Genomic DNA, 118,649 nt, shown 5'->3' with positions numbered 1-118,649 from the left:
CTTAAAAATAGATCTCAGAAACCACTGTGCATATCATCCACAGTCAGCAGGTTTGGTGGAGAGACACAATGGAATAATAAAATCAAGACTGAAGAAAATCATGGAAGAAACTGGGAAGAATTGGATTTACTGTCTACCACTAGTAGTCCTAAACATGAATATCACGCCGACTCACACAGGATTAACTCCATTTGAAATGATGTACTGCAGACCATTTGTACTCTCACAGTTCTCCAGACATGATGAAGAAAGAGAAGAAACTTTAGCAGATTACATGGTGAAAATGTTAACAAGTCGAGAGATCTCTTCTGTCAATTCTGTTCCAGGTGAACCTGTGGAGGACTCTCTAAAGACAGTAAAACCCGGAGACTGGATCCTCATCAAAGTGTTAAAGAAAAAGAACTGGTCCAGCCCAAAGTGGGAGGGGCCATATCAGGTATTACTTAAAACACCCACAGCAGCTAAAACAGCAGAAAGGACTTACTGGATTAATTTATCACACTGTAAACTAGTAACTCCACCATGACCTGATGAAGTAGAGATAGATGAGTTACCCACTATCGTTCTCTGAGGCATAAGTCTGACTAAAAAGGGGAATTCTCTCCACAGGAGGGGGTTCGTCTAAACCTCAGTGAAGAAAACAACGGCTAAAACGAGAACATAGGGTGTGGCTAAAATAGAACAGGGAAAATCGACAGACAGCGGCCATGGCATCCATCCAGATTACCGGGATTATGTGGGTTAAGAGGAACCAGCTGTGTGTTTTTAGTTATTGCTCTCATCATAGTTCTCCCAATTATATGGTATGAAACGCAAATTAATAAAACGAAAGATGATGCATCACATGGAAATATCACTCTTCTGCCTCCCAACCCCTTGACACAGGTGAACCACAGAGATAAGAGGTCCATGGGATTTAATAGACAACTTGTCAATCTATTTTTTGTTACAGGAATGGATGGCGTGGCTGAGATTGACTAATGCTCGGTTATTTTATGTAAAGACAACCAAAAATCCTATGTGTTTTCTGAAAAGTACATTTGTGAAACTTATGTAGGTACCAGATTTCCAGGGGATTGCCGATGTGGCAGTTGGAATTTTGTAATAACGAATAGTGGACCACATCTTTGGAATTATAAACCCCGGAAAGCATCAGCAGGCCCGGACCCCCTTACTGATCGTTTATCCATCATCAAGGGGCAGTTTGATCCAAATTGTAAGCTTGACGGATGCAATCCACTCTTAGTCACTTTTAAGAGACCTAAGTCTAATGACACAGGTCTTTATGTGTTAGGCTCACATGAAAAAGGTTTTGATCCAATAGATTCATGATTACAGTCACAGACATCGAGACGGCATCTGGAAAAAACAAATCCTACATCAGTGCAAACCTCTTCATTACTATACCACCCCCTGAGCCCTCTCCTTTTCCCCACGTCAAATATCTCACTGATCTAACTTATGAGGACAAATTAGCTTTGGAAACAGGTTATGCAGCTTGAAATGAATGGCTGGAATGGATGGTGTATACAGCACGACAAAATAATCAATCTAATTGTATCGCATGTGCTAAAGCCAGACTATACTATACCATTGAACTTAAGCAAACACTCTGACCCAACTAGTTTACAATGTGTATTACAATTGTATAATAAATCTTTTGTACCTAACACAAAGCAATGTAAAACACTCTCTTTGTTGTTCCCAGCAGTTAAGAAAAGAGATGTACCACCCTCAGCATTGGCTTATAAGGGTAATTATACATGTTTCATCCACAGGGGTACGGGTGAGAATGTGGGTACACTCCTGTCAGATTATTGTCAAGAATCCATCTATGTCACTCAGGACGCAGGTAACTACTCGGCATCTTGGTTTCGGAACCAGACTTCCATGAGAGCAGACCTCTGGTGGCTGTGTGGGGATATGAAACTGAGGCCCGTCCTTCCATCTAACTGGCAGGACAGCTGTGCAATGGCCCAACTACTGATGCTTTTTCATCTGTTCCCTGTGGGGGACTTTAAGGCCTTGGGTGAGAAACTGCAACGTCTTAAGCGTTCAACTGTGCCTGGAGATTCATTTAACAACAGAGTGTACCTCGATAGCATTGGGGCTCTGAGGAGTCCCAGACAAATTTAAAGCTAGAAATCAAGTAACTTCAGACTTTGAATCTTTTCTTTTCTGGTGGGCAACAATAAATAAAAAATGTTTATTGGATAAATTACATCTACAAGGCATTGCTGAACAATTAAAACGGTTGGAACTTTTTCCTGTTCCTCTATTCCTAACAATACTTCCCCAGATGGCAGCATCACCAAGAGGGACTCACATCACTCTCTGTAGAGCTGATAGAAAATTCAGGGATCAACGACTCCTTCACTGACATGATGGAGAAGTGGTTTGGTCTTTGTCTGTTGTAACAGCCATAGTAGTCACCTCTGCTTCTTGTTGTATCACATGCTTGAGAGAACTGTCCCAAAAACTGATTAAAACCATCCTTACCAGCACGAGCTACACGTGGATGATGGAGACGAGGATACAGATAACATTTAAAGTTCAAAGTACCTTGCATGACCCCGAGTGAATTCTCAATGAGTTATTTCATGATTATTTTTGAGTTCATATGAAAGAGCAATGAACATGGGAATTGGACCTATTAAAAGGCAATTCCTGAATGTAGAACATTGTAAAGATGATATGTTGCTTTTTCCTGCTAACATTTGTCCACAGGTTAAATTAACTGCATCAGCAGCAGAACCACTACAGGACTCAAAGTCAGGTAACTGACCAGGTGTCTGGAATTCTGGAAGGGGGGCCCATCAGGCCAAGATGATGGTGGAACAATCACAAATTTTTATCCACATGTGTACAAAAGGGTGGACGGCGAAGCTAAGCGCTCCACCCCAACAGAATGAAAAGCTGATCTGAAGAGTTCATTCCACCAAATAACATTTAACAGCCTCCAACCACTGTAAGAAATATGTCTGCATTATATCCTGAAGTGGCCTAAAAGAAGATTAGTTAGGGAATAAAGGGTGACAAAGACCTCTTGCATGGAAGTGAAGTGCTCGTAACCTCTCCTTCCAAGATAGCTTAGCAGTTCCAGACCCAGCCGGACTGATGTTCGCCCAGAAGCAGACGATTGCAGTGTTGGCGACGGGACTGGACTGAATGAACTGCATTACATTATAATTATTATTGTTTGACTATTCCTGATTCCTGTAAATAAAAACACGAGTTACAGCAAATGGGTTTTTTGCTCCTAAGCACTGCGAACAGAGGAAGATTTAGATGTTAGATATTTAAAATGACTCAATGTTATTTGTACGAGATGAAGAATTTTTTTGACAGTGTTTAGTTTTTTTTCATCATATCATAAACAGGAGGGAAATGTTAGAAAAATGATATAGTTATACTTTGAGAAAAGCTGCAAGAATAAAGATTCATGTGATGGGGGGAGGCTTCCTCCTATCTTTTGGTTCTCATAACACTGTGTAGAAAGCAAAATTGTTTTTTACTGTCTGAACTCGTTTTCCCATAACATTGAATGGCTAGTAATGTCCTTTTCTCATAATATTGTGTGGCCAGCAAACATAAACAATGTAAATAGCAATATTACCATTTTGTGAGTCAGACAACTCTGAGCAGCTTCCTGACAGGTTGTGCGGACTTGTCTCTTTCTTGCAAGAAATAAATGTTTTGTGTTCATCCAGCGACTCTGAGCCTAATTTTGAGAGAATTTTTCTGACACTTCCCAAAATTTTCTCGTTGTAAATTAGGATGGTTGGGAGGAGAAATAATTTAACTTAAAAAAAATATCAGATGAAACCACGTTTTTGTCACTTTAAAAACTGCAGGCTGGAAAAAAATGACATGATCTCATTGCATTGGTCACACACTTTCTCGAACAGTTTTCGCTTCCACTGACATTTCTATCAGTAAAGCTCTGAAAACATGAAGCTGAAGATTGGAACTGTCCCAAATAGATTTACTTGTTCCATAGAGAATAGTGCACAACATTAATTTGTGAATAATAAAATAAAATGCCAACAGTTCTGGGTTAACAACAGAAAACTTGCCCTTGTGTTGTCCCACCAGAGAGGGAACCCCATCTGTGACACCAGACACAATTTTGGTCATGTTAAACCATTCTTCTCAAAAATCTGCTTCAACTGGTTAAGATTTCTCTCGTCATCCACCCAAGTAGGGGCAAGGGGTAAGGAAGTAACCATTGTAGCGCTTAAAAAAAAGTCTTCGAGTAGAAAATCTGAGCTGTTCCATTTCAGTTTGATCACAGGATGTACACTGCTCAAAAAAATAAAGGGAACACCTGAACAACACAATGTAACTCCAAGTCAATCACACTTCTGTGAAATCAACCTGTCCAGTTAGGAAGCAGCACTGACTGTGAATCAATTTCACCTGCTGCTGTGCAAATGGAACAGACAACAGGTGGAAATGAGAGGCAGTTAGCAAGACAACCCTATAAAGGAGTGGTTCTGCAGGTGGTGACCACAGACCATTTCTCTGTTCTCATCCTTTCTGGCTGAAGTTTTGGTCAAGTTTGCATTTTGTCAGAGCTCTCACCCCTAGAAGTAACATGAGGCGCTGTCTACAACCCACCAAAGTTGCTCAGGTAGTACAGATCATCCAAGATGGCACATCATTGCATCTGTGGCAAGAAGGTTTGCTGTGTCTCCCAGCCAAGTGTCCAGAGCATGGAGGAGATACCAGCAGACAGGCCAGGACACCAGGAGAAGTGGAGGAGGCCATAGGAGGGCAACAACCCCGCAGCAGCTCCTTTGTGCAAGGAGGAAAAGGAGGAGCACTGCCACAGCCCTGCAAAATGGCCACCAGCAGGCCACTAATATGTATGTTTCTGCTCAAACTGTCAGAAACGGACTCCATGCGGGTGGTGTGAAGGCCCTACGTCTACAAATGCCCCCTTTGCTCCTCACGGATGAGAGCAGGATCACACTGAGTACATGTGACAGATGTGACAGAGTCTGGATTTGCTGTGGCGAACGTTCTGCTGCCTGCAACATCCTCCAGCAGGACTGGTTTGGCGTGGGTCAGTAATGGTGTGGGGAGACATTTCTTTGGAGGGCCGCACAACCCTCCATGTGCTAGCCAGAGGTACCGGGATGAGATCCTCAGACCCGTTGTGAGACCATATGCTGGTACAGTCGCCCCTGGGTTCCTCTGATGCATGACAATGCTAACCCTCATGTGGCTGAAGTGTGTCAGCAGTTCCTGCCTGATGAAGGCACTGATGCTATGGACTGGCCTGTCTGTTCGCCAGACCTGAATCCAATCGAGCACATCTGGGACATCATGTCTCGTTCCATCCACCAACACCACATTGCACCACAAACTGTTCAGGAGTTGACTGATGCTTTCATCCAGCTCTAGGAGGAAATCCCTCAACCAACATTAAAGAGCAATTTGCAGTGAGAGCCGGTTTTCTAAATGTAATCAGAGTTATGGACTGCACACACATTGCTATAAAAGTACCATCGCATGATGAATTTGTGTATCAAAAGGAAACATTTTCATTCCATCAATGTACAGATTGTATGTGATGCGCAAATGCAATTAATCAACATTGTGGCGAGCTGGCCTGGTTCAATGCACGATTCATACATTCTGAGTAACAGCATTGTTGGGAACAGGCTACAAGCTGGCACTGTGCGCGATGGGTGGCTTCTTGGTGAGTAATTTTATTTGTGTAATTGTCCTAATATTATTCCATATGACGTGCACTGAGCATGTGCGCCCCCAATTTCTATCCCGTCTTCACAGCATCATCACTAGTCGGTGGTTAAAGTTAGTTTATTGCTGTTTTTTGCTGATTAAACAACAGCTTAAGATCTTTCTAGCGCCTGATCGTCTCTGTGTACAAAATTTAATAACCCTGTGCGTACAGTGTGAAATGTTAAAATCAGCCTCACCTTTTCCATGGCGCACTTCTGCACTAGGTTACTGTATGAACACGTTTGTTGAATTACACAAATACATATAGTACAGCAGGTAAGCCCTAAAATCAAGGGAAATTGTGCACTTTTTGAAAGAAACATGAAACTTCTACCATAGTTAGTTTATACCATGAGGTTTATTTTCAGATGTGGAGGGAAGTCAGATTTGACCTCTGAGGTCCGGGAGAGGTCAAATCCAAGATGGCCACCAATAATATTAAAAAATGCCCAACTTCTGAACCAAACACTGTAGAAAAACACTGAAGGTGTCATTTCCCACTAACTTTAGGGTGTCCATTCTGTTGGTGAGACCAATAGAATTCAAGAAAATGCATTTAGATCAATGTGGACGTCAAATTATGCAGACATAGGGAGGGGAGGTGAACGGTGCAAAAATGTCGTTTATTTTTAAAATAATAACAGTAATGATAAGGTTAATAATGATGATGACAATAAAAATGCCAATAACAACAATCATCAGTTATTTTTAATTGATTTATTATTATTATTTAATTATTTATTCATTTATACGTTTTTAACTGATTTCCTTTCATAGGTCGCTTCATAAGGTCGCTTTTCAAAACAAAAAATCATCAAAGGACAGAGAAGTGGTTAGCAAACAACACCACAGTTCTTTCATGTCAGGATCACATATTGGCAGTGATCAGAAATCTTAATAGTCCCCAGAACAAAGACAGAGGTCTGTACACTTAAGTGCAGCTTTGACACATGAGCACCACCCAGTGCACCCTCTCTTGCAGTTATAGCAGATCAGCTCATGGCAAGACTTTGCTGCTTCAGGGAGAGTTGTCCAGAGTGGCTGCCACCCAGTGCTTTCCTTTGTCCAGCCCCAGTCAGATGGCTCTGGCATCTCTGGATCCAGGACCAGTGACTGTTTTCAAATGTTGGCCTGAAAGCAAGTACGCTTGGTGTGCTGTTTGAGGGCAGCCTGGGTTGGAGGGATGTTTTCTAAACTCCTGGACTTCTGGGAGAAAAGCTGTTTCCTGGCATCATTCACTTCCATGCTCTCACTGGTTCGGTCATACATGAGCACCACAAATCGTTCCAGCAGTAACATGGAATCTTCACTGACATCACCTGGCATGCACAGGAGTTCCTGGAAAGCATCACTGACCTCTGGTAAAGACTTCCATGTCTCCCAGGCAATCTTCTTTCCACGGCCAGCAAATGTAGACACTGTGTCACATCCAGTGAAAGCGTGAAAGACAGGAAAAGTGAGGCACTTGATAGGAGTCATTGTGGCAACCATTTCGTGAATAGCGATGAACCGGAAACTCTACCCAACACCAAAGGAAACCCACAGTTCCTCAGGAGCTATTTTGCTAAAAGAAGCCACTGCCAACACCACCACATCGGTATCAACGGTACGTATGGTCACCTTCTTACAACCTTTCTGCACAGCATCTGCCACATGCAGAAGTAGCCGAGTGTCAGCCTCTTCTTGCGAACATGGGGCAAGGCAGGTCACAGATGAGTCAGCAGGAGGGCAGAAGACTCCAGTTCCATCTGTTGCATACAGTTCCTTGCCCTGTGCTACAGTCAGATTAATGGCTTCTTGGGCCAGGAAGGAAAAAACTGTTTTCATCACATCGAAGGAAGTCTTTCCAGTTCTTGGGCATCACAGTAAGGGGAGCCACCCTTTTCCTCGTGCCATTTCCCCTCTTCTGTCTCGTTGAGGCTTTCAGGCTGGCAGATAGGTATACATCCCAGACAAGGTCAACACGGGTGCTTACCTCTAGTTGAGCAGAGATGTATGGTACAAACACTGTTTCTCCATACTCTTGAAATGTTCTTGATGTCTTTGGATTCAGCATTTGAACCACAGCTGCACCATCCAGAATTACTGTATTAGTTTCAGGAAGTTGTATCGTCTCTTTTGATTTGAACTTTACAGGTGGTCTGCTGAACAGTGGCAATTTGTTCTTTGGAAGAGGATGTTTGATATGTGTTGTACACTTTTCCAGCCTTTGGGTCACAAACTCGGTGTACTGCTCCTCACCAAGGGTGTCAATCCTTCTTACAGTGTCAGCAACTTGGGTATCAATGATATCTCTTGTGTCAATGACTAAAAAATCTTGGCTGTATTCTAGAAATGGATTCCCCATCTCTTCCAGCACTGTGATGAGTGCCTTAACCTCTTTCAGGAATGCTGCTTGCACTCCAGGTTGCTGGTCCTGGTGTCTACAGTCACTGGAACCATGCTGTTGGTTTGTTACCTGTTCTTCAAACTCTTTCGTGATCCTGGCGATTTCTGGTCCAGTATCCAGCGTCTGAGTGCTCCTGGATTGCCAGTCAGTCCGATAGCCCCACCAGAACCTTTGACCATGGCATTGTTCTGTTCATGGCACTGGTCAAGTGCCATCTGAAAACTAACTATGGTAGAAGTTTCATGTTTCTTTCAAAAAGTGCACAATTTTCATGGCTATCTGCTGTACTAATAGGTATTTACCTTGGGGGTAATCTGAGTCACCCACATGTGCTCCCACCACCCCTGAGAGAGCAGTGTCATCCATAGTTTGGGAAAAAAAAATGTCGGTCTGTACTCACAGTCAGTCAGTCGGGCTTGGATGAGTGAATGATGTTTGCACTCCAGCTGATTTTCGGGAACACGCACTTTGTGGGAGATGAAAGGTAATGACGGAGGGTTGATGGATGCCGCTCGTTGACAAAAAAACACGGACTAACTTCGTGTCTAAGTCGCTGCGCACTGAGATTTGCTCCGGTTCCTGATTCACTCTCTTTTTCTCTCTCTCTTCATCTGACTCCCGATGGCTCTTTCAAGGATAAGAGCGTCAATTTCCGTTTCTGGCGAGTGCCGGCTTCCGTTGAACGTCATTTTAATGCCTCAATTTTCAGGTTGTCACACTTGTTATGTGCCTTTTGCAAGAAGTGATGTACATCTAGCTTTTGTACAATTAAGGCTTGAATTATGAGAATACTGCTGAGATGGTCGTCACAATCTCTGTTAGAGTCAACAATGGGTTATTGATGCCCTGACATAGTACCAAAAGTCAAATTCAGCTATTTATCATATTAAGAGTCCATTATAGTTCCAGTCTTCTTCTGTTATTGCTATAGCCACCATGCTCCTGTGAGAAGCCTCACAGCTTTAGAAATAACTTTGTACTTTTGATCAGATCTTATCTTCTGGAAAGTTCATCATAAAAGTAAGCAGATAGTTACCTGGACATGTTTTTTTTTCTTTTTCATCCTGACTTGTAGTTTAAGTTATAGGGCTAGCTTGATATGAAGAGATATTGTTTCAAAGCTATATCTAATTAATTTAGTTATCTATAACTGAGTTGTAACCAACTTCCAAACACCTCTCAAATAACAATACAATAACAGTACGGCATGGAAACAAGTCTGAATACATCTGTGAATTAAAGATTTCGCCTACTGATTATTCAAATGTATTTGATATATATTTCTTTTACTTTTATTTTGTGATTGTGGCTTATTGGGAGTAGAAGAAATAGAAGGTCTATTTACTTCAAATTAAATCTACAACCCCATAAAGTGAAATTTTATAAATACTTTATGAAGACTAAATATTAAAATTTCATGAAAAAAAGAATTCTGTCAAAATGATTAATTACTTTAATGACTACATTCTACAATATGTGATTTTTATTTTTAATTATTATTACCATCCCACAAGGCAGCCTGCAGAGAAAATTCCTCATTTTTCATTCTGTTTTCAGAATGATAACAGATTTATTCACTCTGATATTATCCATTCTGTTTTCAGAATGATAACAGATTTATTCATTCTGATATTATCCATTCTGTTTTCAGAATGATAACAGAATGAAAAACAGAATGAAAACAGAAAACCAAGTCAAAAAAGCTATATGCTATGGTACCTCGAGAAAGGCAAGATGAAGCTCCCTGTTGCCGTGGTGTGACCTGATGCCGATCCGGTGGAGATTTCATCCAAAAAGAACCTGCTGGCTTTTGCATGTGCTGCTGCTCGATCAGAGTGGTCCAGCTGCAGGGGAGTGACGTCATTGCCTTCTTCATCAAACACCTGCATACAGCGGAACATTCAGCCACACTTGCTCCAATTCATCACTGTCTATTATTTCTTATTACATTTGAATACAAATTATGATGCTTTGTTACAGATAAACCAGGAAATACCAATACAGCTGCATAATGGATTAACGTGACAGTTGCTTATCTGATAAACATGCTCAAACAAGAACTTTTACAGTTAAAATTCAAATTTCCTTCTTTCAGCTGTGACAAATGGTCGTTAGACCTTTTTTTCTTTGAATACATTTCAATATCGTTTAACTCAAGTCCACATCATGGTCATGAGCGCAGATGGTACTGGGGACGGGGGGGGGCATGACCCCCCCCTGATTCACTGTGAACCCATCACGTCACTTTGACTAATTTACATTGCAACGTGCATTTTGTTTGCAACAACTAATGATACGTTCCAGTTGTACACGGATGTTGGAATTTCCTAGATCCAAGTCATATTTTTAATCTGAACCCCATGTGAAGTCAGATCCGGCTAGGAAAATCAGATTAATTTTACCAGCCCTACATAGAATTAATGCTATTTGCTAAACAGTAGTTACATGCTTTTTTGTATGTTTGTAAGGCTGGGATGCGCTGGGACTACTCAACTTTGGGGTCACATTGTTCGGAGCTCCCCAGGGTTGTAAAGAGGAAGGTGTTGCTGCACATGTGTCAATGACGATAATGAAAGGAGGAGAGATCTTTTTGAGTCCTTCTTTGAGTCTGCTTCCAAAAAATAAATTTGTTTGGCTGCACTATAGGGAAGTCCTAATAGTACCACTGATGTCATTTAAAATGTGAGTTTCATTGACAGTATGCATACATATTTTTATTTACAAAAATATGTTGTGGTTTCTACTTCTGAGTTCACACACAAATGTTTAAATAAAACATATTTTGCATAAAGCATGAGGTTTTGGAGGGTGATTGGTATTCCAGACAGTTTCGTAATGTATGGCTGGTGTTAATCAGATAGGCCTTTGTTTAACAATGTTCATTATTGTTTATCCATGATTTCAAATAATTCTACATTTTTTTACACTAATCCTTTTTAGTGTAAACTATTGGTCCATAGGATATTACAAAAGTAACTACTTGAGTGCCAGTTAATGCCCAAATTGCTCAAAATTAACTTGTGGAGTTCAAATAATTTGTTGACAGCTTAGTTGACAACTGAGACATTTACAACTTGAGAAAAGCCATAATACACCAAGATAACAAATATGCACAATAGTAACCATAGCTGTATGTCGGCCTACACACTGTACGTAAGGATCCAGTGTACACAAAATGCGTTGTTTTTTTAAACAATGTCAAGTTACGGTCTCAACACTAGAACACGTCTCCTCTTTTTGTCTTCGTTAGCCAAAGAGGTCGACATTATTGTAACGCGGTTACTGTGGCTTCTCTATGGTGTTACCATGCCAACGTGACGCCGGTAGTATCAACATGCTCCAGCAGTCGCTACAGACATACATCTCTTTTTATTTGCCTTTCTTTGAGGGTCCTCGAATGTGCTTACTTGCTTGATTAGCCAAAAACAGTCTTTCTCATGAAAACTGATTACAACTGTTGATAGTGCAGATTGATGAAATTTCTTTAGCTACCGAAAAAGACCGAGTGTCTTCAACAGCACTTCAATTTTATTCTGATTCAAGCTAAAGTTGATGCTGTTGAATCCGACATAGTCCACACACCTTTTCAGAGTTTGTTCAGCTTTCAGATACCACCTATTTAAAGTGTTTTTGATCACAATTAATCTTTTTCTCCCCCTTGTCCTGTTCAGCATTATGGCAGCAGAATTGTAGTCTGAATACCTTTGATGCCAAACAGATTTGCTTTGCCAAGGGAAGTTTTATAAATGTAAAGCTCCCCTTGATGCCCATAAACTGCTTATTTATTTATTTTTGTTTTAGCATGTAATAGTGCCAAACCGGACCAGGGGACAGAGAAAGAGGAAGAGCAAAGAAGAAGAAACAGAACAGAAATAGAAAGGAAAAAAACAGACAACCAGCTGCTACACCTGTAAAAACAGAAGACAATACACAGTCTCTGTTGGGAATCCAGCTTTAGCGCTACCAGGAGGACCTATAAGCAGACAAGCAGAGAAAAAACAAACAAACAAACAAACAAACAAAAACAAGCACAAGTAGCGGCAATCGCACAACCACAACTGTGGATATAATTTACCTCAAACCACAGGACAACACATCAACTGCGTAGCGAGCCTGCTACTGGGCTAATGAATGTGTGTGTGTATGTGCATGAACATGCAATACACATAGCACAGGTCCCACATGCTAACCATGCTTAGTTATGAGTGTATAAGTGTATAGGGCCACAATCTTTCAGGATTACTAGGCACATTTGAATTTGTATTATGATGTACCGCATACCATGCTTGTATCACAAGATGGAAACTAGTTCCAAAGAGTAATTTTTGTGTTACATTTCATAATCACAAGGACACCAACCCCTCCCATATACCATATAATCTCTTTGCGACTGAAAAAAGGATAGCCTCCTTAGCAGTGTAATCACTGTGGTCTCTGCTCTTCAGATAAAACACATGTAGATAAGATACATATTACTATTCAATGTTGTCTCAGAGACTATGTGTTAGACTTCTGAATCCTGAGGACAACGAAAGACCTAAAGAAGATGGAAAACGTAGGGGATAATCAGAAAGAAGAAAAGATTGGCAGATGCAGAGAGGACAGACAAAACAGGTTTGTGTCAAACATGAAAAAATAAAGCTTATAAATCAAGCAAATCTGAGACACTTTTTTTTATTGAAAGGTGACCTTGGGTGACTTGAAAGGCGCCTCCAAATAAAATGTATTATTATTATTATTATTACTTAGTGCTACATTAATGCTGCTAATGTGATACTGCACAGACAGAAGGATGATTGTTCCATCCGTATTTTTGCTGTGTCTGTCCAGGATGACTGGACAGGACTGTTTAGACCCAGTTCAAAAGAAACAACGAGACATTTATCTGGGATGTCTAACCAAGCAACACCTGATCATGATATCTCTGGCTGTTGGACTTGTACTGAAGATAATTGTCACCGTCACTGCTTTGGGACTCACAAAAAACAAAAAGGTACATACATTAGGCTTTCTACACATGTGGTACACTAATGTATCCATATTGATACTGAATTAAATTTCTATCAAATGTAGAAAATATTTCAGCACGTTTACAGATGAAGATAAGTACAATTATGGGATGCCTTGTACTCTACTTAAGTATATGCATTTAAAATTTCTTCCTCAAACTCCACATTTCCCAAGGAAATATTGTGTTTTTTAATTCACTACATCACACAAACATGTCGGCTTAATACATATATATATCGCATAATCTCAAGTAGTACTCACATGGTGCTCATTAAAACTTTGAAAGGTTTTAGAGCATTTGGTATTTACCAGTAATATCATATTTCAATAATCTGACGTACTGTAAAAAAAAAGATTTTTTTATTCTGCTTGAGAGCATTTGTGTATTTGAAGTCACTACCAACTTAAAAACTTGGAAAAAAACACAACTATGGCATTTTGTTTTGGGGTGCAAACATTAAAATGTGTTATTCATTAAGCCATTCAGCTTTGTAGGAGAAATTTGTCCCTCTCCGCCGTCTGGTGGATGGTGGTGTGAGGAGCAGTGATGACTGGCATTAGGGGAGTGATTCTGGGACGCCAGTGATCTCTTTCTAGCCTCCTGGAGGTGGAGGCCCGAACACGACCGCACTTCAGTGGAGGCGCTGGACATCATTTGACGCACATCGCACAGTAACCTGGATAAGTTTGAAGTCATTATCATTACATCTGTAGGAGGAGTTCGATCATATGCAAGGTGTGGAAACAGAGTGACGGTTGGAAACGTCACTATAGGTGAGTGTCAGTATGCGCAGGGCAGAGTCCCCGGCAAGCCTATGAAGTTTGGTGAAGATCGGACAATGTATGCAAATTTTATGAGTGACTTTGTTTTTGTGGCGAGCAGTAGCGAGTCGTCAAACTTTGAGGGTCTGCCACGGACACACCTTTCAGACTTTGGAAAAGTTGATCACAACTTTTAATCCCCCATGGCTGAAGAGTAACCACACCAAGTTTGAAGCCGAAAAATGCGGAAGAATAAAAGTCATCGCTGCTTGCAGCTCGGGCCCTAATAAATTGATTATTATTTGTTAAACTGAATGCAAGTGCCTTTGAAAAAAGGCTTTTATTGAAATGAAAGTACTTTCCCAATTTTATCAAATGTATCCAAGTTAAAATCCTCGTCAGGTCTCTGGCAGTTCCCTTTTTTCAAGGTTGAAATTTCTGTTTCTACACAGTTAGCCTTGTCATCAGGAGTTGTTGTTCAGGTAACAAATTATCCACACTGGGTTTCTCATTTACCAATAACTCATTCAGCAGCTCTTTGTATGCATTTGCACTCTGTATAACCTCGGCTTTTTTTTTCGATGAGAACATGAGTATTCTAGGGTAATGCAGGCAATCTAACACCTGACGTACAGCCGCCCCAAATGCTGTATTATCTTCCTGTCAAGCTGAACAAAAGACTGAACAACACGTTGTGCAACATTTGTGATGCCATTAGTTCTGTCCTTAGAACAAAAGTCAGTGAATGAAAATTGCATACTACATACGACATTCACACAAACCGTCTCAAAATAAAGACAACAAAAGAACAGAAAAAAATTAAGTTAAATATGCAGCATATATATGAGTGCACAGTATATACTGTGTATACACTGTGTACCAGTCAAATGTTTAGACTCACCTACATATTCTACTATTTCTAATAATAAAGAGGCCATCTAAACTATGAAATAAAACATTTTGAGTTCTGTTGTAAGCAAAACTATTTAGATATATATATATATATATAGTTAAGATTCCTTACAGCAGCCACCGTTTGCTTTGATATGCACTCTCGTGGCATTCACTCAACCAGCGTTAGGTATTCACCTGGAATGCTTTTCCAGGTGATCTCCAGTCACCTAGATATACAGGTATATCCTGAGAAGATCCCAGATATGATAAAGCTTGCTTTTCTGTCACTTTGTAGTGCAAATCATCTCTACCTAAACCATCAAAAAAGAGGTTTGGGGTGGTCAGAAAAATCTAAAGGTGCCTCAGCTAATATTTTAATGGCTGAAGTTATGGCAGACAGAATTATTGTTGAAAAAATTGTTGAAAATTACTGTTGAAAAATAAAGACGGAGGAGATTAAATTGTAAAAAAAAAAAAAAAAAAATTCAAAAAAGAGTTGCAGTTGTCATATGCCGGTGCCCTTAAAATTAAAAGCAATTTTTGCATAAGAGGATCTTACTGCCTTGACTTTTTGACAAGGTAAAATTGGCCTATTTTTTTTTAAACACAGCAATGTATAATGGGAAATGAGCAAGCATGACGGCAAATGGTAGCATCAGCTGTAAAGGAGCAAAGAGGGAGGAGTAAAGGTGGTGATGTTGGGGGACGAGAGAGAGCATCTGTCTGCATGGTGACGTCATCCCGCCCCAGCCGCTGGAAACCGTCTCCCGTGCTGCATCCACCATCGTCCGCACCATCCGGGAGGACGAATCCAAACATTTTTATTGCATTTCACAAATTGGTCTCGAATATTAAAACCAATTCGAAATTATATCCATCATCTTCGGAATTGGAAGAAGAGACTGAAAAAGCGGCGCCGCATCGTCTCATTTAAAAAACAAAAAATCCCCTCCGATTTTTTTCTATTTGTCTTAATTTATTTTATTATCATCATTATTACTTTTCTTGTAAAGAAAACAAAAAACAAACAAAAAAACATTTTACAGAAGAGGAGAAAAGGGAGGATGTAAAAGCTTCTGGATGGATCCTGAAGGGGATAATGCGGCAAGGAGACGGACAGCTCCGCGTTTTACTGCAGATATCGGCGCTCCCCACATTTAGGCAACAATTCATTCTTGTCATTCCCTGTTTAAGCGATAGCTTTTAATGTGAGGTTGGCTTTGTGCCTGAAATAGACCTGAAATAGATAGTAAGCATAAAATGGTTTATACTTACAAAAATGTAAATATGTGTAAAAGAAATATAGTGTATATAGCCTAGCCTATCTAATAGCTCCTCCTCCTAATGTGCATATTTTGTATTGTTATTGTTTGTCAGAATGCGGTGATGTAGGCCTTGCTGAAGCATATAGGCAGAGTAATGTGTTCTATTCGGTTTAGAGATGTAAAGAGTGATGAAAACATTACTGTTTCATAACATTCCAAAAGGGACATTTTGTGTATTTGCATTCCAGAATATATTGTTTATTTATTATCAATATATATCTTTCTTCACATTTGATTTTCAGGACTTTCTATCTTTAGTTTTAAGTGGTGTGTTTATACTCAATTCAAGATGCTTAGGCCTAATATTTCATCTACCACTTTGCTAGTATAGCTTATATGCTTAAATGATTGTTTATATATATTATTATAATTATGGCCTATCTGCATATAGCCATAAGAGTCCTTATTTGGCACCATGGACCGAATGAATCCAAAGAATGCACCAATGACCAAAAGAATGCTACATTTGTATATTTTAGTACGTAAAAGTTATTTTGCTGTCACCAGCTGAGTCACTTTGATGCTTCCATTTCCATCTGTTTACATCCTGATGAGGCTCCATCAGATGTTGTTGTGGTGTTTGGCAATCAGGGCTCTTCTCTGTAATGGCTGCCCACTTTATATGTCCTTGACATGTCATGACAAAGAAAGAGGGAATATCACGTCTGCTTGTTTGCACACTGTTTGTTACTGAAGGATGTACGTTAGGGCCGGTGTCAACAATGGATGGCTAAAAATGTGCAACCCTTGAATGATACATTTGTTTTGCATCTCATTTTGATCATGTACACATTTATAATTAGAGCAAACACACATAGATAAAACAGGTGACCTCACTACTTTCTACCTCAAGGTTATAGTCACTGTCTGTGACTCTGGACTTCCTCTCCCAGTGTTCACAGTGGACCTTGATTTAAAATCAGTCAATTAAGGCACGCGGTGAATGCCAAGAGGGAAGCCTCCCTGCTCTACACCTATCCTATTACAGTTACTGTAATGTTGGCCTATGTAACCTTGTCTTTATAATATAAAGTGAATTTGATATTTCTAACACAAGTACTGGAATATTATCATAATATCTTACTTCATTACTGAACAAACCCAGCAGAGGCCAGATTTTTGGTTAAATATTTCTTATCAATTTGGTATAAAACAAAAAACACATGAATACATTTTTAAAAAATCCAGTTTCATTTTTATGGGATTTATGAGTTTGGTATGTGTGCACACCACACCAGTTACAGATACAAAGCATATCGTAATTTGTTGTTTCAAACCTATGTTTTAAAGTTTCCAAAATTTTCAGAAAACTATGCTTGTTTTAAATAGCTGTAAAACTGGATTTTGACACTGCCCAAACAGATGGCAGCAAAACAAATTGCACTCTCCACTTGGCATTTATATGTAATATATTGCTCCAATTTTTGAATGACCTAAACTTCTGTTTTTGTTAAATGTTACACTGTAAACATGTCTATGTGGTCCATGTATTTTATGCAACTAATTTCCCTTTGTGGACCAATAAAATATATTTCGTGTTTGTGCAGTGTATTCTTGAGCTGTTCTGTAAATAAAGAGGGCCTCGACTCTCTAAAACTCAAAAGAGTTCAAACAAAACGTGAAAATTTTTTTTAAAAATTAGTTAACTCAATTTTCTTCTTTTCATGTAAAATTAATCAAACTGAGTTGAATTTATAAATATGGAGCTTTAAAGAACTTTGTTTTCACACTATTTTAAGTTAAAATAATTGTTCAAATGTAATCCTTGACAAATACGTATATGTCTTAGCAGAAATATCATATAGCAAAGGGGTTCTTGGTCGGAAAAATGTGATTTAAATTTAAATTTTATGAGGTGAATCTTTAAAATGCCTGAATAGCCGAAACATAATGACTATGCATATTTAATAAATTCAAGAGCTCTTGTTTCGAATCTAACCTGGGCATTTTCTCCACATGCATACCTTGGTTCTCTTCACATATTCTGTGTTCCTTCCAAAGTCCAAAATCATGCATGGTTGGTTAATTGGTGATTCTAAATTGAGCATATGATTCTGTGTGTGTGTATGCATAGATTGTTTGTCTCTGTAGGCTGTGCGATAGACTGGTGACCAGTCTATCTAACCTTGCCCCTCACCCAATGGCAGCTGGGATAGGCTCCAAAACCCCAAACTGGAATAGAAAATGGATGGATTAAACATATCTTCACTTTTGTTGTGTGCACTAAGAAGGTCCTGAGTTGCAAATACTGTCCTCCAAATGTTCTGGCCTTCAATACTGTTAAAGAAAATATGCAGCCCACAGTGGTCATTCGAGTAAATGTGAAGGATACCCTAATGGCCTCCCTAATGGTATGTTGGTGTTGCAACATACCATGTTTTTAACCCTAACCACGATTGTTTTCTAAACTGCACAATTAGTTTTGATTTTTAACCTAACCAAGTGATGTTATTAGCCAGAGCTGACCAAAATATGACAATATTTCATGATAGCATGTTGTTTTTACATTTAACAAATGCAGCAAATGAAATAGCATCAATTTTTATGTTGTAAAAAGATTGTATTTTTACATTGTAAAAATAATTTCATTTTCCTCTTGAAAAAAAGATCAGTAAGTTGCTGTGATGTCAAGAAAAAACACTGTGTGAGAGGGTTTTTGTTTGATTGACTCTAGAACTGTTTTTCTTGATTTATTTTCTGGCCAAACTCTAGCTTGTTTAAACAGCATTGTTGTGACAAAAAAGGCTAATCTGACCCTGGTTGGTCGTTAATCCTCAGTAATGCAGTAATGATCACTCTACATTTTCAGTGGCTTCTCTGGATGTTTCCAAAGGCAATGAGTTTCTCCTGGGTATTTTCTAAATACTCTACTCTAAAGACTCTTCTAAAATATAATCTTATGTTGTGTTTTTTCACGCACACACAAAGACACTCACAGGAACAAACATAGATTATGCAATCTGATCATGTCTCTGTGCTATTAATCTAATGCCATGCTCAGATGTATATCAAGTCAAGACATTTCATTTTGATCCCACAGAATGAGATATTACATAACAATCCATTAAGCAAAATCTGCTAGCATGCAAAATGTTTTAAATCTGAGATGTGATTGCAGCTCCTTGACTGCTTGCAAAGATTTTTTTTAAATACAAAATGTATAAATAACTTTTCTCTTACAGTGATCGTATTTAATTTACACCAAGTACACCACCTTTTGGGAATCACTCACTTCTGTAGCAGCCCTTGGCATCAATAAAGAAGGCAGAGATCCTCAGATCTGACAGGTGCAGCATTTTATTCTTTTTTCATCAATTTCATGATTATGCTTGGTTGTGGTGTTTGTTTGGTTTCTGGGTCTTAGATGGGGTTGAGCAGGTTTTCCAGGGAAGCCCGAGGCAGATTCTGGTTCAGCTCCTACGTTCTCACCTGTTTCTCATCTGCGCTCATCAAGACGCCTTCTTAAGGATCCACAGGAGCAACCAGTCTTCGCCAGAATGTTCTCACTACTACAGTGGTAATTCGGCCGACTTCTGAGCTTCTCTCAAAGTTAAACCATACGTCTGTTTACCTTCCCAGTGTCTGTTCCTCCACTGCTCGCCTCGCTCTGGATTTCCAAGCTAAAGGATTTATCATCCTCCCCTCCACTCTGGAGCTCTACCTGGACCCAGTAAGGAAAGTACGCACACCTTTACCTGGATTACTCTCTCCGAACCAAACTGACAATCCCCCTCTCCTCTCAGAACCACCCGTTCCTCTGGATCCACTCACCAGCTCATCACATCACCTTTCTTTAAATAAACCTTTGGGACACACACACACACACGTGTTTTTTTTGCCCGTATGCAACTCTTACCTTTCTTGTTTATTTGTCCTAAACAGCCAACAGCAAGTATCATTGCTTGTTATATTAGTAAATTAGTAAATCATAATTTTAAGGGTCTCAGGCATGTAATGTCGACTCACGTTCTTATCTTTTGCCTCCCTCCGACCCTCCCAGATACCCATTTCTTCACCATCTTCCTTTTCTCTCAGTGTACAGTATCTGTATAACTCTTCTCATCTGTATAACTCTTATTATCTGTATCTGGACAACTCCTGGATACAATAAAGGATAAATAATTTTACAACTTGACAATTAATTAATGTCCATTCATTTATATAGTCATGTTTTATAGGAAAAAGAAAAAAAGTCATTATGACAAAATGTACCTATCTTGTTCTTTTTTTTAAAATCATATTTCTGACCAGTAGACTTAACAAAATCATCAACAAAATGTACCTACATTGTCCTTTTTTAAAACCATCAATCTGACTGGTAGATTCAACAAAATAATGAAAATCATTCAATTCAATTCAAATAGTTTATTTCAAACCAATCAGACAAAAAAAAAAATACCAACCAATGACAAACAAAAACACCAAACAGAACAACCACCTTGGTTTGAAATGGGGATGGAAGAAGCAGAGCTGATCCATTTCAAGAATTTCCTCTTAGATGTGAATCTAGAATGTGAAGAATGTGATGTCTGAAAATACATTTATTCATTTTGAATAATTATGGGTATTTTTATTGGGAGGGCAATTCATGTTTTTCAGAAATTGGGGGGACATGTCCTATTTGAGAGTCAGTCTGGCTTTAGCCGTGATAATCAAGAGTATTTGGGAACATTCTGAGCACCATGCGCACCATATCATGAGCACCATGACAACCATAATGTAAAAAAATAATTTTGCTTGTAGAGTTTCACCAAACAAAGTTGTGAACAGAGTTGCAACATGGAGCTCAACTATTTGCATTTATACAGTAAAACATGTGATTACATATGATACGTTTACTGTATGCTGTAAAGATGGCATTTGTCTTACAGGCGCAACATGTCAGGCTGTGAGATAACCCAGAACTACCCAGCATTCGCCCGTCTCTGACATCATCATATACAAAATACCGTTACACCACACGTCTTCAAATAAAAAAAATGCATGAACACATTTGATGCTTTGAATTACACATTTTACATTACATACATTGCATTATATACCTTGCTGCACTTGCCAAGGGTGTAAACTGCACCAAAGGCAATGCACAGAAAGCTTAAGGAACATCAGCACAATTAATCTTACAGTGCTAATATGTGTGTAGCTTAATATTTTGACAATTCATTACGATAATTCATATAACAGAAAGAATTTGCTCTCGCCACATCTAGGAAGAAACTGTGATATGTCATTACAGGTTCTGCAGGGTGCGCAGCTACAATAACGTCATTGTCCAACAAAAAGGAATCAATGAACAAGCGGTCATTTACAATCCACCAAATCATGCTATGACAAACAGAAACTAAATGAGTCATGCATGATTTCTAGAACGTGACAAATGCACCGTTTAAAGTTGCACACAAAAGATTATATAACCTTTACAACTGTTTATTACACTACATGTCTTATATCAGTACGTCACAGGACCTGAAAATTATTAATTATAAGAAGGACCACCAGCTTTTGGATAGGATGCGCAAGTAAGTATTGAGAGCTTAGAGGCAAGGTCCTGTGTCTTTGTCAATTTCCAGTCCCACTTGAACCTTGACTTTACAAACTAAAGCATCTTTTCCTTTTGTGGTTTCGACCACGCATCCCAGTTGCCACTGGCACCTTGGCAGCACATCCTGTTCCGGACTAAAACCAAATGTGTGCTGGTTTTCTTGAATAATGCAAGGGAGGAATTAGATTAAAGAATCTGACCAGTGCCATCAGTTTAAGTTGATTTAAGAACTACAAATCAGAGGCACATAAGGTCAAGAAGATTGTTCATACTCTACATCTTTTATGAATCAAGCTTAAGAATTCTCTTAGCAGTGGTCTTGAGCCAATGTTCAAGTAAAATCTATGAGCATAAAGGAGGTTGGTTATTTAGTCTTATGTGGAGCATGAACGATCAGCAAAACAACACAAAACGGAGCTGAAGCAGTAACCATAATGGCATAAACAATTGAAAAAAGATTTGACTTTGATCATTTTTTTTTATAATTACTACTCGTGAGTCAGTGACTCACCTCTTAGGATTCTAACTGGAGGACTGCCACCTGTCAAAAAAGCCTCTTGACATCATAGCGCCGGGTCCACAGCCATTTTGAGTTGAAAATGCAAACTGGTGCCATTTTGCCTTTTTACACACCTCGAATCTGATCGAACTCCTTCAGATTTAATGCTACCGGCTTCAAACTTGGTGTGCTTACTCTTCAGCAATGGGGGATTAAAAGTTGTGATCAGATTTTTCAATTTCTAAAAGGTGTGTCTGTGGCAGACCCTCGAACTTTGACGACTCGCCACTGCTCGCCACAAAATACAAAGTCACTCATAACTTTTGCATACATTGTATGATCTTCACCAAACGTCATAGGCTTGCCAGGGACTCTGCCCTGAGTGGATACATATGCACACACTGATACTCACATATAGCGCCACCTGCTGGTGGTTGGAAATGTCACTGTGTTTCTACATCTCACATATGATCGCAAATAATCAAACTCCTTCTACAGATTTAATGTTGGCGGCTTCAAACTTGGTCAGATTACTTTTCTGCCATGGGGGATTAAAAGTCAGGAGAATTATTTCCAAGTCTGAAGAATGTGGCCGTGGCAGACCCTCAAACTTTGAGGACTCGCTACAGCCCGTCACAAAACACAAAGTCACTTATAACTTTTGCATACATTGTCTGATCTTCCCCAAACTTCATAGGCTGCACTTGGACTCCACCCAGAACACATAAATGTGACAAAATTTACACAAGCATAACTTGTTGATACATTGTCAGATCTTCACCAAACTTCATAGGCTGCACTTGGGCTCCACCTACAACGCATACATATGACCAAACTTACACAGGCCTATGGCGCCACCTACCGGTGGCCATAAACGTCACTTTTTACGTCCGGTAGTACTACACCTGATTGGGATTCTCATATCCTGCTCTACACTTGACGGATGGCTGTGTGGTGCGCATCGGACGGAGTCCAGCGCATACCCCTACGTGCGCACGTGCTCGGGCCTGATCAACGCTGCTTGCAGCTTTAATTCTTATTCTTATTCTATGTACATTGGATGCGATTTACGGTGTTTCCATGTGCACGAAAACTCTCGAAATTTGGTATGCATGTCAGGCCTCGTGTTCACTACGTCATAGTGAAGTTGCTTTAAAGGGACTCTGTAGCGCCCCCTACTGATTTACTAAATACACGTGTCATCAGGGTTATTTTTGCGTATCCGGACGAAATTCACTGCACGCCTTCGTCATGCTCAGGTGCACAAATCAGCCTGGAACTTCATGGCGCCGGATGCACAGGAAGTCGGCCATTTTGAATTGAACGTGTAAATCAGTGCCGTTTTGCCTTTTCTACATCTCGCATCTGATCCACACACATGTCCACGCTGACGACCCCATACGCATGTAAAGAATATTGTGTGTGGCTAGAAGAAAATCGCTCTATAGCGCCCCCAACAAATTTTCTAAATACCCCTGCCATTGGGCTTAGTTTTGCGTAGGCTGGAGAAATTCGGTACACGCCTTCATCATACCCAGGTGCACAAAAAAGCCTCTTGACATCATGATGCCGGGTCCACAGGAAGTCGGCCATGTTGAATTGAACGTGCAAACGTTTTGCCTTTTTCCACACCTCGCATCTTATTAAACTCCTCCTACAGATTTAATGTTACCGGCTTCCAGCTTGGTCAGCTTACTCTTGAGCCATAGGGACACTCACCTATAGTGCCACCTACTGGTGGTTGGAAACATGGCAACTTTTTTTTAACACCTCGCACATAATCGAACTCTTCCTACAGATATAATGTTAACGGCTTAAAACCAGGTCAGATTACTCTTCAGCCATGGGGGATTAAAACTTGTGATCAAATTTTCCCAAGTCTAAATGGTGTGTCCGTGACCAGGCACCTAAGATTGTGTGATGGCGTTTGTGGGTTGAAAGCCATATCATCATCAAAAGGTCATGAAACTTGGAACACATCTCCACGCTGACGATCTGAAACGATCTCTTACGTATGTAAAGAATAGAGTGTGTGGTCGGAGCTAAATGGCTCAGTGGCACCCCTTACGAATCTTCAAAAACCCTGCTGATGATGTTTTCATGTACATGGGATTCTCACAGCCTGCCACAGCTGTGACACCTGGTTCGTAACTCACCTGTGTTCCGTCTTCCCTTGATTGCCCCGTTAGTTTAAATACCTGGTCTTCTCCGCCTTTCTTTGCTCGTGTGTTAATGTATTTGTTATGCCTGTTTGGTTCACGACCTGGATCCTGACCCTTGGTGTTTTGTGGATTATTTTCAGTTCTTGGATTAGCTTGGTTTTTTGTTCCGGTCCTGCAGGCCGACTTCCCTGCTCACCAGGCCAGGTTTTTCCTCTGTGTGAGATTTTCTGTTAACCAATAAACTTTAGTTTGAACTAAGAGTTCTTGTTCTCCTGACTCTGTGACCGCACCGGGGCCCACACTTCATTACGGTGTGACAGAACATGCGTTTTGGAGCCATTTTTGCCTTTTTTGACACCTCGCATTTGATCGAACTCCTCCTACACATTTCCTGTTACAGGCTTAAAACTTGGCCAGGTTACTCTTAAGCCATGGGGGATAAAGAATCTTGGAAAACTTTCTCAAACCTTAAAGGGTGTGGCCGTGGCAAAATCTCAAAGTTCGATGACTGGCCATTGCTCGCCATGAAAAACAAAGAAGCTTATGACTCCCACATACATTGTCCAATCTACCCCAAACTTCATAGGTTGCACTTGGACTCCACCCAGAATGCATACATATGACCAAATTTACACATGCTTATAGCGCCACCTGCTGGTGGCCACATAAGTCACTTTTAACTTCTCCATACATTGTCCGATCTTCACCAAACTTCACAGGCTGGCCATAAACGTCCTTTTTTATGTCCGGCAGTACTACACAAGACTGGGATTCACACATCCTGCTCTATACTTGATGGACGGCTGTGCTGTGCGCATCGGACGGAGTCCAACGCCTACCCCGACGTGCGCAGGGGTGCGAGGGCCCGGTCAGTGCTGCTTGTAGCCCTAGTTATTCTTATTATTGTTTGCGAAACTTGCTCCAAACCTCACCAATCGTCAGGGACGGCAGTCGTGGGACAAAACGGCATTTGCAAACCTTTGTGTCATAAAATGGCACTGTAACGCCACCTAGAATATTGCAAACACCACTACACAATGGAGTCACTTTGGTGTAGGTCGGATGACAAAATTCGGTGCACACAAGTGTCATGCCCAGACACAAAAAAAAAAGAGCAAATGGACGTTATAGTGCCAAGTCCACAGGAAGGCGGCCATTTTCGGTGCAAGTTGCCATTTGCCCATGTTTTTTCATTTTCAAGGGAAGCATCATGGCTGCAATCAACTCCTTTATTTGGTCCTCATGTCGCACTGGACTTCCGTCTGCCCTTCTGAACCCTCTCTGCTTCCAAACTGCTCCAAACAAATAGCAAATGCAGAATCTGTGAACACATTTGCAACCTTACCTTTTGCCAGTATACATGCTTCCGTTAATGCCTACAGCTCAGCCAACTGTGCCGAACATGGCTGTTCGCACTTCTCTGAAACATGATCCATCCACAAAGTAGGTGAGATCGGCCTGCACAAGTGGAGTTGCTTCGAAGTCAGGTCTTAGTACACTAAAGTACCTCATAGTTTCTGCTACACACTCATGTGGTTCTCCTTCAAGATGCATAAACTGCAAACATCTTGCTTGAGTCACAACATACTTTCCCTGATTTATTAGTTCTGAGATCTTATGGTGAGTTAAGAGGATGACTGGCTACCCCATTGTTACTGTGGATTCTCATAAGCATACTGCACAGCTGCCAACCCTTGATAACATGGTGGCCAGCCTTGTACAACAGTATCCGATTTTGTACTGTAGTAAGCAATAGCTTGTTTTCTGCATCAGCACTGGAAAAGCATACATGTTATGCCTATTGGAGACATACAAGAAAAATGGTTTCTCATAGTCTGGTGTTGCCAGCGTTGGTGCTTTCTGCAAGTCTTATTTCAAACTTTCAAATGCTATCTTAGCCTTGCTTGTCAATTTCAGTGGTGCTTTCAACCTTTGGTCTTTGGATTGTTTCATAATTTCTCTCAGAGGAGCACACTTGTTTGCATAATCTTCTATCCAATCTGCACTGAATGCTGTCATCCCCAAAAAGATCATAATTTCCTCAACTATTTTTGGACATGGTGCTTACTTATTCCCTCCAAGTGGGACGGAGAAATAGCAATAGCTCTTTGTGAAACTAATCTCCCAGGGTATTCTACGTTAGACTGATAATACTGGAGTTTAGATATCGAAACTTTGTACCCTCCCGCTGCCAGCCTCTGGAGGGTTTTTACAGAATCTTGGTGACAATCCTCTCGAGTTGGTGAGCACAGTAAAAGATCATAGCATAGTAGTGTGCCGTTCAATGCTCTAGGTTTTGTCCAAGGACCTGGTTAAACACATGAGGGCTATGTTTAAAACCTTGGGGAAGTCTGGTGTAAGTGTACTTCTTATCTCTATATGTGAACACAAACAAATACTGATATTGCCTGTGGTTTTGCCAATGTTGATACACTGCACAGGATTTTGATCATTGTTGCATCTTGTGATTGGAAGATTAATGGATTCTCTGTTTGTTCCCACTTTACTCCTAAAGCAGTTTTCATCATGGGCTCCAAATCCTTTGCTTTAAAATTCTCTTTCACCAACAAAGTAACATGTGGAGCAGATTCTGGCATGTTGTACCATTTAGAAATGAGTGCATTTGGTTCCACATTCATGGCTGCCCCTTGTTTTCCAAGGATAATGTACTGAGTTGTCAAATGTATCTCAGTGTTGTCTGTTTGTCCCATGGCTCTTCGAACTCTCGAACAATGATAGTCGAGTCTGGGTTTTCTTGCTTTTGGACACTGGACTCGAATGTATTTTTCCCATTTGTTAAATGCAACTGTTACTGGCTCTGAAATGTCCCCCAACCAATAGATTATTGCTGTGTCAGGTTGTGTTAACTCAGGAAAGTCCTTCTTTATTAATCATTATGCCTTGTGGGGAACACCAAATCTTCATTTTTTTAGTTTTCACAAGGCCTCTCTCCCCAGCAAGTTAAGGGGAGTCTGACAAGATACCCCAATTGGTATTCTAATTTCACTTCCCACTGTGGACAGACGCACTGGGGCAGTCATTTGAGACTGGATAGTGTAGCAGTAAGATTGCTACCTTTCCTGTGGGTGACCTGGGTTCAAATGCCCTGTATGAAAGGTACTACCTCCAGTAGGGGTCCTCAGGCAAGACCTCCTTACCCGCCTATCAGTGTAAGTCGCTTTGGATAAAAGCGTCTGTCAAATACATAAATATACTAGCTGCTTAATATGGGGGTGTGTGTAGCATATTGTCAACTTACACAAGTGTGTGTGGCTCCAGTGTCTACTAGCCTTGGAGTTGTCTCATCCTCAATTAGAACCTACAGCATCGGTTCCATCTGCTCGGTGACTCAACATCCAATCATTCTTACTGTGTTTCAAAATGTCCTCCATGGAAGAGGCTCCAAAACACAGTGCCCACACTACTTTAATGTCTCCCACAGCTAACATTTTGCCCACAGTTTCTTCTTCAAAAGCTCTTATCCATTTACTTGCACCTTCGTGAATAGCAGGCAATCTAGCAACCAGCCCTGCAAGGTCAAGCGTCATGGCACATAATGTCACTGGGTCCCATTTATCAAAATTGGATACTGTCCTGGATCGGTATATCTATTTGGTGGGTGAATATTGGGTCTGTATCTCAGATCATAACTTTTATCTTTATTGGTTTTGACATCTTCATGTTGTGTCTCTGATTTTTGTTTCGAATCATGCTTCTCTGCTTGGTTTGTTTTTTGCTGCAAATCAACTGTAGAATGCTAAAGCTCTACCCAGTACAATTCTCCTAATAGTTTATTGTTAAATCCTGCACAGCAATTTAAAACTTTGGATGTCTTTCTGCCTGTACTACAATATCTGGGTGTCATGTCTTGTAGTATAGTTTTGCCTACAGAGGGAGCAGTGGTATGATCCATATGTGACTTTTTGTGATCTGAAGAATGTGCTGTTGCTGAATCTGTAGCGGGTCCCGGCTCAGTCCCGACTGACAGCTATATAAATAACCCTCTGATAGGAGTTTTCTGGAAATATCAGGCAGAAATCAGCTAAGCAGGACAACTGTTGCTCATTCTCCATTCATCTGGATTATATGTTTTATTCTCACATTCATTTTTACTTTTTCACTGCAATCATGAATTATTTCTGTTATTTTGTCTGCATTGCAGCTCTAGGATTAACCATTTTAAATAACATTCACATTAAATGTCTACTTTTACATATTTCTACGAAATAGACTTATCAAAATTAGTTTTACACCAAAGAAACATTTTCCCTTCTAATCATGTCATCAGTCTATCGTCAACAATGTATGTACTTCACCCTTACACACATCCTCTTTGTCCTCTCCTTAAAAGAGTGTTCTCTTTATATAACTGTACATAAAGTACGCTAAGTACATTAAGCGCTCACTTAATATAACAGAATTAATCTCTCTTGCAGTTAAACTATTTCACATTTACACTATATGAACACAAACTGAAATAATAAACATGGCTGGCTTATAGCTTGCCGCTTTAACCGTGAACTTGAACTCTATAGTTGTTTCCAATTTTAGCTGTGCGCTCTCCATCAAGGCTACAGCCGTAGCTGGTCTTTACCTGCACATTAGCATTAGTTTCAACATTCCGAGCAATGCACCACACACACACACAACTAATTTACACACATACAGTAATAGCCCACAAATGCCCAGGAGCTGAAAGAAACAAAAGAAAGTAAACATTTGGATATGGCGTCGGACACCATTTTCTCCAATGCGATCATCACGTACAGCGACACTTTACTTTATTTACACATTTAGCAATCTTTTAGCGTATGGACCACACGTCACCAGGAAATCAAATTAGCTTAGAAATATCTTTAGAAATATCACAGAAAAGATGAGTAACCAAACTGGAAATATCAGGCAGAAATCAACGAAGCAGGAAAACTGTTGCTCATTCTCCATTCATCTGGGTTATGAGCAAAGAGCCCCCAAGTAGCCCTGACTGCAGACCGCAGATCGGGGCGGGGCTCAATGTGGGCGGAGCTCAACGTTGAGCCACGCCCACGTCGAGTCCCGATTGAGTCCTTTTTGGACGCCATCTGGTGGTGAAGACCACGAAGCACATTACCAAACACCAATGTATGAAACAACATATATTAGATCTTGTTTTTTTCTTCCCGTCCATAATTTTATCCATTCGGCCTATATTTAAAACAAAGTTTTTATAGATTTTCCCCAGAACAGAAACAAAAACATACACCTCTGTATAGAAACCTACTATATATGATTGTACCAGAGATAGTCTGTACATCTCACGAACCATATATGTGTCAGGAATTGCAGAGAACTGGACCCAAATGCAGACGCTAGTAGTGACAGGTAGGTGAACAATAAACTTTATTTTTACTTGCAAACTGAACTCACAGACAACAGGAGGAACACAGGAACACCAGCCATGGGGAACAGGCTACAACACAGGACAAAACACAGGCACAGAACACACAGGAAGACAGGACACTGAACTTCAAAATAAAACAGGCGCACAATAGGGAACAAAAGAGAAAGACCATGACAGGACATTTGTAGGGGTTAGGATTCAAAAGCAGAAAACGCCTGAGATCAGTTGATTAACTGAGTCAAGTCTTGTGTACTGTTGCTTGTTTGAGACGAAAACCTGCAGTAACATGGCCCTTTGTGGAACAGTTTGGACATGCCTGCTTTCTCTGGACAAGACAAACTGGCACAAAACAAATGGGAATGCAGAATACATACACTGCCTTAATCTTGTGCTGACTTATGGCATTGAGAGTGAACAGTTAACAGTGTTCCCCCTCAAAACCCTGTCTTGTCTGACAATTTTTTGATAACTTTTAAATTTACATTACTTGACTATAAAGCTTCTGAAAAGAATTTTACATATACAAGGTGTCTATCAGAGAATGCTGTAACCAGATTTAAAAAGGTAATTCCATCATTAGTTTCATCTTTCTTCGGATGGCCACCCTTCCTGAGTCTGGTTCTGCCAGAGGTTTCTTTCTGTTAAAAGGGAGTCGTTCCTTTCCAAAGCAATCTGTTGGTTTCCTTAGCTAGAATATTAATGACTGAGCTCCATCATATCTTAAAGATCTCATTGTAAGATATTTTCCTAACAGAGCACTTCGCTCCCAAACGGCAGGTTTAGTTGTTGTTCCCAGAGTTTCTAAAAGTAGAATGGGAGGTAGAGCCTTCAGTTATCAGGCCCCTCTCTTGTGGAATAAGCTGCCAGTAAATGTCCGGGAAGCAGACACCCTTTCCACTTTTAAGATTAGGCTTAAAACTTTCCTTTTTGATAAAGCTTATAGTTAGGGATGGCTCAGGTAATCCTGAAACATCCCATAGTTAAGCTGCTATAGGCTTAGACTGCTGGGGGACCTTATCGGTCACACCTTTCCTCACTTTGCTCTCTTTTTCCCCCTGTTTAATTTCTCAAATGATTTTATGTACATGTGACATTATTGTGGTTATTAACTTGTGTTTCCCTGTTCCAACAGATATCCTTTGAATGGCGTTATGGTGTTTATCCCCCCTCTTTTCCCTCTTTTCAAACCCCAGCTGGTCGAGGCGGATGGCCACCCTTCCTGAGTCTGGTTCTGCCAGAGGTTTCTTCCTGTTAAAAGGGAGCCGTTCCTTTCCACAGTCGCCACAGGCACGCTCAGGACGGGAGATTGGACTGAAGAAAAGTTTCGGTGCAATCTGTTGGTTTCCTTAGCTAGGATATTATTTTTTTAATTGGCTCTATATGAATTAATTGGATTATAATTACGATGAATTGAATTCCAATTGGCTTGAATTGGACTATATTACTTAAGTGCCTTGAGATGACAATTGTTGTAATCTGGCGCTATATAAATAAAATTGAATTGTGCCACAGGTGATGTGCACACTGGGGTTCAAGCAACCAGGACATTCCAGAGGGAGCTGGCCAACCAATTGTGACTGTGCCATTCAACCTTGAGCTGAGCCATGCCAGCCGAGTGGGACTGAATTATTTGCATATCAGCCAGGTTTATCAAATTCCCACAATGTAGTTGAGGCCAACATTGAAGCGCAATTTGAAGTGAGAGCCGATTTTCCTAATGTAATCGGAGCTATCGACTGCACACACATTGCTATAAAAGCACCATCACATGATGAATTTGTATATAAAAAGGAAACATTTTCATTCCATCAATTTACAGATTGTATGTGATGTGCAAATGCTTTGTGGGGGTGGCCTGGTACAACACACGATTCATACTTTCGGTAACAGAATTATTGAGAACAGACTACAAGCTGGCACTGTGTGCGATGGGTGGTTTCTTGGTGAGTAACTTTATTTGTGTAATTGTCCTATAATTCTCCGTGATGGTGCATTGAGCATGTGCGCCCCCAATCTCTATCCCGTCTTCACAGCATCATAGTTGGTGGTTAAAGTTAGTAACTTGCTGTTTTTTGCAAGTTAAAAAGCAGCTTAAGATCTTTCTGACAAGCCCCTGATAGTCTCTGTGTGTAAATGTTAATAACCCTGTGTGTAAAGTGTAAAAATGTCTTAATCAGCCTCACTTTTTCCCCGGCGCTCTTCTGCAATGGTTACTGTATAAACACGTTTGTTGTGAGTTACACAAATATAGGTATTTACCTTTGGGGTAATAAGAGTCACCCAAACTCCCACACCACAGAGCAGTGTCACCCATAGTTGTGCCGACTCTCTGTTCAAACAGCCTCCCCGCCTGTTTTGGCCACACTTCGGCGGTGGGCAGCCAGTCTCCGCTTCACAACTACTTTAATATCGGACCACTTCCTCTGCTTGTGTGCACTTCTCAGACCCCACAGCGTTAAAGGCCTTGTTCACGCTCTCCCACCCACTCCTCTTACGTTTGTTGCTTATATCGTAGGACAGCGTGCCAAAGAGCATATTTTTGCGGGTCTCCAGAAAGTAGCACCTCCATCTCGCTTTCCATTAAGTTATTCTTTTTCCCGTCTTACTCATTCTTTTTTCTTTATTTTCTGATCGTGCAGAGAGAGGAATCGTAGGTGCAGGGCTCATTTAAATATTATTTGCAGATTTAAGTAGGGGCGTGGACAGGGAGGAGTCTGGTACTCCGACATGTGCGCTCAGGTCTATGTTGATTGGGATGTACAAACGAAATGTGCTTGGATTCATGCGTGTGCACACATTGATACATCCAGATATTTTTGTACGTTGGAGGGATTTTGGTTTGAGCATACACCATGTTTCAGAAGGAAATCCACGCAAGTCTTTGTACACGAGGTCCCTGGTAATTTCTAAAGGTGTTGATATTTATTCTGTTGTGGTTATTGATTTGGCCTTGTCTGACCATTTCTGCATTTTATTTGATTTATTGATTACTCAGAAAGTTCAAACAACCAGCTTTTCAGTTAAGAAGAGGTACATTAATGAGAAAACGAGTGCTCAGTTTAGGGAGGCCATAGCCATGTCACCTACAATGAGCGTACAGTCGGTTGACGGACTGCTGGATCATTTCAACTTAAGAATTTTGAATGTAATGGAAGTTGTTGCACTGATAAGAATCAAGAGCACCTTGAGCAAACAGAAAACACCATGGAGAAACACCATTACGGTCAAAAACCTGAAAAGAGACTGCTGGAAAGCTGAACGTAAGTGGAGGAAAACAAAGGTTAAGATTCACTATGAGCTGTACAAACAAAGTGTGCAAAGTTATAACAATGAGCTGTGCAAGGCCCGACGGCTGCATTTATCTGAAGTGATTAATAAGAATGCCAAAAATTCTCAAACTCTGTTTGCTATGGTTGAAAAACTCACAAATCCTCTTAAACAGGTAAACCCAGACCTCCTCTCCACTGAGAATTGCAACGAATTTGCCAACTTTTTTGCCAAAAAATCCAAATAACAAAACATTCACGCCACATGGACCAACAAGAAAACTAATATGTCTCTACAACTTAGAAATAACTCTGACGTTATGTCACAATTTAATATTGTTGATTTAAAAATCCTGGAGGAAACAGTTTGGCATCTGAAATCCACAACTTGCACTCTGGACATAATACCATCCGACTGTTTTTACCACAGTAGAAATTGATCTCCTACAAATAGTTAACAACTCACTGGCATCAGGCATTTTCCCCAAGTCACTAAAGACAGCTGCCATTAAGCCACTCCTAAAGAAGAGAACTCTAGACGCCTCTGTGATGAACAACTACAGACCTGTCTCTAACCTCTCTTTCATATCCAAGATTATTGAGAAAGTTGTTTATGTTTCAGTTTTGGTTCTCTTGGATCTCAGTGCTGTGTTTGATACTGTAGATCACAGAATCCTGTTGCACAGGCTGGAAAACTGGGTTGGACTTTCTGGAGCGGTCCGTAACTGCTTCAGGTCCTATTTAGAAGGTCGGAGTTATCTTGTTACAATTGGCAGTTATGAATCTGAGCGAGTGGCCATGACTTGGGGAGTCCTCCAGGGGTCAATTCTTGGACCTCTTTTGTTTAACTTGTATATGCTCCCTTTGGGTCAGATATTGCAGAACTTTAACATCAATTATCACAGTTATGCAGACAATACACAACTTTATGTGTCTCTGTCACCAGATGACTGCAGCCCAGCAGACGTACTGTGTCAGTGTCTGGAGGAAATACTCGATTACTGTAATGGTCTTTTAACTGGACTTCCCAAAAAAGTCCACTCGCTCATATTCATAAACATCTGCAGATGTTTAACGCTGCTGCTAGAGTAGCTACGACGTTGACGTGGACCCCTCTGCCGTAGCCTGACGTGCACCTCCAAAAAATTCTAACCAGTGTTGTAAATTCACCTGTTCCCAGCCTCGGCCGGTCTTACAGACCACCCCCACGAACGTCTTCTCTGTTGCCTGCGCTTCAAGATTTGCAATTTAAGCATTTGTTCTTCCCTCAATGCAGAACTTCGAAAGCTCAATGACGACGTCACGTTGATGTGAAAGAGTATGAATTAAATTTCAGCTTTAACCCTCTAAGCGCCATGGTCGACTTAAGTCGACAACATGGCGTCCTGAATAAAATGGCCCATTGTGGCAAAAATAACATCCTATTTTGTTCCTACTCTCCACCTCTGGTTGGCAGACATGTCACACTTCACCTCAGATGCAAAAAACATCATTCCTGTATATAACATTTTCGCGCTACAGCAAGTTGAGTCAGTGCGAGTTCTACACCGAGCGAGTACACCATTGAGCTACAGCAGCAGAGCGATATAGTCAGCATTAGCGAGTATTTCTTTTAAATAATCGCTCAATAGCCACTAAAAAGTTTACCTGCAAAGCGCTGGGTCTTCTATTCGCTAATCCTGATTCTGAATGGGAAAATCTACCTTCGGAAGATGATGGTCCGCTGTCCGCTAGTACCGGGGCTAGTGGTGACGCATTCCCGGCCCGCATCTCTGCCTCACCAACAGTCGGACAAAATGTTTCCCCTACACCAAACACCAACTTCAGATCCTTTGCCCAGCAATGTAGGTGGTGAGGAAAATGTTTCACGGGGTCGAAGTTTGCATCGAGGAGTTAGCAGGCGTGGTAGGGCTGGAGGGAACAAGGCTGGGAGTAATGTGGGTGTTCTGTCTTTTTATCAAGCTCGCCAAGTGAACGCTGTGTTTTCTGACATGGTGCCTTCACAAAGTGTCTGCGATCGCGCAGCCAGTAGCTTGACAAATCTTGATGGACATGTCAGACACGGTCGAAGTGTAAGTGGGAGAGCTGGGGGAAAACGTAGTGGCGCACTTTATGCGCATAGCCGCAGCCATGCTGCGTCTGTTCACTCAACCAAGCGCGTGTTAGCACACTTGGTGGAGACATGACAGGAGTGGCACAAGGGGTGCATTTAGAGGCAGAGCCAAGTCAGCCAACATGCGTCTCACTAAGCCAGGTTATGGAAATGCAGGCTTTGAGAATTTTACTGATGAGGTGGTGTACCAAAATTGGATAAAGCTATTGGTTAATTTTTCGGCCATTTATTAGAAATAATTCACAGTGTTGGTTTACTCTTTGCTATTTCCCTGAACATTTTGCTTTGTATAGCACATTGAATATATAATATTTAATATAGCACAGAGATTAATAGGGGCATATTTGGGAAAAAGGCTGCATTTCATCATTGAAACATGAACATTTCTTAAAATTCTATAATCCAAGATGGCCGCCACCCCATGACTCCTAATATGCAAATTAGGTGTGTAAATTTGCTTCCTACATAAACTTTGGGTCATCCTTAACATTTCTCTAATTTAAAGAAAGTCTCTATCTCTTATCAGTTTTAAGATATAGCCTTTTGAAATTTAATTGTCAAAATCAAGGATTTTAGAAAAAAACCTCTGTTCCTTAAAGGGTTAAGGGGATGGGGGACCCTTGTGCGCTGCTTGTGCAGAGGGCCCAGAATTTGGTTCTACGCCCCTGAGAACTAATATCTGTGTGTGGAGTGCATCTTCTTATACAGCTCCTGTGTAAGAGACGAACATACGATATAGCTGACGCCCATGCTATTAAAGCCACCGCACAGTCCCAATATTAGGTTTAATATCGAGCAGTTCATCATGCGCATTAGATGACGTCTCCTGAAAAATTACTTATCGGGTACACCCACAACTTAAGTGTTCATGCGCGCTGACGTTCGTCGAGTTTTCATACTCCCCATTGCACATGAAGGCCGCGAGAGATAGGAGATGGAGAGGTAGAGGATGGACGACGGAGATAGGAAGAGGGTGGTAGATAGAAAACCCTACTAACGTCAACGTTGTAAACCCGTTTACCAGAGACTTAATGCTAATGTAATCACGTTGACGCTGGAGTTCAAGTAAAATGAAAGCTGTTTTTGTAATTAAAATGTGAGTACACGAACAATTCGTCGAGTGAGTTGCCAGTTAGGTTGACGTAAACACAAAAAGGCTTATCTGTGTTTTTGACCGTGCATTCAGATCGTATTGTAATCTTCGGATGAGCGTTTCATGGTAAACGTTTGTGGACCAGCACAGGGAAAACTCCCGCACCTCAGCTGAACCGTTCGGGTTCTGGCTACAGTATAATAGCGGAGGGAAAATCACAAAACTGTCAAAATGAAATTTACGGAACATCTGTCAGCTCACATCACGCCAGAATGGAGAAAACAGTACATCCAGTATGAGGTAAGTTAGCTTCATGTTAAACCTACCCACTGCTAGTCATTAGCTAGCATACTCGCTAAATAAACAGACAGACCAAAGGTTTTCATATCAGTTGTTTATTTTCAGAACCATTAGTTGGAGAAGACTGCCTTATCGATCACTCTTTCGTCGTTAAATAACAAGAAGAGATGAAGTCCTTCAGTTGACTTGGTCGCTAATTAAGCGATAGCACCCCACCGTAGTTAGCTAGCAAACTAGACAGCTAGGCTTGTTTTGTTGCACTGCAGGTTCCTCCGCGGTGTCATCGAGCTGTTATGCCCGGTTACAGAGCCGTTTGTTTAATCTCAGGCTGATTGTAATCTGTTTAGGAGACAAAAAACTTGTGGCTGGGTTAGTATTTATTGAATTAATTCTTCTTTTTGCCCGTTGACCCCTCTATCTGTCTTAAAACAGCTGACCGAGCTCTGGATCATGCAAGTGTTTGGGATCTGGTGTTTCAGGTTAGATAAAGTGTTGCTGATAGCTCAATCTGCAACCTTTGATCCAGGAATGATGTTAAAATCTAGATCCATTTTCTTTATAGTGCCCTGGTTTGAACACATGACTGATGCTGTTTAAAGGAGATCAAATATCTGTTTTAAAAAAACTGCGTTTAAGCTGGTGTCTTTATATGTCCTGGACCGTTACCTTGGTATTGCAGTGCAGTCCCTTATATATTTGCACAACAAAAATCTAGTGCTGAATCAGAGAGAATAATGTTAATTAGAAATTTTTCCAAAATCTGTTTCTAACTTGCATTTTAATTCTTAACTCAGCTGGTGTACGTGCTAGACAAATCTATTAATAAAAATGTGTGCAAGATATTTTCTTTGTATGATAGAACTCCATTTTTTGTTCATTTTGTTGAGATGCTTAAAACTGGTCATATATTTAAACTGTTTCAACACAAGGGTCACTGGGACCAGTGTTTACTAAATATGAAAGAATACTTTCTGTTTGATTACTATTGCTTTGGTATTGTTTTACTAAGCTTATACAATAACTTATTTCTGTCCACAGTTGCATTATGTTTTCACCAAGAACTTGTCTTGATTAAAAGAGATTTTAACCACTACATAAAAACTACTCCAGCATAGCCCAGAGATTCTCAGTGGGGTTAAGGTCTGGACTCTGAAGAGGCCAAGGCGTGTGAGAATGATGCTCACTGGACCGCAATTTGAGCCCAATGAGTCTTGGCATTTTCACCTTGAAATGTTCCTGTGCCATTAGGGAAGAAGAATACCTTCAGATAGGTCAAATAGGTGCCACAGAAATGGCCAACCACATCATTACAACTGTTAGCACAAACATATAAAATAAAACAATCTAGGGCTTGCTGATCTCAAAACAGTGATACATGAGAGCTATGTACGTTTATTAATTGGTTGGCTGTGATCATCATTCAGTTATCATCTATTGTGTTGAAAACAAATTTCGTGTTAACCCCAGAACAATACCATATAGATCAGAAAATGCAAATGGCTAGTATGGCAGAGCGACTATCAATCTTGAAATTTAACGTTTCAAAGTTCTGGGAAGTTTTATTTTGGCGGTTAATTGAATTTGAATTTAGTTTATAAATAAGGTCTTCAAAAAAATGAAAACAAGGTCATCTGCGTTAAACAGATATTGTTATGGATTCCGTCTCACAATAATGCACCTGTTTTCTGTGATGGATAAGGCTAACCCTAACCTCTATCACTGTAGCACACTTTTACCATTGAAGCCTGGGTACAATAGTGTGGATGTTTAGCTCAGTTTGAGTCAACATGGCAGTAAGAGACTGGTAGCAAACTGTTCAGAGGAAATATGTCATAATTTATGAAAACCTTAACATGGGTGTACCTTTGGTCCCCAGATTCAAAGCAGGTCTCAAGAGGTGGACAGGTAGCCCAAGGCCTACCTTCTGCACCTGCAGACCTCCACAGGTTTGCAAGACTGGCTTTTATGATCACAGACACTCCAATAACTGTGGTTTTCCCAACACATCGACCAACGCACCTCAACATATTTAATTAGAAAAGACCAATAAATTGATGTGGTTTTCAAGGTCACTGAGTAATTGTGTTAAACAATCACGACCACATTTTTTACCAGAGTGAACATGATTTTAGCTCAATCGATTTAGCAGGTCTAATATGAAAGATTACTAGAAGTTTTGGTTATTTTCTTGTTATTACAGCTGACTACCTAAATACACTGAATGACCAGGTTTGTCCATCAATAGATTTTTTCCCTTTCCCTGATGCCACAGGCATATTCCAAGATCAATATGCAATAATTCATTAATCTTAAATTGTAAAAGAGTAGTTCAAGGAGCATAAGACATTATTTTCATACATGGAATGGCCACCACAGAGAATCTGTGAAATATGCTGGAGAAGTCTTAATACAGTGGCTGAACTCTCCCCTGATCAGTATAAGATCTTGAGAAAAAATGCATTAACCTATGGACAAAAAAAGAATGTTGTCATAGTGTATCAAATTATGCTCACGCACATATCTATGTAGATTATTTTCTTATACGTTTCACATGGAATCTATCTCTTAATGCTCTTGCAGTGTTCAGATACAGACCAGATGTGAACTGTTGTTTCACCCTTCTGTAAATTTGGCCTTTTGCCCAGTTAGTTTTAGTCCTGTGAAGATGAGGGAGCTTGGCTTGTGAGATTTTCAAAGCCACGCTGTCCGGGGCTGTTAAATGCCCTCAATGTTTTCTTGCGGCAGCTGTGTTTAGCTAAGACACATAGCAGGACAGTTTGATAAACAAAGTTGTACCCCAGAGCTGTCATATTGTGCTTGTGGAAGCGGACACAGTCAGCTTTTTTGGTTTTATGCTTGCCTATTTTATTTCAAGCAAGCAATGTTTAATTACAATTTTGTCTGTCAATAGCATTCTATCTACTACTGTGCTACTGTACTTTCCTGTTTTTGCATTTTATCTGCAGAAATGTTGACATAATCTGGTTCAATCTGCAAGAAAAGAGACATCAGTTTTGCTTTACTTAAGTTTATTAATATTTTGATACTTGACAAAAGTCATCTCAAGTCATTTTAAGGATACAGTCTAATTACATTTGTAGTATAATCCAATTAGAGACTTATACTCTGACACTTTGGCCACATATAAAACTGTGATGGAAACAGCGTTTTTTTTATCTGGGACATTCCTAGCATGACTATCAAATAGGAAGTATATAAGTCCCTCTGTGTGACTCAGCAGACTCATCGATTGGCTAAAAACACTGCTGTATGATTCATGGCTGTATTTCTCAGAGTTTGTGATAAATAGTTTTTACTGGAATAAATACTGCAAAAAAAGTTTAATATATTTTCTTCCTTTTTTTAAATTACTTATTCATCAAATGGTTGATTCAACGTGACTGTGCATTTACATATTGGTGCCCTGATTTAGTCTTATCCTTTTTTATATTCAAAATATGTTTTTATTGAACAAGAAACTTCATTATTGTAATTATGGTCATTACTGTATAAACTGAGTAATTGTGTCACCTCTTTTTGAACAAACTCCGTCTCTGTTCTGAAACGTATCTGATCTGTTTGTACTTGAGGTAGCATACAATTTCTTTCAAAACTAGAATAAGAATTTTACTTGGCTTGCTGAACCCAGAAAATTATAGCTCTCCACAGAAGCAGAAGCTTCAGTGGTTGTTGAAGCCAACTGCTTCATGTTTATCATTATTTATTCATGAACTCTTTCTGTTCTAGAGCTTTTTTTATTGCACTTGTCAGCCTTAAAGTACAAAAAATGTAATTTAACAATTGAGATTTTCTGTACTAATAATGAGGCTTTTTATATGTTCAAATTGAAAGTACTGAATTTTGGTTTATTTTAGCTTTGAATATATAACAGTTTTGTTTCTGTTGATTACCTCGCTTCATCTGTCTCAGTACGTCTTTTCCTAAAATTGCATGAGATCGTGAAAAATTTGTAAGGAATTATTTATTTATTTATTATTTTTTATTACGGTCTTTAGTAAATACAACTGCAGAATTAAGAACAGTTTACTTGACTTTTATTGAGCTGCAACACTGGTTGGCTGCAGTAAAACTGTACCTGTTCCAAAGATGTATGACAAAAATGTATTAGATACTTTGCCCTGTGCATTCTTGCGTTGTTTCTTACAGGCTATACAAACATGGTAATGTGGTGAAAATAGGCAGTTATTTCTCTACCAAACTTGTTGATATATGAAAAATAATTTAGTAATTACCATTTAGCATGGTTATTGTCCATCAATGTTGTGGCTGTAAGAAATTTTGGGGTGCCATTCCTTTCCTTGTAAATGATGGGCTATTGTATCCTATGATAAAGGAGAATAAAGAAGGAGGCATTGAAGCTCCCTCTTTCAGAATTTAGAGAATTCCTCCAGAACTTATCATGACTGCTACTTTAGGGTAGGTTCTCTCAGTTAGGAACCTTCCGAAGAGGGGAGAAAAAGTAACTGAACCACACCCAGGGTATTAACCTTGTTAGGGAACAAAAATAAGGGTAAGTGGAAAACTTGGTAAAACTGTCCCTAATTCTTTACATTTTTACTTTCCTGTTTGCTATACATGTATGCATAGAGGCTTGCACTTGAGTAGAAATAAAATAGTAGGTTGTATTAATAATATAGCTGTTTATCTAATTTACAATAGATGTACGATACTTTAAGTAAAGCAGCTCAAGGATTATGACTACTATACTGTGAGCTGCAGCATCTCTTTGTGCTGTGATTTTTGTGTGGTATTGGTCTTTTGTTTCTTCCATAAATATGACCTTTTTATTTTTTTCTTAATAGAAACAAAGTCATTGAAAATCCAAGCTGCAGCTACCAGAAATCACGAGAAGTTGGTTTGCTGATGATAGCTAGTTTCTGGTTCTGTGAGGAATAGAAAAGCTGATGGCAAGACGAGAATGAATCAACAATCATGTTTGTACTTGCAAGAACAGTATGAGTCAGCAGATATTTATTGAAGGACATCTTCATTACTAATGAACTTAAACTTAGGCACTCATTTTTATTATCTTTGCCCTTTTGTCTTGATTTTGATTGTAGAAACAAATATAAAGATGGGACTGAGGACATCATGCTCTCAATTACCAGCTGTGTTGCATATTCAGGGAGCTGCAACAGATAGCTTTTACTTGAAGTTTTAATTTCTTATATTTGTGTTGTTATTTAAAAGAACAAGTGGAAGATGTTGTCATAGCTTGCAAAAAGTTTGTTGCAAATTTGCTGCAGATCAAATTATTTTGTCACTACATTGTGTGGAACATTTTACAACAAGCCAGTGCAGTCTGGGAACCATCAGGCACAGTCTGATGACAACTTGCTTTCATATGCTGTGCTGGTTGGCTTACTTGGCCATTATGCAGTGTTCCACTTTCTACACTGGAGGCTGCTGACTCCAGAGGCTTATTTATTAGAAGACACCTGACACCTTGTCTGGTCCTGTGGCCCTATTGGTGTTGATCTTCTTCAGGGTAGAACTCATGATTTACTGAAGCTGTATTCCGGCTCCTCACAAGTCTCTGAAGGTCTTTGTGCAAGACGTGGTAACTGGTTTACTGGAAGGCTACTCCAGGAAAGAGAGCCATAAAGGGAGGAAGAAGTCATCGGGAGAAATGCCACAGAGACCCACAGAACGTTACTTTCTGTATAAGGCTGATGACCACCCAGATTGTGTTGTATGTTCTGATCGAACCTGGCCTACAGGCCGCCGTCAGACAATACAGGTGTAGGCAGTGTGGGGTGGGTCTTTATGTGATACCATACAATGAGAGGTATCACACCATTTAAAAAAAAAACTACAATGTCACCTGGATGGATAGGCATAGGCCTATTTTGACCTCTGCAGGCAAACGTGAGGTTAACGCTCATGTGCATTTTTTTCAGCCATTTATTAGACATAATTTACAGTGTTGGTTTATTTGCTATTTCCCTGAACATTTTGCTTTGTATAGCACATTGAATATAAAATATTGAATATTTCACAGAGATTAATAGGGGCATATTTGGGGGAAAAGGCTGCATTTCATCATTGAAACATGAACATTTCATAAAAATTCTATAATCCAAGATGGCTGCCACCCCATGACGTCATAATATGCAAATTAGGTGTGGAAATTTGCTTCCTACATAAACTTTGAGTCATCCTCAACATTTCTCTAATTTACAGAAAGTCTCTATCTCTTATCAGTTTTAAGATATAGCCTTTTGAAATTTATTTGTCAAAATCAAGGATTTTAGAAAAAACTCTTTGCTAGGGATTCTAGAATTTATCAAAGCTACCTTCAGTGTGAACTGGGGAGTCACGGTGGTCGATGCCGCGGCACGTCTCAGCGGGCGGAGGTTAGTGTGCACAATGCCACCTCGAGCCATCAGGGGTCTGAGAGAAGCAGCAGGGAGAGGCAGCGGACTGGGCTCTAACCTCAGCCTGGGAGAAAAGTATTGGTCTGTATTGGTGGCAGGCCCAGCAGTGCAGAGACCATTTGCAGGCCGGGAGACAACATCATCTCGGAGGCACCAGCTGGAGGGCTTGGAGCTACAGCTCGTATCCAGGGACTTCTGAGTTGCAGTGAGCATCTGACAGTAGAGGAATAACAAAAACCCTCACATCGGAGGCGAGGATCAGACATGCAGGAAGATGACAGGTAGGCCTTGGTTTTCACCAGCACACTGCCCCGTTTCCCTGGTTTTCTTTGCCGCTACTTCCAGGGAGGAGGTGAGCTGGGATATCCGATAGCAAGGGAGGGAGACTTTCGGTCCAATCCGCCGGAACGTGTCTGCTCAGTTCCGTCTCAGCAGAGACTCGAATGTTGAGTAGAGTTTGGCGATCATAAACAAGTAGAGCCGAAACATTCGGACAGCAGTCTGTCAGGTTAAGGTGTCAGGCTGAGTGGGGTCACGGCTGACCTGCTGGTTGCTGATCTTGTAGTCCGTCATGGTCCTGATGCCTTTCCACATTTTACATGGGTTGTTGTAAATGGTAAATGGACTTGTACTTGTATAGCGCTTTTCTAACTGACCACTCAAAACGCTTCACTACATGCCGCATTCACCCCAGTCACACACATTCATACAGCACGTCTTAACTACGTGCTTTTTCTAATCATTCATACACATTTATACCCCACTGGGAGGCAACGTGGGGTTCAGTGTCTTGCCCAAGGACTCTTCGACATGTAACCCGGGGAAGCCAGAGTCCAACCACCGACCTTCCGATTGATGGGCAACTGCTCTTCCTCCTGAGCTACAGCCGCCACACTCATTGAAATGGTCCTCAATGTGGTGTTTGTACCGGAACTCAGTCAGTTGGATGCGCTTTTTTAGTGCTTTCTGGGCCCTGCTATAAGTAAACCTGTCTCAAGATCAGTAGGCAGCATCCTGGGCTTTAAGCAGGTACTATTGCTGTACTATCTACTAGAGTTGTCACGATACCAAAATAAGTAACCACGATACTACACCAGACAAAGTATCATGGTTCTGGGTGTTATCGCAATACCGCAGCCTTTTTTTCTTATTATTTTTATGAACTGCAATGTATTTGTACAAATTATAAATACTTATTAATTACATTTGTTGTTATGTGCATGATAAACATAATACTAATATAAATAATCGACTTAGCAAAGTGGATAACAAATCCACTGTCTTTTAAAAAAATCTATTTGACAATTAATACTTCTCCAACATAATAAAACATAGAGAAGAAAATACAATAAATAGGAACTGTATTTTCTAGGTGCTTTAACATATTTTAACTCTTCAGTCTTCAGCCTGTACACGAAGCATATAGCCTAATATTAGCCAATTAGAAAATCAACAGGAAATACTAACCTAGTATTCGACATATAAATCTGGGTGACGACACTGCAGGTGTTTTATGAGGTTGGATGTGTTGCCTCCTTTGGTTCCTATAGCTTGGTGGTAGCACCTGCACAGTGGACGGCCATCGTGTATTGCTTTACCGTCTGCGCCTTGTTTAAACCCAGAATAGTTCCAAATGTGGCTTTTGGGGGTTGTTTTTAGTGGTGCCACTAGCACGCTGCGGCAGACTCGCCACTCGGGCCAAGCGCTTCTGCCATGGTGAGTGTATGTGGTTTCGCGTTTGTGACCGTTGTGTGCACGTCTGGGCGAGACAGAACTTTAGCGGAACAAAGCGGAGCTGTCTACATGGAGTTCGTTCTTGCCGTCAGAAACACACGAACAGCCAATCGGCTAACAGACGGGCGGACCCAGCCTATCATATCCTGGAGGCCACCAGTAACAGGAAAACAGCCAATCATTCAGCAGCTGTGTAGTTCGGTTGCCGTGTGGGTTTTTTTGGGAGCAAGCAGTAAGAAGCCGGGAGGAGAGTCGAGGCGGCCGCTGTGTAGCGGAAACTGGCACTGTTAGTATAGTAATCGACGGTAGTACCGTCGTGTAGAATTTCTAGTATAGTAGGAACCGTAACGATTTGGCACCGTGGGGTACCGTTGGTACCATGGGTATCGTGCAACCCTACTGTCTACCCATGGCTTCTCATTAGGAATCACTGTGATCGTATTTGTGGTTAGGACAGCATCAGTGCAGAAGTTAATATAGGACAGCACAGATGATGTGAATTCCTCAAGATCAGCGCCCTGCTTGATCACTCCCCAGTTAGTGTGCTCAAAATAGTCTTGTAAGGCTGAAGAAGCTTCCTCAGTCCAAACCTGTATGGTTCTGGTGGTGGGTTTAGTCCTGCAGATAAGAGGTTTGTAGGCAGGGATGAGCTCCACAGAGATATGATCTGACATGCCAAAGTGAGGAGCTGCTGCAGCCTTGTATGCCCTTGGAATATTGCAATAACCCTGGTGTAGTGTGTAGCGTGCTGATGTAGGTGGGAAAGTTGATGAACTTGTGGAATTTGGGGAGCACAGCTTTTAATTCCACATGGTTGAAGTCCCCAGCCACGACCACAGCAGCCTCTGGATTCGTGTTCATGTTGCTGCTTATGCAGTACAGCTCCTCCAGCGCCAGCTTTGTTAGAAAACTACCTGCAAGTGTCTTCATCGAGTAGTATATGTTCAGTTATTGATGCTTCTCAACGGCACTTTTTCGTCTATGAATTGGAATACTAATGAACCAAGTGCTTTGTTTTCATTCGAATAGATGTGTGAAGCTGCTGTCTAGGATGTTTATTCCTGGTTGGAAAGCATGCTAGTTGGGTGCATTAATGTTTAGACCTTGAATACTAAAAATGCCATAACCTTTTTGCCTCACTTATGGACCCTTCATACAAACTGGACTGTGTTACCAGCAGAGATGGCTCCACAGCAATGGGCCATAAATTCAGACCTGCCACACAAGCTGTTTAATTTGCCAAACCAATAATTGGTCTTACTCTTTTCTAAATAACAAGATTTGCATATCCATGTTTGCAGGCAGAAAACCAGATATACAAAACTACAATTATACATTTAAAAAAAAAAAAAAGAAAAAAAAAAGTTCAAGGTTACCACAGTTTCAAGCAAATGTAGTTTATTTGATTTATTTGCTTATGGGATTATTTCTTAGTTGCAGGTAATTCGGTACAGCATCCTCACATCAGTATTATCTGACAAGTTGATACGACAGCAGTATAAAAAGTAAAACAACTTTGAGAGTTTTTTGTCAGTTTCAGGCATAGAAATTCAGATTGAAACCTCTGTCTTTGGTTATGTATTTCATGTATATGAAACAGTTTGAGTACCCTAGTAATAAAAATAATTACTCAGTTTCAGAGAGAAACTGCTGGTTTAGCTTTTAGTTTGGAAAATTTTTGAATCACAAATGACATCACTGTTCTTCTAAAAACGTTTCTCCTAGGCCTGGGACGATATATTATCCCACAAATTATTGCCGATATACGATATTATTGTCAAAATTATAACATATCATAATAATGCACACCCTTTCAAGTACAATAAACTTTTATTTCTGTGTTTTTCACCATTGTAATTGTAATTTCAAGAACGTTTAAATATCCTAAATAGATAAAACAAGCAAAAAACAATGGACAAAAATAAAATGGACTCCGTCTCTGTTAGCAAAAATTGCACTTGAATTGCATTTCTTTTGCGATGTAGCAACTACACTTTCTGTGAGCTCACACCATTTTGCTCTGTTCCGTTTATATTTGCTTTGTCGACCAAACGCCTCAGTGAGTGTTGACTGTCGGGACGAAGGCTCGGCATCTCAAGGTGCAGTTTTTTTCTCCAGCTGGGAAAACTGGGTCGGTCGGGTGTTTATGCTTTAGGTGGGCATGCAAGTTTGTGGTTTTGCCTTTTTTTTTTGCCACCATATTTGAACAAATTCGGCACACTGGCTTGCCGGTGTTGATGGGCTCATTCGGTTTGAAGCCGAATTATTCCCACATGGAGGCTGTGGCATTTGGCTTTGCAATCATCTTTTTTCCTCGTGTTGCTCCGCACGAGGCTCAGTTGCTGCACTCTGTAAGTGTAGCCAATGCTAGAGGCCCAGCCTCCCCCCACAGAGATAAAGATGACTGACAAGAGGGTTCAATTAATTCATTCCGCTATGGAACAAACGCGCCTAAGTGCTGAGACCGAGCACAGAGTGAATCCTCTTGTCATCCAGCCTGCTTGGAGGCGAGAGACCAGGAAAACAAACATGCAAGCACATGGCAATGCACAGGCCGGCAAAATTATTGAGTTCATTTGAATTTATCGTGCAATTAATTGATTTATTGATTATCGGCCCAGGCCTAGTTTCTCCACTTCTTGAGATTTTCGTTGCCTTTTTTGTACTTTTTAATGCAGTGTCCTTGTAGACTTGACAAAAAACAGTTTCCTTCAGATCTCATTTTTACTGAATTAACATTGTGCTTTGTATAGGAGCCATTAGTAACAGAAATTAGGGAAAACCTTGAGATATGAGGCTTCTACATGGCACAAATGCAAACATAATGCAGTTATGACACAAATAATCCTTTTGACAGTTTGGTGTCAACATATGAAGTGTTTGTCTACTTGTAGATAGGGGTTATGCAAAAGTGAGAAAATCTGAGAATGAGAGAAAGGAATGTATTAAAAAGATTATCAGAAAGCAAGGGACTTGGCTTGTTTGAGTGATAGAGTAAGTTGTTAAGAAAATGAATCGTCTATATTTGCAGTGAATTGTTTTAGTGCAACAGTCTGTCAATGGTGATAACCACAGGCTATCTCTGATAGATCCAAACAAAGGTGTGTGATAGGAGAGGTTCTGTCCTTTACTCAGTTGAGCAAGAAGTTAAGAGTAGAGAGGGGGCACTAGAGTTATTTGACAAGGAGAGCGTGAAGGATAAAGTACAGAAGTAGGGTAATCTGTGAGGATAACTAATGATGCCCTCCTTACTGTTGTTTTGTTTTGGAAACTTGCAACTAAGCACATGCTGAGCCAGTTCACTACACACAAACATCCTATGGGCCTGAGGAAAATTATGGGAAAGTTTTTTTTTTTCTTCTTCTGGTTAGCAACTAGAATCTGTATTTTTCATGCTTATGCCAGCACAACATCAGAAGAAGCAGTAGTGGATTTAGCACTATCTGTTATTGTTATATTAAATGAAGGCATGGAGGGAAGGTCTGTCTTATGTGCAATTTAAACAGGTCCATTATAAAAATACAATCAAATACAAATACAATCAGTTTTTAGTTCTTGTACAGCACCAAAACAAGTTCCAAGGCTTAGAGGTCATTGTAGCTCACTCTAAGGCTAAATCCAAATAATTAATCTCCACAGAAGACAGAGCTTATACTTTGCTTGACAAGCACCATAATAGGAACACCATGCCGATACTGGGTAAGAACTTAATTTGCTCTTAAAACCTTCTTTGTAATATGGATGGTGTTTTTGAAACACTGACTGACTGACCACTGTACTATCTATCCTTGGAGCAAGAGTGGTTAAAAGAGGGTGACCGTCTTGTTGTCATCTCAGTATTTACTGAGGCTCAATGAGTGCTGTCTGCTCACCCTCTCTACAGCAATTACCAGCGTCAGCACCTATTGCAGATTAACTAGCACACTGTGTGACGGGCACTGAGAGGCTGCATCAAATTCATATTTTCTTTTACAGGACAGGACCTCCAACTACTATAAAAAGGCTATATAGACTACAGTATATATATATATATATATATATATATATATATATATATATATATATATATATATACACACCTCAGAAGTATGAATATGTCGTGATCTGTTGAGGTTTCTTTTTTTTTTTGTGTGTCTGCAGGCTTTCAAAGAGATGTTATACGCTGCTCAGGACCAGGCCCCATCTGTTGAAGGTAATATAGATATTTATATGCACACACTGACTATATTATTCTTCTGCTATGTTACAGAAATCCATGGAGATTACAAAATTTATCAAGAATTGCTTTCCAGTCATTAGGACAGTAATATTGCAAATACATCATATGAAACCATTTCAGTGTTTGCAGTGGTTGGGTGTATTCTGAATTTTCAGTTTGTTCAGGGCTTATAAAGAAGCCATGGTAAGGTTGTTTTTTTTTTAGTATTAAAGTGACTTATTGAAGCTTTGAGTTCACCCAAACACAAGTCTGCATGTCTCATCTGTTCTTCATCTGACCAGTTCACTGAGATTGCTGGAGATTAAGCCAGTAAAGGTTAAATCAAGAATAGTACTTTTTATTGAAGTAGTCAAGTGACAAAAAAGACACTAGTAGACTATTATGCATGCCAGTAGCTATGAATTGTTTGAGGATTGAGTGATGGATTGTTTGATGTATTTGAGGAATTTTGAGGTGTGGGCAGAATTAAACCCATCCTACTCAGAGATACGCACAGTATTTACAATTTTTTGACCAGTCATAAATCAAGATTGTGTTAACAGGTCATACTTTTACCCATTCTTTCTAATTAAGTAACCATCTCATGAATAGAAACTTGACACTGTACTGAGTAAGTGTCTTACAGGATGGCTACTGTGCAATTTAGGCTTTCAGTTTCCTCAACCAATTACCTCATTCAACATATTTATGTAGCTCTGTTTATTGTGTCAGCATAATGTTTTCTAACACAAATCGATGTGGTAATACATTGTATAGCTGAAAATAAAAGAAGAGTTCTTCAATTTACCATGTATTCTTGTGTTTTAATATATTTTGATCAGAATACTTTTTTTGGGTGGCATATTATATTGGATAAAATACATCCAACATTAGTGATGGTGTTGCAAAAATTAGTTGGTGTTCTAGGATTAACCCCTTAACAGTCGGGCCATTTTTCCTTGCAACTCCTAAAAAGAGCATACCCAAAATAAATTGAAAGCTGTTCTTGAATCACATGGAGTAGAGGGCTGCTTGAGATCTCTTTTGAAAGAGAACACTCTGAATTTTCACCCACAACCGTCAGAATCTCGCTAAGTGCTACTGTCACAGAGTAATATGAGCTTGAATACAGTGAAAGAGATGGAATTTTATGTCTGCCAAATTTTTCTTCCCAAATATGTATCTTAAAAGTGACTTTAACATAGGGCTGCGGACTGAAAAACAGAATGGGACTACAGCCTGAAGTCTTACCTAGTCCCACTTCAAATTTGACTGTAATACAACAAAAAATTAGTATTTTGTACAGGTTTTTCCAAGGATAGAACCAGGCCTGCCAAAGCTGTGCCAAAACTGTGCCATTTGAAGAGCCTTGGGGAAAAAAGGCTGCTATTCCTGAACGCTTCAACATACAGTCATGATCTTGGGCTTTAATGAAAGGTTACACTTGGGACTGTCTTATGCCACATCCAGATCCTTTGTCAGTATTACTGACAAAGAGTAACAGAAGCACAAACACATTTTGTCTATAACCAGAGCTTTGTGCATACAATAAAAGTCCTAAATGGTCTAAATGCAATTAGTTTATATACATAAATAATGACATAGCAAACAACACTGAACACCATTTGCAATTTGTATAGGCATTATTTGCTGTGGGCAACATGCCAATCATTGTAGCAGTCTCTGTCTAGCACTAAGTATAGGGGCACATTTCATGTTGCACACGTCACAGGAGTCTTGGTCTGGCAGTGTCTGCACCTGATATGTGTAGTCGTTTGTGATGGCTGGCAAGAAATGGCCCAGGCTCAACTGAGGTGGTAGACCCCTCTCTGCCAACTCCAAGGCTAAGGTCTCCCTGTATGCCTTCTGGTGCGAAGGAACCTCACCTCAGTTTCTGCCATGTTTTGTGCAAGATGCACAAAAGCAATGTCCATGAAGTGGTAGAAGAACGTCTACTTCTGTGTCTTGTGCAAGACCTTGTTGTATCTTATCAGGCCATCTGATAGGTCAACCACCCACCCCCCCATGTACTTAAAAAGACAGTTGGAAAAACAAAAAAGAATCGTATCAAAATATGTCCAGTATACAAATTATTACATGTTAGAACAAGTAAGATGCCATTCAAAAGTTTAAAGACCGGAGCTTTTACAGTATCACGGTGTGGCTAATACATGCATGCTAACTGAAGTTATGATCAAGAACGTGCAGAAAAATATGCATCTTATGGAAATTTTGAAAGTTTGCCGCCACAGACTATGTGTCTTTGTGGGTGTAAGACTAACTATTTTACCGGAGTACATTAACTGGACCCTTGCCAACGTAACAGGAGCGTTTTTTTGTTGGAGTTGATCTTTTCTTAGAATACTGTGAGGCTTCATAGGTGACTGACATTTTTTTGTGTTTGCGACTGGTTTTACAGACGTGTTGACTGTCCACAGTTCTGATTGTATCCTGGATTGCCATACATCACTGGAATCGCAAGACCCTCAGTTTTCCAACAGTACATAACATATTTAGGTATATATAAAGGGGGGCTGAGGAAAACCCCAGATTTGCCCTGAAGTATGCAACATCTCGCCGGTGGGACATAAAAACGTTAAGGGATTAAACCTGCCTATCCCAGCTGCAATCATGCAAGCGATAGGGTACACCCTGGATAGGTCGCCAGTCTACCACAGAGAGTACCCAGAGAGAACTTGTGCATCCACAGGGAGAACATGCAAACTGCAGCAGCGCGTGTCGATGACGTCATCCCAGCAGACGAGTGTGTAGAAAAGCCCCCCCGATATCCGCCAATAACAACAACACAGGAGCTATGAGCTAACAGTGCAATAGTACGCGTTCATTCATTCATTCGTCTTAAAGTATTGGTGAAATAAAGACAGATAATGTCTTATTAGAGGCTGCATTGTCTAAGCCCCGTTCACTACGTTATATGGATCTCGAGGAATCCAAATATCTTTCGAAGGACGCCGACTTTCACCAAACTGTTCTTGGTGAGTAGATAAATGTATGCCCAAAAAAAAGGTCTAGGTTTAAAAATACCGGAGTTCCCCTTTAACTAGCAGTCATGGTTTTTAAGAATGCACTGCTGTCTGATAAAAATTTCTCTTTCATGTCTGTGTTTGCATTTTGGTTGTACTTTGACTGTGATGAGATTAGTTTACATGCACAGCTTTAAGGCTGAAGCTGCTCTGACATGAAAGTTTTTGTCAGACATTAATATTTGTGATCCACAGATGACAATCTACAGATGCATGCAGAAGCTGCTAATATTTTGCTATCCGCAAATACTTCTTCTTGTATGTACAAAAATACCCAACAATTTGCAAATATGTATAAGTTGCTCTGTAAAGATTTTGACATTTGTATTATCCATCAGTCAGGTTTTGCACATTTGTTTCTTTCTGTGAATTTGCGGATGACGTATTTGCGACTTTGCTCCTATACTCTTGTTAGATTATGGATTTTTCTCCAAGTGGTACTGCAGCTGACCTATTTATAATTATAGTTTATAATTACTGTGTTGTATGGAATTGGGGCACAGATTTTGACATGTCCTGTGTGACATTAAAATGATATTACGGTCCATGTTCTTGCAGTTTATCCATACATATAGTTTGTGGTCTGCAGACACCACAGACTATAGGTATGGCTTATTGACTGATTAAATGACAGTTTGTTGCATTTGTTCCACACAATCCCTTTGAGTTATGATAAAGAAGACTAATCACATGTTGCAATCTACTGGATACTGTGATTCACAGGCTGTTCTATTCTTACCTTCAGCCTTGAATGAATCCTCCTGACTGACACTGTCTGATATTTTGTATCATTTTCCACTCTATTTCAGCTTAATTGAATATTAACATTGTGAGTTGCTTTCTAACTCATGCAGGCATGGGTGACTACAGTAAAGTGGCAAAATGTTTAATAGTCTATACATTAGTCTGCCAGAGATGCAACAAAACTCTCATTCACCCCCTCTAAATTAGATTGTTTTGAAGGGCTTTTGATTTCCTCCTCTGCTCGATCAAGTTTCTAACTTTGAAACACTAAGGATCTTGTGTGTCTAAAAGTTAATCAGCACACTTTGAAAAACTCAAGTTCAAGGTTTGAGCAAACCTTAGATAAATCTTATATTTAATTTTGTTATAAGAAAACAAAGAAGAGACATTTCCGTTTGTTTATAGAAAGATTTTTGTAGTCTTTATTCTCTGTTCTTATTCTCTTTCTCCCTATCTTCATTTGACTTTATTTGCTACTGGGTTTTGCTTTATTAGCTTTCAGGCAGTAATGGATGCAGTGGTTATTGATTTGTAGAACCTCACGCTATCATTTTCAAGATACTTAAAGTTTTCTTCAAATAGATTGATAAGCATAAGGACAGCATTTATTGTAAATAAATGCTGAGGGATTGCCTTTCCAATGTTTTTATTTTCTCATGTTTCTCGTTTCTTCAGGGATTTAGAAATGAGTGGTTTTAATGGACAAATTTAAGGCCTGTTTAAAATCCTTCAGTCTGAATGGGTTAAAGGAGCTTCCACATTGGCTACAAGCTTTAGGTGTGCAGCTGCTGCATGGTTGAAATGTCCGAGTAAGAGTTAAAAAGGGTGTTGTTAAAAATATAATAAATAAACGTCAAATGGAAAGTATAGCTTGTTACTCAGAGGCAGACATGTCATAATTATAATAATGATAATAATCGTAATGATCATGATGACATGAGCAGAGACAGAAGGAGAAAAGAGCAGAATAAGGCTAAAAAGGGATAAGGAGATTACTGTTGTCAGACTGTGGTGGCTGTGTCTGACTGGTGTGTTTGTGCTCTTGTTAAATAGGGAAGTTGTGGAGGGTGTGATTGACACACTCAAGTTAAGTTATTTTGGCATCTTTTTTTTAAAAGCAGCCAGTCTGAAACATAGTGATTCACTCAGTCTGCGCAGTCTAACTCAAAACCACCTGCCTGGACTGTTGTCTAGTTCTTCTTGGTGTGACAAAATTCAAGTTACAAGTTTCCTTGCGGGGAGTCTGCTATCCCTTCCTTGTTTCTCTGAGGTTCAGCAGAGTCGCATTGAGACAATCATCAGAGGAATGAAGCTGACCACCTGCTGCCTAGACCCCTTCCCAACTACCATACATCTCCTTTCTCAGCCCAATCATCCATCAGGCTGTTAACCTTTCACTTCAAATCGCCCATGTTCCACCTGCTCTCAAAGCCGCTGTCATTCATCCCCACCTGAAGAAACCCTCTCTGGACCTGGACAACCTTGCAAACTACACTATTTCAAACCTCCCCTTTCTATCCAAGGTACTTGAGAAAACAGTTGCCATACAGCTTCTGGACCACCTCAGTCATAACAACGTGTTTGAAAAATTTCAGTCAATCTTCCGTTCAGCTCACAGTACCGAAACAGCTCCGCTCAGGGTGACAAACGACCTTCTGATGACTGCTGACTCAGGGTCACCATCACTCCTCATCCTCCTCGACCTGACAGCAGCCTTCGATACTGTGGACCACACCATCCTCCTTGAGTGTCTTCATAACATCACTCAACTGACAGACCACACACTGCATGGTTTAAGTCCTATCTGTCAGATAGGACTGAACATGTCTCGCTCAGAGGATGTGAGTCCAGGTCGCTCCGTGTCACCTGTGGCGTTCCTCAGGGTTCAGTCCTTGCCCCCATTCTCTTCACCATCTACATGCTTCCCCTCGGTCAAATCATCAGAAAACACGGACTCCTCTTCCACTGTTATGCTGATGACACACAACTATACATCAAAACCGACCCAGAGCCCTCCACAGCCCTGTCATCCCTCACCTCCTGCCTTGAGGAAATCAAGGCATGGATGAACAATAACTCAATTCAACTGAACAGCAATAAAACAGAAACACTTCACTTCTCATTGGTACCCCACATCAGGGTCACTCCTCACCCATATCCCAACTTACTTTTGACAGACAGATCATTCCTCTCTCCTCCTCAGCAACAAACCTGGGAGTTCGGCTGGACCCCCACCTGACCTTCAACGACCATATAAAACACCTGTGCAAAACCTCATTCTACCTTCTCCGCAACATTTCAAAACTCCGTTCCACTCTATCCCTCCCAGCAGCAGAACAACTGGTCCAGGCCTTCATTTCCGCAAGACTTCCACTGTAACAGGCTCTTCATCGGGATACCTGGAAAACCATCCAGAAACTGCAGTATATTCAGAACAGCACTGCCAGGATCCTGATGAGAGCCCATAAGCACGAGCACATCACCCCCATCCTTCAATCACTGCACTGGCTCCTCGTCTCATTCCGGAACAACTACAAACTTCTGCTACTCATCCATAAATGCATCCATGGACATGCACCCGCATACCTCCAAGAACTTATTACCCTACAGTCCACCACCCGCACCCTCAGATCCACAAAAACCATGCTCTTCCATGTCCCCAGTACCAGGCTCTCCACCATGGGGGACAGAGCCTTCTGCTCAGCCACACCACGCCTCTGGAACAGCCTCCCTACCCAGCTGAGGGCTATTCAGAGCCAAGACTCTTTTAAAACAGGCCTAAAAACCTTTTTATTCAGAAAGGCATATGATTGCTGATTTTTAACCTTGTCCTAACTTGTAGCACTTTGAGATCTTCTCGATGAAAAGTGCATCACAAATTGAATTTATTATTATTATTAAAATATGAAAAATTTTTGTTCAATTAAAATTTACCAGAATCTATCCTTGCCTGAAATCTGAAAAAAATTTATTTGATACATTCTCAGACCTGTTTAAGCAAACAGAGAATACATATACAATTGTTTTAGATTATGTAGGTTCAAACATTTGCTCTTTTGTAATTGACTATTCATCAACGCAAAAACATTAATGATGATAATTTTATATTGGTGTGTAAGATTTCTAGAAACGCTTTCTGATCTCAAGAGATTACATTATTTCAAAGCTAATTGATTTCCTTTGTTTTGGCCACATAATTATCACACAAGCTCTGAAAAACTGTCAGGTTCTTTAGTTTCCTGCAGTTGACCAGCACTTGTTTGTTTGTCCAAATTACTTACTGACAGTGGACAAAATGTCATTTTCTGTTGATAAGATCTTTAAATGGACAAGAAGACGGCTATCGGGGGTCTTATAGAGGGCTTATATGACGTCTACTGGGATGACGTCATCGACGTGCGCCGCTGCAGCAAGCTTTCATTGCTGATTCATGGATGTTCATTACTTTGTAAAAACTTTTCTGCCTGACAGCTATGTTAGAAGGCAGTTTAAGGACGTATTCTTCCTTTTATTTTAAGTTTTTAACATAGTTAGTAGAATGGAATAGAAAATACTTTATTCATCCCCCAGGGGAAATTCAAAAAGTGTGTGGGGGAAAAAAAAAAAAATTTATATAGAAAATATACAATATAAAAAAACAAGTGTATGCGAGGTTGAAAAATGTCTCTGTTACAGACCTTGAACTCGACAATACTCTCTTGTAATATGAAACATAGTGCATGTGAACTTTCACCTATCACTAAATATTTAGATTCCTCTTTTCAGAGTGCATCATAGCACAGAAACAGCACTGGTGAAAGTTACCAATGATCTCCTGTTAGCCTCTGATAGCGGACTTGTTTCTGTGCTTATCCTGTTGGATCTCAGTGCTGCATTTGATACGATCGATCACAGCATTCTGTTACAGAGACTTGAACATGTTATTGGGATTAAAGGAACTGCATTAGGCTGGTTTAAGTCATATTTATCTGATAGATTCCAGTTTGTTCTTGTAAATGAAGAATCTTCCTCACACATTGGAATAAGTCATGGAGTTCCTCAGGGTTCTGTGCTTGCACCAATTCTTTTTACTTTATACATGCTTCCATTAGGTAACATTATCAGACAGCATGGCATAAATTTCCATTGTTATGCTGATGATACTCATCTGTACTTATCTATGAAACCAGATGAAACCAATAGGTTGGTCAGACTACAAGCCTGTCTTAAAGACATAAAGACCTGGATGACTCAGAACTGTCTGCTTCTAAATTCAGACAAAACTGAAGTCGTTATCTTTGGACCTGAGCGCTTCAGGGAGAAATTGTCTAGTTATATAGTAACTCTAGATGGTATTTCCTTGGCTTCTAGTTCTACAGTGAGGAACCTTGGAGTTATTTTTGACCAGAATTGATCATTTGAAGCACATATAAAACTGGTTTCTAGGACTGCCTTCTTTCACCTTCGTAATATTGCTAAAATCAGGAACATCCTGTCTCAGGGTGATGCAGACAAACTAGTTCATGCATTTGTTACTTCAAGATTGGACTACTGTAATTCCTTATTATTGGGCTGTCCCACATATTCACTGAAAAGCCTCCAGCTGATCCAAAATGCTGCAGCCAGAGTTCTGATGAGAACTAACAGGAGAGATCATGTTTCTCCAGTTTTAGCTTCTCTTCATTGGCTCCCTGTTAAATTCAGAATAGAATTTAAGATTCTTCTCCTCACATATAAAGCTCTAAATGACCGAGCTCCATCATATCTTAAAGATCTCATTGTAAGATATTTTCCTAACAGAGCACTTCGCTCCCAAACTGCAGGTTTACTTGTTGTTCCCAGAGTTTCTAAAAGTAGAATGGGAGGTAGAGCCTTCAGTTATTAGGCTCCTGTCTTGTGGAAGAATTCAGACCGCCCTCCTGGTTCATATGTGAGAATCATGTTCTTTGACCTCTCCAGTGCCTTCAGCACCATATGGCCTCCCATACTGAAAGACAAGCTTCTAGGTATGGGTGTGGCCCCCTCCCTGACATTGTGGATCTGATTGCCAGACCACAGTATGTCAGGATGGGTAAATGTGTTTCTGGAACATTGGAATGCAGTACTGGGGCTCCGCAGGGTACTGTTTTTTATAAAGCTCTTAATGACCGAGCTCCATCATATCTTAAAGATCTCATTGTAAGATATTTTCCTAACAGAGCACTTTGCTCCCAAACGGCAGGTTTAGTTGTTGTTCCCAGAGTTTCTAAAAGTAGAATGGGAGGCAGAGCCTTCAGTTATCAGGCCCCTCTCTTGTGGAATAAGCTGCCAGTAAATGTCCGGGAAGCAGACACCCTTTCCACTTTTAAGATTAGGCTTAAAACTTTCCTTTTCGATAAAGCTTATAGTTGGAGATGGCTCAGGTAATCCTGAAACATCCCATACTTAAGCTGCTATAGGCTTAGACTGCTGGGGGACCTCATCTGTCACACCTGTCCCCGTTTTGCTCTCTTTTTTCCCCTGTTTAATTTCTCAAATGATATTTTGTACATGTGACATTATTGTGGTTATTAACTTGTGTTTCCCTGTTCCAACAGGTATCCTTTGAATGGCTTTATGGTGTTTTCCCCCCTCTTTTCCCTCTTTTCTGTCTTCTCAAACCCCAGCTGGTCGAGGCGGATGGCCACCCTTCCTGAGTCTGGTTCTGCCAGAGGTTTCTTCCTGTTAAAAGGGAGTCGTTCCTTTCCATAGTCGCCACAGGCACGCTCAGGACGGGAGATTGGACTGAAGACAAGTTTCGGTGCAATCTGTTGGTTTCCTTAGCTACGATATTATTTTTTGAATTGGCTCTATATGAATGAATTGGATTATTTTGAAATCAATTAGTTGGATTTCATTGGATTATGATTACAATGAACTGAATTCCAATTGGCTTGAATTGGACTATATTATTTAAGTGCCTTGAGATGACAATTGTTGTAATTTGGTGTGGTGGTCCTGAACTGAATTGAATTTTCAATATTTTTTTTTGTATGTGATAGGGATTTTGTGTTTTAATACTTTCTATATCTAATCCAAACACTGCATATCATAAATTCCGGACTATAGAGCGCATATAAACCTGAATATAAGCCGCACCCTCTAATTTTAAAATGAAAATGAATTTTGTACTTTTATTGGCCGCACCGGATTATAAGTCAACTATTGTCCACATAGTAGTATGAGATATTTACACAGAAAGATATTGCACATGAGGATTTTTAAACTTTAAAAAAAAAAAAAGCTGCATCATCTGCATTTCTTCTTTTGTTTTCAATGTTGAGGGTGAGTACAAATGACCAATTTACAATAATTTAGCAGTGTGTGTTTGATTTATTGTACAATTTCATTGGACCACTGTGAACTATTCGTTAATTCTATTGGTCTAATATTACGAGGTAAAATGTTTTTGGCGGCATAAGAAAAAAGAAAAAAACATATATTAGCCGCACCGTATTATAAGCCGCGGTGCTCAAAGCCTGGGAAAAATGTAGTGGCTTATAGTCCGGAATTTACAGTAGTTTTTAAGCATATTCTAATCACGATTGATTCAGTGTTGTAACATCAACTGTTACAACTGCATGTGAGCTGACATTTTTTTTTTTTTTTTTCAACCAGTGTTATGTTTTTAAAATGCTTCTTTTTCCACAAACCTATAGTAAAAATGGCGTGTATGTTAATTATGAATACAAAAACTAAAAAAAAAAATGATGCAACTCAGAGATGCAGCTGGTGCTGATGAGATTTTTCTTACATAAACTTTGTATTCCATCTACCTTTAAAGAAGCTATGTGCAGAATCCATGTAATAGTTGCACATTGATTAAGATCATGTCAATTTTTTTCAGTTGCCTCAGTCTTCTAAATTAGGACTTCACAAAATACATCAAATTATTTTCTATTTTTACCTGTGTACGTTTTCTTTTTTCATTTACTATTTTTTTTACGAGTTGAATCAATATTTGTTCTTTTAGGGTTTAACTTTGAAGTAAATGAAGAAAATTGTAATTTGTGTTTGTTAGATAATTGCATGGTTTCTACACCGACATTCAGCATATCACCACGGTAAAGGAGAATAGTTGACAAATGCATAATGTGTACAGATATACAGCAGAAAATTTTAAGAGTTGTGGAGGGTGGAAGTCCTGCTGCTCCATCTGCTGGTAAGAGAACAGAGTAGAGTTTTGACACATTAGTCAGCTCTACAAGCACACATAGAGTAGTTTATCTATACTACTTCTATACTGCTCCCTCTCCTGCCATACCCTGTCCTTTCTGCCCCCTTTGATTTCACATTTAAAAAATAATCCTAATTGTTTTCACAACAGTCGCAGATGAGGATACAGTCAAGAGGTACTATGCCAAGTTTGAGGAGAAGTTCTTCCAGACATGTGAAAAAGAGCTCGCCAAAATCAACACCTTCTATTCTGGTAATTACTTCAACTGATAACACTGCTCCACATTGAAGTTGTCACTATACTAGAATTGAAAACTCTATTCCAACACCCAGGAGGAAAATACTCAGTACGTGTTACCTTTTCAAAAGCACGTTGAGAAAAAAGACAAATTAGGAGGTATTAATTGTTAACTGCATTTGTCCATAAGCGAACAATGCATAGACATAACCAAACCTTTCCTTTCTTCTTATTTTAAAGGAAACTATCTGAGAATGGAAAATTTGAGAAAAAAATTACCAAAAAACTTTTTGATTTTTAAAAGTAGAAGCGAGATAAACAAATCCCTATTAATATCCTCCATTGAAACAAAACAGCAATGTGGTGTTTCTGTAGACTGAATTGTCTGTTCATTACCAAACGTTTATCAGCGAAGATGTAAAGATGGGATGTATATCAATGTAGTCAACTGCACGTTGACTGAAGTTATGTGGTTGCTACATGTTATGTTCAATGAGTTGGACTCATGTTGTGTAGTCACCAAGAATCAGACTCACTTCAACTGAGTAAGTGAAGTAAATGGAATCTTTCTTTTCAATGTCTTAGAACAATAAAAAAACAACTATTAAGTGTGTTTTATGCTAGTGACATGAGGAAGCTCTGTGCAGTGAGCTCCACATATGTTCAACTACTACTACGATTATTTATAGCACTGCTGTGTGAAACTGTTTGTCAGCTTGAGGAGGTAATGGCAATGCAATTGGTATCAATACCATTGCAAATAAGCATCTAATTCTATAAAATCCCTACTCTACAAACGGTTATAGATTGTATTGTTCATGATCAAACATTTTGTTGTTTATCCTTCTCTGTACCAGTGATATCATCTTTCTCTTAAACTCCTTCCAGAAAAGCTGGCTGAGGCTCAGCGGCGTTTTGCCACCCTGCAGAATGAGCTTCAGTCCTCGTTGGACGCCCAGAGGGAGAGCTCAGTCAATGCACGGGGCCTAAGAAGAAGGAAGACTGTATTTGCCCTTTCACAGCAAGAAAGATGCAAACACAGAAACATAAAGGATCTGCAGCTGGCCTTCTCAGAGTTTTACCTCAGCCTTATACTACTACAGAACTATCAGGTGCATCTTTAGACACAGACACACTCACTTAATCTCAAGAGTATGCAAAGGACAGAATATTGATTAAATTCTCCAGTTTCTGCATTGATAGGAGTCATTTATATTTAATATGTGTTTGACAAGGACAATGTCTGTCATTATGATGAAGGTGATTATTATTATTATTATTATTGTTATTATTATTGCACTGTATTATTGCGCTGTGTTAACCCAAGAATATCTTGAGAATAATGTCACCTCATTCTAAAGGCAACCTCAAGTTTAACTAAACTGCTGTTTAAGTACACTCCTGGGAGTGATAGAAAAGAACCATGCTACTCTGAGTTTGTTTTTGCAAACTAAATTTGAAAGATTCAACTTCATTTATCATCTATTAGGCTTTTAATTACAGATTAAAATGCTGTCACACTGCCTCCAGCAAACGGTGCCATGTCTACAATTCATACAAACAAGACATGGCCAAATAAAACGGTAAATTCAACCTAAGATTCAATCCTTCAAGTACAATCCTTCAAAGAGATTTTATTCACATATTTCTGTTTCTTTTGTCAGGCTACAAACAACATCAGAAATTGTAATCGGCGGATTGAGATTACATGTAATCTCACTATCACTTAAAGCATTTCTAGACAGCTATGGTCTAGGCCAGGGGTCGGGGACCTTAAACACTCAGAAAAGAAAACACTCGGAGCTGCAAAACCCTTTTGACATCTAAAACACTGCATATATTGTTTTTATCTTTTATACTGTATAAAAGAAACTGTAGTGTGTTGAAATAATTTCATTATGAAATCAATGAACTGCTACTGAGAAAACAAATTTTAAATTTTTTTTGAATGCAGCAAAAACATTTTGAACTTGGGGGGGAAAAAAAGATTCTGGGTTGAAGGTTACTTTCAAATAAAACACTGTACTTGAGTCCTTCTCGTATTTATGAAAAAAAAAGCCGAATTTAAATGATCCACCTGCAGCAAATCCATCCATATTTTTCAGCAAAGCCTCTGTGTTTATTCTGGAAATGTCTTGCAACATTTGACTTTTTGTTGTTTTCCAATTTCTCACTACATATTAAGCAAGACTGGTAAACAGTCTTGTCAGACTAGAAAGTAAATTAATCTGCCCATGTAGCATTAAACGTTCTGTTTTCTTGAGAAATGTTCTTTTCTTGGATTTATCCATGGTTGGCCTACCAGGGGTCGTAAAGGGCGATAAATCGCATGCCGGCAGGTGTCGCACATCGGTGGTTGTGACACATATTTTGAGCGACAAAAAATGTAACACGTTTTAATCTTACAAGATCACCATAATCTTCACATTTAGAATTGCATTTAAAAAACTAACAGACCAAAATAAAACAAATTAAGATTAAATACTTTTTATAATTGAATAATTATTTATTTTCCAAAGCTACAAAGAGCTGCAGCAGAGGGACGAAAGAGCCACATTTGGCTCTGGTGCCATGGGTTGCCTACCCCTTGTCTGGAAAGAGTCAAATTCACAATTCAAATGAGAACTTGAGAGCTTTCGTAAGGCCAGGCTAACTGATGAGACGTTTTCCAACAATAATGACCTTTGGACAGCTGTCAAAAAAAATAATTAAAAAAAAGTCAGTCCCCTAATAATAAAAAAAAAAAACTTGCTGGCATGCTTGTATGTTCAGTGTGATGTTAAAATTTAGTGTTCTCCCTACATGATTTAAAAAAAAAAAAATTGAATTATTCTTTTTTTTTTTTTATTCCTTTTATGATGATTATTCTGATAGTTTTGTCTGTTGTGTTTGCTAAATAATTGCATGGTTTCCACACTAACATTCAACATATCAGCGTAGTAGAGCACAATGACAAATACAAAAAGTATACAGAAAATCACCAGAACCATCACTCTTCTCAACTCTGTTAAACTATTCAGCCTTTCTTAACATTTCATTTTTAGTTTTTCTTTCGGCAGTGTTGCTGCTTTGATTAATTCTAACTGCTCCACTGCACACAATTCTACTGGCACCTTTAGTACTTTATTTGACTTGTGCCAAAAGGTTATTAGAGGTGAACAGCTTTATGTAATGAAGCTCATTGATAAAATTATATCCATCATCAACTGTGTTTAAGCAGCTTAGGTTTCATTATTGCATTTCTTTCTCTTGTCTCTCACTCTGTATCCTTGCAGAATCTGAACTTCACAGGTTTCAGGAAGATTCTGAAGAAACACGATAAGATTTTGGAAACATCAAGGGGGGCCGACTGGAGGGTGGCCCATGTTGAAATGGCTCCATTTTACACATGCAAGAAGATTACCCAGATTATCTCCGAGACCGAGGTACACACAAAAATAAGCCATTTTTGCTATCCGGCTGCTTTAGTTTTAGCTTTTACCGAAACACCTGTAAACAGGAATGATAACAAAGATGCTTTGCACATAGATGGTTTTAGCTCTCCTCTAAGACTTTATAGAGGCAGTGACAATATGGTGTGGGATCTGCTTCTATGTCAGCAAACAATGATATGCAACAGTTGTTATCAGGGAACACTTCTACAACAGTGACATACAACTTTGGTCTCTCACTGCAGCCAATCTATCTTTTCAGGGAATTCCTACAACTTTCCTCAATTCTATTATACATCCACCCCAAGGCAAAAGCACCTGCACCCACTGAACACAAGATCGTCTTAGGAGAACTTGAACTGATATCGCCCGAGTTTGTCATGGGTGTTTTTAACCCTTGCATAATTGACAAATCCTTTAAAGGCTTTTTTTGTATATCAACTGCACAACCCGCCTTGGAATGACACTGGATAAATGTTATGGTTCAGTTCTAGTTGCCTGCTGAGCAGTTCCCCTCCCACCTTTTGGCTCTGCTGATCATTCCAGCATATTGCTTGCTCCTGCCTATTTACCTACAGTACAGAAGACAGATAAAATAACTAAGAACATTTTACAGTGGACACCTGTTGCATAGAATGCCTACAAGGGTGTTTTGAAACAGTCTGTCTTTCTCTAGCTGCATCACAGCGAGACAGTATGGGTAGGCCTGGAATGATAACAAATTTTGCTGGACAATATATTGTCCCACAAATTATTGCCGATAAAAAATATTATTGTCAACATATACTGTATATCTTAATAATGCACACCCTTTCAAATACAATAAACTTTTATTTCTGTTTTAAACCATTGTAATTTTTAAGAACATTTAAATATAAAAATTTATTAAAATTTATTGATAAAAAAAAAAAAAATAAGGAATTTACCTTGGCTTGTTACTTTTATTGTTATCATATTTTTCGCACCATAAGGCACACCTAAAAGCCTTAAGTGTTCACAAAAATCGGTCGTGCGCCATATAATCCCATGCGCCTTATGTGTGCACTGGATTCCAAAATCTGTCACGGATACCACCATTTTGAGCATTCATCGGGGCATTAAGCCCCCTCCGCATTACTCATCGCTCTCCCTTTGCGCCGTCACGTTCACTTTTGCCGCGCCTCTTCGCTCTCGTACATTGGAAAAGAACGGCAACTGGCCACTTCTGTCGCTCGCTTTGCGTTCGGTGTGAATCCAGGATCAGGGCGAAGATTGTACCGAGCTCGTACTTAGCGATTGAATCGTGTCATTAATGCTTTTGCCCATGTCCCAGTCAGAGCCTGTTCTTCAGTCTGAGATGGGTGATGCAGACCGATGTGCAGTTTATAAGTTTATAAAGTGTAAAAACCACCGATGATGTTGTCCTTGACCGTCGGACCATTTCCCGCTGACACAGGGATGTAATACATACACGACGTGTGCTGGCAGCGATAAACCAATCAGAGAACAGTAGGTAATACTACGCCTTATAATCAGGTGCTCCTTATGTATGGGTTAAGTACAGAAATGGACCCCATAATTGAGGGTGCGCTTTATAATCAGGTGAGCCTTATAGTGTGGAAAATACGGTATTTTTATTGTTATTTTATTACAAATCTTATCATTATTTTTTATGTGTGATGCAGTTATTCTTATTACTATTTTATTGATGACTTTCTTAAAATGTGATGCAATTGCTATTGTGAAGCATTTTGGTCAGCTGAGGTTGTTTTAATGTGCTATATAAATCAATTTTGATTTTGATTGAAATATCCTAAAAAAAATAAAACGGACTCTCAGTCTCCATTAACAAAAATTGCACTTGAATAAAAATTCTGTGAGCTCACACCATTTTGCTCTGTTCCGTTTATATTTGCTTTGTCGACCAAACGCCTCAGTGAGTGTTGACTGTCGGGACGAAGGCTCTGCATCTCAAGGTGCAGTTTTTTTCTCCAGCTGGGAAAACTGGGTCGGTCGGGTGTTTATGCTTTAGGTGGGCATGCAAGTTTGTTGTGTTGCCTTTTTTTTGTGTTGCCACCACTTTTGAACAAATTCGGCACACTGGCTCGTCCGTGTTGATGGGCTCATTCGGTTTGAAGCTGAAATTTTCCCACACCAGGGCTGTGGCATTTGGCTTTGTAATAATCTTTTTTTCCTCTCGCTGCTCCGCACGACGCTCTCTTGCTGCACTCTGTGAGTGTAGCCAATGCTAGCGGTCCAGCCTCCCCCCACAGAGATAAAGAGACTGGATGACTGACAAGGGGGTTCACTCCGTTCATTCCGCTATGGAACAAACGGGCACAGGTGCTGGGACCGAGCACAGAGTGAACCCTCTTGTCATCCAGCCTGCTTGGAAGTGAGAGACGAGGAAAACAAACATGCAAGCACATACTCTAGACCAGTAAAATTATTGAGTTCATTTTAATTTATCGTGTGATTAATTGATTTATTGATTACTGGCCCAGGCCTAAGTATGGGCATACATCTCCTTTTGTATGGACAACATCATTCCAACAAAAACAGCCACAATCTTCCTAATAATAAACATTGGGTGTCAAAGGAACTGAAGCATCTACTGAATAAGAAAAAAAAGATCCATAAGATCACGACAGCTGTGACCTTAGCTACATCCAGCCGTAAGCCCATCCAGGTTAACTGCACCTGCCTCTCTCTCAAGTGACCTCAACACATTCTTCACCAGTTTTGCCGGAGACTATTATCTCTTCACTTTGGCAAGGTGAATCTGTCCTCACCTTCAAGACTGAAGAGGTGGTGAAGGCCGTCAAAATCACTAAAGTCAAGTCATCTCCAGGACCTGATCATCTGTGGGTGGACCCTAATGCACTGTGCTGGGTGACTAGGGAGTTTAATTAAGCACTTATAATGAGTCTCTACCAACTGCAGCACACTGTCCCAAATGTGGAAACACACCACAGTCATTTCTATACCTGCAAAGTTCCAGAATGATCTGAGGTCTATCAATCTCACTTCTCTCATGATGAAGGCTATGGAGAGGATTGTAAAAAAGCCACATTACCAAGATTGCTGAGCCACTAACGGACCCACTCAAGTTTGCATACAGAGCTGACAGAGGGGTTGATGATCAAATTCAAATTCAAATAAAATCCGCTTAATTTATCCACAATTGACAGTTAAAAGGCACAGACAGAAGCACACATTTCACAAATCACAGAACAGAGGAACAAATACTAAAAACGCATCATAAAAAAAATATATACAGTCAAGCCCGAAATTATTCATACCCCGGGCAAATTTGGACTTAAAGTTACTTTTATTCAACGAGCAAGTTTTTTCTTGCTTGGAAATTACACAGGCGTCTCCCAGAAGATAATAAGATGATGTACAAGAGGCATCATCGTGGAAATTAACATTTCTCAGCTTTTAGTTACATTTGAACAAAAAGTGGCATAATTAATTAATTTTTTCACAATGATTCCTCTTGTACATTGTCTTATTATCTTCTGGGAGACGCCTGTGTCATTTCAAATCAAGAAAAAACTTGCTGGTTGAATAAAAGTAACTTTAAGTCAAAATTTTCCCGGGATATGGATAATTTTTTTGACTGTCTATAGAATAGAATGAATAAAAGCATATAGATTTTAAAAGTTTGCTAATACACCAGGCGTTGAAATAATCATGCCAAGTGTAGTGTGAAAAGTGCAGTTGCACTTTTTTATAAATGGTCTATGAGGGGGCAAGGAGTCTGATATGTTGGAGCATGGAGGTTTGACGGTTCAGTAACTGAACCACAGTCAAGACAAAGCCCTCCTCTGTGTCCTGCAGCCTGGACAGAAAAATCTACGCCCTGATGGGAGCCAATCAAACTCAGAACATGTGTTGGGTCAGATGTAATCCTGAGAGCTTTTTTTAACAGTCTGTTGGTCACAGTGCAGATGACGCTCAAACAGGGTGTCTAGTTATTTGTTAGCAAGTCTTTGTTACACTGAAGAGCCTAGACAAGTTCTGCATGCTGATCGAGTGGAACCAGTGGGTGAAAGAAAAGGTTGATCAAGAAAAGAACTGATTAAAAATATTCTCAACCAAAACTGAGGAGAGCCGAAAGAAACACATCCTGGAGGATTTGTATTTTAATTTGAAATGTTCTTGAGATTTCTTGCAGTGGTGGCATGTAAAAATATATGTAGAATCTATAGACTTCTTGTGGACATTTGCCACCGAGCTGTCAGAGAAAGTATCTACTGCAAGTCAGTAAGAGTGCATGCTGATGAGTTTCTGCTTCATTCTCTTGGCCTGTATGTTGCTTCCTACTTGCTCCGCACCATTGTGTTTATGTTCAAATACATGTGACAACGATATCACCAAGAATACAAACATCAGAGAGCCTCATTCGCTATTCCCAATCCATTGTAAAGAAAATAGCAATTTCCACAGTATTCTTTTTGCATCATGTCTTACCTCCTGTGTACTTTGGACTGACATTCTCCTTACCCCCTCCCTTGTGTTTCTAGCTGTGAGAGCAAATCTCCAGCACAGAGTATCCTGCTGTGAAGTACACTATATTACTAAAGGTATTCACTCACCAAGCCAAATTATTAAATTCAGGTGTTCCAATCACTTCCATGGCCACATGTGTATGAATTCAAGCACCTAGGCATGCAGACTGCTTCTACAAACATCTGTGAAAGAATGGTTTGCTCTCAGGAGCTCAGTGAATTCCAACGTGGTACCGTGATAGAATGTCACCTATGCCAGTCGTGAAATTTCCTCACTACTAAATATTCCACTGTCAACTGTCAGTGGTATTATAACAAAGGGGAAGCGATTGGGAGCGACAGCAACTCAGCCACAAAGTGGTAGACCACTTAAAATGACAGAGCAGGGTCAGCGGATGCTGAGGCGCATAGTGCACAGAGGTCGCCAACTTTCTGCAGGGTCAGTCGCTACAGACCTCCAAACTTCATGTGGCCTTCAGATTAGCTCAAGAACAGTGTGTAGAGAGCTTCATGGAATGGGTTTCCATGGCCGAGCGGCTGCATCCAAGATATACATCACCAAGTGCACTGAAAAGCGTCTGATGCAGTGGTGTAAAGCATGCTCCCACTGGACTCTAGAGCAGTGGAGATGGGTTCTCTGGAGTGACGATTCACGCTTCTCCATCTGGCGATCTGATGGACGAATCTGGGTTTGGCTTTTGCCAGGAGAACGGCACTTGTCTGACTGCATTATGCCAAGTGTAAAGTTTGGTGGAGGGGGGATTATGGTGTGGGGTTGTTCTTCAGGAGCTGGGCTGGGCCCCTTAGTTCCAATGAAAGGAACTCTGAATGCTTCAGCATACCAAGACATTTTGGACAATTTCATGCTCCCAACTTTGTGGAAACAGTTTGGGGATCGCTCCTGGCTGAGTGAGTTTCCTGTGGAAGAACTTGACCGGCCTGTACAGAGTCCTGACCTCAACCCGATAGAACATCTTTGGGATGAATTAGAGCGGAGACTGTGAGCCAGGCCTTCTGTCCAACATCAGTGTCTGACCTCACAAATGCGCTTCTGGAAGAATGGTCAAAAATTCCCATAAACACACTCCTAAACCTTGTGGAAAGCTTGACCAGAAGAGTTGAAGCTGTTATAGCTGCAAAGGGTGGGCCGACGTCATATTAAACCCTATGGATTAAAAATTGGATGCCCCTTAAACTCATATACGTGTAAAGGCAGATGAGCGAATACTTTTGACAATGTAGTGTATGTGAACAGCAACTGTTTTAAAAACTCTGCAAAAGGTTGGATGAATTATGTACACATTATCCTCAATATATGTGGTATTCTTAGAGGAAAATGACAATACACACACGCAGATGTGTAGATAGTGCTGTAGATGAGGAAACTCTGATGATTTTCTTTCTTTTTTCAGGCGTTGGTCACAACAGAGTTGGAAGGTGGCGACAGACAAAAGGCCATGAAGAGGTTGAGGGTACCTCCACTGGGAGCTGCGCAAGTCAGTCACACACACAGTTTTTTTTCACTCTGTCAGTCAACTTTCGCTGCTGCCTTAAGCACCTCTGTAAATGACAGAACCAAAGTGCTCTTGCTGTAAAATTGGATTTTACCTATGGTAGTTAATGTTGTTAATGAATGCAAATGTAATTCCTGTCTTGTCCCAGATGCAAAAAAACACTGATAACACTGTTTAAAACAGAAAAACTTGACAAAACTGAACAATGTTTTGTTACTTAATACTTATACTGTGATTGATATAAGGAATTAACTGTAATTTATATGATGAAAACAGTTGTGGTTCTGTGGTTCAGTAAGAAAAAACATAAATGCAGCACAGCAATGACAGTGTTTAACAATCACTGCAGAGATGACCAGAGATCAAACAATGGTGCTATAGCAAGCCTGCTACCATTTGGCAGTGCACATTATTAAATCATGATACGTAATGCTTCACTGCATATAACCATTTAATATAATCAGACAGACTAGCTGCAGAGCTGTTTCAAATGAACGCTGTTATTACTGTTGGACATTCACTCAAAAAGACTGACAGAACCCTTTGGGACACACTATATGCTCTTGATATTAGTATTATTCTTTTAACCTGTCCAGATTTCAGTAATGGTAATACTGCTTGTTGTGTCTCCAGGTTTCCTACACAGTCTTTAAAAGAATGGAAAAGTATTATTTAGTTTGAAAAAAATTAAGAGGGTATGGAAAAACGTTCTTGTCTCTAGACCATTTTCCCTAACAGTTTCCCCTTTAGGTATAATATAACTTTGTGGGCTTTTTCTCTTGGTTTCATTTACACCACAGGCAGGAAATGTTGAAGTTCTGTATTTTATTTAAGTTTTTTGTGGCTTGCATTCCTGTTTTGCATGCCATCTTTGAGATTTTTATTAGCAACATTGTACTGATGTTTATATGTTTTTTCTTATGGCGGTTTGTGGTGCAGCACTCATGTGTTCAGCAAATCACCGTACACTTGCACCTTCTGAACCTGTCAACATACAGTTAGGTCACAGAAGGTTACCCTTATGTTGTGAGAGCTCCCTCTATTAGCCTTTAATTGTTCTGAGAACTATTGGCAGAAGTCTTCCCTTTCTTATATCTGTATTGTAGGAGCAGAGGCCTATTGTAGTTCATTCATACGGTCTCATCTATCTCCTACCTTAGAGAAGGAACTCTCCCAACATAGAGCGAGTAGTCTGTAACACAGCTGTACATTAATAGGTCCAGAATATGCACTCAAAATTTGTCAATTTTTGGATGGAAAAGTCTGTCATTTTGAATTTGATATGTTGAGGAATCATGTGCCCCTTTATTCTGGATATAAAGTATTTGTCTTTTCACAGCCTGCTCCTGCTTGGACCACCTTTAGAGTTGGTCTTTACTGTGGAGTGTTCCTTGTCTTGATAGTCACTGTGGTAATTACAGGTAACACTCACACACATTTTTCTACATATATGATAGTACTTTGATATTGGTAATGATGAAATGACTAGATTTTTAATTCAGAGAATCTGACATTATCCACTGGCCAAAAAGTTTATTTTTATTCATCAAAGTAATCACTGCATTTAAATTAAAGTTAATTTTTATTAAAACTATTTTTTATTTTACACAGTGGGTTCAATATTGAAAAAAAATATTTCTAAAATGTATTCTGTTTCATGTTATGTTTAAGCTTGAAATGTCATTTACAAATAATGTCAGAGCATAAAATAGCAATTCGTATAGACAAACCACTGTTTACCCTCCTCATTGAGGTTTTGTGTAATTGAGAGGGTCAGAACATCAGCCAAGACAAGGTGATCATTTGAGGAAACTGGCCCAAAGAGAGATCTGCTGTATACATACTCTTAACCCTATGATGCCAAATGGACCGAATGGTGACTTCAGTTCTTAGATGTTTTCTTGAGCTGAGGTTGTTTATTCAGAAGTGGCTATTGACAGTCCTGTATTTAATTTTTGGGCAATGTGGTATGTAGCGGGGAATAGCTTGTATAATTATTGGAATTACCAATTCCAATAATTGGAAATACCAATTCCAATAATTATTAAGCCAATTATTATTAAGCCAATTGGAATTACAATGAATTGAATTCCAGTTGGCTTGAATTGGACTATATTACTTAAGTGCCTTGAGATGACAATTGTTGTAATTTGGCGCTATATAAATAAAATTGAATTGAATTGAATTAACATAATTAAATTAATAAGATGTATAACTAATTTGGTACAGCTAACACTTGTAAAGCATCTAGAATTGTTGTATTCATTGTGTGACTGACCTTATTAGACACTCTGATGAAGGCTTCATACCGAAATGCATGAGCATATTTTTATCAGTGATGTGACCACACTAAACAAGACAAATATGAATACTTTTGCTCTCCTTAATTTGGATTTTGAGATGTCCCTATGACCTTTTTTGTAACCCTTGGAATATTTGTTGGATTTTGGGTTTAGCACTCTATGAAAGACTTCTTAGTTGAAGTGCAAATTCTTCCTTTTGATTTATAAGTCTTTATTGTAGTTCTTTTTTAGTAGTACACACTAACATTAATGAAAACTTATACTAATCACTGCAACTTAGAGATAAAATCTTAAATGATCAAGTTCTTTATTTATATCTCAGCTGATTAACCTTAATCAGTTTTTGGCCTCTAATCTGAGTACAGGTATGGATAAATGATAAAATAATGGACACAGACAAATGTAAAAGGGACACAAAACATAATGGTTCTATTGTGTATCTCCAATAAGTCATTTTGGTTCTTCTGTGTACCCTCGGGATTCTTTTATGTCACTCTGGGATACTTTTGTGACATGTCTTTGTAGTTTTAAATTTACGTTTGTGACTATCAAACAAGAAACAAAATTTATTTAAAAAAAAATTTATAATAATAATAATATTAACAAAAAAATGTAAAAGGGCTTTTCAAGATACTCAAAATCTAGATACTCAAAAGACTCATCAAATCAGCAGAACAGACGCGGCCTGGCTTTGGAGGGCTTTGTGTGTGAGGAGGAAGATTTTGAACTGAATGCTCTGTAGCACTGGGAGCAAGTGGAGGTTCTGGAGGATAGGGGTGATGTGATCATGGGTGTGGGTGAGCAGAGATGCAGTGGAGGTTTGGCTGTACTGTTGTTTATTTAAAATTTTGGATGGTGTTCCGTAGAGGTTGCTCTTGCAGTAGTCAATTCTGGTAGTGATTAAGGTGTGAATGGCAGTTTCAGCAGCAGAGAAGGAGAGTGATGGGTGGAGTCGGGCAATGTTCTTGAGATGAAAGAAGGCAGTTCTTGTGATTTGGCTTATGTGATGGTCAAAGGAGAGGTTATTGTTATTGGGGGGACAGATGAGGAAGTGGGAGTGCAGGCCGTGGGGGCAGGAGAGGAGGACAAGTTGTTACAGATGGTGTCAATTTTTGTTTGGAAGAATGAGAGAAAGGAGTTCCATTTGTTTGTGGTGAATGAGTTGGAGGTATTGTCGCTGGGCTTGAGGAGTTTGTTATTGTATTGAGGGCATCTTTGTACTGCTGAAGGTAATCTGTATAGGCTTGTAGATGGACAGTTAAACTGGTTTTCTTGTGAAGTCTTTCAAGCTGTCGTTTTCGTGATTTCATTTTATGTAGTTCAGGAGTGTAACCAGGGGTCAGAATGGATGAGTTAGACAGTTTTAGTTTTGATGGGGGCCAGCTGATTGAGAAAAGAGGAGAATGCTTTGTTGTAGAATTTGGTGAGTTCAGAGGGATTGTCAGTTAACAGAGGGGGGAGGCAGATATTTTACTTGCAAGAGAGGCAGAAAGGGCTGAGGGGGAGATAGATTTGAGGTTTCTGAAAGATATTGTCCGTTTATCCTTAGCAGCGGGAATGGCGATGTCAATGTCCATGATGATTGCCAAGTGATCGGAGATGTTGAGGTTGAAGCTGGAAAGGTGATGTATGGTGAGACCAGTGGAGCAGACCAGATCCAGGATGCGACCACGGCTTTGGGTGGAAAAGTTGACGTGTTAAGTGAAGTTGAAGCAGTGTAGCAGTTCCAGGAAGTCAATGGCAGATTTTCAGTCCGTGTCGATGTGGATGTTGAAATCTCCCAGAAGAAGAACAGAAGTTAGATGACAGATATCTGGGTGAGGAAGTCAGAAAAGTCAGTGAGAAAGGAGGGGTTTGGTTTGGGAGGGCGGTCTGAATTCTTCCACAAGACAGGAGCCTAATAACTGAAGGCTCTACCTCCCATTCTACTTTTAGAAACTCTAGGAACCACAACTAAACTTGCAGATGGTAGCAAAGTGCTCTGTTAGGAAAATATCTTATAATTAGATCTTTAAGATGCGATGGAGCTCGGTCATTAAGAGCTTTATATGTGAGGAGAGGAATTTTAAATTCTATTCTGAATTTAACAGGGAGCCAATTAAGAGAAGATAAAACTGGAGAAACATGATCTCTCCTGTTAGTTCTCATCAGAACTCTGGCTGCAGCATTTTGGATCAGCTGGAGGCTTTTCAGAGAATATGTGGGACAGCCCAAAAATGAGGAATTACAGTAGTCCAATCTTGAAGTAACAAATGCATGGACTAGTTTCTCTGCATCACCCTGAGACAGGATGTTCCTGATTTTAGCAATATTACAAAGGTGAAAGAAGGCAGTCCTAGAAACCAGTTTTATATGTGTGTCAACTTATAAATTCTGGTCAAAAATAACTCCAAGGTTCCTCACTGTAGAACTAGAAGCCAAGGAAATACCATCTAGAGTAACTATATAACGAGACAATTTCTCCCTGAAGCGCTCAGGTCCAAAGAGAACAACTGCAGTTTTGTCTGAATTTAGAAGCAGACAGTTCTGAGTCATCCAGGTCTTTATGTCTTTAAGACAGGCTTGTAGTCTGACCAACCTGTAGGTTTCATCTGGTTTCATAGATAAGTACAGCTGAGTATCATCAGCATAACAATGGAAATTTATGCCATGCTGTCTGATAATGTTACCTAATGGAAGCATGTATAGAGTAAAAAGAATCTGTCCAAGCACAGAACCCTGAGGAACTCCATGACTTACTCCAATGTGTGAGGAAGATTCTTCATTTACAAGAACAAACTGGAATCTATCAGATAAATATGACTTAAACCAGCCTAATGCAGTTCCTTTAATCCCAATAACATGTTCAAGTCTCTGTAACAGAATGCTGTGATCGATCGTATCAAATGCAGCACTGAGATCCAACAGGACAAGCACAGAAACAAGTCCGCTATCAGAAGCTAACAGGAGATCATTGGTAACTTTCACCAGTGCTGTTTCTGTGCTATGATGCACTCTGAATCCTGACTGAAACTCTTCAAACAGATTATTTCTATGTAAATGATCACAAAGTTGAACTGCAACTATTTTTTCAAGAACTTTAGACAAAAAACGGAGATTGGATATAGGTCGATAATTAGCCAACACTTCTGAATCAAGAGTAGGTTTTTTAAGTAAAGGTTTAATTACAGCAACCTTAAAAGTCTGAGGTACATATCCTATCAACAAAGACCGATTGATCAAATCCAATATGGAAGTGTCAATTAAGGGGAAAACCTCCTTGAACAGTCTGGTTGGGATTGGGTCTAAAATAGAAGTTGATGGTTCAGAAGAGACTATTGCTGTTGTTAGCTCAGAAAGATCAACTGGGCAGAAGCTGTCTAAATACAAATCAGGTTCTAAAGATACTTCTAAAGCCGCTCTACTTGATGATACATCAGTCATAATAGTCTTAAGGATTCCATCAATCTTCTCTCTGATAGAAACAATTTTATTGCTGAAGAATCTCATGAAATCATCACTGCTGAGAGTTAAAGGAATACATGGCTCAACAGAGCTCAGACTCTTTGTCAGCCTGGCAACAGTGCTGAAAAGAAACCTGGGATTATTCTTATTCTCTTCTATCAATAATGAGTAATAAGCAGTTCTAGCTTTACGAAGTGCTTTCTTATACGTTATTAAACTATCTTTCCAGACTAATTGAGACTCTTCTAAATTAGAGGAACGCCACTGTCTCTCCAGCTTTCTTGCAGTCTGCTTTAAAGCAGCTGTGAATTATACCAAGGAGCCAACCTCTTCTGACTGATTACCTTCCTTTTCAGAGGGGCAACATTGTCCAGTGTTGTACGCATTGAAGCTATAGTGCTGTCAACAAGAGAGTCAAGTTCTACTGGAGTAAAATGTAGGTAGCCGTCCTCTGTCATATCAGCACATGGCAGTGAAGAAAAGGATGATGACATCAACTCTTTAAATCTGGTTACAGCATTCTCTCATAGACACCTTCTATGTGTACATTTCTTCTCAGAAGCAGTATAGTCAAGTAATGTAAACTCGAAAGTAATCAAAAAATGGTCAGACAAGACAGGGTTATGATGGAACACTGTTAACTGTTCACTCTCAATGCCATAAGTCAGCACAAGGTCAAGGGTATGATTAAGGCAGTGAGTAGGTCTGTGAACACTTTGAGAAAATCCAATAGAGTCTAATATAGAATTAAAGTTAATTATTTAGGCTGTCATTTTCAACATCTACATGAATATTAAAGTCACCCACTACAGTGACTTTATCTGTACTCAGCACTAACTGGGATAAAAACTCTGAGAATTCAGACAGAAACTCAGAATAAGGGCCGGGTGGACGATACACAACAACAAACACAAGAGGTTTTTGTGATTTCCTCTTTGGGTGGGAAAAACTAAGAATCAGAAATTTTAAAAGAGCTAAAACTAATCTTGGGTCTAGGACTGATTAGTAACCCTGATCTGAAGCTACCACTCCTCCTACTACTTTGCCTGTGGTTCGAGGAATGTGAACATTTAAATAGTCAGAGGGAGTTGATTCATTCATTCAGGTTTCTGTAAGACAAAATATATAAATAGGATGATCACAAATTAAGTAATTCACCAGCAGAGACTTTGGAAGGAGAGATCTAGTTTCCAGCAAACCACATTTAATAGTTTGATGTTTTTGTTCAGTTAAAGTTTTTGTTTTAATTTTTTTTTGCACAAGAGCATCAGGTGGGAAGCAGAGAAGTGTGTAAGACTACAACTCTGCATCCTGGTCTCAACCCTGGGTTGTCATGTTTTTGGATGACGAATAAATTTGTCCATATTTCTACAAATAGCCCACGTTTGCTGGACACCATCTAGACAACCAGCGATTGAATGAGGACATGCGGCTAAACATGTCATCACTGGTCAGATTTGGCAGGGGTCCAGAGAAAACTACGGAGTCCGACATTGTTTTGGCAAAATTACACACCGATGCAACATTAATTTTAGTGACCTCCGACTGGCGTAACCGGGTGTCATTACCTACAACGTGAATAATTATTTTTCTGTATTTACGCTTATCCTTAGCCAACAGTTTTAAATAGGATTCTACGCTCTGGCCCCTGGAATGTCTCTAATGCCACATTTCTGACTATAGAGCTGCCAATTACCAGGGTTTTGTCTTTAGCTGGTGTGTCGCTGAGTGGGGAAAATCTATTTGAAACGTGAACAGATTGATGGTGAACCATGGGCTTGACTTTAGGACTGTGACTCTTCTTCCTGACAGTCACCCAGCCACCCTGGGGTCCCGGATGCTCGGGTTCTGCCCAATGGGTGGATAATGGAGCTAGCTACGCTAAGTGGCGCCGCACTGGTTAAAGGGACCTGGCTCGCTATTGGGTGGTTTCCAACGATGCAGAGACGAGAACATTAGCAAAGGATTCTTTGGGCTATGTGGGTTGTGGGGAAGGTCTTAGTGTATTGGGCTTGCTTCCCATTGATGCTATCATCAGATTGGTATGTGGAGAGTTTAGAGGTCATGGGAACACATCAGGCTCTTTGACATGCTTTTTAACCCTTCCTAAGCTGTTTTTTTTTTTTCAAGGCTCAGTGCTGTCCCTCAGCAGAAAACTGCTCATTAGGGGAATGGTGTTGCCACACTGTATGGTTTTGGGAGGTGATTGGTCTGCAGAAATGTTTAGGTGGGTGTCAAAGTGACATCCATGTGAGTCCCAGGATGCAGGTTTTCCCATCAGAACATTGCATTGGATCAAGAGACGTGTTGCTCACTTTACCTGTCAGTGGCCATAATGTTATGGCTGATCGATTTCTAAAAAGCATCATATTAACATATAAAGTATGTTGGACATTTATTTAATATTACTTCAGTAGATTGAATTAGCCTTTCACTTATTAAAAGGATCAAAAGGGCTGGACCTTTATTTCTAGCCTCAAGGAATACCTTGATTGTGAATAAACGCTCACTCACCTTCAAGATGACAGTCTCAGAATGCAAAAAAAAATATTTTTGATTATAAAAGGACAAGCTGTTTCTCCCACATTGGCCAAACATGCACTCTTACTTGTTTGACTTGAAAAGTAGAGAAAATATTATTTGAAATGGGTGATCTTAAAGTTTTGGATCTTATTCTTTGAATGTGCATGGGAATCTGCGTGTGTGGGCATTATTAATGTCGTTGTGGGGTTGGCAGTGGGGTGGGGGACACAGTTTTATATTCATGCCAGAGGGGTGGGGGCTTCTGAAACTTTTATTTTTTTAACCACTGCTTTAACACATCAAGTCAACTTTTATGAGCATATATGTGAAAATAAGCAAAGACTTATAACTGCATTTAAAAAATGACAACAAAAAAAACCTAGGTGTTAATGATGTGTAAAGATCTCACTTGTCTCTGAATTTCTTCAGATTTTTTTGTTTATTGTTTTGTTGCCCTGTCACCTATTACACTATTCATTTTAACAGGAGCTGATATGATTCATGCTTCTGAAGTCTGGCCTATGGTCAGGATCTACAGAGGAGGCTTCCTCTTAATAGAATTCCTCTTCCTTTTAGGTATTCCTACACATAAATTCACATTTAATGCACAAGTTTAAATGCTAAGATTGTAGTTAAGTTTCCATTAATTAATTTCAAAGCAAGGATATACCTCAGTAATTGAAAAGGGATTAAGTTGTATTGTAGTATTACAGCAAAAATATGTCGAACAATCATCAACATGTTATTTTTTTTAAAAGTTTTTACAGTTTTAGTTATAAATATATGAACACTGCATTATTGTTTTCTTGATCTCAGTTCCTTGCTTTTATCTTTTAGGAATCAACACATATGGCTGGAGGCAGGCGGGAGTTAATCATGTACTCATATTTGAACTCAACCCCAGAAATAATCTGTCCCACCAGCACCTGTTTGAGGTAACAGCACACACATACACACATGCTAACATGCTTTGTAAACACAGTGGAAATAAGTTTACATCTATGTAAAGAGTAACTATTGTTACATTTTCATTGGAGTTGATAAGCTGAATGTCTTTGTCCCTCTAGGACTTAGACACCGTTTCTCTTCAGCCATACTGTGAAAGGACTCTCAGCTAATGAATCATTCTGTGTGTGTGCAGATTGCTGGTCTATTGGGGGTATTATGGTGTGTCAGCCTGCTGTCCTGTCTCTTCGGTGACAGCATCCTTGTACCAATGCAGGCCAATCCTCTGGCCCTTTATGGCTTCTTCCTCCTGTTTCTCATCAACCCCTTCAAAACCTGTTACTACAAGTCACGCTTCTGGCTGCTCAAACTCCTGGTAAAATCACTCAATTAGATTCATTTCTTTTACAATTGTGTCACTACTGTTTACCTTATGTAAAACGGTAAACCATATCCAAAGCAGATAAAATATGTTTTGTTTTTTTTTAGTTCATTCGAGATTTCCTTCTTTTTATTTATAAAAGTGTGTACGCTTTGATGCATTGGTAGGAAATTCTTTTAACTTAAGTGTAATTATTTGAGAGTTTTATATAAAGTTTTTTTCATTTATTTGCGTAGAATAATTAAGTATGACATATCAACAATATGAATTTCATTAAAATTTTAGAAAATCATTTTTATTATCTTATTTATTTAAATTGACTGTTAAGACATTTAGAGTGCTTTAATTTGAAGGAAGAGTCTTTTCTGCGGTTTCTTGGAATCTTGGAATCTTGAGATTCAAACCAGCGCTTGAGATTTTATTAGGCTTTTCTTTTTGGCCTTTAACTCTGACAAATACAAGCATGCATATTGTCATTTTAACAGACTGTTTAAGAGAGTATGTGTTTAACTGGATCTACAGAGGAGGCCAAAACCATCAATCTTACAATTCACAATATGTTTTTTTTACATTGTTTTATTGTTTATTTTGACACACTAGTTGCTTTTAAGGGTAAATGGACTGTACTTGTATAGTGCTTTTCGAGTCTAGTTGACCACTCAAAGCGCTTTCAAACTACATGCCACATTCCCCATTCACTTACTCATACAGTGCGTCTTAACCTATATAGGCTACACAGTGCTTTCTTCTAAGCATTCACGCACGTTTACATTCAGTGTCCTGCCCAAGGAGACACATGGGAGTCAAATGGAGTGGTCAACTAGACTAGAAAAGCGCTATACAAGTATAGTCCTTTTACCGTTAAAAACAACTAGTGCCAAAAAATATCAAAGATTTTTCCAAAAAGCAAAATAAATAAATGAGCATGTTTTTAAAGTCTTAATACGACTGTTTCCCTTTTGATCTCCTTGTTCACATTCATTGTTCAAATGTTTTGTTCAAAACAAAGATAGAAAACCTCAAACACAAGCAATTGTTACTTTTTTCTCATTTGATGCACAAAATGTTAACACATACAAGCGTGCTTTATCCTATTTGGATTCAAACCAAATAATTTCTTATATAACTCTTCTTTCACATTCCAAATGTCTTAACAGACCATTTAAATAAATAGTTTAGATATTAAAAATGATGATTTTCTAATTATAATATCATCCTTAATATCATCCTTAATTGTTTTATGCGGCAACTGCTCTTCCTTCTGAGCCACAGCCGCCCAAGTGTACTGATAAGGGATTTAGCAAAGTTATTCCTTCATGTGTATCAGCAGCATATCAGTTTGGTGTTGCCCAAAGGAATTGGGCAATAGAATAGTCTTCTTCTTTGCAATGATAAAAGGTTAATCCAAGGCTTCCGATACAAAACGAGACTAAATTGTAGTATTTCAAGATTATGCTTTACACATTTAAGGAATTTGACCACTTTCTTATTGTGGCAATCTCTTAAATACTTTTTACCATCCCACACAACAAAGACAATTGGACCCTAGGTGAGCTGCTATGGTGTGTATGTGAGTGAAGCTGCTCAAAAAAGCTCTTACCATCTCATTTGGAGTGATGGCTTTATTTTACTCCCTAGAAAGTTAAAATATGCTAAACTGAAAAGTATGACTTTGTTTTTTTTTTCTGCTATGGTTATACAGGCTGCTCTCACCAACAGTTCGTATGAAAACATATGAAAAGTAATGCACAGATTTTCGTGCATAATCCTACAAATATCCATCAACACTGAGTGATCAGTGTGCCTGCACAAAGCCTGAAGTTAGGGCTGATGTGCCTTTTATTGATAGAGGAATATAAACATTTTAAAATAGTTTCGACATTATAATACATTGTTGAAAGTGAAAATTTTACTTTTTATTTTTATAATCTTCCTTCAGGAAATGTATGCAAGCTTTAGTTTGTTAGTTATTAACCTGTAAAGTTTATTTTTGTTTAAAACGTTGCTATGGTGGTTACTAAGTGGTGGTTACTACGCTGCTATCGCTGTAGCTTCCGCAAACGTCACCTTAACCACCACAGGCTACTTTTTTATTTGTTTCTTTGTTTGTTTTAATTTGCTTTTGTTCCGGCTTTTGTTCGCTGCTGAAACACGCTATAAAGGAAATACACGCAGGCAGCGGAGAAATAAGTTTGTTTTGGATAAACAACCTGAAAGATCAATGCCCACTGACATCTTCTGCATCGAATCAGAGCGCCGAGGCGAATGGAGAGAATAATTATATTTACAGGAGGATGTATTCACGGACAGCTAATATATAAAGAAACAAAATAAAGACAACTTTTATTTGACATTCTTATGCGTCACATTAAAACGAAATTGTGTTTCACACATCCACCGTTTGGAGATCAGTGCAGTTAATTTCACCAATAAATAAGGAAACATGGACAAATAAATCAAAACAGATAAAAATGATCATGTGGTGCTCCCCGCCACTGTGTACGGCAATTTAGTACAAATTGTTATATTAGTTTTTTATATCGTGCTTCCAGGTTAGAGTCAAGGTTGCGAAATTAGGGTTTAAAAAACATAAATCTGCGCATTCCTCAACTGAAAAAATAGAATCCAAACATGTACGTTTATGTCGTGAGCAAAGCTATGTTATGAAAACATAAAAATATGCTAATTTAGAAATTCTTACCACTCGGTTTCGCCAAAAGCTGAAACGAATGGAAGCCATTATTCACTGCAGGGAATTGCGCATGCAGGTCGATCGTGTCATTGGATATTCGTTGGATAATGCACGAAAATCTGTACATAACTTCTCGTATGTTTACATACAAACCCTTTCATGAGAATACGTTGGGTTATAACATTCAAAACACTAATTCTGTGCATCGCAGCTCACTTTGTATTGTATGATTTTCAAATGAAATGTTGTAGACTCTTTTATTTTAGTTCTGTTATTCATTTAATGATCTAAATAATTGATCACTCAGTTAAAGCAATTCTCCAGTTTTAAGATTTTGAAAGTAAATCCTGTCCTTCATATCTGTCCTGCTCCACAGTTTCGAGTGGTGACAGCTCCATTTCATCGTGTTGGATTTGCAGACTTCTGGCTGGCTGACCAGCTAAACTCTCTTGTGGTGGTTCTAATGGATCTGGAGTACATGATATGTTTCTATAGTTTTGAGCTGGACTGGAAAAAACACGATGGCCTCATTAGCAATGGTGAGACTAAGATTAAAAAACACCAAACAGACAAAGACGGCTTCTGTGGGTATTTCTAAGCTGTGAAAGCTGATGCTGTGCTTACTGATGCTGTACTTTTCAGGTAATGGGGTATGTAATTCCTATTCATATGGTGTTCGTGCGGTGATCAAATGTCTTCCTGCATGGTTCCGATTTGTCCAATGTCTGCGACGTTACCGTGACACCAAGCGGGCCTTTCCTCACTTGGTTAATGCTGGGAAGTACTCCACATCCTTCTTTGTTGTCACCTTCTCTGCCCTGTACAGCACACACAAAGGTAAACTAATAAACCATTGTTTGACAATTGTCTGACTTCGCATGAATAGAGATTGTAGCGAACAGCACAAGCATAACTACTTACTGGTTTATATATTTATTAATATTTTCATGTATACTGTTTTCCTGTTTACTGAAAAGTTTAACTTTATAGTTGCTCATAAATATTTCTTTCATTTTTGTCAGTTGTCTTGATAGATTCAGCCTCAGGTAGATTTTTTATTATATACACTTAAGTCAGGACATAATGTACTGACCACGAAGAGAAAACTCTTAAAGCTGGCACTGGCACAGCATAGTGACAAAACAGCTCCACACTGGCAATGTCTGACCATTTCTCAGCTTCTCAATGCTGTCCTATTTTCAAGCATTGCAAGACACAAAATCAATCATCAAATTATGTATTTTTTTTAATTATTTTTAAAAATACACAACGAAACTATTTAACTAAAAATGGCATTCACTACAGCCCATTATTTGTATGGTCAGATGTTGTGGCAAGACAATTTCTATTGTTGCTTGACACATGACTCATATGGTGAACTGTAGCGGTGCACTGCCGGTGTGTTTTCAGCATTAGAAATGCAATAGGATTGCACCACACACCTACAAGTACACTAGTTATTGTAGTACATTGCAAACAAGTGGAACAAACTGCCAGTGGAGATTAAACTGTCACCAAATGTAGACATTTTTAAATCCAGGTGCAATGCTTTTATTTTATGTAAAGCACTTTGAATTGTGAAATGTGCTATACAAATAAATTGACTTTTGACTTTGACATTGCACTGCTAAAATCTTTACTTTGTTTAATTGTTTGTGTGGTGGGATTTAAATGTCTAGTTGTGATTTAAAAGTTTCAAATTTTTTAAAGTTCGTCAAATTTGTATATTTGGTGGCTTCAACTTCTGATCAGATGCAGCCTGTTTGCTTAGTATACTTTTATTCAATGTGCTGCATTTGGCACATTGAATTGATTAATGATCTTGTAATAATCAAAAAAACTGTGTGAATACAAAAGTCCCATAATCTACAGGGCCCTGCACTGAACAAGAAAAAAGCAATTTCTAGAGAAGCATTTTAGCTAGGTTGATTTACCTGGTAGAGTGAACAGCCCAAATCCAGTTGCGCAAAACCTTTAAAGACTTACCCAAGAAGTTTTGATGCTTTAAACGCTGCTAAATGGACCTCCGATGAGGAATTAAGGGTTTTAACACTCTTCTAAGCTTTTAAATATATTTGTGAAAACTATATCTTCTTTTTTGACTTTACAACTTATTGGCTATAGATTTAGACTACACAGAAATTAACACTTAGGATAAAAATGTCAATGCAGTAAAGAAGCCAAAAAGTGAAGCGACCAAGGTGGGGTACTGGACAATTGAAAATGTGTAACTATTTAAAATCAAGCGTTTCTACTTTTTAGCCTCTAACTTTGCTATCTTTCACAGCTTCGGATGGAGCCCATGCTGAAGCCCAGATCTTCTTCTATTTGTATATCACCTGTTTATTGGTCAGCTCATGTTATACACTAATTTGGGATCTGAAGATGGACTGGGGTCTGTTCGACCGCAACGCAGGAGAAAATACATTCCTGAGAGAGGAGATAGTTTACCCACACAAGGTATTACTGCATCCAGGAAAATTTTTTCCAATTTTAAAAATGTCATTTAAATTGTCATATAATGATGTACTGATGGCTGTACTCTACCTATTATCTCTCTCTCCAGGCCTATTACTACAGTGCTATAGTGGAAGATGTTCTCTTGCGTTTTGCTTGGATTTTAACCATCTCCCTTACCACACTTACTGACTTTCATGGCATGTCTGACATACTGGCTACAGTGCTGGCTCCACTGGAGGTTTTTAGGTACACATAATTTCTATATTTTTGTCTTTGTGTCTCTTAAATTGTTTATTTCATTATTCCTTTTTCTTTCTTCTCTGTTTTTCCTACTATTGGTTAGCTGCGGCCTATTTACTAGATTTGGCACCGTATTTATTATCCGACATCCTTATTCCTGAATTGTAGTTGTGAATCTGGTATTGAAAATATAGAAAACAAAACAAGGAAAAACTGTCTGTGTGACTTAGATCTAAATATAGACCATTAATGACAAGTGTTTGTCTTTGTCAGGCGTTTTGTGTGGAACTTCTTCCGACTAGAGAATGAACATCTTAATAACTGTGGTGAATTCAGGGCTGTCAGAGATATTAGTGTAGCTCCGCTCAATGCTGACGACCAAACACTGCTGGAGCAGATGATGGACCAGGAGGATGGGGTCAGGAACCGGCAGGGCAAAAAGAGCTGGAAGAGAAGCTACAGCATGAGTCTACGTAGACCACGACTGGCCTCACAGTGAGTGTTAATCTTTGAGCTCACCCACCCTTTACATTATAATCAAATCATAATATGTGATGCCTGGTCATTGACTACACATCATAGGTTGTCAGACTCTTGCAACTGTTTTTGAATCGCACACTATAGAAATCAGTTTAATTTCTGTTGAAAATGTTGTAAGACAGCATTAGAGAATTAGTACAACATGTAAAAGCTAAGTTTTAGGCTCTTGTTCAGTATTTCACACAAAAATAATGTATCATACATCTCTTTAGATTTTGAATATTTGCTTGATATTAAAAGAAAAAAGTAGCAGTAGCAGTTAGGGCTGGGCAAAAAATTATTTTATCAATTAATTTAGACTTTGTTGTTGAGAAAAATTTATTTTTAAAGAAAATCGGTTTTCATTTTAACTTTCGCTACTCCCTCTGGGCTTCCGTAATTCAGGTTTTGCCCTCCCCCTACATTTGTTAGCCTACAAAGTGCTTAATGGAACGGCTCCATCTACTTGAATGCTCTTGCAAAGGCTTCTGTCCCAACTGGGTCCCTCCGTTGGTCCCAGGATTGTCGTCTAGCAGCTCCTACACCACGCCTAAGACAATCCAAACTCTGTTCATGTGTCGTCCCACGATGGTGGAATGACCTACCGAGCGCTACCAGAACAGGGGCGTCCCTGTCTATCTTCAAGAAGCTCCTGAAAACCCAGCTCTTCAGAGAGCATCTCCTATCCCAGCACTTACCTTGTACTTCCCTCCCCCCTCTATCTCTGCACTTTATCTTTCTGCACTTCCTTCTATGCCTGCACCCTATCTCTACTCTGTCCCCTCTGACAGAGTCGGACTCCTGGGTTCCTTCTATGTAGCTTATTGTTAGCTTTTTATAAAGCTGTTATATCTTCATTTGTAAGTCGCTTTGGATAAAAGCTTCTGATAAATACAGAAACAGAAACATTTACTTCCCACAGGGACACAAACAACAACATGGCAGCACACAAGTAAAAGTTTGTTCCCAAAAAAGGCACATAAGGTCATATCTGGAACAGTCACAGTCCATTCCAACGTTTGTTCAAAGGTTATAGCAACTAATGGCAGTGTTGTTGTTCATCTGAGGTTGTATTTACTTAATTTTAAAATCTGGCAAAGACCATATGATTTTTTTTTTAAAGATTCCTTGATATGTAAAACCTTAGAATTTAAAAGCGGGCATATTTTATTTTTCACAGACTGTAGACTGCATTTTTCTATTGCATGTGGTTGGCCTGTTGTGCCTAATCCTAACATACTGGTGCACATTACAAAATTTGCGTAACACAGTCCTCATGAATAGATGTAGTATTCAAGAATTCAGCTTTAGTCACACATTTTACCCTGTAGAATAATTCATACAGTAAACACTTTCTGTCTTTCTACCCGCTTTAGGTCAAAGACCCGAGACACCAAGGTTTTGATAGAAGATACTGATGATGACTCCTGACATCAGGCCATGCCCCTTGCCTGGGTCCAGAATTTATTCAAAGGAGGAAATTCCACCTCTTAAATGAGAAATTACCCAGCAAGTGGGCGTAAAATTCAAAGTCAAGGCTGGGTTTTGAACTCATGATCTTTTTTTTCCCAAATCTATGAACCTTTGCTTGGGTTTAGAATTATTTCAAGGGAACAACTTTTACCTTTTGAACCGTCAAACCAGCTATGTTGCCATTCTACCTTCAGTAATAACCAGTGGTGGGCTTGCTACTAAAACTCTTCCTTACCTTAGTAGCGGGTGAAAGCCTTTTCATGACAGCCACCCAGGAGTGGACTGTTCAACTGCACCAATACCCAGCCATTGCTTTGGGTTTCCTCAAAGCCTCAGCATGAACAGCGTCACTAAATGGAATGCAAGTTAGTCATTCTGAAATGAAATGTTCCTCCCCTTTTTCAGTGCCACATAATTCCAACAACTTCAAGTTGTTCAAGTTACACTCCCACCATCTCTGTAAGTCTCAGAAACATGCTTTGAAAGAAATATGGTTTTAACTCATCAGGAGATTTGATGTGACCATGTTATTTTTGTCATGGAATAAAGCAGATATCTTTCTTCCACAATTAGAGAATTTGAGAGTATCCCCTTCCTGATCTTCTTTTTTTCCATTGTGTTGACAGCAGACAGTGCTGATGAATAAACAGCATGGCCAGCCTGTCAATCAGTCTCTGTTTCTTCAACTTGCCCTATCAATTCATCACAGAGCTGCCTACTTGTACCTTACATGATTTGGATGGAAACGTGAGACAGAAATACGCACTTTGTAGAAAAGATGAATTGGAATAGAATACCTGTCGTTTCTTCACACACACGAAACAGGGATTTTGATATGTTTGATTGTCCGTAGATGTTTAATGTTCAACTATTATTCTATTTTAGAGCCTTGGGAGAAGAATCATACATCGAATAAGAATAATTTGTAACTGTCTTTGTCAATGTGAAAATATTCCAAATTTAACAATTTGAAAATCAAGTGTCCAGACTGAATGGAGCACCATCTGAAATGACTTTTCTGTCAGGATTTTTCTATCTGATAAACGATGAAGATCACTGAATCATCTTGCAGCAGCTTCCACTCACCTTTTCTGAAAAAAATGTCACCCTTTGGGAAATGGTCTAGCTGAATGTATTTTTATTTGTGTATGAATGAGTGGTAGAGATGCCCAAAGACCACAACTCATTTAGAATTTAAAATGAGTTTGAACGACATTTTATGTTGTCCCCCAGGAATCTTAAATGAAAACTGATGAAAAAGATAGGATTTATGAAACTTTTTTTTTTTGTTGTCCAAAAAGGTGGTACCTTAAAATGCAAAGATGATGAAAAAAAGGACATGCCGTATGTGTGGGGGGTTGGGGTGGAAGGATGCTATGCTACAAACAAGCCTTATGTAGTTCAGGTTTAACAAGCTCTCTCTTGGTTGAGAGAAACAACTTGTTCATCTTGAGTCGTCATTGTCATTTTTTAACTTTTATGTAAATTTAACTCTATCATGTGTCCTCAAATAGTAGCTTTATTTGGAATTATATTGCAGGTAGTCATTCCTAACTTATTCCTAATTTCAAATACCTGCTAATGCAAACTTAAAACTCAGCTATTGGCCTTGATAAATTATCGGCATATCTGCAACACTTAGAAACAGACTCCTCTATCTTGACATGTATGAAATGAGCTTTTTGTGGTACTGATAGAAGTAGTGCTTTGGAAATTGTACATTTTGCAGATTTGACGATTTGATAATCATTGTTTGTATCACAAAATTTCATTCCTTTTAATTGATTGCATTTGTCTATTTCTTTCATGCAAGTGGTTCCATAGTTTGTCAATTCTGAATCTGCAACAGGTTCTTTGCAACTGCTATCACATCATTGCCAATTGTGCAACACATTTTAGGAGCTCTGTTTTTGTGTTGACACTGCTTGCTTTAATGTTGTTATCGGCTGCAAAATCATTTGACCCACAAAATAGAATCTTCCACTGTTGTTTCCCAAAGACAGGTAGCGGTGATAACATTGAAAAAAACATTTTGTTGTTTATTTTCCACATTCCAAAAACGTGGCTGAAACACTTGTGCCGTTTGTTGCGTATGGTTTCAGTGCCAGATTATGTTGTGGTTTTAAATGATTCTTAGGACTCTTATTTCTTAAGTTTTCTTTTTTGCCATGTTTTATTATTCATTTGTTTCTTGGTTAACTAATCCACATTTGTTCACAGCTTGTGGATGCAATATACAGGGTGTCCATAAAGTCTCTTTACAATTATTTTACAAAAAAATAAGATATCTCATCAGTTGCCTTTGTAATTTATTTTTTAAATTGTAAAGAGACTTTATGGACACTCTGCATAGTGATCAACATCTGTCTCCCATTTGAAAGCTGTGACTGAAGTGAGAAGTAAGGTTTTTACGCACTTTATTGCCACACTTAATATTCCTGTTTTTTTTTTTTTCTTTCTCTGTCGCTCAGACTTGTAGAAACACAGTTAAGTTGTTGTAGTGTGCTAGTTTTCATAATCTTGGTTAAATGTTTATTTATTTATACAATAGAATAACTGTTTTAGATCTGATGTATCAGAGAAATTAATTTCTCAATGAGACTGTGTGTATGATGTCATAAATTTTACTAGTTATGAATTCAAGCCTGTTAAGCCAAAGTTAGGTAAATGACAAAGAAATATAGCTGTTTGATTCTTTTTTTTTTTTTTTTAATTCTTTAGTTCTTCTTTTTCTGTTGGATTAAAATTCATCCATCATTGTTACTGTTGCAAAAATATTCTAACGTTTCCATAGCATAACTTTTCTTTATCAGGTTTTGGATGAAGTGACAGTGGAGAAATAAATATTTGTTACATTTAAAAGGATATGAAGGATTATACATAATTTGTAATGATAAAACTGTAATGTGTCATCAATAGCGAAAAAATATAACATCCTTTAGAAATCTACATTACATTACAGAGATTTATTTTAGCTTTGAATAACATTTGATTGAATTAAGTTGTGAGTAATAGTGTATGATCTTCCACAATGTATCCAGCTGACGATGCAAGATGACAATCAGTGCAATCCAGAAAGTAATTACAGGTTCATAACTTATTTTCGCATGAAAGAAGAGTCTGGGAGCAGAAAATGATTAAATGTTTTAAAACATGAAACTGAAAACAATAAGATCTAGTGTCGGATTTAAATGTGTAAAATTTATAGAGCCCGACTCCTTTTTGCTGTGTTATTCCTAAATATACCAGTTTCTAAGTATTGCTGAAATGTATTAAACATCTGTGTAGCTCATAGGTATCCTACTGGACTGGAATTCCAACTGAGTTTTAGCTTTGCATAATTAGAGATCAGAGTATGTCTTTCTCAAAGAGTCTTTCTCATCGGGCGAGAGGCAGACAGGGTACACTCTGGACGGGTCGCCAGTCCATCACAGGGCATGAGGAAAAATGATAACCAAAATGATTATCCAATTTTTTTAATCAGATATTTTTTTCTTCTAAGAGAAAGAGTTCCATGCAACACATACACACACAATTGTTCCATCCAGAGAAAACTGTCAGGACTTTAATGCTAACTGACTAATAAGATTATTTTAAAGCCTTTCCTGCGTTATGAGCGGCAAATTTCACAGTGAGAAAAGATAAGATGTGATTACAATTGGAACTTTTGAGCACATTTGTACCTTGGTCTGCTTATTCACAAGCTTCTCAGAAACTGTTCATTTCTTTTTTTGTGGACAGCTGTTGCTTTTTTTTCATGTACCTTTTCCACAATCCAAAGACATGTTTTATCTTCCAAATAAACATCCATATGTAGGAAACCAAATAGCACAGCCTAATTCATTAAGTAATTTCCAGGTTTCTCTTTTCCTTTTTTTTTTTAATATTATTTTTAACATTTCAGCTGTGGGCAGTCTGACTAGACTCATTTGACCATGGTAGGTTAAGAGGTGGATCCTTTTTTGCTTTTTTTTTTTTTTCCCCAACATCCCACTTGATGACAAGCACTTGTACTGCAAACAGCCACTTTAAAAAAAAAAATGTTAAACTTGGGGGCAGACAGGTGAAAATCTTCCTTGCTTTTCCATCAGCGTAGGCCTAGCTGCAGTCAATATCTTGCTCAAAATCTTGCTGGATCAAAATCCAGTTCTTGATTGTCAGGGTCATCTTGTTATTTTTGTCTTTTCCATTTAGTTCACATAGTTGCAGGTTTCACTCAAGGTTTAGCTAATTTCAGATAAAATGCTTGTGTTTGGAAGGTATTTAACTCTTGATATTTTTGGTCTTTTTTTTTTATTAAAAGAAAAACTAAACAAACATGTTGAAGCCCATTTTCTAAGGAAATAAAAATAACCAAGAATCACAATGATGGAGTTTGCCGAACCAAACTCAAGGTATTTCAAAATGTCTTTGGAATGTTTCAATATAACCCTGTCTGTTGTTTGCTACCTTAGTTCAGATGAAGAAGAAAAATAACTTTAACTCATGGCTTGCAGTACTTTGGGTTTTTTTTTAAACTTTTTCTTCTCTAATTGCCATTCGCCTGATGTTGCTGAAATGATGAGCATCTCTGCAGGGTTTCAACTATTTGTGTCTGATTAAAAATGGTCTCTGTGAGATAGGCATAAATTGCAGCAATGTTATTAATGATAGGGAATTATCAGGGATAACTCTCTGGAAAGAGGAGTGCAGAGTTGAGTATGTGATGATGGCTGTTTTTCTGTTCGCAAAAGTGATTGCAGACCCAGAAGTAAGACAATGAATTTGTCCAAAAATGTTCAGTGCTTCAGAACAGTCTTCCACAGTCTTAGTAATTTGAGGATCTCTGTAAATATCTAGGAAATAGGGGTTGTTTCTGAGGCCTGAGCTTAGCTCACTATGTCAAGCTTTCCATAGCAACACTGCCCACTCTTCTGCATGACCGTCCACTCAAAGGCCTTTTTTTTTTCTTTAAGTGAAGGTTGTGATCTTCTTAAGTGTGAGTTATGGGATCCGATGTTGCTCTGTGGTTTCTGCCCAGCGAGGACGCAATATATGGTTTCATCAGTCTGGAATATGTGTTGGCCTCCACTATTGTTGCACATAGTATAATCATCTCCTTTCAAACTTGATGTTTTGGTTTGCAGCATTTACGGTGTCGGAGGATAAGGTCATGATCTACTTAAGACACTCTTTACCATCTTTTTACACCATAAATTTGCTGCTTTCTTTAAATTCTTAAGTGTAATTGACTCATTTGAGATGTGTGATATGTGAGATTCTTCATAGTCGATGACAAAAAGATTTCTCAGCATGGAACAAAAACAAGGTTGTGAACAAAACCTGACCCGAGACTGAAAATCTCCAACATCCTAAAAGAAGAAAATATAAATCAAAATAGAATGAAAGCATGTTTTGGTTTCTCTCTATCTACCACAAGTTGCATTACACAGAAGGACTTTTAATCCACATCCTGATCCTGCTGTGGCATGATCATACAATACATTATTTATGAAAAAATAAATGGATTAGAAGCATTGTATAACCAGTGACTGTGTTATGGTTGTTGTCTCGTATGTACAGTAACAGCTTGACGCCACAGAGCTGTCTGGTTTTTCAGTAAATACAGCTATGGCTCCGAACTGTTTTGTCACTGTGTGTAATTCTCTTTTTACATATAATTTTAATAAATTTTGCGATAATTTAATTTTTGCCAAGACTTCATGGGCTCTGAGCCTGCAGATTTCTGGACCGACCAGTATAACTTTAATCAAACTTGGATATAATGAAAGATGGACCACAATATTAGAATTCCTTGTGTTTAGAAATGAACTATTTTATTCATTTTTTCATGTTAAATGTGATTAATTCCAATTTAAGCTCATTTAAAAGACAAGACAGCATTGTATAGTTCCCATTTTGATGTGTTAAATAGAAAATGGGATTGACAAAAGTTTTCCAATGTTATTCTTATAACCTGCAGGGGGGAATATTGAGCCATTTTGTAGTTATGGCTTTAGAACAAGATATTACTTTCCAGAAATGTTTATGATTATGACTCTTAAAGTGTGTGGTGCTAAAGGATGCAGAACTGCAGTTTGAAAAACTACTTCAAGCTTAAGTTTCCCATGTAGCTGTTGATCACTTTAGGGTATTGTGTTCTTTGAACCCTTCCTCAGCAGTTTTTGCAGAGCATAATGCTGTCCGGCTGGAGGAAAATTCTATCATAGGGTTGTGATGTTTTCATGCAGAGGCAGGTGACAAATGTCAAAGTAGCGGACTGATAAATGTAGTGGAGAAAGTAGCTCAATTATTTTCCTTTGATGACAATTTACTGTCAAATATAAATGAGTGAAAAATGCAATACTTTTTAGATAATGTATACACTTATCTATAGTAGACAAAAAAAACAGATTAGTACTTAAGTTCAATACTATTAATTCATTAATATCCCCAAATTGTCAATGGATACGTTGATAAGTGAGTGCAACAAAGAAGCTAAATGAATGGCAACACAGTAACATAACTGCAAAGTGATGAAAAAACAAAGCCAGCAAAGAGAGGCAAAGCTGTTACAGAAGAATACACAATAAGGAGATGACATAACATTGGAGAAGAAGAAAATACTTATTAGTATACACTATTAAATAAAAAATATATTGTTGTAATATAATAATGAACGATTGATGATTTTCTTTAAATTAATAATTGCAACAGAACAAACACTCAGGCAGGAAATACCTGTACCGTTCCACTGTGCAGCTAAGCTTCTGACTAAAGACACTCTGTTGCCATCAACTCAAGGGGGGTTCAGAGCAGTCCCTACCTCACAATCAGCCACCACTTGAACGTGAAAGTTTCGTGGTTCCCATTGTGTCATCCATCAGACCAACTGCCCCAGAGGTGTTTTGTTCATCCCGTTTTCTTCTTATCGCCCTCTGCCCTATTCTATGGTGACATTAATTGGCATTGTATTATTGACATTTTGAAATGGCAGCTTTTTAAAAAAAAGTATGAAGGTTGTAATGGTAATGTAGTGCCTTTAGATGACATTTGTTGTGATTTGGGGCTATATAAATAAACTGAAGTGAGTTGAATTCTTCCAGTTAGTTAAAAATGTTACTTAATGTCACTTTCTTGACATCTGCTACATGACTCGTGCTGAGGTTCAGTTAACAGATAAATGTCCAGACACTTTTTCTTGGCAGTTGCTGGTTTAATTCTAAATCCGTTGAGCATTGACTGGTGACCAGCCCCGATGAAAGGAACGGAGTACCATCTCGCCCGTAACCTCAACTCTTTCCTAAACACGGTTCTATCTTAAACCCCCAAACCAAACCTGAGCCCTGAAACGTCCATAAGTATAAGTTCTATAAAAACGTATATCGATCGTTCAAAGCTCTGGTCCTCACAAAGATAAAGTGCGCACACCGTCTCCCTCCCTCTTGCAGGTTGTTCCTTTGCCCCCTCCGGATTGCAGCATTGATAGAGCCACACTAGCAAAGGTAAACTCGTACTGCATGCGACATGAACGGATCTCAGCTCAGTGATCTCCCCGACGACTCAGAGCAGCTCAGGCCGTACGTGATCTGCCTGAGGCGGGAAGCCCAAATGGCCAACGCTGTTGGGACCTTCTCCGACAGCTTTCTTATCAAGTTCCTGCGAGCCAGAGACTTCGACGTGGCCCTCTCCCTGAAGGTACAGCACCGCCACATTTCTTCCCCGTAACGATATTTCACGACAAATCTGGGGCTTTCCTCATGTGAACATACAGGTTATACAACGATGGAAGGCCATAGTTATTGAGATTAAAGTTATGTACATAATTGTAGACACAATAAACACTTGTGTCAAACCAGTCGCAAATACAACGAAATATACAACCCCACGCATGAAGCCTCAGAGTATTCCAAGAACAGATACAACTCCAACAAAAATGGTCATGATAAGTTGGCAAGGGTCCAGTTAATGTACTCTAGGAAATGGATATTCCACAACAAGTCTTATATCCATAAAGACACGTAGTCCACAGTTATAAACTTTCGAAATTCCCATTAGACCATGCCTCTACTCCAAATGTTTCAAGAACAGCTTTAAATTCACTTTGGGTATGCCTTTTTAGACATTTTAGGCAAGAACTGCAGGACCTTTAAGGGGTTATTGTGTCCAGAAACATAGTCCACTGAAAGTGAAAGAGAGTCATGAATTGCAGAGTATTAAACAGCAACAAGAGAGTATTTTGGAGTTGTTTCCTTTGGTTTTCTACTTCTGGAAGTTTGCTGCAGCATCTGTAAAAGCTTGTTTACATATATACATAATTACATACATATTTATATTTAAACCCCATATTAAATTGAAAGTATAAACTGTCAATAACATTTATTCTGTTTAAGACAGGTGTTTGTAACAGCTTTCAACAGATTAAAGGCATAAAGGGACATGTTTACCATTTATTTCTTTTTTCTTTACACTCGCATAAGTGTTTCGAAACAAGAAGTTGCAATAGCTTGGGAGACCTTTTATTTTCCATTCTTGCTAAATACAAATTTCAATAGCTCAACGATTTGCTCTGTGGTCCTTCTTGCTTCATAATGTGCCAAATGTTTCATTATGTAACAGGATTAAACCTGCATATAGACAGAATTTAACCTGACTGTAATACATCCGGTAATACATATGAAATATGATTTTGTCTTGTTTAAATATGCAAAGTCTTTCCTGATAATGAACTCTTGAATGGCAGTATCTGATGTTCCCAAACCTATATATATGGTTTAACAATGGTGCAAATTCAATTCAATTCAGTTTTATTTATATAGCGCCAAAATACAACAAATGTCATCTCAAGGCACTTAAGTAATATATAATCCAATTCAAGCCAGTTAAAGTTCAATTCATTGTAATCATAATCCAATTAATTGAATTTGAAACCCAATTTATTCATACAGAGCCAATTCAAAAACAATTTCGAAGATAAGGAAACCAACAGATTGCACAGAAACTTGTCTTCAGTCCAATCTCCCGTCCTGAGCCTGTGGCGACTGTGGAAAGGAACGACTCCCTTTAACAGGAAGAAACCTCTGGCAGAACCAGACTCAGGAACATCCACCTCGACCAGCTGGGGTTTGAGATAACAGAAAAAAGGGTACAATAAACACCATTCAAAGGATATCTGTTGGAACAGGGAAACATAGGTTAATAACCACAATAATGTCACATGTACATAAAATCATTTGAGAAATTAAACAGGGGGAAAAAGAGAGCAAAGTGAGGAAAGGTGTGACAGATGAGGTCCCCCAGCATTCTAAGCCTATAGCAGCTTAACTATGGGATGTTTCAGGATTACCTGAGCCATCCCTAACTATAAGCTTTTTCAAAAAGGAAAGTTTTAAGCCTAATCTTAAAGGTAGAGAAGGGTGTCTGCTTCCTGGACATTTACTGGCAGCTTATTCCACAAGAGAGGCGCTCTGCCTCACATTTTACTTTTAGAAACTCTGGGAAGCCCAAATAAACCTGGGAGCGAAGTACCCCAAACTGCAGGGGCAGTTCAAATGTAATAAGTGCCCATTTACTCCCACACAATCATGAATGCTAGTTTTTGTGCACTGTTAATAAGAAAGTCAGTCCCTCTCATTTTTAGCTTGGAGGATAGTGTTTCTAATTTTTGACAACAGGATCATTTTCCATTGATTTCAACCTATGTCATACCTGGGGGAAGGTAGTAGTAATAGAATCTTGTTAGTACACATTTATTATTTATTCATTTATTATTTCCATGGTTAAGTTTTAACTTGCACTGATGGATGCCACGATAAATTATATTTACAGACAATGATTCTTTTTAGTAGAGTTCCTGTGACATATCAGTGGCTGGAAATTGATTTCTTATCAAAAGTTTTTTGTTTGTCCGTTGTTACTGCAGGAATTTTCTGTATAAGCTCTTATAACTTCTCTTATAAATAGATTTATATTGATTCTTTAAATCTTTCTTTTTAAAAAAAAAATAAAAAAATTACAGATAAGACAAAAAAAAAGCAATTTTATGATATTACAATTTTGAACTATGCTATTTCTTTTTTGTGTGTGTTCAACACTTTGCTTTTCAACATGGGTGGGGGGGTGGGGTTACAGACATATCACTTTATACAGCAATAGTGAAGTACCAAAATAAATAAATATGCATTAAAAAAAGATAAGTGAGTAAGTGTACAGTGCTATGATTAGTTATTGTCTCATCCAAGAAATGATATTGGATGAGAAGTTTTTCCAGGCTTCTATGGTAGCAGGTTGGGTTTTATTCGGTCTCGCAGTAGTAAGTTCAAGATTAACAATTCTAAGAAGGCTTCGTATCCAGATTGACTTCATACAAATATCAGGTGAAAAACCACTGTTTTGTAATGTTTTTTGTTTTGTTTTTTTTTTGCAGAGGTGAACCCAGCAAATAGCATTCTACATTGGATTTGTTTGTTGTTGAGAGATGTCAGAGGTATAATTCAGGAGACAGAGACCAGTATTAGGAATGTAAGGGATTCCAAGTACATCAGATAACACCAAGTTTACATGAGTCCAAAAATTAGACATGATTGAACAATTCCAAAAAACATGTGTTGAAACGTTCCAGGTGAGGTGTTATGAATATGTGACATTCATATGACGCCTGTAGTTTTATCTGAAATCTCTTATAGGGTGTGGTGTATGCTCTGTGAACGGTTTTAAAGTGAATGAGCTGATGAGCTAAATTTTTAGAAGTCTGCAGTCTTCATTAGCCTTTTGCTCTGCACAATCCATTCATTTGAATCAGGTGTGCTAAAACATGGACCAGGGTTGGGAAACACTGATCTAATGGACATGCACTATATTGCCAAAAGTATTCACTCATCTGCCTTTACACGCATGAGTTTAAGTGACGTTCCATTCTTAATCCCCAAACTGTTTCCACAAAGTTGGAGCATGAAATTGTCCAAAATCTCTTGGTTTGCTGAAGCATTCAGAGTTCCTTTCACTGGAACTAAGGGGCTACGCCCAGCTCCTGAAAAACAACCCCACACCATAATCCCCCCTCCAACAAACTTTACGATTAGGCACAATGCAGTCAGACAAGTACCGTTCTCATGGCAACCGGCAAACCCAGACTCATCCATCAGATTGCCAGATGGAGAAGCGTGATCCACTGATCTAGAGTCCAGTGCCTTGATGCTTGAATTTATATACCTGTGATCATGGAAGTGATTGGTACACCTCAATTTAATTATTTGGATGGGTGAGTTAATACATTTGGCAACATAGTATATTATCAGGTTTTAAAACTTTAAAGACTTACTACTTGGTTTAATGGGTATGAAAACCACTGCAGTTGGGTTTTTTTTAAATTGACATCCTCAGCAACCAACCTATTTTCTAAACAAGGACGTATCCATCCATTGCAGAGTAACGAAGTTACTGAGCAATCATTATTAGTGTGTGTATTGTATTCCCTTTTAGTAGTTAAGTTATAGGTTGTTTTCTTGTGTATACTTTCTCTTTTGCTACCATCTTGATGCTAATTATATGAAATTTTCAACTAATTCAGATGGTGTCAATAACACACATGAGAAGTTTTTGTTTTATGGAAAACTGTTTATCTTCTTTTAATATGACAAGTTTATTCCCAGTCAGTCAGTCAGAGCCACGTGCAAGAACTGCTGCTCCATTAGAAAAGAATATTTCATCATCAAAGCAGCAAAAGTGCAGTATATAAGTAAGTATGTAGTGACGTCATATTTAAAGAGAAATGTTATCAATATTCACATGAACATCATGCAACCTAGAATCTACAATGGTACTTAGAATAGAAGTAAACACCAAAATAATTTTTTGTTTTTAAAAAATGTTTTTTACATAATATGTGGATAATTCTTGTTTCCATAATACATTACAGAAACTCCAAACCAAGGTTTTAAAGGTTTTCAGAATACAGCAAAAGATTATTTGGTTGTTTTAAAGAATAAATGCTAAATATAGCATGCATAACATATTACTGCCTTGTGTTATTGAAGTAATGCACTAAAATGATCTTCCTGTCAATGGCATTCTGTTCCTTTGTTGGTTTCACCAGTCACATTGACTTTGTGTGTTAGTCCTTGGGTCCGAAAGAGGAAGACATTTAGTAGACATGGGGTGATAAATAAACACAACTGAATTGTCAGTAAAAAACTATATATACATACATTTTTATTTTATTTATTTGTTTTTTATTATTCAGCATTGTGGAATTTAGATTACATACAGTACTTACATTCAGTACTCATAAACCTGAAAGTGTTTTTTTCAGTAACTGTTGACAACATTGTTAAACAAGTTGAATCCATCTCTGGAAAACAGAACAACCAGAAGACTGGTTGTAGTTAGACTGTATCCCTGCAAAGATCTACTTTGTTAGATGTAAATTTGTTTCTAGGTAAAAAAAATTATAAATATATTACATATAAAGTAATCTAATTGCGCATTATTGTGTATGGGGATTTAAAAAAAAAAGATCCTTTCAGAGTATAAACTAAGTAATGACATTAAAATTGTTAGCTCTACAGAACAGCTGTGTTGAGCTGTCGAAGCTCAGCCAAGTAGCACAAAGCTCTGTTGCTGTGATCCACTCAAAGTTTGCCACATAAATAGTTCTTTGAATTTCCTTCTGTTTGTTTTTTTATTTTCTAAATTAAATTTCCTATTTGATTTACAGCCACAAGATCACTGACTCTTCAGACCTGACTTCGATAATAGAGTGGATTGAAGGATTTACATCTGCCTCCTGGCTGCACAAAGCAAAGATTCAGATATATGTACAGAACAGGAAAGGATATACACAGTACAACCCTTTGAATTAATTGTTGTGTCCTCTGCAGCTCTTGTTGAACTACCTGCAATGGCGAAAAGAGAGTCCTGAGATCAGCAGCTGTCTGTCTCCCTCATCTGTGCTCGGCCTTCTCAATACCTCATACCATGCTGTCCTCCCACAGCGGGACCACACTGGTAGCAGGGTTCTCATTTATAGGATCGGTGCGTACACACGTGTATGTATCTGTGTACTTATATCATTTTTTGGCCTTCAAGGAAGTGTGTGATACAAACTTAAGATTGCTCATTACCCCAAGAGAAGCATAGTAGTGACAGCAACAATCTATGAGGGATGTTTTTCATCTTCAGAACCTGGAAAATTGGTTTGAGTTAAAACAACGGTGTATAGTGCTAAATACAGACAAATTCTTGAGGAAAAACTCTTCCAGATAATTGAGACTGGAACAGAGGTTAATTTTTCAACATGAATAAGAAATTGACCTTTGGTATACTGCCAAAGCAACACTAGAGTGGTATAAAGGGATACATTTAATTGGAACATTTGAATGGTCAAGTTAAAGGCCAGACTTAAATCCAATTATGCATTTTTGGTATTACTTAAAGATTTGCTATATTCAGTGGAAACTTTTGATGTACAAGGTGGAGTAATAATTATGGTTGAATAATTATGTATTTTCATGTCTCTCACAATGGAAGATATTTTGTACTTTTACAGTAGTAAGTATTTTGGGTTTATCAAATAGTACAAACCCTGCAAAAATTTCTAAACTTTAATTTCAAGGAATTTCAAGGCTTTGTAATGCAGAGGTACATGTCTTGGAGATTCTTTATGCTGATACTCAGCACATTTAAATCTAAGCCTTTGGACTCTTAAAATATCCACAGTGACATTTACCTGTATGTATGTCTGCAGGGCAGTGGAACCCAAAAGAGTGGTCGGCCTTCCATGTGTTTAGGGTCAGCCTGATGACGTCCGAAATCATCTCCATGGAGAGGGAAACACAAAGACGGGGTCTGAAAGCCATATTTGACCTACAGGGATGGAGTCTAAGTCATGCCCTGCAGATTAATCCTTCCCTCACCAAAAAGATATCTTCTGTACTTTCGGTTAGTCATACTAGTATGAGTATTAGTAGTAGGACGCCTTGTCATTGTCACGCCTTGTCACGCCTGTCATTGTTGACAACGAACCACAGTGATCAATGTCTTCTTGCAGCTTCAAGCACAACTTTTAATTGCCTGTCTGTACTGTCACACAGAGTCTATTAGAAATACTCTGCTGTTACAACATGACCCTCTAGCATCTTCACTGCTCTTCATCATAAATTAAAAACTTTTTTTCAAAGACCGTATACCTCTAATAATGTCTTGACCTCTAATGTACTGATGAACAGTATTATACCAAAACTTTTTTTTTTATAATCGTTGTGAGTAAATCTTTGTTTTCTGTAAATGTGAATTAAGAAAATCATGAATCTGTCTTGCACTTCTTTTTAACTTAAGTCTATGTTTACGCCCCTGTGTGCTTGTGTCTCTGTGTGTGTATGCTTCTTTGTTCAGGACTCTTTTCCTCTTAAGGTGAGAGGAATTCATCTGGTCAATGAGCCAATGTTCTTCCGTCCGGTCTATGCTATGATTCGCCCCTTCCTGCCCGATAAGCTCAAACAGAGGGTGAGACTCAGCACCCTATTTCTCGCACACTCATAAACTACTCTGCAGATATAACATTTTCTGTTGCATCTGTTCTCTATTTTACACAAAAAATAAAAAGCAGATATACCTTTATACTAAGTTTATTTAAAAAAAGAAAAATCTCTTTTTAAGGTGCACATGCATGGCACTGCATTCCATGACACATTAAGCAAGTTCTTCTTACCAAATGTCCTGCCTCTTGAATATGGAGGAGAGGGGCCAGGAATAGAGGAGGTGTGTCAGAGCTGGACCAATCAGCTGTTCCAATCAGAGAATCTCCTGAAGCAGATTGCTGCACACCCAACAGGGGATGTCTCCACAAGTCCTGGTGACTCATTGAACTCAGAAGTTCTCAGAGCTCAGAAGCAGTCAAATGTTCAAATCTAGTCATGTTGGAAAATAACTGTAATTTTATGTTGCTCTTGCATCACATGGTTTAGATATTAATCAGTTCTAAACTTGTGTAAAGCAAGGACATATTTATCTATTAACATGAGAAGAATATGAATAACAGCAAAGCGAAAAAGGTTCACACTGTATTATTCTCTGAGTACGTCTTGAAATTACATGGAATGAAAGAAATTTTATTCATTATAGTTTTCCGCTAATACTATCTTATTATATAATAAGATAGTATTAGCGGAAAACTATAATGTAAAACGAGCAGCTATTTTTGAAGTCTGTATCTCTGACTGTGTCTGACAGTGTTAGCTTTGTCAACAGAGCTGCACATATATGGTTTATGATTTAAGCGGCACATTTCAGTACTAATCCATTTGATTTGCACTGCATTTAAGCTTTTCAGATAATTACAATTTTAAACTAAATATAAAGGGGATGTTTTTTTTTTTACACAATTACAAAGGTCACTTGGACCTTCTGTTACCTTGTTACAGAACCTATAAGCTTGGGTCTCTATGGCTCCTCTGCCCCCTTATTCCCTTTCTTCCTGCCCCTTATTTGATAGGAACTGTATAATCCATTCAGTAGTAAGCAGTAAAATTGCGATTTTGGACAGCTACAGTAGCAGTCAAGTTATTGCACTGTGAAAATTTTTTTATTTTATTCTAATCATATACTGCATTTAACCTGAAATTATGATGATTCATTACACATAATTAATGCTGAGTTGCCATTCATTGTACCTTTGATATAATGTTTAAGACCAATGTTTGTTTACCATATACTTATTGTATTGCAAGTATGTGAATTTATCTACTGCAACCCAGTGTACAATAAAATGTTTTTTGCTCTTATCAGATTGTTTTTTGATTTAAGTGTTTTCTTTTCATAAGAGAGATAATTGATGTGTTTAATTGCTTGAGTCTCATTGAGTACATAAAATTGTTTGAGACTTTTTAAGTTATGATCTTTGTTGATACTACTATGTTATTGTATGCCATCTACATGTTGATCAAAAAAGTTGTTACAAAAGTTTATAAACTTGAAGTTGAAACATGTGAGGCTCAAATTTCAACTTCAACTGAGTTGAACTTTTTCCTGTCACATGTTCCGTGACAGTTAAGATTGATAGTTTTTTTATATACCATTCAAACCTGTTGTCAGAATAAAGATTACCATTTATAACTCACTTATGATTAAACTAACTTTAAGCAGAATTTAACATATTAAATCTATGGTAATGATTACACTTTTATGCGCAATTGTGCTGAAAACTGATATTATCAGTTAATCCAATGTATGTCATTGAGCAAGATCTAAAGTTTGCAGTCACGGTAAAAAAGACATGCAGGATTATTTGCTCCACTTTTAACTAACAATATAAACACATTTGACAAGATGATGATGTTGCATGTATTTTTTGTAATCTTCAAAGTGTAAAATATTGTCTCACTGTAAATCACAAATTTGAGAAGGGCCTACAAGTTCTTAAGAGGATTAAAGTCAGGCGAGAAAAGTTATTTTTTGAGGCCTTTTCTGGTATGCTTGGCAAAAGCATTTATTCATGTTCCACTGGCTTTATTTTCATTCCAAAACTGCAATATTCTTTTCCATCAATATTCAGTCTCGTTTAATTTATCCTCAAAGACTTAAAGATCTATCTGCTGGTATTTCTTGACCCCAATTTGTGAATCTTTGTGATTGGTGGTCAGATTTAAAACGTTTTCACCTTGGCCATGTCTTCTGGATACTAAATAGAGGTTGCAGCTCTGTAATATTGTTTCGCTGGAGGATGAGGCTTGTCAGTTGTGTCGTGCTTGACTTTTGCAGTTTATTTTATTTTTGTTCTGAACACAGTATTTGTTAGTTTCAGTGTCAGTTATGCCTCTTGTGGGCCATATCTCTTCTTTATTTCACAAATACACATCACCTAAAATTGATTATCTCCAATGAATTAATCAATTGGTTTTATGGTTCAGAGTTTGACACCACAAACAGAAACAATATGTGCATACTTACTTGCCTACTAAGTGTGCATGCAATTTAATACTTGTTATATGTCAGACTGTACCATATGACTTATTTTGATATAGGAAGTGAAATAAATAATAAGCTGAACTTGCGAGTAAATAAGCTTGTTTCATAAAACAGAAAACATTATTTTAAATAGTAGTTTATTTTTGAAGCAAGAAAATAAAGTAGATAGTTGCACAGTAGATCTCTGTGTTGTTGTATTGCCTCATAAGACAGAAACAGCATTGGTTACATTACAAGTGGTCTTTTCATGATCTGAGACAATAGAATAGAATAGAATAGAATAGAATAGAAAAATACATTATTCATCCCAAATTTATCCCTAATTCAAAATTAGGCAAGTAACTCAATTTTTTAAAAATCTTTACATTGACTGTATATTAGAACAATAATAAAATATAGCTGCAAGCAGCGATGGCGGGGTCTAGCAGAACAGCAGGTAAGCCTGCGGCTGCTCAGGAAGGCATCATGAGTCCATAGACCAAGTTTGGTGTTTGTGATGAACTCGTCTTCATCCAGGGATTCCAACGGTACCTCATTTGTCCAATTTGAACCAAAATGCAGTTTTGCTACTTATAGCGCCCCCTCAGGGTGGAAGTTCACCACACTTCTTGGGCCTCTTACAGACTTGGTCATGAGTCTGTGTTAGAAGTTTGATGTCAAAAGAGCAACCGGTTGCTGAGATATGGCCTCACGTCCTGTTTGGCGTTGTCACCGCTAACTGATTGGTTGTAGTGGGTAAACAAAGTCGAAATTGAAGAAAAAAACGAACAACTTTTGTGCGGATTGGTCCAAAGATACTCTGTGCCAATTTTCATGAGAATTGATCAAAATTTGTGACCTGTGAACATTTTTTAAGGTTTTCAACAAAATCCAAGATGGCGGAAAATCTTTCCGCCATGATCCAAGGATTCCAACGATACCTTGTTTTTTAAATTTGGACCAACGAGTCAAAGGTTATTTAGCTGAATGGGCTTCAAACTTTTTTTTTTTTTTCCCCTTGTCCTGTTCAGCATTGTGGCAGCAGAATTGTAGTCTGAATACCTTTGATGCCAAACAGATTTGCTTTGCCAAGGGAAGTTTTATAAATGTAAAGCTCCCCTTGATGCCCATTTATTTATTTCTGTTGACAATATATGACATGTAATAGAACTGAACCGGACCGGGGGACAAGGAAAGAAGAAGAAGAAAGAAGAGGAAACAGAACAAAAATAGAAACAAAAACCAGACAACCAGCTGCTACACCTGTAAAAAACAAAAGAGACAACAATCCATGGCCTCTGAGGGGAATCCAGCCTTAGCGCCACCAGGAGCACCTGAAAGCAGACAAGCAGAGAAAAAACAAACACACAAACAAACAAAAACAAGCACAAGAAGCGGCAATCGCATACAACGCAGCTGTGGATATAGATGACCTGAGACGACATGATAATACATCAACTGCTTAGCGACCATGCTACTGGACTAATGAATGTGTGTGTGTGTGTGTGTGTGTGTGTGTGAGAACATGCAATACCCATGACACAGGACCTATATGATAACCGTGCTTAGTTATGAGTGTATAAGTGTACAGGGTCACAATCCACAGCCCCCCCAAGCAATCAGAAGCAGGCAGAGAGGGCCACAAGACCCAGGCCACCAGCAGCCCCCACGGAGCACAGAACCCAGGAAGCCCACCGCAGGGACAACCACGCATCCACCCAGAAGACTGCAGAGGAAGCCCCCGGACAGAGCCCCCATAAGCATAGGGCAGAGGCCCCCCGGGAGCCAGGGGCAACAGCCCACCGACCCCGCCAGGCCCCAGCCGCCCAGACATGGGCCGTGCACTGGACCCGGGCCCCAGGAGCCCGAGCGCCCCCAAACCCCCTGGCAGAAGCCCCACCCAATACCTGGGAGGGCCAAGCGCCCCAGACAGCCACACAGTGGGTCAGCGCCTGCCCCAGCGCCCCTGGCCAAGTGCCCTGGGAGTCAAGACGTGCCCACAGGTGGGTGAAGTCGCGAGCAGCGGGGAGAGGCAACTCCGCCCCCCCATTGGGAGAAGCACAAGCAGGCCAGGCGACAGCAAGTCCCAGACCCAGGCCCAGTCATCACCACACACACTTTCACGTCCCATACATCCACACATCCACACGTCCTCCCTCCCTCGACTCCGCTGGGGTGTAGCGCAGCGGGCACACCAGGGGGCCAGCAGCCCCCCAGCCACCACAGACCCCGAACCAGCAGAACAATTAATTAATCCTCTTGGCCCCTCCCGCCCCGAGCAGCAACCAGGAAGCAGGGGTGTGGGAAGAAGACCCCTCCCCTCACCCCTCTGGCTCTTCAATATTTTCTAATAGTGAGCGATTAAAATTGAGGGGCAGCCAAACTTGTAGAACTGGGAGCGCGGCCCTATGGGCTTCAAACTTTGACGTATTGGTGGCGCTAGAGAGTTTTGAATTTGGGCACCAAATTTATTGAGTTTGCTAATAGGATGGTCCTAAACATATGGGCCAAATTTCACAACTTTTTACCATAGCGTTAATGGGGCTGCCATAGACTTCAATTGCAGCGGAAAGTAGAAGAATAATAAGAAAAACAGCTAAAACAATAGGGTTCTGCAGCTTCGCTGCTAGACCCCTAATGAATACATAAATAAATTTGAGAGAAACATTTGTCTCAAAATTTTTCCTCCTCCCACCTACCAAAAACATGCCTGTTAGATTCATTGGTGACTCTAAATTGTCTCTAGGAATGAGTGTGAGTGGATGGTTGTTTTTCTTGTTTGTCTCTGGGGGGCCCTGTGATGGACTGGCAACCTAACAAGGGTGTACCCTGTCTCTTGCCCAATGACAGCTGGCATAGGCTCCAGCTCCCCTGCAACTCTGAGTTGGATTAAGCTGGTATAGAAAATGGATGAATGGATGCATGTATAAAAATTTATTTGACTGAATTTTATTAAACTAGACTGGACATAACTGTAATTGTATTTATTGAATTGTAAATTAGCACTATATAAATAAACTAAATGACCATGTCAGAAAAGATTATAAAATGGTCAAGACTGAAGGCCTGCAATAAAGGTGAGGCAGCAGTGATAAGATGAGATAAGATTTTTTCTGTTTGAGTACTACACAGACTATATAGTCACTGTACAGACCTTTGGTCACTGTCAGCAGCTCTGTCAATGAGTCCATATTCAGTCTAGTAAATATTATCTACTCTACAACTGCAAAAACACAGTGAAAGTTAACTTTCACAAGATGTACTCAGAGAAACACACAATGTGAACTTTTTTAGATTTTGCTTATATTAATAGGTAAATATGTCCTTGCTTTGTACAAGCGCCAAGCCATGTATTTGTGGTGTATTTGTGATTGGTTGTCTTGACCTTCCTGTCTGCCCTGGCACTTTTTATGTAAGCATTTCTTTACAAATGATTAATATCTAAACTATGTGATACAAGTGCAACATAAAATGACAGTTATTTTCCTTACTATGACTACATTTGAACATCAAGCCAATGATGTGTCCTTTAATAATGGTACAATGATTGAATTAAAAGTAAATATATAATAAAACAGCAATAGACTAAGTGTTGTGGACCACCTGTCAACAGACTGAAAACGATGTGGTCTAATCACCTGCCATCATTTTTTTACCACTGACTTTGCCTCCAGGTGGTATGGAAGTAGTAGTAGTTCACAACTATGATCAAGTGCACACCCAGAAAAAAGGCTGTTAATCATTAAATATACTTAAAAAAACAGGAAGAAATAAATATATATATATAATTTCTATTTTATAGTTTTGTTGACCTGTGTAAGCTTGTTCAATTTAAAATGGCTATGTTCTATGTTTTGACAACACCAAATAATTTTCATGTTTGCAAGAAAATTATATGAACTCCAGTGAGTTGCATGGCTGGCAGTTTTCTTGGCTTCAAAATTGCATCCTATCACATTTGGTGTTTGCTTGAGACTTCAGGTTTTAGAAAATAAATTAAACCTCACTGACACTGATATGTAATTGCTGTTGGGGTGAAGGGGCGGACAGTACAGAGGAACTAATATTGATGTAACAGCAATGTCCCTCTGTGACAGATTTTTTAGGCGCTACAAGACTGTTAAGACTAATAAATAAATCAAATAAAAATAAATAAAACATGGGCAGCATTTTACTTTTGGCTTCCATTAAGGTGGGGGTGGAAATTGCCTATTAATGGTTTGGCAACCTGTACAGGGTGTACCCCGCCTTTTGCGCAAAATGACAGCTGGGATAGGCTCACGCCCACCCACCCCTGAAATGCATTGAGCTGGTATGGAGAATGGATGGATGGATGAAAAAACAAAGAAGAAATTGCTTCTACACAAATTTTCATTCATCTTATTTAAGATAGCAGTTATGTCCGGAAAGGTAATTTTTCTGCAGCTGCTGAAAGCTTACCTCAGCAACAGCTGAGAAGTAACAATGGGCCTAACAAATCAGAACCCAAAATTACTTGGAGCCACTGATTTGACAAGCAACTAAATTATGTCAAAATAATATTTAAAAATGCAAAAGTATGCAAATACAAAATGCTTTAATATAGTACAACTGCTTAAAATAGTACCAAAGTACTTGCAATTCATTTCCAATGTTGTGTAGATTTGTGCATATGTGAGATCTTTCATTTGACCAGTCTTTTTTCTTTTGTCTCTGTGATGCAACCTACTTTACTGAAATGTCCAGGTTGTTCAGTGGTTTCATGTTCTCTTTATGAGAAATATTGACATCCCTTCACTTGATCAGGTGTAAACTCAACTTATCATAAACTTCAATTGTGCATTACATTAAGTAAGATTGTTATATGTGAACTCAATCTGAGAAGTACGACGAGTCTTAAGGGTAATAATGGGCAGACCGCAGTTTGTGAGAATACGGAACTGTGTCTGATTAGTAACATCGGGGGCCCCCAGGGAACTGTGCTGTCCCTCTTCCTCTTCACCACATACGCTGCTGACTTTAAGTACTGCACTGAGTCGTGTCATCTGCAGAAATTCTCTGGTGACACGGCCATTGGGGGGTGTGTTGACGGGGGAAGGGAGGCAGAGTAGAGGGACTTGGTCAACCGCTTTGTGAAGTGCTGTGGGGAGAACTACCTACAGCTAAACATGGCAAAGACGAAGGAGATGGTGGTGGACATCAGGAGGAACAAGCCCCTACCCTCTCCTGTCTGCATCGGTGGGACAGATGTGGAGATGGTACCAGCATACTTGGGTGTCACACTGGACGATAAACTGGACTGGTCCACTAACAAGGAGGCCATCTATGAGAAGGGCCTGAGCCAGCTTTATTTCCTGAGGTACTCAGGTACTTCAACGTCTGCAACAAGATGTTTTATCAGTCTATTGTGGCAAGCACCATCTTCTTTGCTGCGGTGTCCTGGGGTGCAGACATGAAGGCAAAGGACGCCAACATACTGAACAAACTGATCGGGAAAGTAGAGTCTGTTGTTGGCTTGTCACCCTGGAGGAGGTGGTGGAGGACAGGATGCTGGCAAAACTGCTGGCAGTCATGGACAATCCCTCTCACCCCCTCCACAAAACACTGAACAAACTAAAGACCAGCTTCAGCAACAGACTCATTCAACCCTGCTGCTCTAAGGAACGATACAGGAAATCGTTCTTCCCAACCGCAATCAGGCTTTACAACTCATCTACCTCTGTCAGACCCACTATTACAGAACTAGTCTGCACTCTGTACCTCAAATACTGGAACATTTACTTCATATTGTATGCGATATGTGCTAATATAATCATATTGATATTCTATATCATATTTATACAATATTATTATCTTTATGCACATTCTAGTTACATATTCATAGTCCCATTATTTGTTGTTTGTCCCATTCTGTGTATTTATTTTTTTTTTAAAAATCTAGCTCAGTTTTTTATTCTATTGTATTAAAATCCATCAATGCATCCATCCAGCCATCCATCCATCCATTATAGTGACACATGTAGCGGGATGTGATAAAGTTCTCACTATCTAAGTAAGCCTTATTTAACCTCGTTTTTGGGCACCACCTTCAATCGAAGGAAAAAGACAGAATCTTACGATTTAATTAATTCTAGTCTCATAGTCACTACTCGTGAATTCTCGTTTGGTTGGTCTGACAAATACGAAAAGAAAGCATACACAAAAACCGGTTAATTATATATAATGAACCATTTATTACAATAATATGACCAAATACATGACCTTAAGACAACAGTAGAAATGCTTTGATATGGATGATTATGTGATGGGTGGAGCTCCCCCGTCGAGTTTTTTTTATTTTTTATGTTTAGATATGCTCCTTAGCGGTGCTTCGAAGTTCAGTGGAGTTATTTTACATATTGTGTATGACATGTGCCTCTCATAACAGGAACGGGGAAGTGATGCCGGCTTCTGGTGCTGTAGCTGAGCTCAAGCCACTGCTGTTTTTGCTCCTTTGCAAATATATTTTATGTACTTATGGTTACTTTGTTTTATTTAGTATTTTGATTATGAATTGTTAGTTCATTTGTTTTTCTCCCCACTCAAGTTACTGTTTTGTTGTTTCTTTGTTTGTTTTCTTTTGTTTTGTTTTCTTTTGTAAATCAACTGGAGTGAGCCCTATTCTGGGGTCCTCTCAATGCCAGTACAGGTGGGCTGGTCATAGGTTGATAGGTCGTGGCTCACTAGGTGGAGGGCTTCCTCATTCTTAGTTTATTCGGCATGTTTTATATTTGTTGTGTTCTAACTTGTGTCTTTTGCTTTGCAGTGTGTGTGACTTTCTGATACCTGGTGGTGGCCCCTTTCCACTTCACTCCCCCACTCCTGTAGGCCTCCCTGATATGGTCACCTTGTGCTGGTAAAACACCTCAGTGTAGCTACATCATTTTTAGCATATCGAGAGTATATTTTGAAAAAAAAGCCTTATTTTTAAACTGAGACCTCCTGTTATTTAACCAGTGTGAAACTACCTGTAAATAAAAACTGAACATTGTTTAAAACTAGAAATTCAGCTCTCTGCTCCTTTTTTTCTTAAAGCATAAGAATCTGTATTCAGTGTGGTATTCTCTGGATGAAAGTCCCAGAATGGCATTGTTGCATTGTGACCAGGCGCATCAGCGGCCCAAATATATAATTCAGTTTATTTATATAGCGCCAAATTACAACAAATGTCAACTCAAGGCACTTAAATAATATAGTCCAATTCAAGCCAACTGGAATTCAGTTCATTGTAATCATAATCCAATGAACTCCAATTAATTTAAAATAATCTAATTAATTCATATAGAGCCAATTCAAATAATATCCTAGCTAAGGAAACCAACAGATTGCACCGAAACTTGTCTTCAGTCCAATCTCCCGTCCTGAGCGTGCCTGTGGCGACTGTGGAAAGGAACGACTCCCTTTTAACAGGAAGAAACCTCTGGCAGAACCAGACTCAGGAAGGGTGGCCATCCGCCTCGACCAGCTGGGGTTTGAGAAGACAGAAAAGAGGGAAAAGAGGGGGGAAAAACACCATAACACCATTCAAAGGATACCTGTTGGAACAGGGAAACACAAGTTAATAACCACAATAATGTCACATGTATATGATATCATTTGAGCAATTAAACAGGGGAAAAAAGAGAGCAAAACGGGGACAGGTGTGACAGATGAGGTCCCCCAGCAGTCTAAGCCTATAGCAGCTTAACTATGGGATGTTTCAGGATTACCTGAGCCATCCCTAACTATAAGCTTTATCAAAAAGGAAAGTTTTAAGCCTAATCTTAAAAGTGGAAAGGGTGTCTGCTTCCCGGACATTTACTGGCAGCTTATTCCACAAGAGAGGGGCCTGATAACTGAAGGCTCTACCTCCCATTATACTTTTAGAAACTCTGGGAACAACAAGTAAACCTGCAGTTTGGGAGCAAAGTGCTCTGTTAGGAAAATATCTTACAATGAGATCTTTAAGATATGATGGAGCTCGGTCATTAAGAGCTTTATATGTGTGGAGAAGAATCTTAAATTCTATTCTGAATTTAACAGGGAGCCAATGAAGAGAAGCTAAAACTGGAGAAACATGATCTCTCCTGTTAGTTCTCATCAGAACTCTGGCTGCAGCATTTTGGATCAGCTGGAGGCTTTTCAGAGAATATGTGGGACAGCCCAATAATAAGGAATTACAGTAGTCCAATCTTGAAGTAACAAATGCATGAACTAGTTTCTCTGCATCACCCTGAGACAGGACGTTCCTGATTTTAGCAATATTACAAAAGTGAAAGAAGGCAGTCCTAGAAACCAGTTTTATATGTGCGTCAAATGATAAATTCTGGTCAAAAATAACTCCAAGGTTCCTCACTGTAGAACTAGAAGCCAAGGAAATACCATCTAGAGTAACTATATAACTAGACAATTTTTCCCTGAAGCGCTCAGGTCCAAAGAGAACAACTTCAGTTTTGTCTGAATTTAAAAGCAGACAGTTCTGCGTCATCCAGGTCTTTATGTCTTTAAGACATGCTTGTAGTCTGACTAATCTATTAGTTTCATCTGGTTTAATAGATAAGTACAGCTGAGTATCATCAGCATAACAACCATTGTGGAACTTACTCTGTTGTGTGAAGAAGATTCTTTCTTTGCAAGAACAAGCAGGAATCTATCAGATGAATGTAACTTAAACCGGCCTAATGCTAGTTCCTTTAATCCCAATAACATGTTCAAGTCTCTGTGATAGAATGCTGTGATCGAACGTATCAGATGCATCACTGAGGTCCAACAGGACAAGAACAGAAACAAGTCCGCTATCAGAGGCTAAGAGGAGATCATTGGTAACTTTCACCAGTGCTGTTTCTGTGCTATGATGCACTCTGAATCCTGACTGAAACTCTTCAAACAGATTATTTCTATGTAAATGATAAATTGTGGTCAAAAATAACTCCAAGGTTCCTCACTGTAGAACTAGAAGCCAAAGAAAAACCATCTAGAGTAACTATATAACTAGACAATTTCTCCCTGAAGCGCTCAGGTCCAAAGAGAACAACTTCAGTTTTGTCTGAATTTAGAAGCAGACAGTTCTGAGTCATCCAGGTCTTTATGTCTTTAAGACATGCTTTGGTTTCATCTGGTTTCATAGATAAGTACAGCTGAGTAGCATCAGCATAGCAATGGAAACTTATGCCATGCTGTCTGATAATGTTACCTAATTTTATTGTTGCTATGCGCCGGCCTTATCGGCAGCAAGTCTGTGTAGCTCTCAATTTTGTTCGTCGTTTATATAATTACATGTAATTTTCAGTTTTTATGTAAACTTTTTTTGGGATTTTTAGTGATCTGCTTTTTACTTACATTTCGTTTTATTTGTTTGGTTTTTTTTTGACAATGTGCACTGCTACCAGTACTAAAGCAGTGTACACAAGAGAAGAACTGTTGGCACTGTCAAGGATTGGACACGGAATTAAACATCCAACTGAGTTAAAAAAGCTGTACCGTGGATGCAGAGCTGGAGCAAAACAAAAGGCAAAGAGGGACAACAGGAGATGGAGGTTCAAGCCTTTTCCGTCTTCTGTGATTATGGGAAACGCCAACTTGCTACCAAACAAGTGTGATGAGCTCGAGGCACTTATGCGGAACCAACTGCTGTATGAGGAGAGCAGTTTGATCTGTGACGCCGTTGCCAGAATACAGACCCAGCATCCTACCTGACTGGCTTTGTACAGTATGTGGACTGTCCAAAATGTGGAGAAAAGACATTAGATCTGTTTTATGCTAATGTGAAGGAGGCTTACAGGGCAGTGTCTCTTCCACCACTGGGTAGATCTGATCACAGCATGGTCTATCTACAACCCACATATAGACCTTGTGTGCAAAGACTTCCTGTTACTACCAGATCTTTCAGGAAGTGGTCACCAGAGGCGCGTGATGCATTGAGAGACTGCTTTGATGTCACAGACTGGGAATGTTCTGCTGGAGGAAGAAGAAATGTCCATTGACATGGACAGGAGGGTCAGCACCATCACTAACAACATTAACTTCTGTAGGGACACTATGATTCCAGTGAGGACTGTAAGGTGCTATCCTAATAATAAACCATGGATCACCAGTGACATCAAAGACCTCCTGACCCAGAAAAAGATGGCGTTCCAGAATGGGGATGGAGAAAGGCGGAAGAATGTTCAACGGGAGCTTAAAAAGACACTACGTCGAGCTAAGGTGGAGTACAAGAAAAAGGTAGAGACAGCTGAAGAATAATAACACCAAGGAGGTGTGGAGGGGCATGAGGGCCATCACTGGATAAAGACTGAAAAACTCTCAGTCTGTGGAAGGTGATGATGACAGAGCCAATAGTTTTAACCAATATTTCAACAGGTTTGATAGTGTGGCTTATTCCACCTCAGCTCCTGCTCCCTCCACCCCCACCACTATAGCTGCTTCCTCTGTACTGCTTCCACTGCCGAGCTGTACTTCCACCTCTGCATTAACTCTCACTTCTTCTGTCCAGCTGTCCCTCCACGTCTGTGGCAGCTTCCAGCACCAGGCATCCTGAGCACAGCTGCTCCTCCACATCTGTGGCAGCTACCACATCCAGGTCTCTTGAGCCCAGCTGCACCTTCACATCTGTGGCTGTTCCCACCGCCTGGCCTCCTCAATTCAGCTGCACCTCCACCTCTGCAGCAACTCCCACTACTTACCCTCCTCTGTCCAGCGGCACCCCCATCTCTAAAATTGATAGCAACATCACTCCTGTCGTCATCCCTCAGCTACAACCTCTTTGTCTAACTATAGAGGTTGGAGCGGAGCTCAGGAGACTTCAGTCAGTTTATTTATTGATTATTATTATTATCATTATTGTTATTATTATTATTATTGTTGTTGTTGTCTAGTATGCAATCATTGTAAATATTTATCATTTTTTGAGCTACTCGTCTAATTTGAATTTCCCCCACTGGGGGATTAATAAAGTATTTTTATATTCTATTCTATTCTATTCTATTCTATTCTATTCTATTCTATTCTATTCTATTCTAATGGAAGCATATACATATAGTAAAAAGAATCGGTCCAAGCACAGAACCCTGAGGAACTCCATGACTTACTCCGGTGTGTGAGAAAAATTCATTCACAAGAACAAACTGGAATTTATCAGATAAATATGACTTAAACCAGCCTAATGCAGTTCTTTTAATTCCAATAACATGTTCAAGTCTCTGTAACAGAATGCTGTGATCGATCGTATCAAATGCAGCACTGAGATCCAACAGGACAAGCACAGAAACAAGTTATCAGAGGCTAAGAGGAGATCATTGGTAACTTTCACCAGTGCTGTTTCTGTGCTATGATGCACTCTGAATCCTGACTGAAACTCTTCAAACAGATTATTTCTATGTAAATGATCACAAAGTTGAACTGCAACTATTTTTTCAAGAACTTTAGACAAAAAAGGGAGATTGGATATAGGTCGATAATTAGCCAACACTTCTGAATCAAGAGTAGGTTTTTTAAGTAAAGGTTTAATTACAGCAACCTTAAAAGTCTGAGGTACATATCCTGTCAACAAAGACAGATTGATCAAATCCAACATGGAAGTGTCAGTTAAGGGGAAAACCTCCTTGAACAGTCTGGTTGTGATTGGGTCTAAAATAGAAGTTGATGGTTTAGAAGAGACTATTGCTGTTGTTAGCTCAGAGAGATCAACTGGACAGAAGCTGTCTAAATACAAATCAGGTTCTAAAGATACTTCTAAAGCTGCTCTACTTGATGATACATCAGTGATAATAATGGGAAGGATTCCATTAATCTTCTCTCTGATAGAAACAATTTTATTGATAAAGAATCTCATGAAATCATCACTGCTGAGAGTTAAAGGAATACATGGCTCAACAGAGCTCGGACTCTTTGTCAGCCTGGCAACAGTGCTGAAAAGAAACCTGGGATTATTCTTATTCTCTTCTATCAATAATGAATAATAAGCAGTTCTAGCTTTACGAAGTGCTTTCTTATACGTTATTAAACTATCTTTCCAGACTAATTGAGACTCTTCTAAATTAGAGGAACGCCACTGTCTCTCCAGCTTTCTTGCAGTCTGCTTTAAAGCAGCTGTGAATTATACCAAGGAGCCAACCTCTTCTGACTGATTACCTTCCTTTTCAGAGGGGCAACATTGTCCAGTGTTGGACGCATTGAAGCTATAGTGCTGTCAACAAGAGAGTCAAGTTCTACTGGAGTAAAATTTAGGTAGCCGTCCTCTGTCATATCAGCACATGGCAGTGAAGAAAAGGATGATGAAATCAACTCTTTAAATCTGGTTATAACATTCTCTGATAGACACCTTCTACATGTAAAATTCTTCTGAGAAACCGTATAGTCAAGTAATGTAAATTCAAAGGTTATCAAAAAATGGTCAGACAAGACAGGGTTATGAGGGAACACTGTTAACTGTTCACTCTCAATGCCATAAGTCAGCACAAGGTCAAGGGTATGATTAAAGCAGTGAGTAGGTCTGTGAACACTTTGAGAAAATCCAATAGAGTCTAATATAGAATTAAAGTTAATATTTAGGCTGTCATTTTCAACATCTACATGAATATTAAAGTCACCCACTACAATGACTTTATCTGTACTCAGCACTAACTGGGATAAAAACCCTGAGAATTCAGACAGAAACTCAGACTAAGGGCCAGGTGGACGATACACAACAATGAACACAAGAGGTTTTTGTGATTTCCACTTTGGGAAAAACTGAGAATCAGAGATTCAAAAGAGCTAAAACTAATCTTGGGTCTAGGACTGATTAGTAACCCTGATCTGAAGATAGCTGCCACTCCTCCTCCTCTGCCTGTGGTTGGAGGAACGTGAACATTTAAATAGTCAGAGGGAGTTGATTCATTAATGCTAACATGATCCTCCTGCTGCAGCCAGGTTTCTGTAAGACAAAATATATCAATATGATGATCACAGATCAAATCATTCACTAACAGAGACTTCAAAGGGAGAGATCTAATATTCAGCAAACCACATTTAATAGTTTGATGTTTCTGTACAGTTAAAGTTTTTGTTTTAATTTTTTTTTGCAAAAGAAGATTTGCTCCTTTTGTGTTTTTTGATTGGGGGGGGGGGGCAGCATCAGGTGAGAAGCCGCAGAGAAGTGTGTAAGACTACAACTCTGCATCCTGGTCTCAACCCTGGGTTGTCATGTTTTTGGATGACTAATAAATTCGTCCATATTTCTAGAAATGAGAGCCGCTCCTTCCAAAGTGGGATGGATGCCGTCTCTCCTCATCAGACCGGTTTTCTTCTGAAAGTTTGCCAATTATCTATGTAGCCCACGTTGTTTGCAGGAAACACTTAGTCCAAGTTGTTATAGGAAAGACTTAGTGAATTGAAAATAAACTAAAGGGGAAAGTGGTAGGGTTCTGGAATTATTCAAATAGTTGGATTTGTTGCTATTTGAAGTTAAAGGCTAACAGCTTGGATTAATTTATCATTTTAACAGTGAATTCTCTCAACACCCACCATACCGCATGAAGTGTAAGAACATGGAGGATCTTACTTGGTTGACACCTTCGTCCTGTTAAGTCAGTTCAACACCAGATGAGTGCCAGTGGGTCTGAGTGGGTCCCTCTCGGTTCCACTTCTCAAGGCCTTCCTTTGTCGTGGGGGACTTTGGGGACATTCAAGTTGTCTGAGAAGGTTTGCTGCTTTCCGTGCAAATGGGGCGGTTGTCTCTGATCCCGGGGAGGGAGGCAGCGATCAGAAGGACATACAGAATGTTAAGATGGACACCAAGAAAGCTGAAACAAATGTCCCAAATATTTCAGCTAATGCTGACATAGTTGGTACCGAGCCTGAACAGACAGCTGATTCTGACCCCGTTGCTGCTGGGGCAGCGGTGCTGCTGGCAGCTGAGGTTCCTAAGACTCAGCCTGCTGCTGAAGCTTCACAGGTAGAAGAGATTTAGTATGACAGGGATTCAGATTGTGTTTCAATCGCTGATTCCCAGATGTCCAGTGACAATTTGTACACTCTGGAGGAAATCAATGATTTCCTTGATGAAACTTTTGGAAAGTCTGTTAGAGTGCTTGACTATTTTCCTGATGCAGAAAAATTTGTCAAGCGCTCATTAATTTTACAAAGAATAGTTGACTTGGAGATGCTGGATGAAAAGAAACATTTCCATTTAAAAAAGCACATGACAAATGTCCGCAAACAGATATTGGCAAATAAAGGAAAAGGTTCAAAACGATTAAAAACTAATGATTATAGAACACTGGATGGTCTTTTTTCTACTGTCTCTATCTGTCCTTCCTTTCCATTATACCAATATGTGTAATATCAGGGTGAGTTCTTTGAAAATCAATGGTGGGAGGGATCCACAGAAAAGGATGGTTGGTTAAGAAATTATCTTTCAAAAGAAGTTGGATGTTGTGTTTTATCAGGAAACACACACAACTTGTGACAATGAGGTAGAATGGGGTTTAAGTTCGAAAGGGAAACATCATTTGTCTTATGGGACTAGTTCATCTGCTGGTGTAGCAATTTTATTTTCACCAGGACTTGATGTGAATATAACTTCCTGTACTGAGTTAGTCCCAGGCAGGGTGCTGATTGTTAGAGCACAAATAGAAAGTTTTTCTTTTTGCTTCATTAACGTTTATGCACCAAACCAGGGGGACATCAGGATTAAAACATTTCAGGATGTACACACTTTTTTGCAGAAGATGACTCAAGATGAGTGTATTGTGATGGGTTGGGATTGGAACCGCACTACCTGTTTTTCAGTCGACAGAACAGGTGAAGAACCCCATCTTCCATCATCTTTTAAACTTACTCAGATTACATCAGAATGTAATTTGGTTGATGCTAGGAGGATTAAACACCCTCAAGGTAAACAATACACGTGGGTAAGAATGAAGGATGGGGCAGTGAGTGGAGCCAGGTTAGACAGATTTTACATCTCAGAAAACCAAAGAAACAGATTATCCAACTGTTTAATTTGTCCAGTTGTTTTTTCTGACCATCATTTAGTCTACCTGGATTTACTTATTACAAGTACCACTAGATGCAGATCTTACTGGCATTTTAACTTACTCCACGTAATTTTAAATTACTCCACGATTATTTTTGGAAAATGTGGAAGGAAAAAAAGCCAGATTTCTTATCTTTGACTGATTGGTGGGAGGTTGGAAAAACACAAATAAGATTTTTTTGCCAGCAATACACGAGTCACTCTACAGTGCAAATTAAAAAGGTGATTCAGAATTTAGAAAATAAATTAAATCAACTGGAAAGCAATATTTTGACAGGTGCT

The 118,649-nt window shown here is 39.1% G+C and overlaps 2 protein-coding genes across 5 annotated transcripts; both read left to right on the top strand.

Moving 5' to 3' along the window:
* The first annotated feature begins 35,894 nt into the window (after positions 1-35,894).
* Positions 35,895-89,299, top strand: LOC140268578 (xenotropic and polytropic retrovirus receptor 1 homolog). 4 transcript variants are annotated; one of them, XM_072363499.1, is made up of 17 exons: positions 35,904-36,189; positions 36,280-36,486; positions 48,759-48,810; positions 59,929-60,030; positions 60,904-61,127; positions 63,291-63,440; positions 69,352-69,435; positions 70,793-70,874; positions 78,210-78,299; positions 78,561-78,658; positions 78,865-79,044; positions 82,119-82,281; positions 82,385-82,579; positions 84,030-84,202; positions 84,309-84,448; positions 84,716-84,937; positions 86,338-89,299. In XM_072363499.1, the coding sequence occupies exons 2-17, from the start codon at positions 36,418-36,420 to the stop codon at positions 86,390-86,392; spliced, it is 2,079 nt and encodes a 692-aa protein (XP_072219600.1). In that variant the 5' UTR covers positions 35,904-36,189; positions 36,280-36,417; the 3' UTR covers positions 86,393-89,299. The 4 variants fall into 4 exon arrangements, with proteins under 4 accessions (XP_072219601.1, XP_072219600.1, XP_072219599.1 ...); XM_072363498.1 differs by having other exon boundaries at positions 35,904-36,213; XM_072363500.1 differs by having other exon boundaries at positions 35,895-36,486; positions 84,779-84,937.
* Positions 89,300-93,860: 4,561 nt separating this feature from the next.
* ttpa (tocopherol (alpha) transfer protein) lies at positions 93,861-102,181 on the top strand. Its single transcript, XM_072363515.1, has 5 exons — positions 93,861-94,111; positions 99,292-99,445; positions 100,158-100,351; positions 100,805-100,915; positions 101,069-102,181. Exons 1-5 carry the CDS (start codon positions 93,941-93,943, stop codon positions 101,321-101,323), a joined length of 885 nt encoding a protein of 294 aa, XP_072219616.1. The 5' UTR covers positions 93,861-93,940; the 3' UTR covers positions 101,324-102,181.
* The last annotated feature ends 16,468 nt before the right edge of the window (positions 102,182-118,649 follow it).

Source organism: Leuresthes tenuis, unplaced genomic scaffold (assembly GCF_036924035.1).
Source record: "Leuresthes tenuis unplaced genomic scaffold, fLeuTen1.0.hap1 SCAF_14, whole genome shotgun sequence".
NCBI classification, from domain to species: domain Eukaryota; kingdom Metazoa; phylum Chordata; class Actinopteri; order Atheriniformes; family Atherinopsidae; genus Leuresthes; species Leuresthes tenuis.
Note: the sequence above shows the minus strand (reverse complement) of the source record. Positions and strands in the feature narration are given on the sequence as shown.

Bases quoted from the DNA above. Each gene is read 5' to 3' on its own strand.
- LOC140268578 (XM_072363499.1), top strand. From the start codon at position 36,418: ATGAAATTTACGGAACATCTGTCAGCTCACATCACGCCAGAATGGAGA. The intron at 82,580-84,029 runs GTAAACTAATAA...TATCTTTCACAG, and splicing joins CCTGTACAGCACACACAAAG to CTTCGGATGGAGCCCATGCT. The intron at 84,938-86,337 runs GTGAGTGTTAAT...TACCCGCTTTAG, and splicing joins AGACCACGACTGGCCTCACA to GTCAAAGACCCGAGACACCA.
- ttpa (XM_072363515.1), top strand. From the start codon at position 93,941: ATGAACGGATCTCAGCTCAGTGATCTCCCCGACGACTCAGAGCAGCTC. The intron at 94,112-99,291 runs GTACAGCACCGC...TGTCCTCTGCAG, and splicing joins ACGTGGCCCTCTCCCTGAAG to CTCTTGTTGAACTACCTGCA. The intron at 99,446-100,157 runs GTGCGTACACAC...GTATGTCTGCAG, and splicing joins GGTTCTCATTTATAGGATCG to GGCAGTGGAACCCAAAAGAG.